The sequence below is a fragment of the Eleginops maclovinus genome, chromosome 16, assembly GCF_036324505.1.
Source record: "Eleginops maclovinus isolate JMC-PN-2008 ecotype Puerto Natales chromosome 16, JC_Emac_rtc_rv5, whole genome shotgun sequence".
Lineage (NCBI taxonomy): Eukaryota > Metazoa > Chordata > Actinopteri > Perciformes > Eleginopidae > Eleginops > Eleginops maclovinus.
Genome location: NC_086364.1, coordinates 12,156,565 through 12,283,484, shown reverse-complemented (window position 1 = coordinate 12,283,484; position 126,920 = coordinate 12,156,565). Strand labels below are relative to the sequence as shown.

Genomic DNA, 126,920 nt, shown 5'->3' with positions numbered 1-126,920 from the left:
AATCCACTGTGCTTTCATATTTTTCCCTCACAGTTATAAGACTTGTAAGGGTGCATCCATTCTTTGCAGAGCCAACGGTGGAAACACCTCAAATCGGAGGTTCCCCTTTTTTTCCCTTCGTAACCATGGTAATCCCATTCATTCTGGATGACCTTTCTATCAATAAAGTACTGTGCTGGAGAAAACCCTGATGGGTTAATACACAGGAGTGGCTGACATTTAAAGCACAATACAGAACAGAAAAACACAGCTTACAGTATCAGAAAGAGGGCAGCATAAAGTAAACTCTACAGGACGAAAACTGGCAGATGATTGAAACAATGATTCAAAAATGTAAATACAGATGCAATCAGTTGCCAAAGAAACCAATACATTATTATTAAACTACAGTTTAAAATAAGCATATCATAGTGGTTTCCTTTGCTGTCCTTAAATCCAACCCAGCATCCTCTCTCTGCTCTCACACTGCCTAGATGAAAAAATAAGAGGATATAGCCTTGCCCAGTTATATAGCATAGCCTATTCTGATTGTGCAAGCGTATATGAAACAAGGCAGAATGTTACTTATTGTTAAAAGAAGTGTTTATTTCAAAGATCATTTTTGAAATAAAGTCTTGAGCTGAGGGTTTTCAAAGAGGTTTTTAATCTTAGGCTTGGTTGATTAAAATGGACCTGCACTTTGCATGCAATTCACTTTTTCCCTTAACAGAGAGCAGGGAAGGAAAATTGAGTGCACACAGATAATGCAATCTCTACGATCAAACAAACAGAAAAAGTCAGCAGACTAGAAAGACACATTCATGTGAAAAATATGAAAGGATAAAGGATCTTTTTACCTTTATATTTTAATTAGGTAAGACCTGCAACTAAATGGACTCCACAATTGACATGAATGGAGGTATTATTTTTTAACTTATTTGAAAAACAATGATAAAAAAAGTTGTTGCCCGTTTATTACTCACTAATTTCTCTTTTAATATCCTATGTTGTTGGGAAATAAATAGAAAACAAAATGCAAGGAAGTGTGACAATAAAAAACAGAATAATGGACCACCGCAATCAGTTAGTGAAAGTGTTTGCTGCGAGACCGAAGCATAACCGTTGCCTGCAGCACTTCGGGAGCACCAGTGTCAGTGTCCTGATATTCAAACTAACGCTCAGACCCAATGGCCAGTAAGTGATAATAGCAATAAAGATCAGGAGCCTGACGAACAGCATCAAATTATTATGGGTGGCCTCATTTGAGTTCTCATATCCTCATATCTGTGTCAGGAGAGATCATCTCCAGTTAAGGCCAACTTGTCAGTGTTCAACCCTTGCTGTGGAGCAGCAACACTTACATGTCTTCTTTGCTCAAGATCATCCTGGGGGTAAGAGAAAACTGGATTGAAAATGGCAAAGGTTGGGATTCGGGGGGCTTAAAATCACTAAGCCGGTTCACACTGTGTAAATCCCTCAAAGCTTAGATTCACAAATAAAGAAAACAAAAACTAAATTCTAAATTCTTGAAAATATTGCATCTGTATACCTTATATCAAGACATTGACCAGATGGCAAATTATATACTATTAAATAAATCATATTTTATATGTAATCTTAGCACTGTCACTTAATGGTGGGTGTTAGTTAACAGTCATTTAAATCCCTAAGTGTGTGAAATGAGCAAGGGGATTTACAAACTTCAGCTATACAGAAATAGTTGAAATATGAAAGTTGTAAGATAACTGTCAAAACATCCTTTCTAAAAATGTTTTTGTAGACAAAATCTCACGATAGTTCTTAGTGGCGCAGAAAGACAAATATTCACATCCCAGATTACAAACAGATTAATTTTGTAATACAATGGAAGAGGAGGTCTGATGTATTTGATGCAAAGGAGAATATAATAATGCACAATTGAGTTAGGCGTCTGGAGTCCAACACACACACACACACACAAACACACACACACACACACACACACACACATACACACACACAGTAAAGCAGATTACGATTGTTGCCATGACATCAGAGAAAAGTTGTTCCTTGCAGATAGCATGGTGTCGCACATGATAAGTCTGTATTGCAAAGTATGAAAGGTGAAGTAAATGTATAGAGCAGAGCTGTTTGTCATGCTTGGTCAAACTTGGAAGGAATTGCAACTTGTTCACCTTAAAGCCCCTCAGCCTCTTTTCTTTTTACATTTTTCATTTTAGGAGTCAGCTGTGACTTCACTGGAACATTTCCTTCAAGCAGCATTGTACAAGTCCATAGGGTAAACAAAAGAACCACATTTAAAATTGAAGCTGGCCTGAATAATAAGCAACTAATTCAGAATGTTTATATTGAGGAATTATTAACCTACAGAAATCTCAATACTCAAGAGCAGAAATCAAAAAGAAGCAATAAACCATAGAGCGGCACTGGCAGCTTGATTTACTTAAGAGGCTTAAAGCATGCATCCTCACACAGAAATGATCTGGTGGAGGGCATGTATGGTGGCAATGGAACTGGTTTGATTTGAGTGCAGAGTGAGGTTAGCTTGATAGACAGAAACAGAGATAAAGACAGAAAGTTGGAAATTAAGAAGCAAACACACTTCCCATTTTAATCATGCAGGCAGCCTCTGGACAAAACGTTTGTTTTGATGGAATTACAATGTGTGGAGCTACGTAAGATGCTTCTCTCTTCAGGGTAAATTCACTTTCTGCCTCTTCAATCCATATCTTAGTTACAACACAAGACAGCAAGGCTCACAATTGGTGCCCCTGTTGTTTCATATGTTGAATTATCCACAGTTTCCTATACTGCACCACCCCTTTTTAAAGTTTTTTCTGTACTCGTACCCTAAGCAATGCTTGAAGCAACACCTCCCCTCTTCCAGATTCTCAATGAACAAACTTTTTTCCTAATTCCTTTCCCCCTGAGGTGACACAGATACACTCTGAACAGTGCTTTGAAATGTAGTTTTCTCATGATGAAACATAACTATACCGCACATTTTATATTCATATCTGAACTCAAAAAGGATGCAAAGTTGTCGGGGTGTGGAGATGGAAATACGGGTAAGAGAGGAAGTAATTTTACTCCACTTGACTCCTCAGAGAACCATGCTCCATTAATTGTCCCTTTAATTGTGTTTGAGTTTTCAATGATTCAGCACTCACATGCCTAATAACATTAGGAACTGTTTGTTAAGGACAGGAGAGTAGAATGGTTCTGGGTTGCATCCATGGGTGATTCAGTTTTATAACCCTAAAGTACTGATATCACAAACCTCGCTGAGGCTGTTACGAATTACCACAAACATTCATCTGCAGGCTATCATGGATCACTCTTCTCTTCCAGTAATTACAGTGAGATGCTGCCGGAGTAAATAAATGGCTGTTTCACTCTGGAAAGAGCAGGGTCAGGATACTTATGTACAAGCAACACAGTACAGCTGCAAGCTGATATGGGCACCAAGAGTCAAAAAAGTGCATTGAGTCAATATACTGAAAATAACTTCCAATGTTGCAAGGTGTTATAATCTGTGCAGAAATAAATGCATTGGAAGTTGATAAAATAAAGATTTCCAATGAAAAATTGTCAATCAAAGTGTATCATCTGTCTAAGCACATTTCAACATATGAAAATTTGTATTGCTCGATGTGAGGCTTAATACAGCTAAGAGCAAAAGATGATCTGTCGTGTCTACCAAATTGGGTTTATATATACATGGTTACAATACTGAATGTGTTCATGAGAAAGAGCTGTTTTTCTGTATTTCATATTATATATTTGTTCTGCAAGTAAGATCTTTATGAACGAAGCTCATTGGTGTAGATCAGGGGTGTCCAAACTTTTTCACTGAGGGCCACATACAGAAAAATATACAAAGGGCTGGGCCCCTCACTCGAGGTGAGACATTTTGCCTCATTAGTTAAGTCATAAGTTATCAAAAGCAATCAAATGTAGGCAAATTATGCTTAATACTTGAATATGCTTAAAGAAAAAGAAACAGCCTACATCAAAGCTCTCCATAGGGTTTTATTTATTTTTGTTAACAAAAGTGTTGGCAGATCATCCCTTAAACAGAAGCCCTTTTTAAAATTTGATTGAAAAGTGAACTGAATTTATTTGAAAATGGGTTCATTAGCACATAAATAATACTGTGGAATATATGTTTACACACAGTATATATTTACACAATACAAAATAAGTAGTTTCAGATTCCATTATACTTTTTGTATTTGCTAAGGGCCAATTCAAATGGACAACGGCTGCATTTGGCACTTGGGCCGTAGTTTGGTCACCCCTGGTGTAGATAATTAAATGTGTTTTCTATGAGATGTAGTGAAGTTGAATAACATTTGTCATGGGGTATTGTACCTGAAACGATTTTGAAAAGTTTGACCGGAAAAATCTTTTGGGTGCAGTAAATGGTCCTGCTCACAAAACAACCAGCATAAAATAATTGTGGGGCCGTCACACCTTTCCTCTGTACCAATTTTAACGATGACTGAAAATCCTTTAACAGATTTTAGACGATTCAAGGCAGAAAAGCTAGACTAACAGAAATCAGGATGATAAATGTTTTGCGTTAGATGCAGAGTGAAACTCTTATAGCACACTATCAAACCAATGAAGTACTACACTATGTATGTTTTACATTAGCCATTTAAGAGAGGGGCTTTTTATTTGATTGCCTGAAAATGATCACAGAAGAGGAGAATGTAATAAAAATCTTGTCAATCAACAGGTCAGATATTGATTAAAATCTGATAACGTATAATTCAAAAAAGGGTGAGCATTTGCAATCTTTTCAGCTCACATTCCTTTCAACCCCTACTGCTCGAATGACTCACACCTTTGCAGGCAATTCACTGCACTTACTCCCAACCTACCATGGTGATTTGTTCTTTGTCCTATTTCATGGTGCAGTTCAGCCACGAACATTTTTCTTGAGAGTTAATTGCACCATTTGCATACAGTTAGCATTTATGTTTAAAGGAATTTCTCTTTTCTGAATGCTGCCTGCCGATCCATACAAGCAACAAAAACAGATGAAAACACGTGGGACATCCACTCTCTAATTCAGGATAACAGTGGGCTAACTGACACGAGCAAGGTGAAGAGTAGCAGCTGCTCTGCTCAGCAAAACTGGAGTTGATCATCTGTGATGGACAATTTGTGCTCCATGGGTTGTATGGTGAATGTCACTGTGTAATAACATCAGTATTGTCCCTGCCATTTTAGCATGTATTTGAGGAAAATATACCATGTGAAATAGATTTGGTGAGACATCTGCTAACATTATAACCCAGATGTGAAGAAGAGGGCAGTATTCATCATTTTCTGTTGTGCTTATCGTAGAGATCTCCCAAGCTCAAACATTTGATTCCCCAACAGAGAATTTGCTTGTGGCAGCAGAGTTAATCCCAAGCAGCCCAAAAAGGGTCAGAGTGGGATTATTTTACTTTGAACATTTTTTGCGTTATATCGCAGTACATCCAACATGCTACCTGATCCAGAGGAGCTGTGTGTTGGGCCAGTCCAGTCCAGTTTATACTCCCTGCCAGTTTAGTGAAAAGCTCAGCTGATACTGCAGAAAGGAGGGTTTATGTGACACTTTATGCCACATTATGAATTTATTGGTCATTACTCCTTTGGAAAGGCAGCGTTTGGACAGTATGCAGCCAGTGGCTGTAAGACCAGCTGCTCATTGCTGCAATTGTGGTCCATCTATGGTTCTATGGATATTATGGCTTATATAGCTGTAATGGGACTACTTTTAACTTCTCCACTTACGTAACATTAGCCAAGAAAGCATCGTGATACGTCAATCAGCCTTGGCAACTGTAGCTGCAATGACACAGACTTGCACTTGAGCCAGCCTCATACATACTACAAAATCATAATGCAGCTTAGCCTTTCTCTATGGATCACAGTAAGGCCAAAGATATTCCGAAATATACTGAGAGAAAACACTACACTTAATGTGAGCAACAGAAAACAATTTCTGAAAATGTAACTTCCACAGCGACCTTTTGTTGGCCCTGTGAAACTTTATGAATACTCATTTGGAAATTCACATTGCCATGCGAACCAGCTTTAATTGTGTTGAATTGCAATGGACCAGGTGAAAAAGGGTAAGCAAGTTCATTGTTTTCAAGATTGATGTGACTTTTGGATTATTGCTGGGCTCGCATACATACTTACTCTTCAGTGATACGTACAGTGTGCATACCTCTTAATGCATAAATTCTCACACTCCATGATCCACAGCAGCTCTTTTCCTAGTTTCCCTCTCATCACCCTCACATACAGTAAATGAGCAAACACAGTGTCCTCAATTGTTTGGATGAACTGACTGTTTACATGCTGCTGGACTATTTACTGTAAGCACAACGTCAGTCACTCAATAACAATTTGTCCGAAGTGAGGCAATTGGTTTTGCAGCAGTGGGGTGCATACATACAATACCAAAGACCAATAAAAACTGTTTAAAAAAACATACACAGGCAAACAAATGTAAAAGATGGAACAATCAGACAAAATACATTTTTATTTTATTATGATAAAACCTTATAGCACTTGCAGAGTTTTCTTTGCAGTGCCAGATACTTTGCTACAGACATTAACCACCTTATTGAGTGCATTTCTGTGCTTGACAGATTGATAGCAGCAGATAAAAGATGACATGAGCTCAGACTCAATAAAAGAGTAATAAAATCATTGTCATCAGGGTCTTGTCAACCTGGAACTTGTAGAGCATTTTGAGACAAAAGACACTCCTAGCTTTCTTGTAAACCATATCAGGGTAACACTAAATGTCAGTTTAATGTCTTGTATAGTTCCCAAATACTTGTCATCCACAATTTTTTTATTCTGGCCATTAATCACTGTACTGGCAGGAGAGAGTTGAGTTGTCCGTAGTCTTTGACACGTTCAGTACTTGAAAGAATTTTCAGTGTGCATGATGTAGTTGTTTTCCTTTTGAACAGTGGACTCAGTGACTCCAAAAAGCACAAATCAATCATTTTTGCAGCACAGACCAAAATTTATTATAAATAAACAAAACTTTTTATCAAACATCGGCTTTTGTGCTAGGCAGTATTTGTCATCCTGGACAAAGCACACCTTCTCACACCTATCCAGAACAAATTTACCTGCAATTCTCAATCATGGCTCCAGTTTGTTTGTATTTATCATGGATTTCGGGTAGATATATTTAAACTTTGCAGCATGATGGAGGTGTTTATAAAAATAGTTTCTGTTTTCAGTCAAGGAGCACTCCCAGCATATGAAATGCAGTTCGGATCATGAGCAGCAATAGAATATAGGAGACTTCAATTGCACCACTATATATTAGAAAGTTCAGGCAAGGGAAGTAAGGGCCTGTGAGGGAGAAGGATCGAGTGACAGACAAAGTAAAATCCATGTTAGGTGAGACGGCTGTCAGATCACAGGCATCCTCTACTGTACGTCAGTGAGACAAGATGCAGTTCTCTCCCCCAGAAGATCAAAAGACAGGAGGGTGCAGTCAGAAGAAGTTCCCCTCCCTCTTTCCCTTTCCTCTTTCCTTTCTCTATTCTGCGACAAAATAATGTTTTCAAAAGAGATTTAAAAAGTACTCCCCAGGGACTGTGCATGGCAGCAGTACGGAGTTCATCTAACAGACCTAGTACTATGTGAATTAAACACAGAGAATAATTGCTCCGAAATCAAACGGTCAGTTCTGCAAGGACACAGCTACAGTGTTGGAATTATATTATTAATTATCTTTAAAATTGATATATGGTGTGTTACTGATATCATAACTTATTACCAATGTTCTGCTTTCCTTTATTAGTCTTACTTAACGACTATCATTAATTGATTTACATCCAGGTGTAGGCTGAAACAACACATTCACAAGGACCTGTCTACAAAACTTGAGAATAACTTCACCTAAAATAAGCTGATCAGATTCAACTCCACATAATTAACAATACAGCACAACCATAAAAATGTTCTGTAGAGATGATCTATACAAGCCATATGTAGGGTCTGTCTGCCCGTCTTTATTTTAATTCTTTATTTTGAGGGACTGTCTTGTCTCAAGATGTTAAGATCTCAACCAAAATCAGTAAAAATGTTGTAGAAAAACAACACATTCTTTGAGGAACTGTTGAACCAAATGCAAAAATGATTAACCATAAATGCGATGAATGGATTGTCTGTAGACGCGTCATTGATTATGGCTCTGTCCCAATTTGGAAGCATGGCCGCTGTCAATAAAGGTCAAAGGGTACATGTGACCTCGGTCAAAGAGAGCAAAGATGTTATGTCAGGGTTTTGAATTATTCTTGAAGGGATGCCATTACCTGCAGGGGACCGTAAACTTGCTGCCTTTACAACTCCCCTGGCAGACGGCCTGAATCTTGAAGTGGAAGAAGACTGCCCCTCCCTCAGTCTCCCACAAGTGTGGAAATGTTTTGGACATTCTTTGAAAAACCTTTCCATGCACAGGTACAGGACTAAATAATGAAAGAATTGACCCTCCTGTCGTGTTTGTTTCTCCCCCCTACTTGAGTGTTCTCGTTCAAATTTGACCGGTATGTTTTAACTGCTGTTACATTAACACAAAAACTATTTATCATAACCAAATGTAATTTAACACCAAAGCTGTAAGCAATGTCTCAGACTGCTTGTTTGGATCAATAGCTTTAGTGAATATACAAAGCACAGACACTGAATATGTATTGCAAAATAAAATTTAAATTGGACTTTGGGTGTTTACTGTCTGATGGATGGACATAATCTAGGGTTTCTCAATAATTTCCTATGGCAGTCATTGTTGACCGGGAACCCCATACTGTAGGTGTTACAAATCCTAAACAATTACATGCAGTAAATGTTATTTATGTTATTTCTTATGTATGTTTTAACTGATAGGGAGAGAAACATAGATGCTGAAAACAGCTCTCTAATGCAACAAGTCAATGTTTATTGATGATGGTAGTTGGCACACCCATCTCTAGAAGGGCCTTTATGAAGCTAAAAGATTTGTTTTAATTTACATCATACATCAAAACTAGCTGTTGAAGATTAAGTTACAGTCTATAAATGATATAGTAATCTAATTTGTGGGTGTACAGAGTTATTATATTTTGTCTTGGGTATATATTCCTCAGTAAGGATGTCAGTGGTTCCTCAATTTATTCATCTGAATTTCTGAATGTCTTGTATGTTACTTCTGTTTTGGTAGTTGATGTTTATGTAATATTCATCTGCTAGTTTGTAAAATCATTGGCGCATTAAATCTAGGCAATAGTTTGATTAAATTGTGTATTCCATACTTTATCTTCAGTATAGAAGTAGAAGTACTACTGTAATGAAATTTGAATCTATTTTTTTTTGCACCCCTCCTTACTTAGGTTCTTTTGGTGATAGCTCAGGTAGCTTCAAATGCAAAAATGTTCTCCCACACCCTTATTGTTCATCTCTCATTTCCTCTCTTCCTCTCTCCCTCTCCGCCTACAGATTTGCAGATTTTTGCTCTAGGTTGAGACACGTGCAAGATCACATTCCTTCCTTAAAGCTGTTGTATAATTCATGCCTATAGAATAAACTGTAATGTAATCTGTTTTAAACTTCCCATAAATCTTCATCATGCCCACACATTCATAAAATGTGTTCACCATACCTTATACATGCATTAAAACATATTGAGGCTGGGCATTTAATACAGGTTTAGGTATTCATTTAATAGGGCAAGCACAAAAGCCTCAAAGTGAAAGCATTAGAGAAAAAGGAAAACCCATGAGGGTGCATTCGTTTCGGTGTGATTATTTTTTTTCATCCTGCAAAAGAAATCCCACCACTTCTCTTCTGGGTGAGCAGGGACAAAATATATTTTTAATAAAAATGCAGAAGTTTCCGCCAAAGAAATGCAGCCTTTTCTAGCCTCCACTGTGGCGCGACAGGGAATCATCCCTGTCACCTTGAGTGTAATACAAAGTAAAGGTAATTAAAAACAGTTGCCTCAACCCCACCCGTCCATAAACATTTCAGGCTGCATACGCTATGGTACATTAACATGCAAATTAGGGCTAGGGCTGTGATCATGGTGCTTTACTGATCCTGTTATTAAATGAATTTCCCCAAAACAAGTGGCAGTATCTGCTGAGGTAGTCAATGGGTTTTCCCTCTATCTACGCATATTAATGAGTCATTATCAATTTTACATTCATCACAGCAGGGAGATGGAGAGGACAGCAGACGCTGGCACTCCTACCCCAGAGGCAGGCCACCATGTTCTGCAGTCACAGACATTCACACAGCCGTCCATCACCCTGAGCAACCCCAGGACACAGGGGGACCAGGATCTCCTTATAATCTTGCTGCCCCACCTCACGCACAAGCCCAAACTCATCCGTCAAGCACTCCATGCACAGCAACATCCTGACATGATCAAGCTGTAGCAGTGACGGCAACAGGTGATGTCACACAGCAGCCAAAATGCTGCAGTCTCTGAAGAGCAACACTGACAAGCCACTGAGCGCTGGTGACGTTAGCAGAAAGCAATTTATTGTGAATCCCACAAACTCATATGCACTCACTCACACACACATGCGCGCACACACACACACACACACACACACACACACACACACACACACACACACACAAGGTAATCATCAACACAGTGTGGGAATGGACAATGACACAAAAAGACAAGAGGTCCCACTGCTAAGGTATAGACACTACAAAAAGGAAATGAAAGCGACCGACTGCTGTTATACTGTGTTGTCTCCAATGACACACCAACAAAATGGACTACTATCAAACCAATCATCAACACAATGAGAACAACTGACTTCCTATAGTCAAATTAACAAAGAAAGGATGTTGGGAGGGCAGGTGAAATCGAGGTTTCCTCCTGTGCGCCATGTGGGAACTATTTGATTGTTGGCTTTACTTTACCTTATTTTATATGTATCTGAAATTACCTTAGGCATAGACTAAAGTGGAGGGACATTAGCAAACCAGCAAGCATCATTATAGAAATTACTTGAAAATCGAGGGGCCACAGGGAGCAATTATATGCTCTGTGTTTTTGATCCATAGGAGAGCGATGGGGGAAATGATGAGGAAGAGCAGAGATGAAAAAATAAAATAAACGGAGCTCTAGGCAAGTAGGAAAAAGTGAAACGAAAGTGCTGGATGACAAAGAAAGAGGACGGTGGAATATCAGCAGAGGCAGTCATGTTTGTGAAAGGATAAGAGGAGAGCAGGAAAGGAGAGAGATTTTAATGGCAAAGAAGTAGACGCGTTATTATCATTGAGTGGACACTATAGGCGGAGAAGATGGGGGTCAAAATAGGCAACAGCTCTCCTAGAGTCTCTGGAACATGCATTTCCTGACAGAGTGATAACTGTTATTTTCTAATACAGCATCTCTGTCCTCAGAGGCATACATTTCAAATTGCTGTGTCCCCAATGTAGCTGCCCACATTGGTAGGTGTGGGCGGGGCCGGCCAGGCGGTGTCTGGGGCTCAACTGATAAGAATGAGGGGGAGGAGGTCACTGAGCTCACTGTATTGAGACATAACCGCCAGTCAATTCAATTTCCTTAAGGACACAGGAGTCCAAACCGCAATCAGAACATTTCATATCACAGCCAGGCTCTTCTTGCCCTTTTCCCAATCTCATCGGATGAGAAAAGGAGAAAGGTGTAGGAATGAGTGAGAGGTAGCATGAAAAAAAAACAGAGGTAGAGTGTCAGGCGATAGTTGCCGGTGGGCACGGGAACTTTGATGGTTACTGCCCAGAAAATTTTAATTTCCTGACAGTGTGTTGTTTGTTAACATTCATTAAACCTCAGCTGATCTTGAGAGGAAACAAGTGGAGGAACATCAGAGAACACATTCACAAACAGATTCAGTAAAGCTTTAGCAGTCAGACAAACAGGCTAACACTGTCGGGATGTCGGGTCCTGTAAAAGAGAAGAATCAGTCTCTCCCTAGAAGTTTAATTATTCATGTCAGTGTGTTCTTGACTTTCACAAGAAAAATTGGAGCAGTATACATGCAGGCCACCCAGCGGATCAAACACTGTGCCGTCTGCAACAGAGAAACCAGCAACAAAGATGCGAAAACACCCTCTGATGCACAGAAAAAAATAGTTGAGGATGAGTAGGAAAAGTTGAGAGATTGATGAGACATACAAAGCAGAAATCTAAAATTGACTGACTGGAGATTTAAGGAGTCTTTGGCCACCCACGGACCAGGAACAAAAAAAAAAAAAAGGTTTCAAAGTTTGCTTCCTCTGCCTACTTAGATCAAACATAGCTGAGATGTTGCGTTGTTTTGTAACTTCTAATTTTAGACTTCCTTCACTTTAATCTTTAATGCAGGTTGATGCAAGTGGTCACATAACCTTTTTTGATTGGTTGATCATGATGATATTGTACGGTAACAAGGGCAGACTTTATGAAATCTTTAGGAGCGGCAAAACAAAATGAGGGTAAACACGATTCAACTGATGAAAACCAGTGGGGCTTTTTTATGGAACAAAACATTGAGGGAAAAAACCCTGGTAATGTTAATTAGAATTAGAAATGTTTCCTGTAAACAAAGACATTAAAAGGCCTTTCCCTGCCTGATCCATACATATGTCTCCTCTAGATGACATTGAAATGATACAAAAGAGTTTGTATTTGGTGTGTATACAGTATATGTCGGGGAGGGACGGGTACAAAGTAGAGCCAGTGGGTAAGTTGACCCACCCCCTGTATCTAGGCAACTGTGCACATTTGCTGTCATGTGACCAGCGATTCAGGAAGCACCCATCATTTATATTTGACTGATGAAGAGAAGCACATGGTAAAGTGATAAATATTTTTTCTTGACAATTAAGCATGTTTTGCTTGCCATAACATGTTCATTGAATTATTGAAATTATGATTGACAGAAGATATCCTGAAATAAATGCTGTCATTTGTCATCCATCTCATTGTTCTTTGCCCAGAGGCCAACATAAGCAAAGATTGGCTCATCTTACCCCACTCTCCCCTACATAAATATGATAGGTATCAATTGGATTGTTCTCAACAGCAGAATTTTAATGAAGATGCAAATAAACTGGAGACCCTGAACGGATACTTCCCTGGTCATTTATCATCTCATAGATCATGCAGCTGGGCTAATTATGAGTTGGCAAATCAATAGTTTGTGGGACTCTATTAGACAGCACAGACAAGGAGTTTAGTGGGTGGCTGATATGGAAGTTGCAATGGATGAACCAGATGAGGAGGAGATTCTGTAAACAACTCCTTTGTTGGAGCAGCACATTCATCAGCACTGAAAACGCAGAACCAGAAATGAGTAGGGGTGAATAGGTGGTGATGAGCAGCTGAGGAAAAGAAAAGCGGCTGATGAATTGATAAGAGTGATTTAAAGTAGAAGTATCTAAATTATCTTGTTTCACATTCTTTGTCATATTCTCTGTCGCAAACATTTTTTTGTGTTTTTATGTTTATAAAACATCTAAGTTCTTTCTATAGAAATGTTAAAATGTGGCATAGTCAGGCCCAGACACACAAGAGTCAAAGTTTGGCATTTGTTATATTTCCAAAATAATGGTGACTATGCAACGCAATGTGTTTCTAGTTGCCCTAAAAAAAAAACTGAGAGAGAAGGAAATGTGAGACAGCAACAAGCAGCATCGCTCTGAAAAGAATCTCTGGAGCTTTAATTCCAGACTTCAACAGTAACAACTCAACCACGTGAAAGCAAACATGGCGTCACCCCATACCCACATCCCCTCTGCTCTTCTTGTCATCTTCATCTCTCACTTCATGTGACTCCAAACACTTAACTTCTCCCCTGCTTGGTCGGCCATCTGACTGACTGCCTTTTTTGCTCTCTAATGTTGTCGGGAATGCAGAGACCGTTCTGTGGGTCATTGCTTTGAGGCTGAACTTTTATCTCACTGCCCGACAGAAGGAGAATGGAGGCCAAAATGGGAAGTGGAAAAATAAACGGAGCTCTTTAATGCTCAAAAGTAGGAATGATGAAGAGACAGAAGGAATATGGGGGCAGAAGAGGAGGAGAGAAGTTGTTCAAACACAGAGGACCTGCCAACCCAAAGGTTTCACAAAAGAAAACACATTCAAATGAAGATTGTGTAACCACCACAGCGGCTTCACCAGTGTTTTACCGCCTTCCATGCACAAGACATAGCACCTGACAACAGCTGTCAAGCTCCACCGTAGGAGGCAATGCAGGAAAACACAGCACATATTTTCTATGCATATGTCTTGCATTTGCAGTGCACACCCATGCATGAAATAGGGTTTACAGCTGCTGACGTGACTAAAGCACTCTGCAAACGGGATGTATAATTAAGATACAACTGTCATTAAGACATAATTCAAAAGACGTAATTTCAAACTTACATGCAACTTTATCTCACCACTGCTTATTTCTGCGTGACCATGTTAAGAAAGTCACTAAATTGCATGAGCGTTATGAAACTTTAACATGTGCCCTTTATGTATGGCCAAAAGTAGGATGTCCACATGGGATAAGAAATGTAGGCATACATGGGAATGATGTGGAAAGTGAAATGTGAATGGGAGCTCACATGATGAGTGAGAGATTGAGGTCATCCTGCACGCTGATCTTTGTTACAGATGGAGGAGGTCTTTCCAAGGCTGCCACTTCATAAAGATAAGCTAGCTATTTAATCAGCACTCAACACATATTTAAAAAGAGGTGACATTATTGGGTCAGACATCATTGAAAACAGAGAGCTTCTTGAATTATCCAATGAAGCCTATGAGGCGGAAATAAATCTTGTTTTTGATCTCTGGAAATTATCGTTCATCATTAATGGAGGAAGTGTGCTAACAGATTGCATGCTGTTAAATTTCTTCAATAACTCAGACAACTGTACAGCATATTGAATAGACCCGTGACTTGGGTGTGGCTGTGAATTACTTCTTCCAAACTTTCATGGTCTTATCTAAGAACACATTTCGTGCCAGAAGGCAAACGCCAAGAGAAGTTATTTATGAAGCACATTTCAGCAACAATTTAAAATGTAAAGTGCTGTGAAATATCAAAAGCATCAAGACAAAGGTCAAAGGAAACACATCATCAAAGGACATATAAATGTGAATAAAAAAATTGTACTTAAAGAGCCAAGAGAAAATAAAATAAGAACAAGCTAATTATGAATAAGACATAAATTACAAAAATAAATGTTACAGTGCTGTGAAAGAAATGTTAATTACTTGATTAAATAAAAGGCAGAAGCAAACAGGAAAGTGTTAAGCCTTGGAGAACTGAGAGTTGCAGTGGAGATGTAGCTTTCAAGGTTCTTGGTGTATAAAAACTAAACACTGCTTCTCTATGTTTAGTTTCAGCAGGCCTGAACCAGATGACCTAAGAGTTCGGGATAGTTATCAAAAGATCAAAAATGTATTTTGGCCCTTATCCAATGTTTTGTAATTCAACAGTAATATTTTGAAAGCAATACACAGAAGGACAAATAAACAAAAAGGTAGATCTGAATAGTGATTTCCATTTAACCTTTCAACAAATGTTTCTTTTTTTTCACAGAGTGTTGAGAGCTGGCCTCAAAACCTCACCCTATCATCCGAAAGATACTACGTGTGCTCAGAGCTCTAATTATAGACTGTAAATTAATACGATTTGTCCCACTTTCTGTACATTAAGTTTAGTAGTTCTTATGTAAGTATGCAGGAACAAACATCCAGATGAATGAGAAATAGATAGCAGGTGCTACTGTAGACGCTGGATGTTAGTCTTAATTAACATCCCAGCTGTCTTTGTTCATGTACATCAAGTCAGTCCAAACAAACGTATGATAATCTTCTCACAGTATTTTGTGTTGTAAGATAATAATATGTGTCTTAGTTATTTTGAAGAAAGAATAAGACATAAAACAAGTACAAGGTCATTACCAAAACACTTCGGCGAATTTGAATCCGATGTAAACATGAATAATAGATGAAATGGAACATTGAAATTCAGCTTGTCTGTGATTGAAATGAATACAAAGGCCTTTCAGACAAAAAAGAACAAGCCCGTACCTCCTCTTACATGTTTGTTCTTAACTTGGCTATAAAACCTGAACATGCACGGATAACATAGAAATACTGGGGCCCTGTCTCTGCAAGTGCAAAGTGAGAACCATTCAGGACTTTCTTGGCCATGAAGCAGAGCAAAGACCTCTTACCCAGTTTTCAAATTATATGGTTAAAACTAAAACAGACATCTAGATTTATAATTGGGGCTCTGTATATATTTCTCTTTCAGCCATTAAGCTCTGGACTGCCAGACTCTCACTGAAGCAATTTGTGTTGGCCTCAACTATAATTTTAACATGGAATAGGAGCAAATGAAGCAGAAATACACCTGAAACAAAACCCGTAGTAACTCAAATTAAAAGTAATGTTGAACTTTCACTTGATCTCACTTGTTTATAGCGTTTGTTTTAGAAGTGTCGACAAGATGACTTGGCAGAAGCTTGTTGTTTGCTGTCGAACCTCTGAGCCTCATTTGAATTTCAATTTGGCGTGTAGGAAGGCAATAAGAAGAAAAGAGAGGGAGAAATGTAAGGTAGCGAAGGCAAGTCCAATCACTCAAAATGAGAGTCATTTGTCTCAGTCTGAGGGGGGCACTCTTTCAATTAGTCTTTAACTGTTTGCTTTAAAGCAGAGCAAGTATCGATTTATTTCTCATTACATCACATCAAGAAAGCCGTTCCCCGAAAAAGTACAAGAGAAAAAAAAAAAACTGGTGTCCTCAGTCTGTAGTGAGCTAAATGTGAACAAATAACCGGTACAGGTAACCACAGGATGAAAAAACTACAGAAAGGTTTAGGCTCCCTGGAGCTAGCAAAGCTCTGCTGCTACACGGTTTGTCTGTTTGAGAAGGGAGAAAAAGGGTTTATTTATTTCTCTACAGAAGTGATTTCTCATTATGGATTCTCAGGAAGAAAATATGCAGCTTCTAAATGGGTCCTGCAAGTGTGTGTGTGCTAGGTGAGTTTGTATTTGTGCGGATGAATAACACTCTGTGTTGGAGTGCATTTGTTAGCAGGTAATGTGTGCGTATTTGTGCATTAGAGAAACGGAAGAGAGGGAGAATGAGAGAAGGGAAAGAAAGTAAGAGCCAGCAGAAAAGTATTGCAGTAAATTGTGAATGGTGAGAGCCAGCCAAATTGCTGACTCATGTAGGCCACCCAATTACACCCCAGGACTGCCCAATTGTGATTGAGCTTCTGTTCGGGCTTCTCACAGCAATTTGTTATTTTGAGATTTTTCTATGTTTTGTTCATAAAGCAAACATCACAGGTACAGAGGAATTCAATTTGTTGCCCTACAAAGTCACATTTTTACATTTTGAAACAAAGTGCTTGCTCTTACTGACTTGTTGTGCCTTTGCCTTATTTCCGAAATGGTTCCACTAGATCCAATCTGTCGAAAACATAGCAAGTCTCACAAACATCTTCTTGCTTCTTATTAATGAACCAATGAGTAGGATTTTCCTGGAAAAGAAAAAACAATATATGAAAATAATCCTTAAATATAAAAAAGTTAAATAATTCTTAGATTTTTGTATGCAGGAAAAGAAATGCTCCTGCGAGACTCAGTGACTCCTGCATTCCAGGTTTTATTCCATAATGCTGCAGGGGGAACAAACTGTGCATGTAATACATATTGATGCAAAAACTTTTTTTTTTTTTATTTCCCAGTTTGGGATAAATAAAGTATTTCTGATTCTGATATATGAATTGCTGCCATTTCAAAAAAAAAATCTCTATAAAGTAACAGCTCCAAGCAAAACATTAATGGCTTTTGTAAGAGAATGTGTCAAAAAGTGGGATTAAGTGCTCTCAAAATAAAACATCGTATCGAGGCATAGAAATGTTATTTCAAAGTTTTGGGTTGAATGTCTAAAAATATGGAGCAATATTGGTCTAGGCGATATATACACAATAACCCCGAGCGCAAAACTCTGAGTTAGTGTTAATTTCCACCGCAACAGCATTGCATAATAAGTCATGCTGTAAAATTGGCCGACAGTCTCCACATATTGTCACGGCTAGATAATAGAGCTGCACGCAGACAGCTAAGATGGAGAGGAATGTAATCTGTGGAATGAGACAAATCTTTAAAATAAAACTCATTTCTTCCCCCATGGCATTGTGCTTTGTCTGCAGAAAAGAGGATTTGCAGTTACTTCTCAGACACTCAGGGTCACCAGTGAACAAAAAGAGTTATTATTTACATCACAGTGGAACTTCCCCACACACACGCATGCACAGATAGATAGACACATGCTTTTGCTGTACTCTCACCCATTGCTATTCAGCGTGTCCTCCTGCTAGCTCCTTTATGTTTCCCAGAGCAGCTCTTGGGTTATGCTGTTAAAAAGAGGTACCAGTCTGCTTAACAGCGCCTGCATATTCAGGAGACTTATAATGAGGGAGCAGGATCAGCCAGACAGTGGGTTGGCAAATCTGACATCAACACCTCTACGAGACTCAGTGACTCCTGAACTCCAGAGAGCTAAATGAACACAGAAAGAAGATACAAATTAGCTCTTACAGTTGAAAGCCTGTGATCACGGAGAGAAAAGTTTTACCCGAGACACATTACAAAAAGTAAACCAGACTAGTGTTCATAAATGTTTTTGACCATGTGTTAAACGTACATAACTTTCTGCAGGCTACACTTTAACCCCTTGACGCCTGAATTTAAATGCAATTATGTTAAAAAATTTATTTTATGTGTTTTTGCTTTCAAGCAGATGCTAAATTAAGTGGAGATTATTAATTTCAATTTAGCACATAGAATAGATATAATTTTGGGTATGATGCAAATTAGCGACAACAGGCATTAATGGATCAAATAGTAATTAAAACACATTTCCCATCTCAGGCATGTAATTCATTTTATTGATGCCAACATATAATTTAAATTAAAATAGTATTAATTTCATGACAATATGTCAACAGACATGCAAAACTCATGACAATGACAACAAAACAACAATAAAAAAACAGCATGTAGAACTGTGTGTAATAGAGAGAGAGTGTGTGTGTGTGTGTGTGTGTGTGTGTGTGTGTGTGTGTGTGTGTGTGTGTGTGTGTGTGTGTGTGTGTGTGTGTGTGTGTGTGTGTGTGTGTGTGAGAGAGAGAACGAGAAAGAGAAAACACTTAGAGAGAACAAAGGATGTGCCGAGCTGTCTTACTCATGAACTCAGCTGTCAAAAACTCATGACATCATTAACCATTCATTATAACAATGAAAACAATAACAATAACAAGAACAAAACAGCTAAGGTTGTAGTAGGTGCTCTCGCAGCAGTAGCTGCAGAACTGGTGCTAGGGACCGCATCAGAGTCTCCATCAGTGCTGCCACTGTCATCACTGCTGCTGCTGCTGCTGCTTTCATCACCTGGTGTAAAAAAAAAAAGTCACTATTGAAAAGAGCAGACATTTTTATTTATGATTTATGAGTACAGTTGTAAGACAGAAAAGTTCTTTGAAAACAGCTTTCCATACTTCGAGGTCAAGCTAAATGAAAGAAATAAAAGGTCACTATTGAATGCAGACATCTGTATTTACATAATACAAAACATGTACTCATTGTAACCAATGTAGACAATATGGCCGAATGTAGCGAATTCGCGACACACAGAATCACTTCAAATAACTTCAGAAATATCTGTCAAAACTATTCTATTCTGCTTCGTTAGCTGCACAAACAAACAATAAACAGCAAAAATATTTTTTTTTTCAATAACTTACCTCAAATAGGACCGTATATTTCGTATTGCTTTCTCCACTCGTTAGCGTCTAACCGGATATGCCCTCCTTCGTCGACCGGGTGTAAGTTCCCACTCTTTGACCGGTCCTACGAGAAACTAGTGCTTGCAAAACGTTCCTAGGTCCGTATCGAAGAGACATGAACCGGCATTGGGGGAACACATGCACGATCTCGGCTGCATTTTTAATAGAAGCGGTTTGAGGCGAATTCGCGACAATAGGCGTTAAGGGGTTAAGACCCATTTCCCTATATGTTTTGTCTTCCTTCAAGCCATTGGTTTCCTTTCATTTAATTGTATTTTGAAAAGAACTGGAGACAGAAAAAGTATGCTCACTTTTATATTTTAACTATGAATTGATGCTCTCTCTTGGATGCATATACCATTAGTGCATGTCCTATTTAATAGACAATTGGCACAATAACAGTGTGAAAATGGGAAAGCACATCCACAAAATTACTAATAACTTCCAAGTGTGAAAAAAGAAAAGAATGCTATTAATCCCAAGAAAAGGTGTGTGTGTGTGTGTGTGTGTGTGTGTGTGTGTGTGTGTGTGTGTGTGTGTGTGTGTGTGTGTGTGTGTGTGTGTGTGTGTGTGTGTGTGTGTGTGTGTGTGTGTGTGTGTGTGTGTGTGTACTGTATGTGTGTGTCCATTTGGAGAATAATAGAAGAAAAAGTGAACCTTGAAGGAAGAGAGCAGAAAAATAGGAATTTTGATCACCGACCGATACGATCTGGCTCATGCATTATGAATGATGTAGAGGAGTGCGACTGGCTCTCTAAACCATCTGCAAAAACAGTTAAGAAACTGAAGGCATGAAGGGATACATTTGCATAAGGGTTTATGGATTAATTTATGGTATAATCAGGAGTTACTTTCAGCAGAGGGTTGTTTAATTAATGTCAAGAGGTTTTTCAGATGAGCTGCAATAATTCTTGTAATCTCAGTTGGACCATTTAGACAGCAGTCGCAGCCCCCAAGGGCTTCAGGGCTTGTGTTCATACCAAACTCAACATCAGCTTGTATGTTTCAGAGTGAGTGTAGACGAGAGCCGCATCACCAAGGAAACCACAGTCAACCAAGTATTAACATGGGAGCAGAAATTTCTGCTCACATAATTATGCAAAACTATATATACTAAATAGATAAGAAGTAGAAAAGCTTTCATAAGACTCAAATTCTAGCCATGCTTTGAGTATTCTAAGTTTGTTTGTTCTCTATTATCATTTCTAAAAGCATTACTTTTAGTATCCAGTGTTGACATCCATAAGGCATGATGAAAGAATGATGTATGTTGGGAGGAAATCAAATAATAACTGCAGAAGGGCAGAAGCGACAAAGTGTGAATATGTGTTTGTGTATGTGAGATAAATACAGAGTATGGCAGAAAAAAAGCTGTCACAACATGATGGAACTCAATGGAAATACAAACTGACAGGCGTGTTTAATTTCCTTGCAATAACTGAAAATTGGACATAGTGTATAAACACTGACAAGGCTTTTCATCAACAGCAAGTGCTTATGATGAACTATCAGATACAGCAAAACATTAACCTATCCCGTTTGCAGTAGAGAAAACCCTTGCACGTCCTGTATATAAGGATGTTTATGGATTACATTACGCCAAGTGATGCAAATACTAATGTAAAAAGCAAACATCACAGCAATGCTAAAAGAGTATCAGGGCTATTGAACTCCAACGTTGAAACTGTAGAACAGTATCCATAAATGTCCCAGTCTGGGATGAATAAAGTATCTCTGATGTGCATATATTGGAAGTTAAATGCATTTACACTTGAAAAATATCAGCTTTTAACTTCCATAAAGCATAAACTGGTAAATGATATTGATGCATGTAAATAGCTTGTAATGCTATAAAGCAAAGACATTGCTATAAAATGATTTTTTAAAAATCTGTCATCCATTTTGCATCCATCCCTGGATGTTCCCTAAATCAATAGCGGAAGGTGTGAAGCTACTTTAAAAATAATTACCACCTCAGAGTGGATCTTGACAATGTTAATCTATTTACAACCCAGGAGTGATGTTTTTTTCTGAATCTGCAAATGTAGATAGATGAAAGTGTTTCAGCTGCTGATGCAGAACACTGTGGAAGATGAATATTTATACAGACGCACCCATGGGAGCACTTCACTATGCAGCTGAAAGCCAAAAATGCAACCAACTCATTCTCCTCCCTTCTTCTGTCAGCCCAAACAGCCACTCAATAAATTCTACACTGAAAACCCAAACACTCCCACCGCTGTGTGTGTCGCGCGTCCTCCTCACACATCAGAAGTAAGGAATGCTTCATATTCACTTTGCCTAGAAAGGGGACAAAAAAAGTCCAATCCAACTATGGGTGTGTGAGTAGAAGAGAGTCCATGTGATTACTGAAAATTCTCAGCTTGCCGTTTATCCTCAGACAAAAGGGCTCTGCAGAATGAAAGGGAAATTGGAGTGCTTACTGAAGCTGCTGAGAGGGCCCCTAGACGAGCCACAAATTGCTTCCCCCCTCTCCCCTACACAGCTCTAACATGGCTGAAGCCATACATCAATTACCAGCCACATCAATGGAACATCTCTGCCACTGCAGTACCTTTCCTGGTTTAGTGCCAATGAGTGCTTCCCATCATAGAAGTCAAGCAGGCAATACAGAGAAAGGCAGGTGTATTATAAATCTGCTGCCCATTCAAAGAAACTAAGTAGCTGTTGACAGGTGCCGGTAGCATCTCAAGCAGTCATAGAGAATGATGACAAAGGTCTGCAAACCAGACTGAGGCGCAGCTCACTGATTTCACATTCTGCCTTCAAACAGTAATGATTAGGTTTTGAGGTATTTTCAGCAGCCGGGCTTGCCAAGCAGTTTGTGTTGTGTGATTGCTCTCTGTGTTCATTAGAAAGGGAAAAAACAGCCCCACACTGACCTGTCTTGCTTTAAACAAGTGTTGTGCCCAGAGGCGGCTGGCCCATAGGGGGCGCTGGGGCTCTGCCCCACCAGCTGTTGAGGGGAAAAAATATTTTTTGCATATTTTTTTTTAAATCAATGTCAGTTTTACTTAATAGTGTGTGTGCCTACATGCAATTTAAATCATTTAAACAACATTTCCACCAACTAACACTCATTAAACAGTGAATTTCCACTGACAGACAGTGTATCATTCTCTCATGGGGCGATCAGCAAAGTGCCCCTGACCGGCAGCTAAACAGCCAATCCGGTTATGGTTGCTAGGGAGAAATTATGAATAATTGGCCTATCAACGTCGCCAAATTTAACGCCGGTGGGGCGCTGGAAATTTAGCCCCAACTGCTACGTAAAATGCGTGAAGGTTTAGGATTGCTGTAGCTACATAAAGAGCCAGCGATAGTTTTTTTTCGTAGTGCGACTCCCAGACTCTGTCCTACGCTACGTGGGGAAAAAATACGCGCGACGACGAAGAGAGATGATGGCGATGTAATATGTAATAATATTATAGTATGTAATTGTAATATAGTTGTGGAGAATGCTTTGTTGTTTCTCTCAGGCTGTGACATGCAATGACAACTGTATGGCACTGATGCTGTTTTCTCCAAGTAAATGCATTTTCCCTTGAGAGAGGGTATTAAAATAATCTGTTTATGTAAAAGTTTTTGAAAATAACTTGGTTCTAAATTCTTTGTATATGTTACATTTTAATAGGAAAGTTCTGTTTCATTCTCTCTTCTCAACCCACACTCACTCATTCACTCACTCACTGTTGATTTGTATAGATTCAGCTGAAATCATACCCGTGTTGTTAATTTATCCCTTGATTGTATTGTATAGTATTTGATAGCATAAAGTCTAATATAGCTGTAAATTGTTACTTTTTCTGTGAAGCTGGAAACTGTGAAATTAAATTATGATTGTGGAACTGTAGTCATTTCCCGACTGTTCATTTGAATGCTTATGCTAGATTAGGCAGGGAAATCTGTTGGCACACTAGCCCCACCAAGATTTTTTTTCACCAGCCGCCACTGGTTGTGCCCTTTCCCCAAAATCCCATTCCCAGAAACATCTTAGTTCTGGGCATTCGTCCATCAGAGTCCAGGCAAAGAGAAACAGAGAGAGAGAGAGCCATTTTGTCCAGCTCACTACATCCCAAGCCCTCATCTCTTGTCTGGTTGCCTGCCAGGCAAACCAGCAATCCCAAGATACATGCTAGTCTGTCCTATTCAGCGAAAAATACTGGTGAGTGCACCCTGTATCCCATTTCCTTCCAAATGCAAGCTAAATCTGCATCGGGCAATTTTGTCACTGCCACCACCTTTTGTTGGAGCTGAGGGAAGGAGAGGTTGAAGATATAAAAGATCTGTAATGTATGAGGCATTTGGAACTGTGTGGAGTTAAATGATTGATGGCTTACCACTCACACTTTTATGCTAAGTTGGTTTCAGTGTTTCTTTCAAACAGAGCTGTGATGGTTCTTTGGGCCTCTGGGCAGCCACACATGTATCATGCACCACTTCATACCCATGCATGTGAATGATTATGGAATAGCGGCGTGACTCGGGGTCTGACTACAGCTAAGAGACTATAGTACATACTAACAGAGAAGCCAATTAGCAATTCCAGCAGTTGCTTGTTGAACCGGCACGGTACAGAGGTCTCTGTTAAATTAAAATACAAATGTGAACTTGCCAAAAGGGGGCCAGGCTGCTGGTGAATCACATCACAGCCAATTTAAGCAATCGGATAGAAGTCATGGTGCAAAGAAACATTGTAAAATAATGTATAAAAGGAAGGTCCTCCTGTACAGACACCTGCAATGCTCGCCTAATGTTATAAAAACGTGGAACCATTTATATTCTCATTTTGTTTGAGTTGATCCGATTCCTTCACTAGAGACTTTTGTTTAATTGCCGTTCGCATGGGAAATCACTCAGCCCTTGGGCGAGTTTGGAAAAAGTGCTCTTGAAATTCTGCTCACACACACACCAATTCAAACCATGTTCTCATACTGGTGAGCTTTCCAGCCATCACTCAGCCTTCTGATTTGCTTCAATACATACCAAGAGCCAGCTGAGTAAATTGATTCCTGTATCCCAAACTGTGTTTAACTTAATTGTTCTTTTTTTTGAATGTCAATACCTCACTGATGTGTGTGTCATTGTTTGGACATAATTGAGATGTTGTGAGACTGAACAAAAGCAGTTATGTTAGACATAACAAAATAACTTTTAGCCAAAGGCGAATGAAAGCCAAAGAACCTGAATATTGAAGTCCAAGAGAAGGCCTGGATTTATTGAAAACAGGGGGCTGACAGCAATGGCCTAATTTGTATGTATCACACTTCTTGTACTCTTTAGAGCTTCCTATGTCTTGATTTGAGCAACAGGTAAAATCCCACCTGGGACTGTGTTAGTAAACAACAGGTTTAGTGTGATTTAAAAGAAAGTGATGGGCAGTCTTTCTTTACCAGTACTTGGTACCCACTGATAGAACATGAGTTGGGTGAAAACATGCACAGCAGAGCTGATAGACCTAATACCTCAATCCAATTCCCATTGTGTCCATCTATGTACATTCATTTCTGACTTGTGCCTCCATATATCTCCCACCCTGTCTTCCCACCCATAAAGATTATGTGCTGAGAATGGACCCTGCACTAATTTGTCTGACCTATTCTCATATGAAGAGATTCAATGTAGCTCCAGTGAGGGTGGATCTGCTCCAGGGTTGACATTTAATCCATGCCAATTTATCACCACTGCAGCCCACCCCTGTGGATTCTACCGGGTGGCATATTGCCGCAGAGCAGACCTCTGGTGCAGACATAGAGGAAATGGCAGGCGTTTTTTCTTGAATTCATCCAGTTTTGTGCATGGTGGGGTCGCAAATGTTGCATAGGGGCATGAGATGGGTTTGTTTACATTTGATTTTGAAAAAGGAATGGCCGTAAAGAAAGGCATTGTTTGCACCTTTTAGGGCTGCATGGAAGCTGGCCAACTTTGCTGTTGTGCAGAGATAGTCATGAATCTCTTCAACAGCCTGGAGAGGAAAATCACATTACAAAGTTTCTTCAGAGACACATTACCATATTAGTCGCATTGAGAGAATAGTTGATGATCACTTTTGGTTTAGGTGTGTAAAACCAATGTTAAAGTATTCCCTTGTCAATAAAGGAAGTTTGCACCAAGAAATCAAGCCTAATACGAGCTGTCTTTGTTTACAAGACTAAACCTGTCAGACATGATATTTTCCCCAAATCATCGCAAGTCCCCAGGAGCATCTCTGCCGTCTCCTGTGATCATAAATACACAGATTATATTATTTTCTATCAGTTTTTTACTCCCTGTGCATCATTGTGATTGATTTTCAATTAATTCACTGAAGGAGGATGATCAAATATGTGTCCTAGAAAGGTGGTACAAAAACAGAGTACTAGAGATGCATTCTGTTTGTTACCTTGTTTAGGGTGATGTTTACATTCAAGCTGTCAGCTTTTGAAAAAAGCACATTGACTTTATTTCCACTGATGTGAGGATACGTAGAGAGAATGCAAAACAATGAGCAGGGTACGAGAGAGGAAACCAATTGATCTGATAGCATTTAGGTCAAATTCATCGTCAGTTTGCCACAACGACAGGCTGCCATGTCACTTGATTTATTGCATATAAAAGAGAGCTAACTCAAGTTGTATTGTAATATGTTATATATTTCAATTCATATTTTTACCCTCAGTAGAGTTTGCCATGTATCTCCTTGTCTCAGTAATGTGGCCGCTAGTCCTCAGCAATCAAGGCTGGCAATACTAAAGTGACGGCCTTACTAAAGAGATTTTCAGCAAATCCTTGTTGATATATGTTTGTTGAGAAAGTTTTGCCTGGAAGACTCAACATAGAGAATGAAGTCTCCTGTCGATAAGATAAATCTATTTCCGTATCGTGTTGCTGCTGTATGTGCCTAAATAAATAAACCTTGTAAAATCAGTGATTTGCATACTTTTCACAGACCATGAAACACAGATTGTATCATATTTTACCCTTTTCCCATACTCCCACCTCTGTCCCTCTTTGAATCCTCATCCTCGCCCCCCTGATCTGTCTTCCTACTCCCAGCTTGGGGCTCTCGGAAGCCCATGACCCATCAGTTCTGCTAAGACCTCTGAGGGACCATCCATCACCAGAGCAGTGTTGTAACCTGGGCGTAGATTTCCTCTCCCCATGCCCACTCATCAATCACTGGGGGCTACTGAGCATACCCAAGCAGGCTGCAGAATGTGGGAAAGGCCAAGCAACGTCATACACTAGGCCAAGTATAGGGCACTAACAGTGTAAACGTTGATGTATTTGTACACAAGTTGAGATTTTAAAATGCAGTACGAATTTTGGAATGAGTTTTTTTTTAAATCACATCCGCCTTGAATCTTTGGGAGAATGTTACAGAAAACAGCATGTAAATACAAATATAGATATCATCCAAAAGGGAAAATGTCATTGATTTTAAATAGTTTATTCTTATTCATTTGTGTCAGTAATGAGTATAGCGACAAAACATTCACAGCATTAATGGCTAACAGAAAAGAGGGTTGTGAAAGCAAATGCATGTTGGCTCAGGTAGTGATGCACAGCTGTGTTTGATGTGTGAGTCTTGGCTGAAACAAGACCAGCACTCCCAGAAGCAAATCTCTGGTAGATCATCATAAAGCCATTTAAAAAATACAAGAAGTCTGAATTGCACATCGTAAACTTGGGGGGAACAAAATTCCTTGGTAAATTCTAGAAACGGAGATACTGTAAGAAGGAGCCCAAGGTGATGCAAAACAATGCAAGGAACAATGCAAGAGACTCAAGAGAGGTGAATATATTGGGGGCATTTATCTCTCATGCTCGAGGAAAGGGAGTGGTGATGCAACAGAGTTGAAAGAGTAAAAAAATGGGGATAAAGGGGTAGAAAAGCTAATGTTTGCGAATCCGTGTGCAGTCACCTACAGCAAACAGTGTTGCATGTCACCGACACCTACACAAAGAGGATGCAGTTGCGGTCAGAGGTTTTGTCACGTCGATACAGCAGAGGCTGAGCATAGTGCTGACGGCATCAAGTCAGCCAGTGCCAGGTGGCCTTTTGACATGGGCACCACTCCCCTAAATGACTTCTTACAGGAGAGGGAGAGCGCGCCTGACAACAACATCCCTTCAATTAAAACCTCTAATTAATGAGAGCTATTTAAAGAAGCCCATTCATCCCCGACGGCAGGAAGCACGCCGACAAGAGAGAAAATAAATCGCAGATCTTTGGTCTGATTTACCTTTTCTCCAAGATGCCCTTTGGCATTGCTGCTTTCTTACACAGCAACCGTAAACAGCTGTCACAATTACAAAAAAAAACAGAACTGCATGGGTTTGACCCTGTTAACATGTGTGTTCTTTGTCATGTATGCTTTCTTTAATTCATTCCCTTTTTAAGGCATTCATGTGTAGCATTTATACCAAAAAATACAGATGGCATTCATTACCAAAGCTAAGCTACAACAGAGGAGAACCAACATGAACCTACCAAGTACAGAACAAGCAAGTGTCATGCAAAATCATGTATCCCCGTCAGAATATCCCAAGCCCACAAAAGCATTTGTCTAGTCCAAACTTTGTGGTTTCAAGAGGGAAATATTCTGGCAGCCTGCAGTTTCTCCCTGAGAAAGAGCTCATTAGCTTCTCTTGGCCTCAATTGAGCTTCCCAGACAAAACTTTGCTCATGCTGAATACAAATCCACCCACTTCAACAGGATTGGGACCCCCACACACTAACCATAGTCACAACCCTGACAATCTCAAACCTACATCAAATATATAGTAACTTAATTAGTTGAACTTTTTGGGGGTGGTGGGAGAATGCAGTGCCTGGAGGCATGCTTACAAAGGGGATCAATTCAGGAAATGAAAATGTTTCCTTCCTTTATCTGGGGCTAAAAAGCTAGTTATCGAAAAAATATACTCCAAAGCAGTATGTAAAAAGTGTTTATAAAATCCCAAGGGTCAGAAACTCTTGTTGTTACAGACTTTGACTGCTTTACGAACTAAGTAAGCACAGAGAGTAAAGTTCTCTAGGTATTTTCCACTTACTGAGCGTGTTACTTTAATGCTTGTTGGTCGATTCAGTATAAAAGAGGTAAAACGGTTTCAGTCTTCACTTTAATATCTTTGCAGCCAATTTTCCTCCCTAAGTTAATGAATCCTATTAGCATGAAAAATCTGATCTTTGAACACACTTATCCAATAAGTACCTATTAACAATTTTACTGCAGAGCTATTAAACTGAATCGCCTTCATTACACAAATGTGCAAAATTGGACAGTTCCTTTTTTTTGACCTGAAAAAGATAGGTCTTGCTCTGTACAACTCCTAGCCTTCTTGGGTATTGAAATATTTTCTGCATTAAATGATATTGAGAATATTTCCTTAATGTTGTATGCAGGGTGTAACTACAAGCTGCACATTCAACCAGGCGTATTAAATGTTGTGTATTTTCTCTTTTGGGGACTTTTTTAACACACCAAAATAAACCCACTTTGCTTACCCCCTTTATTTTGTTAGAATAAGTGGAGGCAATGCCGTTCTACTTAGAAAGGTGTTAAATATAAAGTTGCAACTCACCGTCCTTCTGGCAAAAGGCTGAGCAACTGAAATACACCTGCCTAAATAGATGGGACCAGATGATTGGAATGTGCCATTTTCAAAATAACAGAGGGGTGTTTTTAAAGGAGCCACTTCATCCAGCACCTATTTTTGAAGAGAAGCAATGTCTTCACTTCCCTGCAGATAACCATGAAGGGGCCAGCATGATCATATAATCCTGCAGTTCGGAGAGGAAGGCAGTGTTTCTCAGACAGGGGAGATCTCACCATGTGTTGAATTATTGATGCTTTATGCTTTAAAGCATTACTGTTCATGTAAATAACTATTAAGCAGATTCTGATTTAATTACCTGTCCTAAACATTCTACATTTGGGTAAATAAAATACCTATTTTTTAACCTGCCCTTACCTTAACCACATTTAATTCCAACACTACTCTACCACTTTGAAACGTTTACATAAAACCAGTGCTTCTATTTATTTTTTAAAGAAATTCAAGCTCAATCCTTAACAGATTTGTGGGGTTTGCTGTCTATTTGATTGATTTAAAAACAGGTTTATTTCCATTTGTTTTCCTGACGTTTTTTGGTTCATAAAATAGAAAAGTGAAGGCATTTTTCCAATTTTAGATCTGCCTGTGAAGGCAAATATCAACTTAGCTGGGCATTGTTGCTTTACAGACTTCTGATGTAAAAGTAATGCTTATAAAGATGAACTGATTGCTTCTTTTGGGATTTGTTAAATTTGACTTTTATATGAAAATTGAATTTGTGGTATTGTGAAGTCTCAGTTAGAACATTGGATTACTCAAAACTACATTGATCATGATTTACTGGTTATTCAGGATTTGCTTTGAGTGATTAAGCTGAGTTTGTGGCAGTGTTGCCCTACTACTGAGCTGATTAAGTCTTGATGGGGGAATGAAAATACGCTTGATTGGTGAAGCTAATCAAAAGCTCTTTGGATCCACAAATGCAGAAGGCCTCCAATATGGCATTCTGCATTTGTGCAGCAAAATGGCTTTGGGCGCACAGAAGTAGTAAATATACTTCATGCTAGCCTCAAGCTTTGCCGCAGGAGTGAACACGAGGCAGTGATATATTCTGAGGGACTGTCATCACTACATTAATGTTACAATAAACAGTGAATTACATAATCATATCACAAAGCAGTTGCTTAGGCTGAACCTGAAATATTCTTTTTTAAAATTATTTTCCTACTAATCTTGTACATTTGGGAATGGCTTAATGGTATAGTGAGATTGTATACTATAGGAGCAAACAAAGATGCCGAAAAGCTTAAAGGTTTCCCTCCAACTGTTTCTTTTTTCCTGCAGCAACTGCTTGAAGATCGAGCTCTTAAATCTTTAATCACCTGTGGTGCAGTAGAGGGAGAAATAATCGTCTATTTTGTAACAGCAGCACCTAGCATAATAAAAAAGTTATAATACATCATTTAAACTGTTATGGAGTCTGACACAGAATACAGATATAAAAGTCTTGCCAAGAGATGGATGTTTACAGTACACATTTTATGCCAATAGTACCATAGTACAACTGACATTAAAGGATTGTTTATGGTCATCAGGTTGTTGCACATTAGCAGATCAACTATGAAAGGTCCGGGAAAAGGAAGGTGAGCCCTGTTAGTTGTCTTCAATCTCTGCTTCTACTGAAAACAAAAACCAGTATATAACCAACACATGAACATAAACAAACTCTGAGGTCCAACATCAAGGTTTATCTTTGATGGTGGAGGCCTTTCAAAGCTTTGTGTATCCATCAGCACACAGAACATCACCTGCTATGATGAAAGAGTCACATACTTCAGCCTCACATTTCTATAGTGAAACCAAGCTCAACCTATGCAGCGCGTGATTTATTTTAAATACAATGTCACGGAAAATAGTTTAATTTAAAATAATGTATAACGAATAAAATTAGCCTGATTAATATACTTTACCCTTAATGATTCTGCATTGAAATGTACACGCTAATGAATATTCCTTATCTTTTTCGGACACGGCTGAAGAAATTAAATGTGTTTTGAATGCCTACATTTAAAAAATGAATAAAACAGAGATCATATTTAATACCGTGTAAGAGATATGAGAAACAGTAATAGAGATGCTATCTTGTTGGTGTCATTTTGTACAACTATGGTAAACACAGTTTCTTGCCAAAGCATCTTCCCAGATCGTTCTACAGGATGTAGGTTCCAAACCAGTGGAGCTGCTCCAGTCTAATCCCTTTTGTGAGGTGAGCGATAATAAATGTTTCAACAGGTAAGGTAGATTGTGACAGCCTAGGTGAAATTGTCCAATTACCTCTGTTGTCTGTTTTTAAAGGGTAAATATTTAATGATTCTTAAAGGGCAGAAAACTGCTGTTGTACCTCTCTGTGTGAGTTCAACCCTGGAGCATGTTGCTTTCCTGTCCACACCTCAGTCATGATGGTGTTGTTTCTTTATTTCTTTATTAGGATCCACATTAGCACTAAGCATACGCTTTTCCTCCTGGGGCCACGCACTGTAGCCACATAAGCACACCAAAAAAAACAGCTTGACTCATTAAATGAACAATCAACTCCTATGTTTTTTCAATACTCTCTGTTAAAAACCTTTCACATACCTTTATTGATCTTGTCACTGGTACATTTATGCCAACATTTAACAGATCATTGGTCTATTTCTGCCTGAGAATTAACCAATTCAGTTCATCATGTTTATTACATACGTTTTGTGCTAGCAGTGTAACACACAACATTTCTTAATTTGAGTTACTCGATGATATGCTATGGAAATACCCTTTCCTGTCCACACAAGGCTGAGTTTAGGTGCCAGGATGCAGTGTTCTCTCCCAGCTGTAGGCAGACGCAGGATATAGGCTGGATCCAGTAGCCTTATTGAAACGCTGACCTTTCACGCATCTTGAGACTAAAGGCTTTGCATACAAATGATGATCTGATTCCTCAGTCATTTGACCAGTCAGTCAACGTCACAGCCAATGCTGCATGCGCTCGTAGTCAAGCCGAGCTGTATTATTTCTACCCAGTGACTTTTAATATGGCAGGATGTATTTAGTTTACATCTTGTGTTTGACCAAGTTCATTTTCATTGCCTTTTTTTTACTTGTTTGCTGTTGTAAGGTGAATGTGAAAGCAGGGCACCTGACTATTTGTTGTTATTTAATTAATCGTATAAACAGTATGGTTTTGAAGCCAGTGCAATTTAATAACAGGTTAAGCAAATACATGGCCTATATTGAAAACGTAATCATGAAGATTGGAGAGTAGACTCAGATCTACACTACTTTTCTAAGAAGTGATGCAACAGTGCCACCTACTGAGAGTGACCAGCACCTCCTTTGATCAATTGAAAGTCACAGGCATAGCAATGAACTCTGTGCCATCTGGAAGAATTGTGCTGTGTTCCTCTTTTTATTAAATAAAAGGTATTGGAATGTTGTCTTCAGCTGTTGGATAATGCCATCCTGTCTTCCCTGAATAAGAATGGCAGCGTAAAGATGCAATTAAAATTTGTCAACCTCCTTGCCAAAACATGGATTATTAAAAATGAATAATATTCCTTGTGCAGCATCCTTTTCCTGTATTGACTCAAGCAGCAGCCTCAGGTTTTTAAGGGTTTTATTTTATTCAATACAATAATTGTATATCAATTTTGTTATGGTGCTAAAAAGCACAGAGCAACATGTGAGTGTTTTTCCATTGAACAGAATGTGTAAACTATCATTAATATTTTATGAGAAAGGGTGGATGTAGATGGATTGACTTGTGGTTTAAGAAAGTTGTAGTTTAAATGGGTTTACCGTCTGAGAATGTACTGAAGTCATGAAGTGAAACCTTTTAAGTTGTGTTATTTCTGCGCACACAACAGCTCAGTCAGCTTTGGTGAACTTTAAAGATTGCCTTGTGAATAAGGAGAAACTGTTTCACAGAGATGTTTTGGATGTTAGGATTTTAAATATGGCTTCGTTCTTCATTAAAATAAAAGCAGAATTAACAGTAAACTGTGTTTGAAAAGAATAACCTAAAATCTTCCATCCACCCACTGCCACATTCATTTCGTAGTAAATGGGTCCTCTTTTCACCCCAGTGAAACCATAAATTCAAGATTCACAGTTTCAAGCCTTACTTAAAAGGATACATGTTCACATGTATTGACTTAACTGTCCTGGGGAGCAGACAATAAATTAACTGAGCTGTTCTAGGAGACAGTACTCACCTCAAAACCAACACACTGTTAGCTTCAAATTTGAACTTTATCAAGCCCAGAAATTATATAACCACTTTTTACTTTGAAATGTGCTTTACATTTATTAAGAAAACAAAATGTCTAATATGCAAACATGGTATATACACAATGCTTTTAACCAGAAAGGCACCAGAGACACATTAGCAGAGACTGCTTCTTGCTGGCTTATTAACAATGTAAAAAACAGGATGTGATCGTCTTGAGAAGATGAGAAGTAAACCCAAACAAAACATCATTAGCAACATATGTAGAGACTTTTAGTTTCCTCTCAGGATGTAAAAATCTTTATTTGAATGGTTAAAAAAAGCTAATAAGACAATAGTGGTGTGGTGATAGCTAAAATATATATTATTAATTACATAAATACAATAGTCTTAATGTAGCAGATTTTAAGTGTGCATTATTAACTCCCTTTTGTGGCTAACAGACTGTCCACTATGTGTGCAAGGGGAAACAATTTGAGACCTTCCTAAATTGAAAGTAAAACTTCTGTCAAACTTAAGTTTTATTCATAGAACATACACATCTGTAATAAATAATTGTAGTACATTTCTCAGGTTGTAACAGCTATATCTTGTTATTGGTATGTGTTGAAAATAAACTTGGCTGTGATTGTCTGAACTCCAGAGTGTTTGTGTGTATATGATTTACTATGATGGGAGAGCTGTGTCCACATTTGGTCTCACAAAATGCTGGAAACCAAAAGGTTTGAGTTCTCCCGAACCTCACCCTCAAGATCTTACCCCAGACATTGAGCAGAGTAACAGCACCATACATCTTTGCAAGTGCTAGTAAAGCTAAAAAAGTGGCACTCGTGACATGAATGAGAACAGGCAGGTCAGTTTCTGCCTACAAAACATAAAGAGGTGAAGGATCTCCCTTCTTCTGGCATTAACACTCAGTGTATAGGAGGGCAGCAGCACTCACTTCATCCTCCGCATCGACTTTCTTCAGCTCACTTTTAGCAGCCAATGGATTATTAGGCTTTGAGGTTGAGCACTCGTACCATGATAGTGCTAAAGCTTTATGCAAATGTTTTTACCAAAACCAAAAAATGATTGTGACATGATATCAAAAAGTAAAACAACCTTGTGTTTTGGGTGGATTAGGTTACTGGGAAAGGAAAAGGAACCAATTGTCAGCCCCAATCCTCTGCCCAGTGCGGGCACTTCTCTTAAGAAATGAAAGCACATTATTTGGATCCCTGTCTGTGCCTGGATACACCAGTGGTCCCGCCCATAGTGCTGATGCATCTTCATGATTGGTCCCATGGGATGACTTGCATACAGTTTGGAGAATTGATCATTTCTTCTTCTCTTGTTCCTATTATGTCTGTCATTTGTTTATGCTGATGGTGACATAAGATGTTGGTATGTAGCCTTCATCCCCATTGTTCCTACGGACACGGGTCCAGCCGTCCCCTTTGTCCTCCTCTACCACAGCCAGAATCTCCCCCTCCTGCATAGATATGGTCCCTTCACTGGCACCTGGAAGAGAGACACACTAGGTGGTAGCAAATATCTCTAGTTTATGCATACAAGACTACACCACAGGATTTTTTTTTGCAGTAGCCAATTTTCCAGTTCCTACTCCTCACCCTCCCACATCCACCTTTAGGCTCAGGCTTTGTTTGATCTCAATATCACCACTCAGAATATTGTGGTTTGGGTATGCGTTGATGATGTTATATTGTTGATCGTTGAATCATTATATTGATCCAGATGTGTGTATCATTACACCCTAGTAGTTCCTGCTACAGAACACATTTTAATATGAAGATATATACACACATACAAACTCAATAGGTTAAAACAAAGCTAACCACACACTCGTGGGGTTGGTAAATGCACTAATTTGTTACAGCCAAATTACCAGCCCCTAATCTCAAAATGTGTTGCTCGCTAATATTAAAATAAAGAGTTTTATATTGTTTATAAATATTTGTTTATAATATAAGAAACATCCTAGACAGCTTAAAATGCCTGTGACATACCAGGGAAGCTGTACATGGCTGTGCATTTCCCGATAGGGGCAGTGAGTTCCTCATCTTCAAAGTCATCATCAAACTCAGCGTAGATGGCCTGGGAGGGATCAGGAGTGCTCTCATCTGAGTGAGCTCCATCAGGGCTGGAGAGAAAAGCAAAGGTTTCCTGTAAAGAGTGGGCAATACATTATTGTGCCAAACACTGTCTATTAATCGAATTTAGTGTTACCTGAGAACATCGTGAGCTCCGTTGTTGTTGAATGTATGACTTTTATAGCGCAACGTGTCCCCTCGACCTCCTGCCTCAGCAAGCCAAGTCTACATTAGAGAGCCAAAGTAATAAGCAGAGACCATACTGTTTATTGTGATGCATTTAAAGGTAGAAATACCAAATCCGGTACAAAAATCACAAAAAGCCTCAATGGGCTCATCTCATAACGGTTAGTGATGACCTCATCATCATAAAATTACCTCGTACTTGTTGAGCTCTCCTCTGAGCCGGTCTATATTCTGGGATGTCTGGTTGATTTGGGATGCCAGACTAGCAGGGTCTCCCATTTGGGGATTTTTTTCATAAACATCTTTCATTTTCCCCAGGGCCTCACTGAAGAAAGGAACAAGGAAGGAGGGGGGGGGGGGGACTTTCAGTAGAAAGCTTAGCACTGCGTAAACAAACACTCACTCAGGCTCCAGAGTTATACACACTGATGTGCACAACGGAGATGATTATTAATATCCAAGTATACCCGATTGCACATACCTCTGATCTACTTCCTTTTGCAGCTCTTTGCAAATTTCCTCTAGCTTCTGTTGTAACCTCTTCCTGCGTTGCTCTGGAGGGAGATGGCCAAAGTCCTCTGTTACTGTAGGCTGTTAAGAGTTCACAGGAAAAGGCATGTTAACACTAAATTGACTCACCATTTCACAACGACAGTAACCATGTGAAAAGAAACAGACACTTCCGGAGGAACACAGCCTGCTGTTTGAGTTGCTAGGCTTAATAATATAAAGCCTGTCAAGTACAACAGAGAGCTCAACCAAAGAACACCAACCATAGAGCAACACATATGATGTAACCGATCTAATAACTTTTTATTGATTAAGAAACTCAAAAGATTCAACATTTTGGATGGAAAAGGTGACCCAAAATAAGTGTAAAGAAAATTCTGGAATTGTGTCCTCCTGTTCTACCAAGCATTTCTCCCTTGCTCCACCACCAGGTGGCCACCTCTTCAATACAAACTCAAGACAAGCCTTTTGCCAGATAACATGATCAGGTATGCTGCATGTATTGTCTTTAAACACAGAAACTCTTGCAGTTTTGTCAGTTTAATAAGGTCAATTATTAAAATGCCATGAGCTGTTTTAATGAAAAGGAGGCCATCTTTACATGTCACACAACTTAGACCCCCACACCAGCTTAGTGGTCCATATTACCATGATCCTCTCTGGAGTAAACTTCTGAAGGAAAAAGAAACAGTATGTGTATAGAAAATTATCGTAATAGGTTTAAAAGTGGTTCTGGCTTCCTACACAAAAAAACTTTCTTGTACATAATTAGAAAAAGTATAAATATTATAACAGCGAAAAGTAATTCAGTCATTCTTTCATACGCAGGAATACAGTATGATGTGTGAACCCTGATGAGTGGGGGTCTTTTGACCCCCAAACCTTCTCCTCTGGTGACTCACCGATCTCCTGAGTGTCCTGAAGGAAGAGATTCTGGGTTTGACTGTCTTATTGATCTCCTTCAAACAGTACGACAGGGGGTCCCGGCCAAACTTTGGGGAAGGGGGTCCGTTAGCAGGCGAGGGGGCGGGGGGTGTTGAGAAAGGTGGGAGCGTGGATGTAGAGAGCTAGGTTGGAGGGGGATAAGAAGTACCAGCACCCGAGCGTGAGGTATGCAGGCGGTGTACAGGATGGGGGAGAGGGGGATGGAAAGATAGAAATAGAGGGAAGACGGGGAAGACAAAAACAACAAGGTGACAAGGGAAAGAAAAAGACACCATCAACACCTTAAAGCACACCAAAGCCAGGAAGACAACACTCGAGCAAACTCAGGACACAAGCCCAGAGAGCTTGAAAGCACAAACACACTGTCTTTTTGGCTTGCATGGACACACATGTAAAGAAAAAAAAGAAAAACAAAGTTAAGACAGAGAGCACCCGACCACAGCTCCCTCAGCAGAGCCACAGCAACCCTACACCTACACACAAACTAGAGCTGGTTATCGGTAATGGATACAGACGGAAATAACCCCGTTCCCTGTTGCATCGTAACTTCTCCTGTCAAGCAGTACCTGTTTTGATCTATTGAGGGGACGTGCGATTGGTCCACTGCCGCAGCAGCTACAAACCATTCCTTCCTAAGTGTAAAGTAGAGCGTTTTATCAATACATATTTAGAATAAGTCTCTAATTGTAACAGTTTCCCATCAATGGTTATTATATCTTACTCCCCAGCCTCATTGTAGAGATATGGTGACACTGACACACATTCAAAACTCATTTAATAGGTCATCACATCAGTCCACAAATATATCCTAATTACTGATTTGTCAGTGTGATTGAAAATTATTAATTCATTTACTGTTAAGTATTTACTGTAAGTTATATTTAATTCCACAAATGTAAGGTGAAACCGGGTTTATCTATATACTGACTGCATATTGTGTTTGCTATGCTCTAATGTCTTAGCTGGGCTATAATAACTATCTATAGCACAGTTGTTACAGATGCAGCGTGTATCTACAATGAAAATGAGTCAGGAGCTGATTTTAATGAACGCAGTTATGAAAATAAGACCCACTTTTTGAGGAAGAAACATTCTTTAAAATCAACTCAATTAACCTGTTCCATTGTTTGAGTCTGACCTATATAAATAGAATATCAATTAATGTATCAGTGGCATTGGTAAAAATAGCCTGCTCGACTTCCATATTACTCATTTGTGCATATAGATTGTTTCAGGCCTTATGAATGCCCTGTGTGACCTCTTGATAAAATGCTGGGAGCGAACTCCAGTCAAACCTCTCACTGTCAGCTGTAAGTGGATGTGAACATGTTGGGGTGGGATCTATCAGTTAAATTACAAAAGAGGCTGATGCCTTCTAGTCTTCAATAGTGGATGTCTAAAACAGCCCTAAAACAAGCTCCATTGTGTAAATCCTGAGAGCCAAAGGTACAGCTCTATCACTAGGTGAACATCTACTTTTCTTGAGGTTATGGGAATCTAAGTACAGGAGAGCAGCTAAGAGTGGGAGTGTTTTAACCGGCCTGACATAAACCAAAAGCTCCTTCAAGCCAATGTAGTCTGCCTCCTATTCGTATTGCTCTACAGGCCTAATTGGGAGAGCATGACCGATGACACAGAGCAGTGTGCCACACACATACACAGAACAGGAAAAGTGCACAGCAGAGCACAGCCAGTAAGACATGCGGTGAGAAGAGAGGAGCTGATCAAGCAAACACTGCAGGGAAGAAAGAAGGGATCCTTTAGTGCTGAGGCGGGAGGGGGGGGGCTGTGAGCTGGTTAGTGGTCAGCTACTCATATGAACAGTTCAATTTAAGACCTCTGCGGGAGTGCTTGTTTGAGATAAAATCACTGATTTGCAATGTAGTGGGGATCTCTTGACTCTCATATATTCTTAAGACCAAATACAAAAATGTCAATTTTGACATCTACTGCCGAAAAGTGCACATCTGATCCAGTTTTTCTGACCTGGCAAACATGGTGTCATCCCAATTGTTTTGTGATGAGAGACATAATGCTAGCTTCTGCACAGTATAATAGAGGCAGTGTGTTTGTGGATGCCTGTAGAGGAAAATTCAATGTTGTTTGGCCCAGTGCTGATGAATGCACAAGCACAGCAGAATGCTGCCAGTCAACCTATTGGAAACCACGCTGCAGAAAGAGGGAGTGAGTGTGTGTGTGTGTGTGTGTGTGTGTGTGTGTGTGTGTGTGTGTGTGTGTGTGTGTGTGTGTGTGTGTGTGTGTGTGTGTGTGTGTGTGTGTGTGTGTGTGTGTGTGTGTGTGTGTGTGTGTGTGTGTTCAGCGGGTGGGCAAGGTTAATTCACTCAGTCAGGGGATTGAGTCATGCAAAGGACCTGTTCTAGAAGTGTTATAGTGTGTGCCAGTTCACTGAAGTCAAATTGAAGATTCATGCATTATTATACTGAGCTTCAGAGACAAGAATGTTGTGTATACGTGTGTGTGTGTGTGTGTGTGTGTGTGTGTGTGTGTGTGTGTGTGTGTGTGTGTGTGTGTGTGTGTGTGTGTGTGTGTGTGTGTGTGTGTGTGTGTGTGTGTGTGTGTGTGTGTGTGTGTGTGTGTATGTGTGTGTGTGTGTGTGTGTGTGTGTGTGTGTGTGTGTGTGTAGCCACAACCACAGGTCCATCGTGACTGCTCTCTGCAGAGGGGATTTCCTGGCTCCTTCCTGCTGGCACTGTGGCTCAAACACTAACATTGACTTGCAAGGAGTGATCCACTAATCTGACTGACCTGTTGTTGCTGATCATGAATTGGGAGGCTTGTAGTTTTACATTCACTGCACGACTTCATTCGAATATATATAAAAAAAAAAACATGACTTATAATAAAGGGCAAATTATGGATTGTCCTACCTTACTCTTTTTGCTGAAAAGCCAAAAGTTTTTGTTTCTATTCTTTCCCAGGAGGTCCATGGGGCCTTTAGGTGTGCCCAGGCTACTGTCAGAAGAGGCTCGGTTGATGCCTTGACTGTAATCCTCAAACTCCACATCTCCAGGACGTTCAAAGCCAGACTTGTTCTGCTCTATTACAATCAAGGAGTCCTACATTTGATGGAAACAGATGTACAGTCAAAACAAATGGGCTGCATAAACCCATGAAGCACATAAAAAAATCCATTTAGCATTTTCTTGAGACAACTCACATTCTTCTCATTTACATTAGTACCGGCTTTAGTAATGCCCTCTAGGCACTTGCCAATGATAGGCATCACATGCTTCTCTGTGTCTGAGAACAAGATGTATCCCTGCGCCACCTTCCGTACTCGCCGCTCATCCAGATCTTGCAATTTCTACAGAACACAAAACACCAGTTTCAGTGATTTTTATACTTGCCAATGAACAGATGTGAGTATGTGAATAGTGGAAACAAAAGTCAAAATACTGAATAAAAACAAGTTCAGCATCAAAATATCAGAAATAATGTTATTTAATGTAATTATAACATATCCATTAAGCAATACTTTGGCACACAATAGCAGTTATTACAATACCAAATATAAACAACTCAAATAAACCTTTAAGGTAATAATATTGTTGATTGGCCATATGTAATTAACTTACATTGAAAATAAGAGGCATATCGTTAAAATAGAACTGGTTCTTTTCCTTGTTGTACTTCTGAAGCTGAGCAGCGTAGTCGTTCTTACACTCCTCCGCTACATGAGCTCTCATATGAGCCTGCTGTTTGGCCTGGAACCACACAATCAGCACAGGTTAAATAAATGAATCTGATTCTATTCTAATCATGGTTAGTAGCTTTAAAATTAAGACCCCCCCCTCCTGTTACTTTTTCAACATCCGCCTTTGTGGCATTAATGTCCTGATCTGTCTTCTCTGCGTACTGTGCGGCACGCTCTGCTTCTCTCCATTCCCTTTCAAAGCGCTTTTTACTCTGGTGTGCAGAAGGAAAAACACAGAGAGAAAAGAAGAAAGACCGTGTTCAGTTAAATCAGCTAGGTGAGGCCTTGATAAAATGTGAGGAGATTAATGTATTTTGAACAAAATAATCTTTCCTTTTTCTATCAAAAAAAAAAACTGATAAGGGTGGGAAAATCTCCAAATCACAAGGTTTGATGATAGGAGAATAAAATGCTTTTCTACTCAGTCTGAACAACCATATTGAACGTTCAGCCATTTGCTTACACGGAATCTTTCTGATCTTTTCATAATAGACCCAACAAAATAGGAAATATGTTAAACAGTTAAGCTAATCACACAAATCAAATGTAACCTATAGAGGGATTGAACCGTGCTGCTCTTCAGGCAAATGTATTTTAGAATATATTAAAATGCTGTGTCTAGACTTACACTGTCGAGCTGTTTGTAGGTGCTTTCCAAACTCTGCTGGGCCTTCTTGGCGTCCATTAGATACTGGAGACATTGATAAAAATAGACTGAGTGAGAAGAGAGGAGGTGGGTCATATGACAGGATAGAAAGACAGCAGTATGCAGGGCCAGATACTGAACAAACAATAACCTCCAAAAGCAACACAACATAAGTAACACACAATAAAACAAATACCAGTGTGTGTTGAGACATCACATCTGCAGGGAGAGCTTGTTCACAGCTGCTGTATTGTGAAATCCAGTGAGACCTCTTCCTGCCACAACAGTGAGATCTAGCATCTCCTCCTTCTAATCTCTATAGACTCCAATTTAAATTCTCAGTTGGCATTTGTTCAGGATGTTGTTAAACATGGCGCTGCAGTCACACACAAGTGAAAACACTATAGAGTTGCATCGATTAGTCGATCAACAGAAAACAAATCAAAATCTACTTTGATAATAGAGAAATCGTGGTTATTATTCCTAAATTGTATTGTGTTTGGAGCTGATGGTCGGAAAAAACTAGACACTTGATAAGTCACTTGAAGTTAAAGGATATTGTGATGGGCACTAGTGTTCTAATGTTTTATCGACTAACCAGAACAATACATAAAACAATCTGTAGATTATTCAATGAAATAAATAATAGTTGTTGCTCCACACTCAATTGGGCTAATTGCCTCAAACTTCCATCAAAGTGCACAAGCTATATATGGAGCTGTTTTTGAGGGGGGTTAGTAAGGCTGTGGGAACATTTTCAAAAGCTGCTTTTTAGAAAAGGCATCGCAACTGATTTTTATCATGCCTAATTCAATATTTTGGTATACTTGTGGCTACAAATATCCACTCCTAGTCCGCTCACCATCTTCCGTTCCTGCTTGAGCTCTTGCAGGTACTTTGTGAGATCGATGCAAATGTTCATCATCATGTTCTCAGCAATTAGCTCTCTCTGCCCCGCGTAGTCATTCATTTCATTCAGGATGTCCAAAAAAGACTGGTAGCTGGACAACCTACCATTTAAGAGGAAGTGAGAGGAAAGGGTGGAGAAATAAGAACTTAGTGACCACTGATAATATGATACAAACACTGGCTCAAAGATAAGTCAGCAGTGGGCCAAGACATAATAAGAAGCTCATGACTTCCTTGAATGCTTCCAATGGCACATTACTGCGTGATTGAAACTAATGACAGGGCTAATCAAAAAGTGTTTGAAATGTGATATTATTTGCTGGTGCCTTAGGCAGATTCAACAAGATATTAGAGCAAAGGTGTTTATCCGAGTAAGAATAATTTAAGCTGACATTGTTTCGCTGCTAACTGACTTTTCTTAAAAGGAAAAGGAAATACTGAACCCCAAAATGTGCAAACATATATTATTTTTCCTTAGCGGTATGCTTTGTAATAGCTCACCTGCACTCTGGTTCATCTTTGCCGCTTCGTTTCGGGTTATATTTCTTTGAAAGGTTCCTGTGGAAAGTGAAGGTTCATCAAACAGATTGATAGACACCTGCTTTACAACTTTCCCTAACGAAAGCTCACTAAATTGAGCTATTCATATGAAACTACAGACTATTTTAAACAATAGGATTAAAAACAGCAGTCCTCTATAAACATTTTAAATAGATTTTCTTCCTTCTTTCACTCTCTCTCCCTAACCACATCCGGTCTATCATGTGCCAGTCTGCTCCCACTTCCTCTCCTCTCCGGCAGAGCTCAGCGCTACAACAGATGTGGGCCTGGAGACTGGGACACAACTTGGAGAGGGAGCATGGAGGGTGAGGAGAGAAAGAGGGAGAGAGCAAGCACACTGCAGCTGGAGAATGAGGCCTGTGTTTCAGAGACAAATCAGATTCTGTCCCAAAGTAGTCATAAGACCCCACAGATATTTCATAAACAGCCTTTTAATATGCACCCATACAAACAAAAGCAAACACACACACGCTGACACAAGCTGCTTTGAGCAACACTCGCACACAAAGCATTCGAGGCAGAACAATGACAAGAGCAAGGCCTACCTCAGTTGTTTGGCATAGTTTTGCTCAATCTCTGTCCTCTCCTTCACAAATTTCACATACTTCTCCACCAGCTCAAGGCCAGACTGTGTGTGCTTCTCAATGATGTCATATTGGTCCTGGATAAAGAAGCATGTGAGACAAATAAGGAAAAGACATTAAGCTACCACTCCGCATGATATGGAACATGTGGTGACTTCTGGGTAATAACTTGAACGCTCCTCTCGGTTGAGTTTGAGGTCATCTAAACATAATCTTGAATGGAGGGTAATAAACTAAGCACGTTGACATTTGTTCCTGCATGTTGGATTCCACCCACACTCTCCACATGTGCGCAAAATATTGGCAATGACCTCTAAACTCCCGCCTAGCTTTAAATCCCCTGGCAACCGTGTTGTAAAAACAATTGGGAGGACAGTCGCAAGTATAAGGGGTCACAAGAGAGGTCAGAGGCAGAAAAGAGGTGTACTATTTTATATTTTCATATCACATGCTCCTTTGATCATCTCATTTTTCCAAGTTGGGAAGACAATCTTCATGAACTTTAAGTTGTATTTCAGAAACACATGGATGCTTTAAAGAAAATATGTTGTATTTTCTTGCTCAGAATATTTTTAAAATATGCTGGTATCGAGGGGAATGCATCTGGGAATCATGTTTCTTATTGTTCTGACATCACATGAATGCAGCAAAAATGCCTTAGGGCAATGTTACGAAGGTAAAAATGTGTTTATCCCTATTGCTCTTTGACTCGTGTTTCTTCATGGTTGAATGCTATCATTGTAAGTTGCTATGGATAAAAGCGCCAGCAAAATTTCCTGTTGTGTAACGTCATATTTTCAAATCCATAAACCCAATTTAACTGGGTTTGCTGACTTTTCCTTTTTATATTGTACAGTATGACCGAGGGTGATTGTGATTCTCTTCCCCTTTCGTTCCTTATTTGGGAGAGAAATTTACGACACCTTCAAGCTCTGACAAGTCTGAGAGAGTGATAGACGATATCTAAGCCAATCCTCTCACACTCTACGCTGAAAACAATTCTCCCAAGCTTCATGTACTGCTGACTTTACTATCGAGGAGGGGGTATGTCGAAAGCGATTCTTGACAAGTTGGGTCACATTCTTCTATACTCTTCCTGCTCTTTAAGTAAAACAAAAGAGACAAAACCTAAATGAATGATGAAACACAGTTAAAGGTTAAGACAGAGGTCTGCAATCCATCACCACAATAACATCTAACCAACAGGCAGCGATTTAGATTAATTAGTTACGGAGGAAAAGTATCGATCTGACCAGTCTATGGTGTGGACCAAAAACACTGTGGAGGTTAACAGGGAGGTCTAATATTGACAGCCAGCAACAGCCAGTTGGTGTCGTTTTTGTGAAGGTTTTACAGCTGGGATATCACCAAATGGTGTTTTGTCTTCAACCCTAAATAGTGCAGCATCCAAAAATAATATTTATTATTTTTATTCTAATTATTATATCAATCAATTCTTCTATAAGAAATAAGGAAAGAGCAAAACATGTCCATCCCAGTTTCCTAAACTGCACGGTGATGTAATTAAATATGTAAATTTGTGAGTGAAAAACTCAATCATTTCATTAATTTCAATTAATTATAACAGAAAAAAGCCACAAATCTCCATGTTTGAGCATTTCCTCCCCCTTTTGCATTAAAATGACTTGAAGAAGAATAGCATAAGAACTTCATATTATTCCTTAATAATATGATTATCATATCTGTAAAACAAAAAATTGTTAAGCAAATATTTTAAAAAATCAGAGGATTACATGATGGATGTATCTGAGTGAATGGAACTATATTTTGGTTTGATTGTGTTTGATCAAACTATTAAACTTCTAGTGTACATGGATTATACAAGGATGTTTTCAAGCTACGGTTTGATTACACAAAGGTGAATCTGTCACTTATCAAACATCTACTGACACATTCTGATATTAGGCAAATGGTATGCAAGTTGACTGTTTCCTCTATGTATGGAAATTATACTTCTCGGGTCGAGTGCAGCATTTCTGGGAGAGAAGTGCCTTGTATCAGCTCATGAGCTCTTTTATAAATGGCAGAAAAAGTAGCATCTGATTATCTCTATAAATCAACTCTGACTGCTTGATCAAAACGAGAGTGCTCCAATTATAGAAACGCCACCTCATTAAACTGTCTTAAAAACACATTGAGATAGCTTTCAAGGACATAATCATTGTCTTGTCAAGCATCAGCTGATTTATAACCATTGCAGCCACAGTCAGAATTATCTTTATAGGTCCCAATAGATTGGGTTTGTACAGAACTAATTTCCATAAATCACAATAGTTGGTGTATGAAACTGCTCCTAACAACTTTAAAATGCTCATGATGTTTAGTGAACAGCAAATGTCATGTTTCCGGTAAAACTATGCCATGTATCCTGGCTATTTAGTTACTACTAAAGCCCTTTTTCCTGGCCTGTACTCATAAATTAGACATTTTGAGTAGCTTTTACGTATTTAAACGCATTCCATAGGAACATCCAGTAGCACCCTTGTAATTATAGAACTTCTTCAGTACCACAACCTATTTCTGTGGCACAGATTCAGGTTAGGGGGTAAAAAAAATACCGCTACATAATACTTTTAAATGTAGGACTTAAAGTATCAGAACCTAGCAAGCATCCAAACTGTCCACTACATATTCCAATACATCCAGGAAAATGGCGTCAAGTGAATGCCACATTACTTTAAAAGGAGTCAACCTAAAATCACCAACCTACAAGTGTTGGGTGGAAGTTTCCGCCCTGAGTCACACTGGCATCTAGAAAATTAGGGCCCGATCAGACCTGTAGTTCTCAGGATTGGTCTGGGAGCACTCACTATCACAGCTAATGCTAAGACACTTATCTTGCACTCTGCTAGCTTGTACCTTAAAATAGACAATGGATTAACAACAATCAGGGGACAGATGCCATTGAGCTGACTTTGCTTAGGGGATCCAAAACAAAACATTAACAGAATTATACCTTTAGGGCTTTCACTAACCAGACAGGTGAGAAAAATAGCAAAATAAACACATCAACTGATGAGAGAATGTATGAGTTTGTGCAGAGGGTTTTCTGTAAAACCACTTCATGTGATGAACAGGAGAGCCTCCTATACCCAGATAGAGCCTCTGATGAGTTCTGGGGTATGTTTCTCTCACTCAATGAAAGTAGGGCAAAACTAATTAGTCTTTTTCACCAGCATGTAGGATGGAAAGGGGACAGAGGAAGAGGCCTAGGGGGATACTCAGTAATGAGGTCACAACCTCTTCATCTTTGCAATGCTCCAATTTACATATTCAGGTTCCGTGAGTGTTGTGAGATGTGTGACTGTTGCAAATGTGTAGCAGTACATGATGGCGGTCATCATAGTAAAATGTTATATGGTGGGATGTTTCAACAGGGTTTGTTTAAATTCAGGTTAGTGTCACTAGCAGGAAATGGCCCACATTTTAATATTTTTTTAAACTGTAGCGTCTGTAGCCTGGTCTGTTTTGACCTAGAAAACAGCCCTCATCTTTTTTAAATGACCAGCTGAAGCAGGTCATTTTAATTGCTACATTGGTCAGTCCGATAACAAAAACATGCCCTTGGGAATCTGTTTATATAAGAACTCAATTCAACAAGTCACCTTAATTGAAAATCAAGACCTCAGGAATCAGGAATCTCAGGTGGACACATGAGGCACTTTATCACCTCAGGCAAATGACAGCAACAGATTTCATCGCCATGGAGGCAAGGAGTGCCAGACTGTAAACACTGAGACACCAAAGCAACCCGCACAATTTCAAAGTAGTTGTATGTCTAGAATAAATTGTGTTCACACACAGTTTTTAGCCTGGCATTAAAATTCACATTTTGCCAAGTTAATAGCATGTTTTGAATATTCACAGTCAAGCAGGACACATGATATCTATAAATTAGATTGTTGTTCTAGTTGTCTTGATTTCGACGTGATTCGTATGTAAAATAAGGCAGGAACTGAAAATGCAATAATTTTGAATTTAAGTACAATTTAGTGCACTGCAGATATCATTATAAAATGCTTGAGGCACACATTAAAATCCTGCAAGACATCCAATCGATCTGCAAACGTGGATCAAAGATGATTCCCTTTCCACAAGAGCAACATGTTGGTAGCATAGGTCGGCAGTGGGCATCAGCTAACCCACTTTCTGTTTTAATTTCTTTAAAATAAAGAAGACTTTGAAGGGAACTGTGTTCGTGAATGCACCGTTTAGCAGCGCCTCGTCCTTCTTCAGAGATGTATCCCTCAACAACAAAACGTTTAGGGTTACTAGACTTTCTCGAAGAACTCCATCTAAGAAATCGCATTATCTTCATCTTGACAACTATTACTAGCAAAGCACCCCAGATGATGGACTCACCCAAAGCTCTGTGCCCCAGTCCATGTTCAGCTTGTTGGCCAAGCTGTCTGACTACCCCGAATACAAAGAACTTCTCCAAAGTTATCCCAGCAGCTCGGAGGACGGCCCTGGCAAGTATAATCCCGAGCGGAAAAATCAGCCGTAAACACTATGCACTACGGTTCTGATTCCGTCAACAAATAATGTAAATCAGCCTCATAATGAGCTAATTAACACGGGCTGGCAATCGTTAGTCCAGTATGTCCAAATATTTTTCATAGCGAAGGAAAGAGGGATAAACTAGCTTTCATATCCGCGTCACTCCCAAATCCTAAATCTTAAAGGGGCAGTGTAGCTTCTGATCCACAAACTGGTCTGAGGACAGTCTGCATCCTGTCACTTTGTTATGATAGTCTTAGTTAAACTGGTTTAATAGTTTTAGTTAACCTGGTTTAATAGTTTTAGTTAACCTGGTTTAATAGTGCCCCTGGGCAAGGCAAGGAGCTCATAGGGCTTTGTGCCTTATGGGCTGCAGACGGATTTCTATAAATGAATTCAAACTGACTTCCTAAATTATAAAGTATTTATCTGGCTTTTTTTTCTTATTTATTTGGCTACTTCAAAACCAGTCCTGGCAGTCTGCCTCCACGTGTTATGTTTTATGTAACTGTACAAAGATGTTTTGAAAAAAACAATACTTTTTGATGTAACCAACATTGAAGAGGACAATACAAACTCAGGCATTGTCAATAATCAAAGCTACACTTTGAAGGCAAAAAGAAAAGTGGACCTGTAAAGAAGATGAACCTACATAACCTACATAATTAGCAATGAAGTTGACAAATAGACACACAACACATTAACACGGGCTATTGAGTACGTTTATTAAGAATAGGAAAAAAAATAGGTTTGACTTACATTAAATCCACCAATTTGAAGAAAAAAAAAATCAATGTCATAATACACCTGCTTTGTTAGTTGCACTTTTATTAGTGCTACTAATTAATAATTTGTACATCTATTTTTGCAGCTGAAAACCTAGACTCGTACCATACCAGTTTAAATGTAAAAACAATATTTACAAACATATTATGTAGATGGCATAATAGCTTTTCTGGTTAAGTGTTAATTAACCGTCTGGCTTCATCTTACCAATTGAGAAGTATTGTTACACTCTATCATTAGCCCCGTTAGACTGAGGAGACATTGGGATATCTGAACCATCATTGTCTTTGTGAGGGATAAAACTATATCGTCCATGTTTTTTCCAGCGTTTGTAGACAATGACAATAAAAACGAGGATGACGATCAATCCAATCAGCAACCACCAAATGAATTTCAAGGGAAATACTCTTTCACCTGAAAGACAAACAAGATAAAATCACATTCATTAAAATAGTTTTTTACTTCTTGATACATTAAATAGTTTTTCCCCGAAACCCTATGTTTAGCATCAACATCAGTTTCACAACACTGTACATAGTCAATAATGATACCTTTCATTGTCAGTGTGAAATTACTTTTCACACTCCCAACTTTATTCGTGGCAACACAGATGTAAACACCAGCATTGGTATACGTGGCTCCTGTGATGATGATGCTCTTCATGTGCCCTCTGGTGGTATTCCACACATTCGCTGCAGTGGCGTAGTTCCAATACACGATAGGACGAGGGTTGCCCTCAGCACTGCAGTTAAGAGTCACATTCCCATGCAGATTCACCTCCTTACTGTAAGGTCCCTCATTGATCTCAGGGGCAACTGTTGAGTGAGTGGGAGAAGAAGAACTAAATATTCCCAAATCAATGTCAACAAAACAATATATTAAGACTTATTTTGTGGATTGCAAACAATAGCACTTACACAAAACATCAATGTATAGCTTGAGAGTTTGGTTTCCATGCTTGTTGGTTGCGCTTAGGCTGTAATATCCACTGTCATACTTTGTCCAGCGCCAGGGGGAAGCCATCATTTTTCCGTCCTTCAACCATTTGATGTCTGGCTTAGGATTCCCCTCCAGTTCACACTGGAGCGTACTATTCACTTGAACCTCATAGTGATCATTACAAGTAAATTTGGGGCCATCTGTAAAAAAAATTATAAAATATTCTTTAAAATAAATGATGGAAAATTAAATATGAACGTCTATACAATCAAGCAGGTCTCATTCACTCACATTCAATTGTGATATGGACAGAGGTGTTGCTTTTGCCAAGGCTATTTGAAACTTCTGCTGTGTATATTCCTGATTGAGTCCTGGTGAGGGGCTCATTTGCATTGATCATTTTCCCATCATACTTCCACAGAAAAATGGGAAGAGGGTTCCCATCAGCTTGACAGGGCGACTTCTCCAAACTGAACTCATGCTCAACACCAGTGAGATGATTTGGACAGTCTTTGATTAGTGGTTTATCTACAAAAGAAAATATCAGCATACAGTACATTAAGCAAAATTGACTTTTAGGGTGTGTTGAGCAAGTTTTAAAAAATACAAAAAGGACAACTCACATTGCACCACAGCCGTGTAAGGTGATGAGGTTACAATATGAACAAGTTCTGGTCCATTTGGTCCTAGGTTCAGCACAGCCTCACATCTGAAATTGGCTCCGTTGTAATCTCTCTCAGCAGTGAATTTGAAAATAGATGACATGTTTACTGGGTTCATACTCATTTTATCCAATATGTCTCTGTGCAAAATGTCAGTTCCACGGTACCAGGTCACATTGAGCTTTTGCGAAGGAGTCACATTAATTATGTCACATTTCAGCCGGTGCTCTGTGCCTTCCATCACTGGCCCAGGATTCACTGCAGAGAGTGATACAATGTCTGGAGTCTCTGAAAATAAAGCAAGGGACAATAATTAGTAGTGATAGCCCTAAAATGTAGGTGTGGTGCAGGTGTACATAGATCAAGATTTTAGTATGATGCACAAAGGCTGATTTGAAACATATTACTTAACATTTCATCTGGTGAAAGCCTAGGTAGGAGATATTTAATTGTGGTTTTTTTTTTCGTGTTTTGTATATAAGACGAGATTTATGTAAAATAGTGGTGTCTTTTAACACATGCAATTGAGAAAAATGTTTGGGATGATACAGAAATAAAAATGTAATGAATCAATCATTCAATCAAAGATATACACCAAATATGCACACACAAATGCCATGATATAGTCCATGTTTACTATACAATTAGGATTATCAATGAGCAATAGACATCATCACTTCGGCTCAGGATAAAAACAGCAGATAGGGTCTAGTCTATAGACTTGTACTTACTATAAACAGTGATGTCCGGCTTCACAGAACACTGGTGATCCATGCCATTCTCTTCATAATTAAGGTAGCAAGAAAGATTTATGTTCCAGTCTTCCACTTTATCAACACTCCAGTGGACAGCAGAACCATTAGTTATTCTGGCTCCACTTGTAGCCTCCCAGCCCACTGATATAATACCTGTAGCTGATGTACTGCAGTTAATGGAAGCTGGATCTCCAAATCTTACCACTGTTTTCGCAGGTTTCAACACTAGTGGGCATCCTGCCATTAAAAAGTAAGCATATTTAATGAGTGCTTAAGTTTAGTACACAATAAATAAAAAACACATAATTAAAATTACCAACAAGTTGATCATCACAGACATTAATAGGTGATACATATTCCACATGTTAGCTCATGAAAAGGACACAGGAATGTATCCTACCTCTAGGTTTGGATGGCTCAGGGGTTGTTATGATTGCAGGGGCTCGTTGGATGTTCCTTGGTGATACATATACATGGAATTCCTTAGTTATGTTTCCAAGATAATTTTTCGCTGAGCAGTTGTACTTTGTGTTGGTGTTTACTCTAATGATGTTGAGATCATTAGTATCAGATAACTTCTTGCCATCATGTGTCCAATGAAAGGTGGGCTTGGGTTGCCCCTCAGCGTCACAGTTCAGGGTCACATTCTCACCCTCATACACAACGACATGCTCTGTTGTGTTCTTAAATTCAGGAGCATCTGCAGAGGCAAATCAAGACTTTATATTTCTTCAAATATTTACTTTATGATATAGAACAAGTTATTATTCTTTTTATCCGGAAACAACAGATTGTTTACTCACACTCCACAGAAACGATGAGTTTGTCTGAATGAACAGGAAGTTGTGGTCCATTTTGCCCAAAGTCAAGTTGAGCCTCACATCTGAACTCAGCTCCATTGTCTGCCCTGCTGATGTCGACTGACAAAGTAGAGGACTCACTTACTGGTGTTTTGGTTGTGTTGGTGAAATTCTCTATCCGGATTGTTTGATTATTTTTGTACCATGTCACTTTGAGCTTTTGAACTGGTGCAACATCTCCTATATCACACTGCAGCCCGTACAGTTTCCCCTCCACAGCAGTATTTATCGAAAGCACATTGACCGTTGGATTCTCTATAAAAGCAAAATTAGATAATGGAGTTACTTTATTATGTTTTTATATCTTTCAATTATGTGATATTCATTTGAAATGATACTTACGGTATATGGTGATTTCAAGTTGTTTGCTGCATTCATGAGTTTCATTCAGATTTATTTTGCATTCTGCTGTTACATTCCATTCAGATAGTGAAACTGACTGGGAGATAAAACTGTCCTGTAGATGTTCAGAGTCCTTGTTTCCAATTCTCCAGTATATCCCATCATGATCCTCCTCTGTGCTGGAGCAGTTTACCTCCACTGACTCTCCATAGTTCATTATGACCTTGGGCACATCCAGAGTGAGAGGGTTGAGCTCATCGGGGCATATGCTGTGTGCATCTGTTGATAGACAAATACAAATACTTTTAATGGAATTGAAAAGAGGATTTTGTTGCACTCTGGTGGTTACGTTAGCCACTGCATGCCAATTGTACTTGGGCAGGGCTGAATTCTAGCACACCAGAGCCTGCAATGGTATCATTTATAAAAGTGCTGAATCATAGATCTAGTAATACAAAAATGTGAGATCAGCACTAAAACATGTTGGTCTTTATAACTTAATAAAAATAGTATATCTTATAAGAATATGATAACATTTAGTATTTTCATGTAGTATGATATTTTAGGATTTCAAAAAGTACAAATACCAGACCCTTCCATTTATAGAAAATAGATAGTTATGTACTGTCAGAAAAAAGAGCTGTGTTATGCTAAAACTAAAGTTAATGTGCCAAAATGTTATTAATCATTTTTATTTCTAAATGAATTCTTCATCCACCACACCCATTACCGTTATTGTGGTTTGCACAAGTCAACGTTTTTTTTTTTTTACTCAATTACATTTTCTACCTTTTTTTTCTTTATGACGTGTGAAAAGTCAAAGGCGGCAACTTCACATAATTAAAATTACCAACAAGTTGATCATCACAGACATTAATAGGTGATACATATTCCACATGTTAGCTCATGAAAAGGACACAGGAATGTATCCTACCTCTAGGTTTGGATGGCTCAGGGGTTGTTATGATTGCAGGGGCTCGTTGGATGTTCCTTGGTGATACATATACATGGAATTCCTTAGTTATGTTTCCAAGATAATTTTTCGCTGAGCAGTTGTACTTTGTGTTGGTGTTTACTCTAATGATGTTGAGATCCTTAGTATCAGATAACTTCTTGCCATCATGTGTCCAATGAAAGGTGGGCTTGGGTTGCCCCTCAGCGTCACAGTTCAGGGTCACATTCTCACCCTCATACACAACGACATGCTCTGTTGTGTTCTTAAATTCAGGAGCATCTGCAGAGGCAAATCAAGACTTTATATTTCTTCAAATATTTACTTTATGATATAGAACAAGTTATTATTCTTTTTATCCGGAAACAACAGATTGTTTACTCACACTCCACAGAAACGATGAGTTTGTCTGAATGAACAGGAAGTTGTGGTCCATGTTGCCCAAAGTCAAGTTGAGCCTCACATCTGAACTCAGCTCCATTGTCTGCCCTGCTGATGTCGACTGACAAAGTAGAGGACTCACTTACTGGTGTTTTGGTTGTGTTGGTGAAATTCTCTATCCGGATTGTTTGATTATTTTTGTACCATGTCACTTTGAGCTTTTGAACTGGTGCAACATCTCCTATATCACACTGCAGCCCGTACAGTTTCCCCTCCACAGCAGTATTTATCGAAAACACATTGACCGTTGGATTCTCTATAAAAGCAAAATTAGATAATGGAGTTACTTTATTATGTTTTTATATCTTTCAATTATGTAATATTCATTTGAAATGATACTTACGGTATATGGTGATTTCAAGTTGTTTGCTGCATTCATGAGTTTCATTCAGATTTATTTTGCATTCTGCTGTTACATTCCATTCAGATAGTGAAACTGACTGGGAGATAAAACTGTCCTGTAGATGTTCAGAGTCCTTGTTTCCAATTCTCCAGTATATCCCATCATGATCCTCCTCTGTGCTGGAGCAGTTTACCTCCACTGACTCTCCATAGTTCATTATGACCTTGGGCACATCCAGAGTGAGAGGGTTGAGCTCATCGGGGCATATGCTGTGTGCATCTGTTGATAGACAAATACAAATACTTTTAATGGAATTGAAAAGAGGATTTTGTTGCACTCTGGTGGTTACGTTAGCCACTGCATGCCAATTGTACTTGGGCAGGGCTGAATTCTAGCACACCAGAGCCTGCAATGGTATCATTTATAAAAGTGCTGAATCATAGATCTAGTAATACAAAAATGTGAGATCAGCACTAAAACATGTTGGTCTTAATAACTTAATAAAAATAGTATATCTTATAAGAATATGATAACATTTAGTATTTTCATGTAGTATGATATTTTAGGATTTCAAAAAGTACAAATACCAGACCCTTCCATTTATAGAAAATAGATAGTTATGTACTGTCAGAAAAAAGAACTGTGTTATGCTAAAACTAAAGTTAATGTGCCAAAATGTTATTAATCATTTTTATTTCTAAATGAATTCTTCATCCACCACACCCATTACCGTTATTGTGGTTTGCACAAGTCAACGTTTTTTTTTTTTTACTCAATTACATTTTCTACCTTTTTTTACTTTATGACGTGTGAAAAGTCAAAGGCGGCAACTTCCACTTTTCAAGATTTTCTTAGGATGATCTTTTAAAGCAATCAAGCAAAAAGAAATCTATCCACAACTTGAGTTTTTCAAACTACCCCAGTAGTGTAGTAAGTATTATTTTTATATAATTATTATTATTATTATTAAAGCACCATTATCACTCACCACACAGTGAAAGCATGAGCAGGAGGAGGCCTAACATCCTGAGAGGCAGCATGCAGGCTGTGAGCATGCACCAGATGCAAGGAAGAAGTAATGTGTGTTTCAGGATGGTCCAAAAGATGTCCAGCTTCAGTATCTGAATAAGATGAATCCTGTCTCAGAGCTTGCCTGAATGGTGACAACCTACTGCTGACAGTGCTGACACCGGAAATTCCACAACCCGAGATACAGGAAGCTGCCTAACGGAAATGTGTCACAATAACCACAAAATCCTCTCATTGGAGAGCCCTGATAAACCCTATATAATACAATTTCTCAATAGTTTTTGTCACATTCACAGTATATTATCTATTAAATAAGTAAAAAATTGCAAAGGAAATTATTGTGCATATTTTTTTATTAAAAAGTACATAGCAAACTGAATTGACGGATTCAAATGTTGTCAGGAAATTGCAATCCAGGAAAGATGTGTCAACATAGTAGATGATTCACATTCTATACACACGTTTCTTAATGGCCTCTTGTCAATAAGTAAAGACCATTTTTATCAAACAGACACACTGGCTCAACACTGTACAGGGATAACACTGAAACATATTCTCGAGGCCCTCTACATTTATCTGTATCAGTTCTTCATTATGTCTTTCTTACTTCTTCATAATGCAAGTAGGTTATGTGGGTTTGATCATCATGGAAACTCGTTTGAGAGAGTAGGACCCTCCATGGAACTCTGCCCAGTAGACCCCATCCTGGTAGCGACTGCGGTAGTGTCCGCCCCGATACCACACACCATTCAGATTGGAGTGGGCACACATGTGGTACCACCAGCCTCCTTTTTGATAATGAGCACAATTACCTGGGGGCACGACAAAAGAACAGGCTTATAAATAGTAAACGTCAAAACATCAACAGAGAGCTAACAAATAGGAACAGAAGGAGCTATAAAGACCTGTATAGCTGTCCTTGTCTCGATCCAGAGTGGTAAAGGCCTTGTTGTTGTGCCATGAAAGGGAGTCCCCTGCGTTTCCTTTGTATTGTCCTAACCGCAATCGATACCAATCACTCTCCGGTTCCAGGTGGAAGCTATCATACTCAGCAAAAACCTGCCGGCCCTGCCAGTCCTCCAGAGCCACACGAAGCTTATACTGGGCCTGTTTGGTCAGCCAGTATAGGTGTTCAAGGCCGAGCCAGTACTCTCCGTCTAGGTTCCCAAAGCCTTGCTGCAACACACCATCACAACAATTGTTGTGAAAAGTTAAGCCACTGTGAAAATACATTAGCCAATAGGGGGCATCCCCACTGGATGCAAAAAGAACTCTGTTGCATAGAAGTCTACTTCTTACTGGATTTATTACATCATTCTTTTTTTTCCTGAGAAGCTTATGATGTAAAATGCTAGTGTTGTGTGTCTTTAAGCAGATCATTACATTTTTCTTTTGTAGATTGTTTTTCCATTTAAAGTAAAATAAGCAGCTACTTTGTGATTGACAAACATAGTTGTCCAGGTTTGAGCACTCTCCATGTTTTTGTCTTAGAAGTTTCACCGTTTTACAGTTTGATTTCAGTTTATAAAACTGTATTCCACCCTTTTAGTTTCCTACATTGTTCAGCATATTCAGCCCCCTCCCATTGTGCTATTTGTGGTTCTTTAAAACCAAGTTGACATCCGACAAAAAAATGTAGGTTTCGAAAACACAGCCCTCAAACAAATATGTGAAATCATGGGGGTTATGTCCACTTCCGATAAACATTGTATAGGTTATTTCTGACGGAAAGTATTCATCCTGTATACGTTTTTTCCATGGCTCTAGTCCAGCAGTCAAATTTTCATTAATATTGGATGAATTGACACAAAAATGGGTACAGGCATCTGAACCACGATGATAAACCATTTGATATACACAGTTATGTCCAGAACAAATTGAAATAGCATTAGAGATCCACAACATGGGTCAAAATTTCTATTTGTGCAATACATTGTATAAAGACTGAATATTTGCAAAAGCAATGACTTTCCCATGAGCCTGCTACTTTGTGTTTGTTGGTAACTATCAAATGTCTGTATTCTAATAAACTAAACTAGGAATTACCTTATACTGTTCCCAAGTCCTGAAGAAGTTCACGGACCCATCCTGTCTCCTTTGGATGACCGTCCACCCTCCCTGATCCCGACTCTGCTCACACCAGGCCTGCAGCAGGCGGTTGGCACTCTGAGGGCGCAGTAGGTAGATCCCGCTGGTGGTCTCGCCTGATTCCAGAACATGCTGGCAGTCCCGCCACGGCCCTGATATATGAGAAAAGTATATGAAACCATATATGGGTCTAGGAGGCATAATAGGAAATATAATATTCAGGTAAATGTTGTTACATTATAATATTTGTTACATTTTAATTCTTTAAACAAGGTATTAATATAGTATAGACAAGAGCATTGTTGTAGTTACTTTGTTCTGGGAGAAAGATAAAATCCAGACATATTGGATCTCAACCTTTCTTTGTGTCAACGTTGTTGCTTTTAGACAGAGTTAAACTCAGTAGCAACAATATATGTAAAACACAAGTTTGCCGGTTACAGATAGTTCACGGTATTCTGTTTATTTTAGCGTCAGGAAGATCACAGATACATGGCAACTCCAGCTTATCTTTTGACAGCTAAATATTTTTTCTCCCAACACATGCTTAGTGTCTAGTGTCACAAAGATAAGATAATCTGCCTGGAGAAAATGTATACATGGAGAAAAATCTTCCACACAAATGCCTAATGCCCAACAAGCAGTAGTAGTCCATACCCAGTCGCGTTTACACAAGATGTGTCAATGTATGTCTTTTGTCTGCAAGAACTGAGTCACTCACAAAGTGGAGTCCCTTTGATCTTGACTTATTAAAAGTCCCCTACTTTTTCCTTATAAGCATTCCACTCCAACTATACAGTAGTGGTGTCATTTGAACCTCCAAAAAATGCTTTGGTTCACCAGTGTGTCTTCATTATAAGTCATCAGTTCTGATAAGAGCTGCTAGCTGTTTTTGACATTGTTTAGGCATTCCCAGCGAGATAGGCCCCTTACCATCGGGTCACTGACTCTTTCAGCATCTGTTTATCTAAGCTGCTAAATAACTCCAGCAAAAGATTGATAAGCTTACAGTTTTAAGTGTGATCGAGTACTTCCGCTGTGAGGCATGCTTAACATTGATGTACCTGGTGTCTTTGTGACAGGAAAACTAATGAATGAAGGGTCTGTAGGAGTGTTGGCTGTAGTGGTGTTGAGGGAAATAACAGCTTTTTCCTGCTGTGGTGGAAGAGCACTTTGGTCCCTTTGAACATCGTTGGTAATTTCTTTGGCTTCAGAGCTGTAATTACGATCCACATTAGACTGGCTTTTAGGTGGTTCACTTGTCACCTGTCCATCCAACACAAAAACAACATGTCAGTTCCAGTATAAATGTGCAAAAAGCAGACCAGATTTGGTTCCCGACCAGAGGAGCCTGTGTGGAGTCCCTGCTCTGGCACTGCTTCTCCAGACGAGTAATAATTTGGTTCTGAGAGCTCATCATGGAGGTGAGGACTCCATATTTCTTCTCCAGTTCCCTGTAGTTACTGGACACCAGCAGTGCCTGACATGTTGTAAGATTGAGTTTGATTACAATTAGGATGTAGCTTTGCTGTGACAAGGACTGAATTTATCTGCTTACCTGTGTTGTAGCATTTAGCAGAAGGGTCTCCACCCTTTGCTGCTCCAAAACCTGGTCTTTCTTGTGTATAACTTCATGAAGCAGCTGGGCATAGAGCTGGGCAATGCGTGAATTCATGCTGCTACTCTCTTTTCGCAGGGCTCTTACTTCCATGGCAAGGGAACTCTCCTGCTCCAGTTTGCCCTGGAGTTTCTCCATCTGCTCCTGCTGCCGCTTGAGCTCAGCCCTCAGTGCTGCCACCTCCGACTGGTTGGTAAAGGAAGACTGCGTGTTCAAACACAGCGCACCTGTCAATTTTTGCTGCGGAACAATGAAGGTGTAGGAGCAACGGCCACCTTTTGTATCTGAAGATCGAGAGGAACGTTTCTGAGTGTTCTCGCCATGATTCCCCTCCTTACGTCCTCCGACTTGTGGAATGTTCAGACAGAGTGTTAAGAAAAGAGTCAAACCTATTGTCAGTGTCTTCTCCATGAAGGTGTTGGCTTTTGTGGACACCCTGGAAGTGTAGGAGAGGACATGATTAGAATTTTCACAGCAGTAACAACACATGATTCAATTACTTAAACTATGTTTTCAAGAAAACACAGTGCTGTGGGTCTTAACACCAGATGTTTCCTTGAAAAGTAACACATTCCCCCCTGGCTTGAATTTATTAGCAGGTCAACAGTGAAAGGACAACAGTCAACATCAACCAGCCAGAGTCAACACACCTCCAGCACACGGTCAACAGAAGAGTTAGCCCAACATCCAACCACAACAACCACGGTCAACACCATAAACACATGAACCCAGATAGGTCAATATCACACACAAAAATCTCCAGTATAAATTTCTCACAGATATAAAAGTATACATCTACACTTAAAAATACTGAATAAAATTGATACGTTATTTTACCCAGTGGGACGACTTTGGATACCAATGCTGAACGAGTACAATTCAGTCTACATTCAAATGGATTACATTGACTTACCGTAGCAGAAGAAAAGGCTTCAGTATGTGTTTCTTCTGCTCCAGTGTGTAGCTGCAGCCCCCAGAACGTACATATGTAAAAACAAAAGAGGCTAACAAATGTATAAAAATCACATGTTAAAGGGGTAACAAAGAAGCACATCAATGAGCCACTCCTTCTTAATGAACAGTTGTCTGCCGTCCTGTGAGAAGCAAAGAAATTTGGCTCACAAATATATCTAAAGAGAAAAACACTCAAGTTTTGCCAGGAGATAGACTGCCTCTTCTCTCTCAAGGATCTGTCTCAGGATCTCTGAAGAAGAGACAACTAATTACAAACTATCCAAATGACACCGCCTCCAAGTACCTGCTGTTTAGCTGGATAACTCCTCCCTCTGCCATCAACCTGCTCTGCTGCCACAGACTATCTCTTAAAGAATTGAACTAGTGAGGTACTCAAATATACTTGTTTAAACTAGGGTTTTAAATAATGATCCTTTATAAATGGTTTGTTAATTGATGTGTCTATAAAATGTCAGAAAGTAATGACAAATGCAGAAGATAAAAGTCCAAAAATCTTTCATGTTTCACATATGTTTTATATTCTCACATTCAAAGCTTTAAAAACTGCAAATATTGCCTCTTTTTTTTTTTTGCCTTTTTATTCAATCTAATGTTCTGTTAACATTATAATTAAAGGACTAATTGTTTCAGCTGTGGTAAATAATCTTACTTCATCATTTAAAAACATCTTTGGCTACATGTGCGATGTTCTGGCTACAGTTGGCATGTTCTCCCTGCTCGTATGGGTTTGTTCAATTTGTGACAGACTCTTAAAGACAGGTTGATATACTTAACAGTCAAATACATTACCTTTAGATCATTTGGGCCTAATATGTTGCTGTGTCTGCAAAAAGTACTTTTATTAAAAATCCCATGATCTTCTTACTGATAAATTAATATCTATGCTGCATTTAATGTCACGATTGGTTGCGGTGACTAAAAACGTTGACCTAGAGTATACAGCAGCTAAATGGAAATCTATTTCAAAAGTTGTGATTGGGGAGATTCAACTTTGTTGCATAGGTCACACCCAACATGTAATATGAAGGCACATCAGGTTTTGGGTGGGGACACGATCTGAGTCAGATAACAAAAAAAGCAGCAGTTACTTTTGACCTTTAAATTGCAACCACAACTGTTTGGTGTTTGCATGTGAAGCTGGTGTTACACCATGTTCTGTTGCTATCATTGTTGTCAGTAAACATTTAAAATATTATCTTTGATATTGCAGTAGTAGTGTAAGCTGTAATAGCTGTAACTGACAGAACTACGTGCCTATCAAAGATCCTTCAATGATGGGGTGGAAGTGTGAAACCTAAAATTAAATTATTGTTTGTGGTAACACAGCAGCTGGCAGTGTAACCTTTCTGCCATCTTTTGGAGCTAATTACAATATGGGATTTCAATGCTGCTTGTACTGTAGTCTAAAATAAAACATAGCTTTTGTGTCAAAAGCTAAGTTTTACCTCCCTGCTCTCTGTTTTCTCTTTCTCTCTCTCTCTCTCTCTCTCTCTCTCTCTCTATATATATATATATATATATATATATATATATATATATATATATATATGGGTCAATTCAGAATTGTGGGTACATTTTGAGTTTAGACAAGAGTGAAAAAAAAAAGTTTTTTTCTGTATTTTTTTCTTTCATTTCTCAGAGAGAATACTTTATATTTTACTCTTCCAGTATTTGCCACGCTTAATCATGTAAGAATTTTAATATTTTAACAGATAATCGGTGAACTAAGAGTAAAATCTGTCAACTCTGTTATGGACAAAGTGGGTTGAATATTTATTGTACTAAAATGCAATACATGTTTAAATGATGTCTTCCCTGAGAGAACATTTGTCCCTATATCAATTAATTAAAACTTAAGCTTTCTAGGATTAATATTATTTTTTCAGGAGTTAAAACACTGAGACGTTTCATTGAAAAGTTGCCAAGGGCCCTTTCATTTTCTCATAGTTATAGATTTAAAAATGAATCAAATGCTTAGAAATGTCCTGTAATGAGTAAGTTAGTCATGACACATCTTCTGTTTTTTTGTTGACAATAAAATGCATTTAATTGTCTTTTTTTTTTAACAAAACATAGGACAAACAGAGTTGACGTGACTCGAACAGAGTTGACATAACAGAGTTGACACACCATGAACTAAAGTCCAAACCAGTACCATTGCAATTTTAAAAACTTGTCTTTAAAAAATGTGAACACATTTTACATGACTGGTAGCAACATCTATAAAGTTGTACATTTTAAGTTGTAAATTTGTTTACATTGTCAATATCACAAAATCACAATATAACGAACCCCCTCCACCCCCAACCCACTTGTAGGCCACCATCCTGTTCATCTATAAACTCATTGATTTGATCAATAACAATGCAACAAAATAATAGTCCCTGCATAAAAAAATATTCAGCAATTTCAGACCATATTTCTTTGTCTATTTCAACATGGCGCGTTGGCACTTTGGTAGGTTGTGGGATGATTCTGAGGGAAATTGTAAAAACGTGTCTTTCAAAAATGTGAACACATCGTACATTAACTGGTAGACTGCATCAGAACATCTATAAAGTTGAAAATGTTAAGTTGTTAATTTGTTTACATGTTGTCAATATCACAATATAACACCCCCCTCCACCCCACCATCCTGTTCATCTATAAAATCATTGATTTGATAATTGATTTGATCAATAAGAATGCAACAAAATAACAAATGCACCCTGCCCCCAGTCCCTGCAGTAAGAATTATTCAGCAATTTCAGACCATATTTCTTTGTCTATTTCAACATGGCGCGCTGTCACTTGGGTAGGTTGTGGGATGATTCTGAGGACATCATCAAAGGGATACCATAAAGTGTCCTCACGAATTGGCCTGTAGAACCTATTTTTCCCAGCCTTGTGCATGCATGTGACTTTTGCATGCGTCTCATTGACCTCAAGAATGGTTCCAGGATAAACGTCATCGTCATATTTAATGACGCACCATTGTCCAATCATCATGTCTTTGCTCCCCCACTTGATTTCTGCTGTTTGCTGTTCAGTGCAATCAGAGGAGACTGGCATGGGTTGTTCTTCAGTGCTATCAGGGAGGACAGGCTGAACAGGAAATTCAAATTTCTGCTTCAAATCACTCCTTGTTCTGCATCTTTGCTGAGCCTTTCTCCAATATTTCCTCTTCTGCCTCTTCCCCCTTTCAGTCAGAGTAGCCACTTGGCCAGTTGACCCTGCATCCCTTCTCTTCATCCATCTCTCCCTGTCTTTTTTAAAATTCGCTGCCCTCCTTTCAGGGTCAGCCTCTCACCGTGCCCTGTACTGCCGTTGCCTTTCTGCTGCCGACACCATCTTCAATTACATTTTAATGACCTGGAAAGCGACATCACACATCTCACCTTTACAGAAAAATAACTCTCAATGATATATTAACTACAGCAAAATGGTCAAAAGTGACTGAAATTGTGACTGTTAGTCGCTGTCAACTCTGTTATCATGAAAATGTAACAGAGTTGACAATAACAGAGTTGACATTTTCCACCATTTTGTGTCTAACTCCATGTGCTATCTTAGAACCAGACAACACATGCCATGACTAAAACCACAACTTTATGAATTTCCATCATATATATATTTTTTAAGAAATGATGGAGAGATTCACTAAAACATCATACAAACAGAGTTGACGCTTAATAAATATACTCTTGGTTTGTTCTCAACATTTTGCACAAATTATTAAGAGAGAAAGATAAACATACCATTGTTCCCTCCAAGGAAGAGAGGAAAAGGAAGGGACATCACTTGGTGCAGGTCACATGGTTTTATTTGAATGCTGTAGGGTTTTTTTATGTAGTTTTATGCCAGACATAACAGAGTTGACAGAGCTCTGGGACAGGTACATTTTTTATTTTTTAAATATCAAGATCAGCTGTGTTAGAGGAAAATAACATTCTGTGCAACTGATTATATACATATTTATAGATTTATCATAAAAAATCTGCAAATTTTGGTGAATTATGTAATATTTATTCAAGTTGAAAATGTGAATTTCTGTCCTGGGACAGGCAATTTTGATGGTTTTGGAGGGTGTGGGAATCATTTGATGAATATTTAACAAATAAATTGTGCATAAAATGTACTCCAAACATTGTTTTTTTTTTACATACAGTCTATTTAGTGATAATATTGAAAGCAGGGTCTGAAAATATTTTTTTAGGAGAAAATAATTAACATTGTTTTTGCTGGGACACCAAATGTAACCGCAATTCTGAAATGACCCATATATCTCTTTTCCACTTTTTAATAAAGCTTCTACAGACAACTCTCATTTCCTCTTAATAACTGGAACTTGTTATTTACATTTGTATTGGCTTATTAAGAATAATAATTGAAATGTCAGATTTCATATAGGTCAATGTTTATCTTGAAAAAATCATGTTTTAGTTTTATCCTGCTTTTACAGGATTGTAGGATGTATGATTGCCTGAAATAAATATATACTTTTTAGCTATGTTGACTACTAAAATGAATACGTGTGGACCAATGGAAGATGATAGATACATTTTAACGGCATAAAAAATGAACACTAAATAAATAGAGAAAAGAAGACCCGAGGAGTTAGTGATCTCCTCATCGCTGGTCGAGATGAAGCATGTAAGTGTACCGGAGTCCCTCTAGTGATCAGAATGAAGAACTGCTGAATTAAGACGTGTAAAATAAACAATTTAAACAATGCAAATCACAACTTAACAAGATTCAAATTCATGTCAAAATAGTAATTGTTCACTGGTGCTTAAAATCTAAAACTCCAAATCTCTTTGAAATTTCAAATATCAAAACAAATGGCTTATTTGGGCTATTCCAATGAAGGACAGTGGCACACTTATAAAAACGGTCTTATTTTTTCATTATACTTTTACTTTTAATAGGTGGAAATATCCTAGGTTATTATTATCATTTAGTTATAAGCTCTCTGATCACGCCGACTCTTTTTCTCTAGGAACTATTTCTAGTCACGTGATCAAGCAACACGGACATATTAATGCGAGACACACGCAAAAACCATGTGGAAGGCGTCGCGCTGTCTTCGTAGTGGGAACCTCGTTTGTTTAAATTGTTTTTGATTACATTTTACGGTCATAATGAACGTACTTGTTTTGATATAATTAATATATTGTTGCTCCTATCAATGTTATTATTGTTGACTCAATTCAACTGCTCTACATCTCGTTGAATAATGGGGAAATCAAAGGTAAGTGACGGCCTTTGCTAAAAGGTTAGCCTTAAGGATAATTGTTAGACTTACTTTTATTTATCAGTCTATTTAATGATTGAACGTGTGATGTATGTTATATGAGAAAGATAAAGCACCGTTTTTGGTGGATGTGTGTGACTGTTAGTAGAGCTGGGTAATCATGTACGTTAGCTTTTTTGTTTAGCTTTTTTTTTTAATCTAAATTACCATAAAGCTCTAATTGTAATTCAGAGCCAAATCAAGCAGTATTCTGCGTTTTCTGAGTGTCATTTAACCAAATGAGTTCATGACAGTTAATGTATTAGTTGTGTTTTTCAGACCAAGAACCAAAAGAAGTCGAGAGCCACAGCTAACCATGTGGCCGAGGAGGTTTACGGAGCTATCCCCCACTCCTTCGTGTTTCATCGGGGACAGATTGGGAAAAACGTGGGTCAGCTCATCGAGGATGTGCGGAGAGTCATGGAACCCTACACTGCAGAGTCACTGAAGGTCGGTGGGATTTATTTGATGATTTTGAGTAAAAATATTTAGTTTTTCTTGATATATTTTAATGTGCAAGTATCTTTCATTTCACAAGTTCTTTCACTTCAACTATATCTAATGTTGTGCTTTTTATTTTTACTAGGTTAGGAAAAAGAATGTGCTGAAAGACTTTGTGGCTATTGCAGGACCTCTAGGAGTAACACACTTCATGATATTCAGCAAAACACCCACCTGTGTAAACCTGGTAAGATTTAAATAAATAACCTATTAAGAAAAACAGCAGTTGGGTGTTGAAGGACTTTTTCAGTTTTGCCATGATTAGCCTGTTCTCAATCCAACCGTTTTTGTTTGTGCTTTCAGAGACTGGCACGACTTCCGAAAGGTCCAATGCTTCATTTCCGAGTGCTAAAGGTAATTATATGATCACATTATTGAAATAAAGTACAATAAGTAGATGGGCTCAAATGATGACAATTTAATATGTGACTGTTAGTGATGTTTTCAAAGTAAACGCACTGATGTGCCCAAACTGCAAATGTCATGTATGCTTGCATGTTTTCCTACGCTACTAAGGACTCTTTTTATCTCTTTTCAGTACTCCCTTGGCAAAGATGTGGTTTCCTCTCTGAAGAAGCACAGGATGCACGAGCAGCAGTTCACACATCATCCTTTATTAATCCTCAACAACTTTGGATCTGACGGCATGCATGTTAAACTCATGGCCACCATGTTTCAGAACATGTTTCCTTCCATTAATGTGCACAAGGTATGTTTTTTTTTATTACAGTAATATTGCCCTTTTGTGATTGACTCAAGATTTAAAGCCCTGTTGGCATGATGATTGTATAGTCTTCTGAGATTTCCTTTGAAGATTTATCAAAAGTAAACGCTTTCTGATTCATTAATCTTTGAGCATTCAACATTGTAAACATTTATCAATTGCTTCTTGCAAGAAAAAACAAGAAAATTGTGTTTTTCCAGGTAAGCCTCAACAATATCAAGAGGTGTGTGCTGCTGAATTACAACCCAGACACCCAGGAAATAGAATTCCGTCACTAGTAAGTACTTTTTTGTTTTTGCTCTGTGTGCTCTAGCGAAGGGCTTGACAGCAGAGATGTTGGGCTCAAATGATGAAAGATTTTTGACTTGACTGTTCAGTGATGTATGTTCAAAGTAAACGCACTGATGAGCCTCAACACCATAACCATATCTCTATTTATATTGTAAGTAATTGTTAGACTGACACGCATGATCATGTTTCCAACCTGCAGCAGCCTGAAGGTTGTCCCTGTGGGAATGAGCCGTGGAGTCAAAAAGCTGATGCAGGAGAGGTTCCCCAACATGAGCAAGTTTGAGGATATCAGCGAGCTGATGATGAAGTAAGATCCTTTTCATGTAAATGTTTATGCAAATGCTTAGTGGGAAGTAGCTGTGCTAACACAGGGATTGAAATTCTTTGTTTCCATCTGCTGAATTGATGATTTTTAAATCTGATCAACTATTGTGTGTTCTCTACAACTCTCAGGGGAGCAAACCTTTCAGAAAGTGAGGCAGAGCAAGACGGGGAGCACAACATCACTGAACTTCCACAGGTCTACTCCGGCCGAGGCAACATGGCCTCCCAGCAGAGTGCTGTCCGTTTGACAGAGGTGAGCGTGCTGAGGGAGTAAAGCTGTTGAAAACAATCTTGGTACCCTGGTGGAACCTGAATAGTTACACTGTGTTCTCAGATTGGTCCTCGCATGACCCTGCAGCTGATGAAGATACAAGAAGGCATGGGAGATGGGAATGTCCTTTATCACACCATGAGTGAGTGCACTACTGTCCTTCATCTTTCTATGTGACATATTTTGATGTACATGATGACAAAATCATTATGAATAATATGATTTCTCTCAAAAAGTAAACGCTTACTGATGCATCTTAAGTTTACACATTATACCGTACACTGGGTATAAATTGTATTTTAATTTGAAGTTAATTTCTATGTTTGCAAGTCTCCAAGACAGAAGAGGAAATACAGGAGATCCTGAAACGAAAGGAGGCCCAGCTTAAAGAGAAGCAGGCCCGCAGGAAAAAGCAGGAGCAAGATGTTGCTCAAAAGAATGAAAAACGAGAAGACAACAAGTAATATACTAGCTTTTAAGATGGTCCTGACATGAGAATATGACCTTATACATATGTCAATTTTTAATCTGGTTAAAGTATTAAATTGATATTTTTTTTCCTGCCTAAAAGGAAAAGGAGCATGGAAGGCATCAAGAAGAAACGTGCTGAAGAGGAGGCTGAAGAGGACAGTGAGGTAGAGGATCCTGGGATGCAAGAGGATCGGCCGGCTGCTGTTGAATCTGATGATGAGGTGGAGTACTACAGACAAGCTGTGGGACAGGAGCCAGATGAAGGTGAAAATAATTGCTATCCTTTAAACCATTAGCTACGAGGTCTTTCTTTTTTGTGTGTTTACCTTTTTTTTTTTTTTTCCAGACATGTTCCCAAGTACCAAGAGGAAGCATAGTTCCGATTGGTCTCATGGACCTGCAAAGATGAGGAAAATGTCACCTGGTAAACCGTTTAGAAAAGACAGAGATTCTAAATCCCCGAAGAGAAAGACTCCAGGAGGATATCAGAGGGACGGAAACACTGGAAAAGGATGGAAGAATTCGGGGGATGGGGAGAAGCCATTTGGAAGGAAAATGAAGCCTGGTGGAAAGGCATTCGGAGCAAAGAAAACTGGCGATAGGGAAAAGTTTGGTGGGAAGAAGAGATTTGAAGGGAACAAAACGTTTGGAAACAAAAACAAGGACAAATCTTTCAACTCTAAAGGTCCAAAAAGCAGTTCGGCCTTTAGGAAGAAAGGTGCAGGAGCAAAGCAAGGCTTTAAACAGAGGAAGGGAAAAGGCTGAACCCCTCCCCTCTTCTTTCTGGACTTCGACATCAAATGTGTTATGCTTGACCACCAGGTGGCAGCAGTGAGTGACGTATGTGAAACTGTTTATTGCTGAAAATCAGCAGAAGAATGTTCTATATTTTTCACACTGTACAAATGAATATTGAAATTGTACCTGTTCAATAAAGTGTTAAAACAATTGCCTCGATGAATAGTCTTTTTCTCATCTGTTAATTAGTGCAGTCATAGTCCTTTAATTTCCATAAAACAATCCCAGTTTATTTGTTATATGGCACATTCAAACAAGGTAACTTAAAAGTGCAATGCAACAAAAAATAAAAGCATAAGTAGCCTACAGTGCTAAAGGAAGTCATGATAAAATGTCATTTTAATAAATTAAAACTAGACACAATTGATATAAAATGCAAGAATAACATTCACAGTGCTGGATAAAATAATTATTTGATAGATTCAGGAGGTCTATTTAAAATGTTCAAGGGTCACAGATTTAGCATTGCAATTCGAGTTTAGTGCCGAAAAACCATGGAGAATTTTAAGAATGTGCCATTAGGTGTTATCCAGTGGCGGCTGGTGAAAAAAAATCTTGGTGGGGCTAGTGTGCCAACAGATTTCCCTGCCTAATCTAGCATAAGCATTCAAATGAACAGTCGGGAAATGACTACAGTTCCACAATCATAATTTAATTTCACAGTTTCCAGCTTCACAGAAAAAGTAACAATTTACAGCTATATTAGACTTTATGCTATCAAATACTATACAATACAATCAAGGGATAAATTAACAACACGGGTATGATTTCAGCTGAATCTATACAAATCAACAGTGAGTGAGTGAATGAGTGAGTGTGGGTTGAGAAGAGAGAATGAAACAGAACTTTCCTATTAAAATGTAACATATACAAAGAATTTAGAACCAAGTTATTTTCAAAAACTTTTACATAAACAGATTATTTTAATACCCTCTCTCAAGGGAAAATGCATTTACTTGGAGAAAACAGCATCAGTGCCATACAGTTGTCATTGCATGTCACAGCCTGAGAGAAACAACAAAGCATTCTCCACAACTATATTACAATTACATACTATAATATTATTACATATTACATCGCCATCATCTCTCTTCGTCGTCGCGCGTATTTTTTCCCCACGTAGCGTAGGACAGAGTCTGGGAGTCGCACTACGAAAAAAAACTATCGCTGGCTCTTTATGTAGCTACAGCAATCCTAAACCTTCACGCATTTTACGTAGCAGTTGGGGCTAAATTTCCAGCGCCCCACCGGCGTTAAATTTGGCGACGTTGATAGGCCAATTATTCATAATTTCTCCCTAGCAACCATAACCGGATTGGCTGTTTAGCTGCCGGTCAGGGGCACTTTGCTGATCGCCCCATGAGAGAATGATACACTGTCTGTCAGTGGAAATTCACTGTTTAATGAGTGTTAGTTGGTGGAAATGTTGTTTAAATGATTTAAATTGCATGTAGGCACACACACTATTAAGTAAAACTGACATTGATTTAAAAAAAAATATGCAAAAAATATTTTTTCCCCTCAACAGCTGGTGGGGCAGAGCCCCAGCGCCCCCTATGGGCCAGCCGCCTCTGGTGTTATCACTGATCTTCCGGGTATCTCGATGTGCGACTCCCCCGATCTCTAAAAGTTGCGCCCATTGCTTTTGAGTTAGTTTTGCTGATTCTCCTGCGCTGATATCCATCCATGCCTTCAAGATTCAAGTGTAAGTAGCTAAGTATTGTATCGGATCAGTTTGCTATACGTTACACTAGTGAAAAATATTATAGTACACCAAGTGTTTAACTTCGTTTGGTTGTTTAAAACGGCTCGTGTGTGTTGGAAAACATTGTTTAATAGACCATGCAAAATGAAACAGTAATTTGTAGCAGTTCACTGATTTAAGGTACATGTATTTCAGAGTAAACGGTCATTTATTCAAAGTACCACTCAAAGCGAAGTACAAAATAGAACCCCGAAATGTAATCTACATGTCTTGTCATTGTAATTATTTGATATCTCGCACGGATTTTGACTATAGCCCAAACTCTATTAAAAGAAAATATAATTTACGGTTTAGAAAGCCTTCCGAATAGAATATATCTTCGGTGCATCAGCAATATGGAAGATATTGAGAAAGAAACATTAGAGAAAGTTATTTGAGGGGAAAGGACCGGATGTTTAGAGCAGATGTGGCAGATATTGGCTGCAGCACAAATGAGAAAAATAGTTACAGAGAAAAAAACACAAATAGCCATATGTTTATTTATTTTATTTTATTTGACACAAAAAATATAGTGACTTGTGATTGCTTGTAAAAACATTTGAAGATGGTCAACAAGTAGAACACAGATAAAAGTTAGCTATACTTAAAAGATACATCCAAACTGTTCAAGAGGTTTTTAAGTATATCCAATCAACGAAGTTGAAACAAGACAACAGATCTATAACTAAATACAAATATTCAAACAAAGTGAATGCAGGTTTGTATTTTAATATTCGTCATTAACAACATTATGAAGAGTACTTTTGGGGTCCTTTTGTTCAAATGTAGTGTCTGACAATTTGAATGAGTAATCTGTTAGAATATGAACATGGTTAAGCACTGAAACACTAATATGACAAATATTAAAGCTGTAAACTCTTTTTGCTAGTGTGTTTGGCAAACGCATGGCATGTGTTTCTTCATAGTTTTACTTCTTCAAATAGCGTAATGCACACTTTAAGAGGAAGTTATTTTAAGGTTAATAAAAGCCCTCTTTCACCCTTTTTGCCTTAGAGTCAGATGCCTAAAAAGATTATGATGGTTGAGGAAATTCTGTCAGTTTCATTACAGATACCACAAAGGAAATGAACTTTAAGCTTATAAGCCACTTTACAGAACACTGCAATTCAAATCCTACCGGTAAGATAAAGCTTTCATCATTTACATTTCATATTTTTTTTATATAGATAACATTTAATGTCGTAAAAATGGTTATCTGCATAGATTTCCTTACTTCTCATATTTAACTTCACAAATATGAACTGCACTTAAGTTTACAAAAAGAAATATGACTTATTACAAGTCACTGAACAAACATTCTTCAATTTACAGCAATTGGGTGGTACAATCTGTGAGAAAGAAACTCCATAACAAAATAACCTTCAGCTGAGATCGAGATGGAGAACAACTCCTTTATTTGTGAGAGGTTTCAAATTGCCCTGCTGCCCTCGATGTATGGGGTGGAGTTCATCATGGCCCTGGCAGGAAACGTATTTGCCCTGTGGCTGCTGGTGGTCAGAGAGAGAAGGAACTGGCACACCGGGGTGGTCCTGTCCTGTAACCTGGCCATCAGTGACCTGCTGTATGTCCTGACCTTGCCTTTGCTTATAGTCTACTACTCCCAGGGGAAATGCTGGGTGTTTGGTGAAGCCTTGTGTAAAATAGAGAGGTTTCTTTTCACCTGTAACCTGTATGTAAGCCTCTTCTTCATCATGGCAATAAGTGTGAACCGATGTGTGGCCATCGCTTGTCCCTTCTTCACCCGGTCCTATGTAGAGCCCTTCCATGCCAAGGTTGTCAGTGTCATCATCTGGATTGTTGTGGGAGTCATTTCCTGCCCTGAGTTGAAATTTGCCTCAGTTTTCCTCAATGAGCACACTAAGAACATTCACTGTGTGTCCTTCTCAAACAAGGATAAACATCTTTCTTACTTCTACTACAAAATATTCCTTGCTGTGTTTGGGTGTCTGCTTCCCTTTGTTGTTACTTTCACTTCCTACTGTGTGGTTATTTCAGTGGTGTGGAAAAATGTCAGTTTAACCACCCTGGAGAAACGCAAGATAGGCCTGTTGGTTGGATCAGTGATTGTGCTGTATGCCATTTCATTTGTGCCTTACCACATCTTCCAGATCTATCACTTATATCAGAGGACCCATGAACAATTTAAATGTTGGGTCTATGACATGTATCAGGTGTCCAAGGGACTTGCAACTCTGAACATGTGTATCCATCCCATCCTATACATGGCTTTGTTCGACAGCATAAGAGTAGCATGTTGTGGGAAGAGCTCAGAGGAAAAACACCTGGGGGTGATAAAGAAGTAGAGCTGCTTTTGCTTGATACACAACATAATGTCATGCTGCAAAACTTGCTTTTAGTTCTGGAGTTGTTATTGCTGAAAGTTATTCTTCTGTTAAATTTGAAACAAAACCATCTGAAATAAAGAATAACTTGTTGTTGTAGGTTGCCTTGTGTTGATTGTGTCTAATATATGTATATATTACTTTGGGTTTTTTTTTGTATACCCCTTTTTACTCCCCCTTTTTTTTCTAGGCTCCTATCTTTTTATGTTACATGTTCTTGGTTATATTTGCACTGTGGGACTGCCAGAAACGGTATTTCAATGTTGTGTATGTATAACTCATGTGGAAACTTTGACAATAAAGTGGACTTTGACTTTGTTTTTCATTTCTTCAAGTCAGCATGTTAGCAGCATGGTTCATTACAGCGCAAACTCCCCCCTGTTACATGATTGAACAGAAGACCTTTTGATAGATCAAGTTTAAAAATCAGTTTAATAAATCAAATCAAATCAGTTATAGACAGACAGACAGACAGACAGACAGACAGACAGACAGACAGACAGACAGACAGACAGACAGACAGACAGACAGACAGACACTTAATAGTTCCCAATTTGGGACATTTGTGTGTTACAGCAGCATAAAAACAAGATATTGTAATTACAATAAAATAAAATAGCATTTTTAATGAAGACAATAAAACATTTGTCAGATGAAACAATTGTCTGGTGAATACACTTTATTTTCAGTGAGTCAGTCCTATAACAGGACTCTTATTGTGAAGCTTCAATTAAACAAAATCGGTCATTTTATTGTGAAGATAACCGGAAGTATTTTCATTGGCGGCTCGACTAGGTTCCTCGGCTAGCACTCCACCGCTCTTTACGGTCCTGAAGCTAAGCTAGCCGAGAGGATGCCGTCGATGGAATACGACGAGTGAGTGTTATTACAAAGATTTCTTTATCTCTGCTTGTGCGAGAGGTCTTTATCGATTAATCTAATGCTGCTTGTCAATCTGTACTTTCCAGTTCCAAGCCCAGCTGGGCAGACCAAGTGGAGGAGGAAGTAGATGAAGGTAAGAAAGCTAACATTAGTTAGCGTAGTATGCTAAAACTAGCTCATCTCTAGTAGTCCGGAGCCGGAGGAGGAGGCCGACTAGGCTGCTTCCACTTCCACGTGGTTGCTGGCTGTAATACTATAGAAAAATAAACATACCTGTGTTTTTCGGATATATTATGTTCGAACGGCTTGGATGTTACATTTGCGTCTCTGACATACACTAATGATTGTATTGATCAAATGTGTAGCTAGTTGACATATGCTGTCGACAGTGACGTAGGCAGTGCCATACACTGGTAACGGCACGATAGCTAAAAGTGAGCAAGATAGCTACGTCCCAGGCCTTAGACGTATACATAAGATTCGGTTATCTACGAAATAAACATACAAACTGAAACGAGTCTTCATAAGCGTACACATTTTCCATTTAGGCAAAGCAAGTCTGTAGTGTTATGTCCTAGATTAGTTCAGACCTGGCGATGTGATGAAGAGATGAGATGTGACTTACAGTGCATCGTTTACTTTCCCCTCTGTCTTGTCTAACTTCACGGTACATTATTTTGTCAGGCACACTACCCCCTCCTAAGGAAACCATCAAAGGAAATATTAAGACCATCACAGAATATAAAATAGATGATGATGGAAAGAAGTTTAAGGTAAGTTGAGCTTCACTAAGGTATATGTTCTTGCATCTGTCATGATTGTTTATAATGCTGGTTTAGGTAAGCCTGTATTTCATGCAGACAGCAGCTGTGGAAAACCTGAAAGGCTTCGAAATGATGATTGTTTTTAGCGTCATTTTACCTGTGCTATGAGACCTCTGTAATCATGAAGATGCTGTTGAATATGCTTTACTATAAAGAAACAAAAACACATTTGTCGACTGCTTATTGTGATCACTTTGAGCTGGATCAGTCATCACCATGAGAGTGATCACTATAAGAGATTCAGCTGTACACCAGTAGTTTGATTACAGGAATACAAACAATTTGCTTGTGTGACATATTAAATGGATTGTGCATTTCCTGCCTTTTTGTCGCCAAGATTGTGCGGACCTTCAAGATCGAGACAAGGAAAGCCTCAAAAGCTGTTGCCAGGAGAAAGGTTTGCTTCTAAGTTAATTCTATTTGCACTCACTTTGAAATTAGTACGATTTTGGGTTAGGTCAGGGTCCATATTTGATATTGTTTTCTTATTTCAGAACTGGAAGAAATTTGGCAACTCTGAGTTTGATGCAGCAGGTCCCAATGTTGCCACCACCACAGTCAGTGACGATGTCTTCATGACATTCATCTCCAGCAAAGAGGTGAGTAGCCTTTGGGACCTCAGGATGTCCTGTCGCTGCTTAGTGATGAGTTAAGGTCCACATAAAACATGCTGAGATGCATGAATGTGGTATGGATTTGTTATTTTCTTGGTTACGCTTGTTACTGAGTTTCTCATCTTACTTCTTGTAGGACTTAAATGCCCAAGACCAGGAGGAGGATCCCATGAACAAACTGAAAGGACAGAAGATTGTGTCTTGCCGTATTTGCAAAGGCGACCATTGGACCACCCGCTGTCCATACAAGGACACCCTGGGCCCCATGCAGAAGGAGCTGGCTGAGCAGCTTGGGCTTTCCACAGCAGACAAGGACAAGCCTGCTGGCTCTGGTACCAACACATCCTATTCAAATTTAGATCTGTCATTCATGATCCACTTGTGTTTTGGACCTTTCTAAAGTCATGACTAATATGGCCTGTTTTTCCATTGTTTGCTTGTGAACAACAGAGCCAGAGCCGGCACAGCCTGCGCAGAGCAAGACTGGGAAGTATGTCCCCCCGAGCCTGAGGGATGGAAGCACGCGGCGAGGAGAGTCCATGCAGCCCAACCGGAGGGGAGGCTGTAAGTTAAAACAAACTCTCTATATACCCATTCCTTACATAAACATTATTCACCAACAAACCGTTGCTCGATATTGATGCTGTATCTCTGCCCCCAATAGCTGATGACAATGCCACTATTCGTGTGACCAATCTGTCTGAGGACACCCGCGAGACGGACTTGCAGGAGCTCTTCAGACCATTTGGCTCCATCTCTAGGATCTATCTGGCCAAGGACAAGAATACTGGGCAGTCCAAGGTCAGTGCTGACCCTCAACAACACAAACACCTGTAAAATACACAAACAATCAGATGAGAGGCGGAAGTATAAAAGTATAACACAAAGTAGCAGCACTGTAGAGAGTATCTTGACTGTAGTGTTCGCTCAAAGTATGTACTATTGAGTTTTTCAACAGATGACAATGACCATTTCAAACATTTCTATTTGATATGGAAAAGACTACATTTAACTGTACTAAGAAGAAACCACATAAAATAGAACTCAGGACACAAATAGACTAATTAGTAGAGCAATAAAAACTGCGGGACTCTGTGAAACCTTTTATAATGTTTTCTCCTTGTAATTGTAAGCCTTATGTGTATATTGTCTTTTTTATACTTTTGTTTGAAGAAATTGCATGGCTTACATGATACAGTTACTCAATAGAAATGATAATGGGCAGAAACGCAGCAGGTTAAAGTTGTACCATCCATCAACCACCCTCTTTGTTCTCCGCAGGGATTCGCCTTCATCAGTTTCCACCGTCGGGAGGATGCAGCCAGAGCCATCGCAGGAGTGTCAGGATTTGGATACGATCATCTTATTCTCAATGTTGAATGGGCCAAGTGAGTAACTTCAGTTTTGTCAATTAAGTGTGTTTGTTTTCCTTCTTGCTGACAATCTTATTTATTTCTCTCTGCAGACCGTCAAACAATTGAGGAATCTATCAGAGTATCTTCCAGGATGACGCCATCTTTTATTGTTTCGGTAAAACACAGCTGTTACCTAAATAAAGAGAATCAGAACTGTTATCACCATTTCCTTGTAATTGTTTTATTTTAGTTTGTGTAGCTTTGACATTTGCAAGCAGGTTTTACTCTTACTGAATTTTCACTTAGTTTTATTAAAGTTCCAGTCATTGGCTTTAAGGTAGACCCAACTGAGAACAGGCAAAAGCATGTTTCATACAGATGTATTTCAGAAAGTGAACTATGATTCTTACCACTCAAGCCACACTTAAAGGGATGTCAACTTTGTACAACCATTTCAACTCTGTAGATCAGAGGTCCCCAACTCCCAGGCCAGGCCGCACAGCAAGAATAAATAACTTGCATTATTTCCGTTTTATTTATTGTCTGAGCCATCTTTTATTTTGAAAAATTACCGGACTCTCATCCTAAAATGTAACCCACAAGCTAGCAAAATGAGTAAAAAAAACAGTCGTATTTGAAAAGTGTCTTTGCGAAGGGGAAAAGGCCCAGTAAGGAGACGAGAGAAGTGCCTACGACTTCCAAGAAAAATAAAGCTGCATTTAATAGACAATACCAGGAGTCCTACTTAAAATATGGATTCATCGCAACAATTGATTCCCACGCACTAAGCCCGCTCTGTATAATGTGCGGCTCTTATACACACAAATAAGATGGTTATCTCGAGGGAAATCGCTGGACAGTGTTTGAATTGCGGGAGCCGCTACAGAGATTTCTCTCAGAAAAAACTCAACGCTGGCAGCACATTTCAGTGACGAGGAATGGGTCGGAAAACTGGCTTACTTATGCGACATATTCAACCTGCTCAATGAACTTAATCTATCACTTCAGGGGGAAATGACAATTGTCTTCAAATTGGCAGATAACGTAGCTGCATTTAAAGCCAAACTGGATTTGGGGATTTTCGGTGAGACAGAGCCTGAGCCGTCATTCTCCCAGCTGATGCACGATCACCTATCTTTGCTTTTAAACGAGTTCGAGCTCTACTTCCCAACCACAAAAGACCCACGAACTGCCAAGGAATTAATCTGCGCCCCATTTATGAACAAACCAGGGGAATCCAGCATGTCTGTACGAGAAGAAGATCAGCTGCTGGAGATCGCAAATGACGGCGGCCTTAAAAGTCTGTTTGAGACAACAACTCTGCCGGTGTTCTGGATTAAAGTCATGGCAGAATACCCTGAGATCGCCACAACAGCACTGAAAACCCTGTTGCCGTTTCCGACATCATATTTGTGTGAAACGGGGTTTTCTGCAGTGACAGTGTAGGAAATGTTCATTTGTTCGAAGCCCAGGAGTCGATTTAAAAGAAACGAAGTGAAGCTCCTGTTATAAGTTTTAAAAGGAGTGTTTAATAAATGGATGCAGCAGTAGGTTTTACAAAAGTTGCACAGCTGTGGGTCAATAGTACGGTACACGCGTCCACAGGCTGCTGACTGAGTGGAGCTCATCAGTAGCCTAGTTACTGTCCGGAGCAAAAGAGAGCGATCTCAAAATACAAACATGTTTTATAGAACCATCCCTTTTCCGGCCATAAAATACAACAACTTCAAAATAAGACGAGCTCCGGTCTCGTGCTCTCCTTGGTTGGTAGCGGGGGGCTGGATCTTGTTGGCCGCTTGTCACATGGGGTTCTCCGGGCTCTTCTAGTCCTCTTATGACGTCACCGTCGCCGTCTTGCTAGTGATGTCCTGAAGCTCTCACCTACGATATTCTATTATGCAATCCTTCCGAAGTTTATCCGGTTATTAAACACGCAATAGTATCATTGCAGCATCAATGAGTGAGAGGTAGAGGCGGTGTGTTTAGTATGTAACTCCACGCGTCCTTCTCCCTCTACTCATATATACAATACAATATTAGCTTTATGCTAACTGAGGCTAAAAACAACATCCGGTAATACTACCGGAATTGGACATATATGCTCCGTCCTGAAACAGTGAATTATTTTAGCATCCCAATCGAATTAATACAAGCCTGGACTGATGGTTTAATGTAGTTTATTCCGTTTCCAATATTACTGCATTGACCAACCGTAAGAGCTAACTAGAAATTAAACAGGAGACAAAATGATACACATTAGACACATTAAGCTAAACGCTGTTAGCACTGAAAAGTTAACAAATACAAAAATAAACTCTGTTAAGCTGGATGTTTATGTCCTCAATTGAGATTTATGTATATAGATTGTGTCTATTCTGTGCTTAAGTTGACAGGAGGATGCAGTGTTATTGTTGTACCACTGTGGGGCACTAAAGTGTAAATGTGTAGGTTTGCATCATATGCAAATGAGGGTGTGTTCACTTCATACACTTGTCCTGATCTGTGTTGTATTCCAAGTTAGCTCGGCTGAGCGAAGGGTACAATAATCCATGCCTAAGAGCTAAACAGTTCACCGTCTCTGCATATCTCTCAGAGTGCAACGCAGGATGAAGCTGCCATCCTTAACTTAACAAACTCCAAATTATTTGACAATTAGACACACACAGATGCAGTTACCTTGTTTCCCTCTCGACTGGAGCTAAACTCCGTTATACTCCCCCGTTTCATCCTTATTACTTATTTATATGTCGTGTTACTGCACCGTTTCTCCGTGTTACCGTACTTTTCGTTAACGTCTTTCTGTTAACGTCTTTCTGCTCAACTTCCGTTCCTTGTCTCTTCAAAATAAAAGCACATCCTTGTTCATGAAAAATAACAAAACAAAAGCAATTTAACAAATACATGAACCATATTGTTTGGGTTCCTTTACAATTATCTTTTAATGTTCCTTTTCAATATATTGATTATTTATAACAACAGCAACCACAACAAAGCTACGGAATAGACTGGACATAAGCAACACACTTCGGGTGTCATTGTCTCCCATTGTCCCTAGATGGGACCGTTTCTTTGCAGAGAAACAAGCTCAAGGCTCCCATTGATTTAGCGTTATGGTGAGCTAAAATGTTCATGTTGTTGGCGCGATGTTCCGAGGACGCTGCTAATAAAGTTGCATACGAGCAGTGCCGCTGCTAGCCATTTTGGTGCCCTAAGCATAATTCCTTCATGATGCCCTCCCCCCCCCCCCCAATAAAAAAACATTCGCGGAAAAGTTTAACTTTTTTATTACCAAACATATAAAACAATAGCAGCAGCAAACACACAGCAAAACAACAAACTTTTGACATTTGAAAGTGCAAACTTTCCTTCAGTAACTTTGAATAAATTACACTAAATAACATCAATAAGTACAATCAATAAAATCTTAAATAAAACAAAGATTTAGAGGACGAAAAGTCACAACTTTACTTACTTTGTAAACAGTAAGGCTTTGTAGAACAGCTAAAACACATTCAAGTAAAGTGCAAAAAAAGTGTTATCAAAATAAATCAAGGACATCCTTTTTGAGAGAGCATAATGCTATTCTTTAACAATCAAGCATTTCTCTATAAAGACTCTATAGAGGAACACGTCTGCATTTCCTCGCTGCAAAGTCATTAATTAGGTCATCATAGGACAGCCTCTGAGCCACTTCACCATTAATGCTGATAACAGCAAGACCACTTAGACGTTCCTGCCCCATTGTTGAACGTAAGTAAGTTTTGATGAGCTTCAGTTTCGAAAAACTTCGCTCAGCAGAGGCAACTGTAACAGGGAGAGTCAATGCGATTCGAAGAGCAACCCAGAGATTTGGATACACCTCTTGAAGGCGATTCTCATGGAGAAATGAGAGCAACTCCAAGGCAGTTGTTTGTGGTGGCAGTTGAGGAAGGTTGATGATTTCCTGAACCATCTCAAGTCCATCAATATCCGAATTTCCTTTCTCAGTCAGTGTCTTCTGCACTTCGATGCAGTTTTTTTGCAGGTTCTCCTTGGACATTCCGTGCACTCTGCTGAAATCAAGCAGCACTCCAAATTTGTCTCTGACCTGGGTCATGGTCTCAAAACGCTCCTGCAGTGACATCAAAGCGGAGTCCACAACACTGTTGAAAAAGGATACCTCAAGCCTTTTGAGGGCATCACTGAAGGGCTCGTCTGCAGCCTCATATGCAAACTGCTTTCTTGTGTTCCTGAGCCTTTTCTCCTTGAGCTCTGGCTCTATGTTCATCGCCTCGCAAAGGTCCTTGGCAGTTGACACTGCCTGAGCAAACCCAGAGTGCCTGTATCTGGAGAGGGAGGTTTTGGCATTGTCAATGAGCCCGACGGCAATGTCAAGCTGCATTGAACTTGTCTGCAGGAGCTTGTTTACCTGGTTAGTGGTTGTAAGAATTTCACACCAGACAACAGAACAGATCAGAAATCTGAAAGAGGCCACTTCTTCTGCCAGGGCTTGAGCCTCTATTTTTGCAACAGAGTCATTGACAGTTTCCCTAGCCTCGATGAGCGCATTTTGGATTTCTTTGATTTGACTTCTGACAGCTGTGACACTCCTAAGCCTGCTCTCCCACCTCACATCACTCCATGATTTCACAGTTAGGTTGATGTGTTTTGTCAAGATGCTCCACCGCTTTGTAGCTCCTGAGAAGAAACAAGATAGCTTCTGCAAATAGCCAAAAAAGCCAGTGGCATCCCTGGATGACTTCGCAGCATCAGCTATGACAAGGTTCATAGAATGAGCTGCGCAAGGAACAAACAACGCCCTCGAATTCAACTGTAGCAGTCGGGCCTGAACTCCTTGCTTTTTCCCCTTCATGTTCGCACCATTGTCGTAGGCCTGTCCGCGGCAATCATCAAATGGAATGTCGAGTTCCTTTAATTTGTCTAAAAGGACAGTAGACAGGTTCAGGCCAGTTGTTTCAACCACCTCCATATACCCAAGGAAATACTCCTTGATATTTGGCTTTGGCTCCAATTCAACAATGCGCACGATGAGGGACATTTGCTCCTTGTGGCTTATATCAGGTGTACAGTCAAGAATTATGGAGAAATATTTCGCTTCCTGAATCTGTGTGTGGATTGTTTGCAATGTTTTGTTGGAGACGATCTGGATCAGCTCATTTTGTGTCTGCTGACCAAGATAATGTGATCGGGAGCTTTCATCGGTTATCTTGGTCAGGTGGTTCTCCATCACAGGATCAAAACTGCCTAAAAGTTCCACTTCTTTTAAGAAGTTGCCATTGTCTGGTTCATACAGACACTGTGAAGAGCCTCTAAATGACAAATTCCTTGAGGCAAGAGATAGGGTTATTTTCAGTAAGCGTTTGAGAACATCTCGCCACCTTCTTTTTTCTGCCTCCAGCAATGTCTGTTCCTGGTAGTCTATTGTCGTATTTGTCTGTAAACGTGTGTCCAGTTCTCTCCATTTAAACATGCACTGGGCATGGTCTGAGCTACATTCATGACTTATCAAATTATTGTTAATGTTGGACCAGTCACCGTTGCCCTCTGCAGTGAGCTTTATAGCTTTCAAACTGAAAAGCTTACACGCAAAACAGAATGCAGCATTGTTCTGTTTCGAGTAAACAAGCCAACTTCTCTTGACTTTCTCTCCATTTGAGAGCGTTTTGAAATGCAGGCTACTATGAAACGCCCTGCCATCTAGTCCCTTTGGAAAATTAAAATCTGATGGGACTCTAAATGGACCTCTTCGTACGATCTCAACACGATCCGCATCTAAAATCCGTAATGGCCAGAGAGCAGGATCAGTTGGAGAGGGCAAACCCGTTTCTACCTTGTCACCTTCTGACGGACTCTCAGTGACAGGACTTTCAGAGGTGGTGGTTATCTGCTGTGTATCTGTGGTGGTTGAGGGTGGTTGATCAGGGCTTAGTACTGTTGCGGGGTGTACAGACCTGCTTGCTGGCTGGGGTTGATTGGGTGAACTTGTCGATGGTTCTTCCTCATCTGTGTCCTCTTCTTGGCCTCGTGCTCCCGCTTGAACGTATTTCAGCATTGACCCTGCATTAATTTAGAAATACGAAGAAAAAAGATCAGTATAGAAAGAGACAAAATATTCAAATAAAGAATCTTATACCAAAAAAGAAAATAAAGATTTAAAACTGAAAGCATGCAACCAAGGAGCTCTCCCCCTTTATTACTTATATATCAACTATTTGATCAATCTTATCTAATCTAATATAAAAACATTATAGAATGAGTTGCAATATTGTACACAATTTAATAATAATGTTTGCTTTATATCATTCATAATGGATATTTTATATTTATATCTTAACAACAGGAATAAAAGGAATAAAAGCAAAATGATACACCTTACACAAGACTATTAAACTCTACATTTAATTGAATACAATATGGTTAGGAGGGCATTTTGTTTACTACAAAACGTTTTTCTATTTCACCGACAGATGTCGTCCATGCCTTTGCATGATATAAATGCAATCAAAACGCCAGTTAATTTAGTCATGTATCTTCTGTCACTCTCAGATATAGCTAAGCTAGCTGTAGCAGTAGCTACAGGCTTCACATTATCACGAACCCTTTTCTTTCCCATTGCACATAGAACACCTAACCTTATTTATGTGAGACTGTAGCCTATTTTGCTGAATTCTACCGAATGACAATCCTAAAGATGGCCGTGGGTTTATTATGCATTGGCATTGCAAACTCCAAAATAAAATATACTTTCTCAAATGCTATGTAAACTTTTCTAAATGCCTGGCTAAACACTATTAATTTCACGCCACACAGTGATAAATGGTCTGAAGCCAGAATTGTTAGCCTACCTAGTGCAATGACTGCTAACTGTTACTGAGAAAGTATTGGCCACCGTCACGTCAAAATAAACCATAAACTGTCTACTATTCAATATCTAAAGTAAAGTAACGGCTAACTGGCATCAGTTACTTGCAAAATGCAGTTATAATTTTTAACAGCAAAATCTCAATTTAGCTTGCGCCTAAGTTATAACACATATTTGAGTTTGCTAACATTAGCAATAACGTCAGCTAGTTCAAGGTGTATGCATAGGCTAAGCTTTACACTAGCTGCACATATTTCCCGTATTTAAGAAAGATTAAACGTGGACACTTACCTGCAAGTGATGCACGGGCATCATCTCGCTGTTTCCTCTTTTTTCTTTTTTCTGCTCCTGACTCCTGTTGCCTTTTCATTTCCAAAAATGTCGAGTAATCCAAAAGACCACTGACAGCAAGGGCACCCACAGGGCGCTTGGGACGCAGATTGTGCAGATTGTGTTTTCGTTTGTGTTTGTGTGAGTGGGGAGGGGAGGGGGGAGGGGAGAGGGGGGCACCATCGGTACCTTTGAGTAGTATGCCTAAAAAGTGCCTCATATTTCTATAGTCTACTGAAATAATTTCGGCCTTATAATTATTATGACGATTTTTCATTAGGCTATTTTTGGTGGTGCCCCCTCGACACTTGGTGCCCTACGCACAGCGCGTAATGCGCGTTATGGGAGCGGCGGCACTGCATACGAGTACACCGTGGATTCATGTTTGTTATTATATTTACAATATACTACAGTTTTTATGCCAGTCATTTTAATTTTTTTGTCTTTATCCGTCACACCTTAAAGCCCGGTCCGTGAAAATATCATCTGACGTTAAACCGGTCCGTGGCGCTAAAAAGGTTGGGGACCGCTGCTGTAGATAGCATGCATTAAACCTCAATCAGTAAAACTTAGCATGAGAAGTTAAGTGCAGGCCAAACACAAAAATGAAGCTAGCAAATCATTTCAAATGTGCAACCTTGGCTATTGTTGCATAATACAGGTATTTAAGACAGACTGCAACATCTGGAGTTTATAAATCAAATGTATAAACCTCTTTTCACCTCTAGATAACCAACTCAAAGCCCTACCTGCTCGTATTCACATTACTTCTCATAACCCTTGGATAAACTCAGACCCATTTTTCTTTTGGGTGAGTTATGTGAAAAGTATGCAGTGGCATTTATACAGCAGCTAAAAAGTCTATATCAGGGGTGTCAAACTCATTTTAGCTCGGGCCACATGGAGGAAAATCTATTCCAAGTGGGGGTAAAATTATGGCATAATAACTTTAAAATAACAACAATTTCAGATTGTTTTCTTTGTTTTAATTTGATCCAAAATAGTACAAGCACATTCTGAAAATGTACACATCACAAATAATCTTCTTGACAAAACACTTAAAATAAGTTGAAAATTCTGAGGAAAAATTGGTGCAATTTCAAGAACATAATGCCTCAGCGATTGGAACTTAAACTTCGTCTCAGTGTATCTACAAAGGCATAGGCTACAACTTTAAGTCACAGCCTATCTGGGATTGAACAAAAATACAAACAACTCTTCTAGTATCAAATACCTAATTTTGTCATTTCCACATATATTAATCCTGGGCTAACTCACCAAACCATACAAACTGAGGTAGAAACTATTCAAGAAGGTTGAGTTACTCCCTGCCTTGTAGGCTACACTATGTATTGATAAAAAAAATAAAAGCTGTGCAATGCATGAACAATTTCAACAAACCAAAGTTGTGAACTGAAGTGACTGACATTACAGTAAATCACACACTGTTCACTTTCTTAAAATCGCCCCAGAATACATTAATTTTCACAGAGCTATATCAGGGTGCAGTGTCTCATGCAGCATTTTAAGTGGGGTTACTCACTGTTTATTGATCTCCTGAAACCTGGCATCTTTTAGCTTTCACAAGTGCATCAATATCAGGTGTCACATCCTGTGTGGCAGCCAATTTCAGGATGTCAATCATATGCTTGTGCGTGAGCCTTGAGCGCAGCTTTGATTAATTGATGCTCATTACAGAGAAAACTTGCTCACAAAGATGTGGTTCCAACCATGCACAACATTTTTGCAGCAGGGGCTGTCAAGTTGGGGTAACCTGGGCTAAATTTGCCCAGTTGAATGTTGACGGGCAGATCAGAGGCATTCACGGTGAATGGCGAGCAAAAACCTTTGAGGTCTTTCTCCAGTTCACCAATCTGAAAGCGTTGCTCAAACTCCCGCAATAGTCCCGTTATTTTATCTTTGAACCGCTTCATGTCTGCAGCAGGTTGGGTCGCGCACACATCATTCAGACAAGGGGAGTACAGCATCACCACGCGCGAGTTGTGTCTCCCACAATGACAGCTTCAACTTGACCGCACATATGCTGTCATAATACTGCGTGACACATTTGTTGCGCCCTTGCAGCATTTTGTTCAAGTTATGCGCGTGCTCTGTAACATCCACCATAAAGGCAAGGTCCTGCATCCATTCTGTGGACTGAAATTCTAACACACTGGTTTCCCTTTTCCCCCATGAACTCTTCAATTTCCTCTCGTAAATCAAAGAAACGCCTCAGCACAGCACCTCGGCTTAACCATTTTACCTCTGTGTGGTATGGCAGGCCATAGTTGAGGTCTTTCTCTCTGAGAAGGCTGTCAAACTGACGGTGATTCAGGCCTCTGGATCGGGTGAAATTAACAGTTTGGACAAACACCTTCATGACGTTATCCATCTTTAATGACTTGCAACATAATGCCTCCTGAAGCAAAATACAGTGAAAAGTCCAAAAATCACGTCCTCCATTTGCAGTCTGCACTTCTGAGTTGTCACAACACCCGCCTTTTTCCCGATCGTTGATGGAGCCAGGCTGACAGCGCGGGGGCCAGTCCACTCGACCCTGTCCAGTGCTCCGATGAGGGCGGTAAAAATATCAGCTGCTGTTGTGGTATCCTTCATTGGCACCAACTCCACGAAATCCTCGGTGACGGTTAAAGTGTCATCAACTCCGCGGATGAATATCAATATCACACAATCTCTGCAGCCTTCAGCATGCATGTCTTCACAAATTCACCCTCACTAAATCGTTTTGAAGCCAGTGCAATTTCCATAAGAGTTGCCCGTTTAAGATAAGGGAGCATTAGTGTTATGCTCAAACAGGAACATATTTTCTAGAGCCATACATCCTCTGAACAGTTATAAAGAATCATTAGGCTGTGATTAACGCAAATCAATTGATGCAACAAGTTAAAACTACTAAAAGGTTCTTAAACAGGCTTCTAAAATCCATGTCTACAATTTATGGTCTGTAGATTAGCAGGTACCCTTGAAACGTGTCTGCATTAGGATATGTTGAAGTTTGTAAATACAGCTATCCATTTCCCTCTAGAGTGCAGCCTCAGATGGCAGGCAGGGCTCATGGAAGTCACAAGTCAATTTCTTAAGAGCTTTATTTGAAATATTACACATATAAAAACTACATACAATTTTATCCAACATGAAGTGAACCTCTCAACATGATTAAAAGCACAGTTTAAAACAGACATGGAATGGCACTGAATGTTCGTGGCGGTCACTTAGCTGTTAAAAACCAGCTTATTTAAAAGACATGAGTCGCTGACACGGCGGCATCAGGCTGGTTGAACAGATCTTGAAATAGAACCCGCGACTAATCAGAGGCGTCCATCTTCTCTTGTTTGACAGTCTCTGTGGACAGGGAAAGGTTAAGGATTTCTGCATCGTCACTTAATGTCAATCAGGAAAAGTCACATTCCATATGGATGTCTCACCTGATGCTTGCTCTTCCTTCAATCTCTCCATGACACACTTCTTTAGCTCCAGGCCGATGGCCCTGGAGAGGGGAGGGGGCACTGCATTTCCAACCTGGGAGAAACAAGAACACATTGTGGCATTAGTTGTAGTTTTGTTACTAGCGACAGGACGAATGCAAGTGTCTTCTTGGTCTAGACCAAGTTCACTAACAGGCGGACCGCGGTCCGGACCCTGGCGCCAACCTATACGGACCGGGACCTATAATCAATACATTAAGGTATTTTCATTTTGACTGGGCAATTCCATTTTAACCGGCGCCGACAGGGGCGAAAGAGACGAGTGAGCGATACAGGGAGACAAACACAAGAAGAAGAGACAAGTTAGAGCGAGAGAAGAGAGAGAGAGAAGAGTGAGGGAAGAGACGAGCAAGCGGGAGAGAGAAGACGGAGAGAAGAGTGAGGGAACAGACGAGCGAGAGAGCGAGAGAGAGAGATGAGTGGTGCACCAATGAGCACAGTCACATGTGTATGAGAATGGCCCTGACAATATTTCAGCCCCGATTTAAAATCCTAGCCCGACAGGCTGGAGCTCAGTCCTCTCACTGAACAAAAGACGGTCAGTGAGGAAGTGGAATATAAGAGGGGAAGCAAGACAGCCTTAAAACTGTTCAATTGTTCTGATGTGTTCGGACTGATGTTATATAATTGGCTGAAAGTTTCCTAAAAAAGAGAAAGCGAAACTCAAGCTGCTGCTCTTTAATCTTTTTAAAATCAAGCACTTTTAAGACGCACACATTTTCAAAAGCTATTTTATTTTAAATGTAGGCCGAGTGGAACATTAAAAATATCTACAGTATTATAGTGTATAGTTCAAGTGACAATAAATATTGTTGTTTTTGAATTGTACTTTGTTTGATGAGACAGTCAGTTGTTGATTACATGCTGACGTTGATACAGCTACTAGGTCACAGTTAATGTATATCACACTCATTCATAACGCCAGTTAGACATTTTGATGTTCCGGACCTTTGCTTGAGGAAATTCTCTCTCACTGGACCTCATTGAATTTTAGTTGTATACCCCTGATCTAGCTCCTGATCAGGGGTATACAAGTGTGTATACTGAGTGCTGGGTGAGTGGAGTCCTCTCCACCCGGTCTATATTAAATGTTATTTTTTTTAAAATATCAATTACAGAAAAAAAACCAAACCGGACTGATCCACAGCATTTGGTAGTCCTTCAACCCTGATGAACATTAAGACATCCTAAAACCAGCTGCCAGCGTCATTTGGAACCAAAGGATAAAAGAGACCCTTCCCCATGGCCTGCTTCAAACTGAAGGAGGACGTTACCTGTCTGTGTTTGTCCAGGATGTTTCCAAAGAAGCGGTAGGTGTCGGGGAATCCCTGAGAGCGAGCACACTCCCTCACACTGACCACCCGGTGCTGCTCAGGGTGCAGAACTCGGCCCTGAAAAGAGAAATGCTCAGATTAGGGTACAACGACAAGACATCTGAGCCAGGGCTTCAAAGACAAAAAGTACCGATGTCTTTTTGGTATAAATGTTTTAAAAAATAAAAATCAGTACAAATACTGATATCTGGGTTACCTAGTGACTTTCAAACAATACGATTGCCAATTCAGTTTTAAGAGACCTCGTAATTTGAAATGCGTTTTTATCCAAGCTACCCAAGAGTGTTTCTAGGTAGTGTGCTTATAGCAGGGGTCTGAATCATTTGGGCTGAAAATGATTTTATTTATACAAAAGGTATGCACCTGCTTGCCCATGGGTTCAGGGTTGGTGACCGTGGTGCTGAAGAAGCCGTCCCACTCCAGTCTGCCGTAGAGTCCGGCCCAGTGATTGTGGCGGTTCCCGGTGTGGGGGAGACACCAGGGGATTAGGGTGTTAAACTGCCGGTCTGCAGGGTCGCAGGGGGTCCCTAAAATGACAAACCTGATCAGAGAGGCCTCCACACTGGAAGTGTAGTCATTGTTAAAGTAGAAAACGCAACCTTCATACCTGCTGAGCACGCGCAGACCCCTCTGAGTGCCCCGGTGCTGCTGCGGCCGTTCTTTTTATCTGGGTGTGCAAAGCGCAGCTTCTTGGTCATGGTGCCGTCTCTCAGACGGACCTCGATGTTGGGCAGATCCCTCCAGTCCGAGCCCGGGGCCAACGGGATGTGACGCATCCGCCCTTCCACCAAAGCACTCATGTCCTGAGAACATGTTACAAGCAGAAGCAGGATGGTGTTACTATCCAACATTTACAGAGCATCGCGTTAAGATTGATATTAAGATGCAGAGAGACGCACCTTGCAGATATGGTCTCTGAGGATGGGCTGGTACTGTGTGCCTCTGATCTGCCTCTGGAACCACGACTGAGGCTCTCCATTGTAGGAAATCTCCAGCGATGCTGCTCCGTTGCGGATCTCTGGCAGGTCCGACATGGTGTCTCTGACGGTGATGGTCCTGTAGATTCCTCCATTCCCTCTGTAGACATTAATACAGTGCTCAGTCAGAGGCTTTACTTTAAGAGCTATACAGGTTTAAGATTCAGAATCACAGCCCAGTGAAAGTACCGTAGAGGAAGTGCTCTTTACCTTGTGACATTACTGACGTATCGCTTCTCGTCCACCACCACGTTGAGAGAGCAAGCTCTAGGCGCAAACACATGCAGCGGCTCGGGGTAGCGAGGCAGCTTCTCTCCAGGAGCAGCAGCCAGGACGATGGCCCTGCGGCGGGTCTGCGCTACGCCGTACTGACCAGCCTGAGGAGGTGGGGGGGGCAGCATTCAGCAGGTTAGTGATGGAGCAGAATCATAAACATTGGCATTCAGGATTATCTTTTCCTAAATCTTGAAGTCATTAGTTATCCGCTTCTATATGACATTAGGAGCTGCCATCTACCGGTCAAGCTGCAGCTTGGTCAGTCCAGCATGTAATCACTTTATACACCACTAGACCAGTGCACGGGAAATTCATAATTAGCATACGATTTCTTTGAGTTATGGCAGCTCACATTTACATTGAAAGTGAATCGTTGTACAATTTTTTTTTTTTTAAATCCCTCTTCGCTTCTACTCAGAATATGAAATAGTCAAATACAGGAGTTACCGGCACTCTGCCGATGTGCTGGGAGACTGAACGTGTTAAGAGGGTCAGGCCATCCCCACAAAAGCCAAGAGTCAGAAGCACAATTTATTTGGAATGTCATGAAGTACAGACTGAAGGAAACAGTCGCTGTAGTCACACCCACCTGAAGCACACCGAAAGTGCACTGGTAGCCCATTCGCACGAGACAGCGCAGAGTCAGCTTCAGAACCATGGAGCTTTTAAAGGAGACGAAGTTCCTCACATTCTCAAGCAGGAAGAACTTGGGTCTGTAGTAGTCACAGTAGCTGCGAGAGAAAAACACTTGCACTTACAGACGGAATACAATAGTGCAGGGAACTTCATGCCAACAATGAACCTCAAACAATCTAATAGAGAATGGGGTCTGACCTGAGATAGGAGACCACGAGTGAGTTCTTGAACTTGGAATAAGTGCGAGAGTTGAAGCGGTTCATCCCGCTGAAGCCTTGGCAGGGAGGGCCTCCACACAGCATCTCCACGTCTCCTTTCTGAGGTAGTTTCTGGCCGAGAGAGTTTGTCTTCTCACCGGACATCACCAGCTTCAGCAGGACGTTGCAGTCCTCCGTGAACACCGTGGTGCCGGGGTTGTTGAGCCTGAAGGCCTGTGCTGCTGGCTCCCACATCTCTATGGCCCACAGAGTCTCATTCATACCTAAAAAGGAAGCCAGCATTACATTCAAATACATTATTCTCTGCATGTCATTTTGTGGATTTGAAAACAAAACTCATGGTTAGCACAGAACCAGCACTTACCAGCCTGGTGGAAGCCTTCCGAAAGTCCTCCGCAGCCCGAGAACACATCCAGTGTGCGGTACTTGGGCACCTTAAGTGTCTGTGGATCATTCTGAGAGTCCTGCGGTTCCTGTGCAGCTGCAGCCTTTCCTTTGCCTTTACCTAGGGAGAGAAAGCTTTCAGTGAGGCTGGGAGCAATGTTCAGATCAAGGAACACTTCTCATGTTATAGCAGGAGGTTTCACCTTTGCCCTTTCCCTTTCCTTTGCCTTTAGTGACAGCCGAGCGAGCATGATTTGGAGGGTCTTCAAAACTTTTTGATTTTGCATTATAGGCCTGAAAGAGGGGTACATGTATAAGATTAGACATCAGAGATAATTAGAGTGCACCATGTACAGCGCTAATGGCATGTTAACGTAGCCTCCCTTTGCAGTGTGAACACCAACATGCCAGCAGTAAGGAGAGCCATTTAAAGATATGGGCACAGATATTAAATGAATGTACCTCTAAGAAGTAGAAGCGATCAGGGCCACCACTGGAATAGTCCTGGACCGATTCATTCAAGTCTTCTGAATATTCTACTTGACAGCGGCCGAGCACCTCCGTCATGCTGACCGTCACCTCTTCGTCGCTCCAGTACAGCTGGTTGATGTCTGTGTGGTAACTGGCTTTGACTCCTTTGTGAGTGTTCTCAGGCCTGGGAGAATAGTCAAAAGCAAGTTCATTCTGAGAAATCATTTATCACTAGGGCTGTCACTTTTTGAAAAAAATCACAATCTATTTTCGAACTCCTCATGTGATTAGGGGTTATCACTGGTCTCTCATGTCGCGCAGGTTGATCGCTGTTGCCCTCCATTTTTTGGCAAAACACTAAGCCGCTAATCAGGCTGTTTCCGGTGCGTAAAATTTGTGGGAATTTACTTTAGCCCTCGCAATGCCTATTGCACTTTCGGATTTCTTCTCTTTTCTGCTTGTTTGAGAGTTATGTTAATAATAATAATCATAATGAAATAAAATATTTTTTTATTTGTTTAATTCGTTAAAAAATAAGTTATTTCGTAAAAATCGATTCCCTCTTTTCGTTTTCGAAACGTGTGTGGTCGGTCCAATCGATTCTCGCTCGATTAAAGCCTGAACCAAAACGTATTTATTTGCAATTAGTTTCACCTGTAAAACTTGTAGAGCCGCAGTTTGACCTCTGAAGTATCAGGTTTCCCGTTGCTCCGCCTGTGACAGAGGATCTCCTTGATGCGACCGATGCGGAAAGGCTCTGGAGCGTCCAGGTTTGATCCTTTGATGTAGTCCGAATGCTTCCTGTAATATTCTGGATACAGGTCCTCATCCACATCCTCTTTACGGTGGGAGCGCTTCACGGGACTAGCCGGCTTCACACTAAGCACCGAGGAGACAGGCAGCGAGTCTCATATACAGGTTTGTGATTGAATAAGTTTGAGTTAAACATTTTGATTGCCTACACTCACCTGAAATTAAAAGCGTCAGGAGGCAGGTAGACGCCGTCGCCGACTTTGAACTGATCGCCCCGATAGCAGGCCAGGGCATAACACACCTTGGAGTCATGGTCCTTGTCCAGCAGGGGTTCAAACGCACAAGGAGTCTCCTGTTCCTTTCTCTCGGTAATCCTAGCACAGCTGTGACAGAACCTGAGGGTGACAAATCCACAACAAAGGGTCAAATAATGTCACTAAATATTAAAAAAGAGCATGTGCAAATTCACGTGGCTGCTGCTTACCTGAACTTGCAATCTTCTGTTGGATTGATCTTGGGAGGCGTCTCGAAGCGGGCGTAGTCTGTATCGTACCAGAACTGATAGAAGAAACTCTTCCCGTCGTCCTCTATCACCTTGATTTCCTCATCCATACCACCCTGAAGAAATTAATTCAAGTGTAAGCACGACAACATTTCCAGCAAATGACAAATAAACGTGCTGTGTAGTTCACTTGCCTCCATAAACCAGTTCTCAGACGGAGCCCTATACATGACGTTAACTTTGCCTTGCACATAATTGAGCTGCATGTCCTCGCACTCGTCCACAAGCACAAGCTCCAGCGGATCAGAAGACTCCCCCAGCACCGTTTGAGCCCCCCGAAGGAACCAGTGGGCATGGAACATTTTCCCATTGTTGTCCTCCCACAGTGATGCAATCCTGACGTTAAACACAACGTTAGAGGCGTACAAGCAAAAGTGACAAAACCTTATCAGCAAGTGTAAAAAATGTCCACCTACCTTGCCAGATAGAGAGGCATTGAGGGGTCCTCTGAGGAGACAGAGACACAGTCGCCCACTTCCAGCTCTTCATCATTCAGGCGGACCTTCCTGTAATACTGCTTCTTTCCATCAGTCTGAAGGGGGGGGGGGGGTTGGAGAAAGTACATTTAATATAAAACCAAACAGCAAAAAAATACTTTAGTGCAACAACCTGGGAAGGGGAAAACACCTGAATTTTCTCTCCAATCCACGACAGCTTGCACTGGTTCTGCTTCTTCCTCTTGGCATTAGAAACCTTTTTGGCCTTCACAGGAACATCTTCCTCCTCAATGGTCTCATCATCCTCAGCCTCCTTTACTGCAAGGTTTGGGCATCTAACAGACACAAACATGTCAACAAGAGGGCCTAAGGACTAAAGTGTCCCGGGTTCTGTCAGTACAGAGCATCATTTAAAGTTTCTCCAACATTCAGCTGTGTGCGAGTTATACACTGCCAGCAACTTAAATGGAGCTTTGGCTAAAAGAGCCTTTCAAACACTCAGAAGGTTGCAGAATAAGGATGTATGGACTAATCGGCTCAGAACACAATCCCACCTTCTCTGTTTACAAGCCTGCTTGCTTTTGCCACCTCCTCCAAATTTGATCATGTCTTTGCAAGCAGGACACTTCCCACAGTCCGGAGATTGGCATACCTGAAGGCCAACACAAAAAATGCATGAATTACAGCTGCCAAGTACACAAAAGACCTCACACTTAGTTTAGTTTTACAAAAAAGGGCAGCCCCACTGCTCAGACACCACTCACCTCACAGACGCCACAGCGCTGTCTCTTGGCCCCACCATTTTCTTTGTCATTCTGCTCTATCTGATCAGAGAAGAAGGTATCAAAGATCTGGTACACCAGCGTGGTGGTGGTCGCCTTCGTTGGTCCCTTATTGTCCTTCTCGATCTTTGTAGGGTGACGAATGGCCTGTCTTCTGGCAGCTCTCCTGTGGATAGAATACGTTCAGAGGAATGTGTTCAGAGGAAAATGTCTGTTGGGCTTGGCAAACACCCGATGATATGTGGAGCGATGGCGATTATGAAGCCCCTGGCTGTCAACACACCACTGCATCAGGCCATGCAACGCAAGAAACAAGCAGACAAAACCAGACAGACAGCAAAGATGATCTGCACAGAGTTCCCGTTAAATGCAACTGGCCTCTGCCTGCACGGAAAACACTATCACACACAGCGTTACGACTAAAGGTTTAAAGTGTGCATTGATGGCAACCAACCTGTTTCCCCACACGAGTTCAAAGCTTTGAAAAATACTTCTTATGAAGACTCTCCCAGGGTACAATGGGTAATTGAAACCATGAGGTCCGAATAGTGTTTCTCTTTCTAAAGGCTCGAACAAACCCATAGGGAGCCCAGGTGTAACTTAATCATTTAATGTAATAAATCTGATGCATATAACCCTAAACCCAAAGATTAAGGAGTCAGCTAATCAGAATAATCCTCCAATAGAGCCAACATCCTTTCAGCATTGTTGAGTTACTGAGTAATATATAACCCATTCAACAAAGTTCAAGGTTTGACAGACCTGCTTTTAAGAAGCTCAAACTTATATTGAAAAACAACTTTCCTTATATAACATGTGATTCAATCACTTGACGTATTGAACTTTTCTGGTTTCATAATTTTTGTTTTAAATCCTTACATTTCCCAGTACCAGAAGAGTTGCATGACTGCAATGTAAAGAAAAAGCTTTTTTTTTTTATTACAGTACAGAAATAACTTTCTGTGCATTTTTCTTCAAAGCCTACAAGACCATTTAAAAGAATTGATTTCTTAATCATTGGTAACTGAGTCAAGATAAATATTGGACACAGAATTCAATTAAAGCAAATAAACTACAAACAAATCAATTCTAGCTTGAACTCTGTAGTTATTCTGTCCATATAGCTTCAATGCTTTACACTAAACACACCACCATACAAGCTAAGGATGCATTTAAAAGGCCTACCTACCAGTACAGCAGCATGCTGCGTTAGGAAGTGTCAAAGGAATGTTAGACATAAGGGATAACAAGGAGTGAGGAGCAGAAATACAGGAATAGAGGCAAAAATTAAGTGAAAGCATTTTTGGTTGCAAATAATCTCAAGCTAGAAACTGTATGAAGCTGAAGAATGGGAGTGGGTAAATGTAGTACGTGTACCGCTCATGTTTGTATTAAATTTAACCTTAAGTAGTTACCATGAGCCTACTTTTAGGAAAAGTTTCAGTAAACATTGTAAGGAGGAACAGGTTCATAATCATTCTCCAGACATACCTCTTCCCCAGAGTGACTCCCGCCAGTTTGATCAGGTCCCTCATGCAGGGAGTAACAATGATGGGCTGCTCATCAGAGTCCCCGGCCTCATCGTAGCTCTCCACCTGCTCCACCACAAACTGGGCGTGGCGCAGCAGAGTGTCCTCCGTGAAGCAGTTGAAGTTCAGCCCTGCAGGAGGCACGGTGGTCTGAGGACAGGAGACACAAAGTTGGCAGGTGCCCTGGCGTTGCAGTGATAGTAGCGGCAGTAAAGAGAGCCACACTAAAAACCTGCACCCAGGTATCAGGAGGGTCCTTCAACTAACAAATGTTCCGATCACAAAAGTTGTTTGACATGAACGTTTTCTGCATTGCAATTAGAAAATATTGGCTAAACTCCTGCATTCTGTTTTATAGTGCCCTGATATGCAAACATGTCTTTGAGTATTATTATTTAGCCTGCATACGTCAGAGGCTCTAAACAGCAAGTATTTGATATTTATTTTAGAAGAATCAAACAATTAGTTTAGGTTTTTTTTTTTTTTTTTAAAAAGGTAAGCTTTCTGACTTCAGATCAGATTACCTAATAAACTACCAAGAAAGTAGGAAAAGGTCTTCACCTCAATCTTGTTGAGAAGGTCCTCATAACTAGCGTCACGATTCTTCTGAAGGAACTCTACAACAATCTTGCTCATATAGATCTTCTCCTGCATCACAGCAAATATGGGTGCATACTCCTCACTGGACTGCATCAGGATGTAATCAGCAAAAGCTAGATAATGAACAGAGATAAGCATTAGTACTTCATACAGGGTCAAATTAATTATAAGTTGGAATAGGAAACTTAGCTACCTGTAGTAAAACCAATTAAGGCTTTTTCTCCACCATCAAAACCAGTGATCCACCAGGCATTGATGGGTCCAAGCTTCTTGGCAGGAACACCGCCTGAGAGAAAACATACAAGTCAACATCTGCTCGAATGTAATGTCTAAAAGAAATGTTTAAAAGGTAGCATTTTGTTGAGTGAAATGTGACATTTACCATCCAAGCAAGGGTTGTCATCATAGATGGGTTTGACAACACAGCTGAAGTAGAGCTCCACGTTCTTCTCAATCAGTCCAGAGTCAAATGGACACAGGTGGCCTCGCTTGTCATATACGCTGCAAGGCGTAAAGAAAAGGTTACACTACAACTTACTCAGGTTCTGCAATACAAAAACATGTGACTACAATGCAAGTAGGGACACGTTTGTTCCTCTGAACCAGGTCAACCGGCCAAGCTTCACTGACGGAGAAAAGCTTACCTGAAGTTTGTGATCTTATGCTGTGGCAGATCATCATAGCTCTCAAAGCCATCCTCATTTGAGTCAAACAGGGAGAGGCGCTCATCTGTTAACATTTCTGGTTCATCCAGCTGATAGAGCAGAAACATTTCAGGTGTCACATTAGCTTGATCAATTCAGGTATTCAACTAAAGTAATAGTGGAGGGTTCATTTTAAAAATACACAGGAAGTAACAAACAAATCCTCACCGCATTATCAGGATCCCCCTGAAAGAACTTAAGGTCAGAGTCATCCAAGTATTGTCTGCAGTCTGCACATTTGGGGGGTGGTGTCTGTAAGGAAAAACATTACACAGGTTTTTTAGTACTAAAGATTGAAGCTTACAAAAACAGCTATGACACCGAACGAAATTAAGACAAGTAAATTAATTTACAACAATGCCTATGCTTCTCAAATACTGTGGTTACCTTTGCAGCAGAAACTGGCTTTGTTGTTTCACTCGTCAACTTTTCTGGAGCAGCTCTGCATTAAAGAGAAGCATTAGCATGTCTCATTAGTGCGGCCCAATAGCAAGCATTCATTTTCAAGGAGCTTATTGCTTACTTTTCATCAGATTCCACTTTTTGACGCTTCTCATCCTGGACCTACAACAGATTTGGAAGGTCAGTGTTATATAAGAGACATTTGGAAAAAGCATGTTTTTAAAATCACTTTTACTGAAAAATGCTTCACCTCCTCAACATCTTCTTCCTCTTCATCTTCTTTCTTAACTTCTGTTTGTCCATTTGTTGAGTTTTGTCCATTAGTAGCCTCAACATTCAAGTCTTCAGACTTGCGCTTCTGACTGCAAGACATTTACAGAATACACATGACGTTTTTTTTTTACACTTGCTGAAGACGTGAACAAAGCATGAGACAAGATATAAAACTCCTATACGCACACTTTACAGAACATTGACATGATGGTTGGCTGTTTTCCAGCATTTCTTGTAACCCTGGAGCTGGCTGGAGACTCTTTAAAAAAGAGAAAACAATACTTTAATAACTTGTAGTTGGTCATTTCCATCTTATATTGCAGCCATTAGATGACAAACATTAAAAGCAATTCTAAAACTTACTTTTAGTGTCAGAATTGGCTTTGCTCTTACGGCCTCCCTTCCCTTTGGAGGCAGTCGGTGACTTGACAGCCTCCTCTTCCTCCTGTACATCCATGGTTACATCTTCAGTGTTCTCATCTTTTTTGGAACCATTTGTTAAGCCATTCGTCTTTCCATTCTGCTCCACGTCATCCACATGTGAGCCATTTTCGAGATAAAGCTCTTTTCCCAGCAAGGCCTTTACTTTAGAGATGTAGATTTCCTGAGGAAACAACATAATAAAACACACATTAGAAATGTTACGCAGTGAAAATGTCAAATTGTGAATTATTTTTCAAAATGTTTAAGTTACTTACCATCGAGATCTCGGATTTTTTCATCTTGTCCTCCAGGCTGGTCAGTTGGTCTTGAGCATCAACATGCAGGAAGTCCTGAACCAACTTGAGCTTCTCTTTCACATGATCCTGGGAGGCATTTTCAGAAGAAAAAAAAAGATACAGCGAAAAATGTTTAACTTAAAAGAAAAAAGTATAGTAGGTTCATGATATACATTGTAGAATCCTATCGCACAATATGTGGCCTGATTGAGATTGTTGTGTTGACTGAAATTGATGTGTCACTTGGAGAGACTTCTTGTAGTTTGAAAATAGTATTGTCTGTTCACTTTATATATTCTTGGCGATATGCATTAAGCTATATATAACAATTACAGTTTAATACATGTCTTTAAGCACATGTTTTACATCATCTCCTTAACTTGAGGTGCCACCATCAACAATCAAACTTGTGATAAGTTTCCCACTTTAGAGAGCAATACGTTTTGAGATATATATTCTAATTAACTTCACCCATGCAGGGCATCCAAGTGGTAGCTCTTGGAGTTTTGTCTAGGATATAATATTGAACAGTTAATTTCTTTGCTTCTAAGCATCTGAGAAACTCATTCGTGTGAACATAATATAATTTAATTAGACAATATAAGAGTGGAGCTACCATTTAAGGCAGAACACTGTGAACCTACAGCCTTATTCAATTGTCTTTGGGGCTCCAAACAGAACGGAAGTCATTAACAAGACTAATTGGGCAACTAGAGTTACACTTTATTCATGCAGACTTCCAAGAGCAGTAGGGAACATCAAAAACAGACATAACCCACCTCCTCTGAATCTCCATCCTCGCCCAGCACCTGCAGCCTGTGAACAACGGACACAAAGCTACGTTAGATTCATTTTTAAAACACATGTACTACCATGGTCATGGTAATAAAGCCAGTGTGGACGCAGCTAGCAGAAATAAAAAGGTAGCAAAACTTCCTGAGTGGCGCCAAACCTCACACGCTGCTCCGTCTATTGACAGGCTAACGATGCTAAGTGGCTAACAGGATGCTAACTCTGTATGGAGTATCAGCTCTGACTGTCAAGTGACAACAAGCTAACGCTAGGTGCAGATGCTAGTTGAAGCAAGACAGTAGAGAATTAACAGCGAGTGCAAGTGTAGAGCAGAGAGGTTTCGTTGGATGTATGGCGTTTGGACAAGACAACAAGCTGCCTGCATGCTACATCACCAAGCCATTATTAGCAGAGATGTTATAAACGTTAACGTACCTTTTCCTGACATCCTCTGGCAAAGACAGGGAAGTCCTGGATGGCATGGTACACAGCTAAGTAAACGTTTGAGATAAAACAATAAAACTGCTTTAAAATCCGTTAAAACAATGTTAAAACCCGCCGTTGTTAACTACAGCGCGTCTCCACAATGACAGGCTCTCGTGTGCTGTCTCTTGCAATGGATGCTATTAAGCAATTCGGGCGCGCGGGCCGTCTTTTCGCGGGGAAACCCGGGTGTTGTGGAATGTTCCACTACCGGTGTTTATGGGTGAAACACTTTAAATTCGAGAAGACATATTTCCCCCATGAAAGAGATTTTTGGGATTAAAAACAATGTCATAAAATATATCAAGCATAATACAAAATTGTGATTGTCATAAATTTATATAAATAAAGAAATATACGTTTGTTGAGAACAACAACTAACTCGACTTACCTCTTCTGTTTGCAAGATGTTGTTGACAACTGACCAGGCAGAAGCAATCTGAATGTTGTTTACTAATGAGCTATATTAGTAAAAATCCATGCATTTCAAATTAGTTCTATTAGTGCTTCAGTACTGCACTTTTGAATGATAACACTTTATAAATGACAATGTGCATGCAATGAATTATGGAGTTTTCGTTTTACGAGCATGTTAACAACTCTATATTTGTTTGTTTATTGAACAACTAGAAGACGATGTTTTAGATGACACAAGCACACTTCGATCATGGATGTATAAAGGAACGACTACAATTCAAAGCTTATGGACACAAAATGTCAAAAGATTAACTAATCACCTTCTGCTGTTATGTTTATTTTATGTTCAGAATCTGGCTGGACTCTCTTTTTTGTAGATTCAGATATATTAACTACTTTTTTCATTCCAGAATTGGAGGACATTTTCATTTCCATTTATGAAATTTAAAACAATCCATGACCAAAATTTTAAAACATGCTGTTGTGTTAGGTATACTTGTCCTTAGACAAAATGTAAATAAAGTTGTGGGAGAAAAGGTTTAAAAAAGCTTTATTATTTAAAAGCTTTCGAGCACTCTCTAAATGAGCATTTTTCTCTTGTCCCTTCTTGGTGACCTACTTGCTTGTCGAATATAACATTTTATATTATATTATTATTCTGTTGCAACTATTTTGTTGATGTAGTGTATTTCTCCTGTAATGGTCAAAACTGTTGTTAAATCATAAACTCTTTTTAAACAACAGTAACTTTACACTGAAATTCTGTCCCTCAACATGCGCACAACTTTGTTACTGAATCCTATTTAGCCTGGCAGAGGAAGAGATACACTGTCTGTCAAATGACAGATGAAATCACATTATCAAGCCATGTGCTAATGCCATAGGCAGACCAAAGGTAAATAATCTCTTTTACTTTTCATATTTTTCTCCTATTTTTAGTCTTGAATGAGTGTTGCCCCCTACAACACAACCCTCTTAATCATAGTATCAGAATAATATCATTGTATTTCAAAGTTATTTTTATTTTAATATCTTAAGTTTGTCCTTGTCTTGAAAGTAGCAATATATTGTTCATCTAGCAATAATTCCTAAGGTGAAAGCATAGACTGTATATATAAAGGTAAAAGCTAGCATAAGCATTGATTTGCAACCCTGTTACTATAGCTATAGTAACATCTACAGTTACAGGGATCTATTGTCTGCAGTTACATTTATTATCTTTAGTCAAATTAAATGTTTATATATAATTTAGCATAATCTACATTCAAATGTATTACTATATTTTAACTGCCTTTTCTTATTGACACCAGGGAGTCAATGCTACAAGGCTGCAATAACTAACAACTTTTCAAAACAACTGTCTCAAAATATACACAACTTTGTTTAAATTATAATTTGATTGCGAGATTAATCGACATTTCGACAAAAACATTTAATTAAAAGTGTACCTTCGATGCCTGAGCTGGCCAAATAATTTATTTCGATGTTTTACTGTTTTGATCAAATATATAACACAACATTTCAAAAGCAAGGGTTAATTTGTCAAAAGTTTTGATGTCTAAATGTCTTCCAATTCTGGAACGACCCTTTTATGCTTTCATTGGGTAGACATTTAGTTAAAGAACATACGAAGAAAACATCCTTCATTATGTCCAGCTATGTACCCATTTCACCACAAGGTGGTACTGTGTCATTGATAGTCTTTTCGGATTGTCAAATCATGTAAACCGTCTTGCTGTCAAATTGTAAATGCACATTCAACCTGGCCATGTTTAGTTTCCTCAGATAAATTAAATATATCGAATTATTTCAATTGAAAAGTGATCAATTTAAATTTTCTAGGCAGCTTAGGCAGTTCCATGTGTATTTTATATCTATACAAAAACTCCTTCAGGTGACAAGTATGTGTTGTTGTTTTTTTGTCCCTTTTTAGTACATTAAGTATTCCAAGTAATGCAATATTCAAAGACCAGCCCACATCTATCCTGTGTGTTGCTGATTTAATTGTTTTGTATATACAACTTCACTTACAGGTTTCTGAGTGTGATGTCATATCCTGCAGGGAACTGGAAAGGCTTGGCCAACTTCCCAGCAGTGCAGCCTCCTGGGGCTGATTCAGCCAAAGTTCCCACCCAGGAATCCTGGACGTCTGACAGGAAACAACCCAACTCTCCCAAGACCACTATATGTCAGTCTCTCCCCTCACTAAAAGTCTCTCCCTTATCCCAAAACCTCTCCTGGGGCCTTTATTATGTGCTTCTCTCAGACAAACCATCTTACAAATAGACATCTTTTTTCACCACACCCCATATTCACCCTCTCTGCCCTCTACCCAGCTTCCCATCATAGCCCTGTCTTGCATTAGCCTTTAAGCAATTGAATATTTTTATTAGGCAAGACACCCATGATTAATGACCAAGCAGCCTTTACATGGACAATTTCAGGCTTTCATGTTGAAGCTAGTGTTTTCCTAACCCTGTCAGAGCATGTCTGGATTAAATGCTGCATTTTAAATAAGTTTCAGATGAAGGCACAACAGGGAACGTCTCAGGACCTGCAGATAAGCTGCAGCTGCAATTAAATTGTTTACAGCTAAGAATTAAAGTCAAACACGTAAAATATATTTATTCAGTATTTCATTTATTTTATAAAAAAACGGAATGCAATTAACAAAAAGTTTATGTACCTACATTAGTGTTTCAGATTGTACCGATTTAACACAGGCAGCGTGCTACTGGACACAAAAGGCTATTGCACACGAGACATTTCATACAACACACATCATACATATTGTACAACAATACATACATACTTACATAGTTATTCATGTATTTATTATAAACATCATAGAGTCAAGCAACACAATGAAGTGACAGGTACACTGATTCAAAAACTTCTCCATCTGAAAAAAACAAACTGGGGGAAAGCAAACATCACCGAAGCTGCCAAAGTGCTTTTCACCATTTCTACTTGGTTGTGTAAATGTAAAAGTCTAAATATAAAACACTGGGGGAGAGAAGAGTTTAAATTGTGCGGCTACAGAAAGGAAGTCAGTGTAACCCTAAACAACAGGAACCGGAAAATGAAAAACAGGACTTCCTGTCGTTGAAGGAAGTTACATGTTGTAGGATGTCAGAGAATGAGGATGAAGGTGACCTCCCAGGAGGGTAGATCCCCCTCTATTCATTTGTAACCGGATCTTTTCCCCTTTTTTTGTACGGAAGGCTTTGGAAAGATGAGACTTGTTTACCTCTTTAGCTGCACAAGACATACGGCTAGCAAATTAAACAATGATGTTTACAACATGTTTTTTGTTCATGGTGCTATTTAAGACTTCACAGTGAGAGTGACCTACCCTGTTCATCCCACTGTCTGCTCGTCATGACTTGGTAATTCAAAATAATGATCAATAATACTGTCAACAATGGAGCGCCTGCCCCAAACACTTCATACATACATTCAGCCAAATTCCCCAAGAAGAAGGCACAAACAGAGACAGCACATTGCTGCTATGTTGCTACAACACTGTCAGGACATCGGCCCAATTGGTCGCAGCTGCTGGACAGCTGTCATTGAGTAAAATTTATCAGTGCTAACTCACTTCAGGAAATGTGCTTTCTGATTAGGCCTTCCTCTACGGAAACTTTTAAGATACAAAAGACAACAGTAAAAGCAAGAGGTACAGATTATGAGGACATATGAGGGATGGGGTGTTAGTGATGGAAGCAGGAGCTGGAATATATCATACATACATTAGCACTTACAAATAAGTTAGAATTTCATGCATTAAATGTAAGCAGATTATGTAAGTTTGTCGTAGTTAATCAAATGTTAAAGCAAGGTTATATAGGGGATATATAGCCCTGTTTTTGGTGAGGGAGCACTCGTGGTAATTTGGCTTCTTTAGAGTGCAGTGCTGAGTAAAGTTAATTAATGTTTCCAGCTCTGTAAATAATAGGCCATGGATCTCTGGGCCTAATGTTTACATATTAAAAAAGGAAAGTCATTTGGTAACGTTTTACTAAGGACAACAATATCTGAAGTAATCTACAAAGTGCAATTTAGCAAGCTTTGCATTGAGGAAGTTCCTGAAAGAACCAAAATAACTCAACAACCATAACTGTGATGTTGCATGTTATGCGTCTATTTTGGCTTTGAATAGGGGTTAACATGTGTAGAAAAAAAAAACAAGTTGACAGGCATATACAACAAAATAGTTTGCAACTCCATTTTAATTAATGAGAGTACCCATGAAAAAGCTATTTTCACATTTCTGATAGTTCTCCCCACTGAAGAATTGTCTCCCTCTTGAAGTATTGTGTTCTTACACCTGCTGCAACCAAGTTAATGCTGATTGTAAATTCAAACAATTCTGATTGTAATAAGAAAAGTCTACATTGTAGCTTTGCCAGGCATCGAAGTACACAGTTTGGATCGCTTCTTTATTTAGGTCTCTCCATCACATCACAGCCTTTCTTTTTGATCTTATATACACACACCTGCTTCCTCACATTCACTCAACCACTCTGATGTGGTGACCCTTTTCAGACACAGGTGGTACAATCTTTCATGATTGGTGTGTTCTGGTGTTCGTGTTTGTTGGTGCAGTGTTCCAGAGAGCTGGAGCTCTTTAGAGGGACCAGACAACGGTCAGCTGGCCGCCCACTTTGCAGCACCCCCCAGCAGCACAACACACGCAGAAACTCCTTTCTCATGTCCTTGCTGCGCAGTGTGTAGATTACAGGGTTTAGCGCTGAGTTCAGAGTGGCAAAACCAAAAAAGATGTCTGCTTTGGAGAGGATAGGGCATAATTGAATGCTGCAGGATGAATCCAGGAGGAGGATGATAAAAGCAGGCAGCCAGCACATGATGAAGACACCCAGCACTATAGTGACAGTTTTCAAAAGGGCATAGGCCGGGGAGTTGGTTGCTTCATGGTGGCTTGATCGTACAATCAAATAGATCCTCACATAGAGGATTACAATAGAGAGTAGTATGAGGCTGAAAATGGTGACGACGAAGAGGATGTATTTCTTCGAGTAGAGTGGCAATACAGCTGAGCATTCAGGGAGGTCGTTGATGCAGTTCCAGCCAATGATAGGAAGTCCTCCGAGCAGGATGGAGGTGACCCAACAAGCTCCTATCAGGAGGAACATGCGACACGTTTTGCTGGACCCGTACACCTTCACCTTTGTAATGGCAATATAGCGCTCCGTAGCTATCGCCAGCAAGCTGAAGACCGAAGCTGCCAAAGCTATAAACGCCGTACCCTCCCGGATGAACCACTGCACAGGCATCAGGTCAAAGGTCTTAGAACCTGATAGGAAAATGTTGGCTATGTAGGCCGAGCCTGCCAGCAGGTCAGAGAATGCCAGGTTACCGATGAAGAAAAACATTGCAGAGTGAAACTTCTTGTTGCGGAAGACAGCAATAAGGACCAGCAGATTCTCCATTATGATGATGGTGCAGAGGACCACAATGACAATATTGAGGGAGGTGAGCTGCTTTTTATTCTCAATTCGTTTACCGAGCTCCTGAGCAGTCATATTCTTAGCAAAGGCATAGTAGGAGTGGATCAGGCTCTGATTGTAGTACTGGGAATACTTGCTCTTCATGGTGACAGGGTGGCACAGCACGGCGGCTTTACGGCAAAGATTCATTCACACTGTGGAGATGTGCAGAGTGTCTAAGACGACAATCATTGCCTTTTAGGAAAGGACAGGAAGAGGGGCCAGGCTGGGAGGGAGACTGCTTGACCCACGTCACATCTAAGAACCTCTATGTGGGTCACCTGCAGAAACACAGAAAAGAAGAGAAAGCCTGGGTTATTTAAAAGGGAAATTTAGTGGCACATATGAAATAAACGGTGACTAAGTAAACATTCACATTTTAGCAAAGCAATGTTCTTGCCAAGGCAAAGCCCTCAAGCAAAACAAAGTAACCAGGCAACAACCTGTGCCTCACACTGGAAACTTACATTTCAAGTCCAAAAGTGGAGAACCCCTTTTATTGTCAAATGTCCCTGATTTGATCCAACAGATAAACAGATTTAAGGAGCTGGTTTTTATATTAAACTAAAGATAAACAACAACATGACAAATTAATAGCCTGCACACTCTGAAAAAAAGAAGAAGCAGTCACTGAGTCCATTTGTTCTCAAACTGAACACCCACACAGACAGTTGCAGCTTGTTGCACTCCAAAAGGAATGGAAAGTAATCCAGTGGTTCACAAGGCATTTGTATCTTATCATAAAAAATGACTTTTTAGGGAAACTAAAATTCGCTCTAACAAATATTTGCATGCATAGATCTTCTTATTTTGGTGAACCTGTGCAGATCATCTTCAGGTGGAAGAATAAATACTCTGTGAGTGCTGGTGCTTGGACAAAGGGCTCGCAGTCTGATAGGGGACATTCCACTAACCCTGTCCGAGCACTCGGCTGTCAACACATGGCATTGTTGTGGGGAGCGAACCATTCCACTCCAGTGAGCTACCTCTTGAAACTTCAGCATAGCTTGTGGATCAACTATTCCTCTCCATCCCGCCCCGCCCCTTTGAACTAGTTCACACAAGCTAACAGCAAATCAAGAAGATACCTGAGAAGTAAAGGTAGGAGTTTCCCAGACTTCATGAGAAAAACCTTTTTCAGACCTGATTGTGCCACATCAAAAGCATATTTTACACCCTTTGAATGACATATTGGATATGACTTATCACAATTTTAAGTATTATATTATTGTATTCTTATCTTTCCATATTCTGTTGGAGTAACATACACACCAAGAGACACAGCGCCGTACACTGCTTTGTTTCAGAATGCCATTATAGTCTGAAGACATAAACAAGTTAAGTGTGAAAACAAAGTAGGGATCCTTTGAACCACAAAAGCGTTCTGGTTTATAATGACGCATTCAAACAAAGTAAGAAAACGTTTCGAAACGCTAATAGGGCTTCACATTTTCGGAGAGCTCATTTTCAAGGAGAGCCCTATAAACAAACAAAAACAAAAGGAAAATGGGCTGCAGCTCTAGTGCAGAAAACAAAGGAAGGTTGCAGGCTCTGGAAATCTAATTAAAGGTGGAGCTGCTGTCTTAAACCTGTCAAAAGCAACAAGATCCCTCTGCAGGCCAGCAGCTCCAGGGGTAACTCTACACTGATGCTTCCACTGCTTCTCTTCAGCAGCTAGTTCTTAATTGGAAACCTTTAGTGGAAACTGGGGCTGAACCTCGTCTCTGTTCTGCTCAGCTTTGACTCAAACCTCTGAGAGACTGAGAGATGGAGAGGGAGCAACACAAAGCCAGACAGAAAGCATGCATGTGGAACGGCATCTGGACACAAAGGCTGGAATCTGAGACATCACTATGACGTCCACACACACCAACTCATCCGTGTCACGTGTGGCACCAAACACAACTTTACTCTACATAGTTTTCTTCACACACACGGCTAATTGTGACAGACATTTAGAGTAGTGCAGCAAATCGTTCCCCTTGCATACAGGCAGGTTCAACACACAGCTGCAATTGCTTGCCGTTATTAACCAGCACACTGTTTCCTCAAGCAGGAACAAAGAACAATAGTCTCCTTCAGTGTAGATAGCATCGCCCTTCAGCCTTAATAATGGGACAGCACACTTCGATTTGGCTGCTGTAACTGAATCATAGCCGAAATGTATTTAAAGTCCAGTATTTCCTTATCAGAACTGCTGTATCAGGGCAGCTCGTCTCCCCCTCCCCTCTTTTTCAGCTCCATAAATTGACACAAATATGAGGCTTGAGCCTGAGCACATGTGCCAGCTGCACCAGTGTAATTACATTTGGTTACATTATTGCAGCTATAATGATTTTATTCATGGAAAAGTCAGCTTATATAGACCAGCTCGATATCTCCACAGTCTCCAGTCTGTTAAGATGAAAACCCACTGGTTTTTGCTTCACCTTGGTTTTCCTCTCAGCTCTGCAACGTAAAGCGTAGACAGTTTTCATATGTGATGCATTAACAGTTTGAGGTCGTCCTGTCACGTCACGTTACAGGAGACTGTCATCACAGGGATTTCACATTGTGTGCAAAACCTGATGGGCTGGTTTACCTACAGCACCACTTCGTCGCAGCACCGCCCCTCTACCTGCCGTGTGCCATTCAGATGTTTCCACCGTGATTGGTCGATAGGAGCGCAGACTTCCTGCTATGTAACCCCTCCTTGGCGACCGACAAGTTGTCAAAGTTGTGCCCTGAGTTCGACCCAGAAATCCTTGTCACACTTCCACAATAGACATAACACAGTCAAAAATCTTGTCACACCATATCTACCAATTGCTTTCCTTCCTAACACAATGGGATAGCAGCAGCAGCAGCAGCAGCAGCAGCAGCAGCAGCAGCAGCAGCAGCAGCAGCAGCAGCAGCAGCAGCAGCAGCACAAACTCCAAAAGTCTATACTTCAATATATCAAGACAATAATAACAGTTATTTTTACTAGTAAGGTTTTTAATTATTCCTATTGTTTTATGAGCTGCTTGACATTTAAGTACAAACTTAAAATGATATACAAGATATAAAACCTGCAACCTCAAATATAGATATTATAAACCAGATAGACATTATTAATTAACTACATACATTTTTTCAATGTAGGCATTTTGAATTAAATATATATCCAACTGTAACTTAAATATAATTCATTTAAATGTAAGTCACATTCATTCTTTGTTAAAAGTAGGTCCAAGTTTAATAGCACTACTACTAATACAGGATTAAAAAATGTTACGTTGGGATACTATAAACTAATAGTTCTACCATGTTACCTTAATGTAAATACACTGAAATTGTTTCACTTTTTCCAAAGTGATGAATATAATAAGTATGTTCACTTATTAAGAATAGTTGTAGACTATTTTCATGAGAGCACATATGATGGAACATTTTGAGAATCAATGCTTTTATAAACAACTATTAGAGTCCTGTGACGAAGGTGAAGGTTTAGAGAGTCTGCAGAGAGAACAACAGCATAAGATCCTGTCACAGCTCAGACACAGGAAGAAAAGGTGATGACATAAACAACTGAGAAGGAAATCAAACAAGAGAAAGACACCTGAGACAGGATATCCTATCAGAAAGTTTATGTGAGGCTTGTCATCACCAGAACAGTAGCTGTTGATCTTTATTTGAGAAATTGTGTAACATTATTTTGTTTCCTATATGTTAACACCTGCTTCCAAACTATTGTTTACATTTACAGTGCCTAATTAGCACAACCACACACACATGAAAACATGTATTAATTCTACTGTGGAACCACAACTGCAAAAAGCTAAATAGATTTTTCTCACGTCCAAAGGAAGATTGTTTTCATCCTTATCTTAGCAAGAGACAGCTTTCCCCTTCCCAACATGGGACTGATGTGATGGCTGTACAAAAGCCTTAGGTGTTTTCCCAGAAACACCTGATAAGCCCCAATTAGCAGAGCACCTGTTCACAAAAAACCAAGGCCACACCGCCCCATTACACCACCTGCTACCTGTCACACTCTACTTAAACCTGGCTCTACTTTCTCTGGGGGAAAGCACTTAAACCAAAAACAGAGCTCCTAACCCTTGACACAGCTTGAATGTCCACGCTCACTCACATATACAATCTACAAGAGACTACATAACAGTTGTCACTTGATGTTGTGTTTGGAAAGTTTTTTGTTTATAGTTTATCTTGTTTGGATTGAAATGTGTTAACTGTTTGTTTACCTAGATGACTCACTCTTTATCTTTCTTTATTGAGCCGTTTGTGGTCTAAAACATCCTGTAACACATCTGACCAGACCAGTATTTTATCACCGCACAGAAAGAACTGTAAATCCAACAGCCTTAGACTATTTGATCTTCTTTCTATGGACTATAAAAAGAAAAATTGTACATTTTCCATTTTAAGGACATTTAATGACTTCCTGTGCCCTCTACAAGACACCAGGCTTTCCCCCTGAAATAGACACTAACTCAGCTACAAAGTGATCCATCATGCATACACAGAGAGCATCTGTTCTTTCTTGTGCAGTTTCACAGCCGTTTATGGTGGCATACATTTATCTCTGAGAGAACTTTTCTAAAAATATAAACAGAATATGTCTACACCTACCTTATCCACTCTGCTTGTGGTGCACAGTTTCTTTTTATTGACCTACAGACCAAAGGGCTGTCTACCATCTAACAGCTAACACTAAGGAAGTCAATTAAGTTTCCCAGGGGAACAGCAGATGTGTGAAAGTCACAGGACTGAGGGAAATAAACAGATCATATCATGCTTTAGGGAAAAATGAGTATTTACTCTCAAACAGGATTTAATCTAATCTGAAGGCGTCTTTTTACGTACTGATGTAAATCAAAAAGGTGTGAATTTGGTTTCATACAGTAGAAGAGTTGTGGCCAACCCGAGAAAAATTCCATGTTCAAAGCACAGCATTGTAGACAGACCATTTCGAGTTTTGAAATGACAGACACAGAGGAGAAAACACATCTAACTATTACCACCTTAAACTTTCACCACTGTTACCAAAAATACTCTAAGAAAATGACTTCTACCTGAAGATTCACACACACAGTCATTCTCTACACTTCTTATGTTTGTTAAACGTTATCAGTAATTATGTTGTCTTCACACTGCCAGCCGTCACAAGTCATTGCACACATGGGACCGTTATGGCAAGACTTTTTTTTTCTGTTTTGCATCGAGTAGCTACATGCAGTCACTGTGCAACCAAAGAAAAACACAGGGATAAACTGTGTCTGCTGGCAGGTGGCTGCTCTGCTGCTCCATCCAGCACTGAGCCCCGCGGCTCTGTGCATGAAATCTTTTCACATCAGTACAGCAACACTATTGATTGCTCACAGTCAATTTCCAGGAAAAAGCAATAATGTTTCCAGTATCACTGTAACTGGGATAAAGAGGATTCCTGTTGCCGCTGTGACATGACTGGTCCTTCATACAACCTTGGTCACTGCACAGACTAAATACACATAGTGAGTCTCTAAAGTAGGTAGCAGTGTCTCTTATGTAAGGTCAAAATAGACCCAGAACGTTCTTTCATCCATGTCTCCCTGATCTTATCTTAAGCTGTCGCCGTTATCTTTGTTACGTGCCACTCTGCCGACAAGCTCTGATAACAAAATGCCCCAAAACAGCGACGTCAGGAGGCACAGCCGACATGAAAAGAACATAAAAAACACATGTTTGAGGTCAAACACCAAAGCATCAGCAATCTCAACTCCCTACTTAGGCAAAAAGTATAAGCACATGTAAAGCTCAAATGCATTCACTTTAAGAAACTTTACTTCTTCTTTTTTTTTTGCTATCGACAGAGTGCTGAGAATGCACTCACTGTTGTACTTATCATAAAATCCCCAGAGACAGGAAGTCTGACACATTATGGCTGTGATTTCAGAAACTGTTCAAGGTGTATTCGAGGTGACAAAAGTGTGGGCTGAGTTTGATGGAATAAATGAAATCATCAGAGAAATACATTTTGAAACAAAGCAGGTTTTAAAGTGAAAGTACAGACAAGAAAGAGGAGAGAATGTTTCAGTGTCGCGGTGTTACTTGCACGGTCTAGAGGAACAGATATGAGAAGAGGGCCTGTGATATCTCACAGCATCTAGCTTGGAGAGGAACTCAACTGGGGAACAACAACATCAACAGTGGAAAAAAAATTGGCAAAGAAATGTCTGTAAATGCCAAACCATGTCACAGACAAACACAAATCACATCCTTTTTCATGATTCAAAAGAATTGAGAAGTAAAAGAAGTTTGCATCAGAGGAGAGTTCCCTTTTAAAAATAGAATAAACGGTTCCCTCTGTGTCTGAGGTGTAATTCAGCTCTGAAAGCAAACCTTTTCTCTTTGTCCGTTATTATGCTAACATTATTCATAAAACTGTAAGCTGTTAGATATTAGGGGAGTGGGTGTCCTCAATTCATAGGGTTTCAGCTTTTAATTAGGGATTACCCTTTTGTCAGACAGTTTGACAGTTTGGGTACAGACTCTTCTCAGGGGTCCCTTCTGTCAACACAGTTCAGTCAGGAATAAAAAGTGTTTTTTTCATTTCAGCTTAAAGGTGACTTGTCCTGTTTTTCTGTTCCTCTCCTCAGTCAGTTCATCACTAGAAACTTTGCACATTTTTTTACAGCAGAGATCATGTGCTGAGGCTCTTAGTGTGGCAGTGAGAGGAGCTGGAGACAAAGAGCGAAAAAAAGGGCATCATACACCCTCAGGAGCAATAACCCGCTTGACCGGCAGGCCCCCAACCCCCCCAAAGTCTGCTCAATTGGGAATGGGGGATCTCCAAGGGTGGCGCCTGAGAGGCAATTACTGTAATACCTTCAATCTCGAACCATTCCTGTCAACTTCAGTCACTGTCTTCCAGATTATTCATGATTTTATATTGCTCTATTTTGCATATTTCCCTTTTATGCTTCTCCCTGATTTGCAGAGCCACATCGTCCTCAATCCAACACCCCCTCCTCCTCTCATATATTTTAAACTTCACCACAGAGATCAAAAGACACGGCCACAAAGAGGCGATTAAATGCACATCAAGAAGGATTTATTTAGCACACATCTGGGACAGACATGTTCTTATAGTCCCCTATTAAAGACTTCATTACAGCACATAGTGTGCAATTAGCTCTCGATTCAGGAAACTCTGGAGCTCTGCACTAAGAAACTACTTTTCAGAACCGTCTATGTGTCCTCAATACTCTTGGCAGTGAAACAAATGTGTGATTTTTCATGTTACTAATAATCCTCAAAATAACAAAGGTGAAATGATATCATTATCATCCTTCTCAATTAACCTTGTGGAAAATGTATGATTTGCGACATGTTAAAACTGTGATGAGATTTCCTCTGCAAAAACAAAGCAATGAACTTTTCTCAGAATTCAAGCTGCACTTTAACAGCAGTAAACCACACATGATGTGTGAATTTGTTAGTACATATGATAGTGCTAACCACATTGCGTCCTTTATACAGACATAGATCACGTATCCTGGCTGATATCTTGCAGTTGTTCTGGCTGTTCTGCACCAGAGACCTCTGGTTTGTTTGATGGGGCAGGCTTGATTCAAGTTTCAGCCACTCTGCCCCTCTCACACCTTCCCAAGTCCTTATCTCTACAATGAGGTTTCCTCTAATGAATGGCTTTGAACACTTGTTTAGATATCTTTTGTCCTGGTTCCCTGCTCATATTCTACTCTGTTACTAGACATTGAACTCCACCCCTTCTCATGTTCTGTTGCTGCGATGGGAAACTGCAAGGTTGCCGTATGAGAGATTATTTGTGTGGTATATTTGTTGCTTGGCGTGCTTATGAACAAGAGACATGACAAAAAATACCCATGCAATTGTGCATGTTGTTGGTTCAGGAGGGTTAGTTGTGACTGTAATGTTTGTTACACTGAAGTTTTAGAGCATCACCACAGACAGTCATAGCAAATCATGCCAAAAATCAAACGACTGCTGAGGAGAAAAAGGAAGGTGCTAGAGTCAAAGTAAAGCACAGCATAATGGAAAGTGATACCATCTGCACAAGCTGACGAACAGAGGCACTGAGCCGCCCTGATTACTTCTGCCTAGTGCCTGCTGATAAAATGATAAATTGATGGAGGCCCTCCATCTCTCCTCATGGTCCAGCTAAGAAAAACAACTCCAGACTCCTCTGGCAAACACACATCCATTTAACACAACTCTGTTTTTGGAGAAAAACCATGGTTGCCTGGAGAGGGAACATTGTTTTGTCCACACATCTAGTTGTTCCTCAATTATTATTATTATTATTATTCTTTTAAACTGAACATAAATCAGCCTCTCCTGGCATTCAAACAGTGTAAATTAAACTGTGAGAAAATATTTGCGCAGGACCAACACAACCTGTATTTAGAGACCAGTAAATGTCTGGACAGAAAGACACCCAGGGGTATTCAACCTTACAGACATGTGGAGGTGTACTATGTCTGTTTTACATCCTGCAAACATTACATGAGGGAAACGTTTTTAAAAAGAAAAGGCGACCACTGTAAAAAACTTGGCCTGGGCAGAAATGACTTGCCAAGGAATGATTTGCAAAAAATATATCAGGTCAGGAAGTGAGTATTGCTGTGGTTTAGCATTTTAACAGTATACGAGACAACAGCCACTTGACTTTGACCTAGACAGCGCTCATCTGAAAGGGACATGTTTGAGCGGTTGTCACTTTAGTTTTAAGTCTCCACTTCCACTCAATCTTTCTTTTGCAATAGAGCGGTCTGGCCTTTGTCATGACCCGACTTGTATTTTGCTAGAGGTTAATTCCATGGTGTATATAAGCCCGGAAAGACTGAGGCTGAGGACTTCACAGGATTAACAATCTTAATAGGTATTTCTGACAAAACAAGCCATGACTACAGTTGAATGTTCAGTCATTAGAAAATCTGAAAGAGCTCATTGGGAGGCGATCAACTTTCAGTTCCAAACTAAATTAATTGCTTGAACTTGGCTTCATGGGACAATTCAAAATCCAAGAAAACTATCTCCAGCTTACTTCTGGCTTTCGGGAGCTGGGGTGTGTTAAAGTAATCCTGTCAAGATTTCCAGCTGCACAAACAAAGCTGCCTGGATAACAAAGGCTTCCAAGAGAGAAGCAGAAACAGGAGTGTGTAACTGCTCCAAGATGTTCCTATAGCAAGCACGTAGTATGACCAAAAAGCACGAAAACCACAACATGACCACACTGATTAGGCCTTCCCCTACAACAGACAGTATATGATTGTAAGCATTCAGTTCATAAATCACACTGTATAACACAGGGAGAAGTTGCAAAGTGATACCGGCCCCAATCAAAGCCACAGCAGTAACCAGAAACATTCGCTTCAATCTACTTGTCATTTTTTCTGAAAGATATACGTATGTGTAAGAGCTTTACGAATATCATTTGCAGCATTTTTTCCAACAGGCAGCAGCTTGAAATGTGACAGACGAACACACTTATCCCCACCCCAGAAAGCGTCAGGAAATCCTGGCATGCTGCTGCAAGCATCAGTGCCTGGTCATGGGGGGTCTCATAGCTTGTTCAAGTCCTTCAAGTGGAACATGAATGTAACAGGGGACTTTAAAGCTAAAGGATTATTTCATTAGGTGAAACCCCTTTCCTAAAATAGTCCACACCGAGTTTCAGCTAATGTAAATGTTTATGTGACAATCAGAACAGTACTGACAGCAACAGAGAAAGGTTGTTTAGTGCAAGTAGACAAATAGTGCAAGTAAGTGCGCATTTGTATTTCTATACCTGCCAGCAAAGACAGATTTGAATGACCTTTAGTGACATCATATTCTCAATTGTGTTTACAAAATGGGTAGAAAGCAGAGGACACCATATTTATTTCTCTGACTCAGACACTCCCAGCTCTTGGATGTGAAAGCTACATGCTGTCAGCTGTGTGTTGTGACTTGCACGTTGGCAGCGTTCGAACAGAAGGCGTTTATTTTGCTCCAGCTGCCACACCCAAAGAAAGTGTTTTTTTCCAGCTAAAGGGGGAGTACCACCTCGAACTCTGAAGACTGCAGAACCCAGATGGCTCTCTGCAGAACTCTATTACAATCACAGACAGAAACGCAAAAGCAATTTAAACACATTCATTTTCTCCTGTGATCTGCCAAGGTTCCTATTCTTTCTTTTAAGTTATGTATCCTCTGACTGGTTTCATTTGACCAGGTAAAAGTTATGGTGCCTCCAGAGAGGCGCTCCTCTGATCTTTCAGTGTTGTCACCTCTTCGATTTTGCTGAATAAAGTGGTAGGAGAAAACAACAAAAGAAAAGTCAGTCTCCCTAACGAAAACTCTTCTCGCTGTTTCCTTTTTGCAGGCCGCTCTCAGGCCCGAGCTGAAACCCGAGCATCATACAGTCATCAACACCACCCACCCACCACCCATCCCCGCATGCAACCCCCTAGAGTCCCACTCCATAAAAAAAGTCCCGCAAATCCAGTTCCCACCGCTGAATGACCATCTATTTATTTATTCAACTATCTATTTGTCTTAATTTCTCACACTTTCCCAGGCAGACCCTATTGAGAAGGGTACACTAGCCATCTTTTAGAGGAAAACAGAGCCATGGGTCATCAACCCACAACTCCTGATGTCATGGGCTGCGTGACTTTTTTTAAAGACTGTTAAGACTAATGCTCTCTTTCTGTTAAAGGCTGTGTGTGCCCTAAGCGATCTTATTGGCCATTGCCTGGCCAATAAGTCTAGGCTGCTCAAAGCACCCTGGTGTAACTCTTGCCCAGGCTAAAGATGTGGAAGTGTGTGAAGAAGCCTGGCAGCAGTAAGGCCTGGTGGGATGGCGGGTTTTGGCCTGGTGCAATGAGCCATGTGGTCACATTGGCCGCACACAGAAGGCCTGCCGGCTGTATTATGCCCTCTCTTCAGCCGTCCAAGGCATGCTGGGAAAAGCACCTGAGTCCATTAGTCTTTGTGCCCCCTCCCATTACAAACCAAGCTGCTCTTACACACAACACTAGCATCAATGAACCTGCTGACAGGGCATTCAACACTTGATAGTCCTCTCCTAATGCTGCTGAGCGAGCTAAGATGTTTGCTTGTCTTTATTCAACAGGCTTTGTAGCATCTGTGTGCATAAGAGACTTTGGTTTTCTCACCCCACCAGCATTTTCAGTTTTCAGTCTGCTAATAAGAGCAACACCGTGCAGACAGAACCAGACTATCCACAGGGTAAAGGGTGACGGATGAGGGCTTTTATCTTGGCAATAAACATTAGGTCCTTCTCCTTATCATCTTATCTCACTGTGAGTTGAGGATTCTCCCACAACAGGATGCCTCATGGCTGGACTGCTGACACCTATGCATCCCTCCCTGCAATGTTCAGTTTTTCAGACACGACTTGCAGTTTGGTAAGTGCGGCCTTTCAGTTGTGAAAAGGAAATTTAACCACAGGACCTACATAGATGACATACCATCACTGTATCTATAATAATACAAATACTTGTCATTGTGACACTGTATTAAAATTGATATACTTTTGTTTTGCTTAAAATAAATGTCTGACAACAATGCACTATAGTCTCTTAAGACCTTGATTGCTAACGCTCTGTGCTGCCTTCCTCTGGGGAGCACATCTCCAGCGACAAGAGATTAACTTCGGTACATGGGGATAATGGTGGCTTTTGTCTTATTAATACATCCTTTCAATACAATGCCTTCTGTAGAGTGACGATGAACAAGCCTCAACAACATCGGAGGGGTCAGAGAGAGGGGGTGTGGGGGGATAGGAGGGTCACAGCAGGCTCGCAACGGCTCCAAGAAAATGTGTTAGTAAATGTGTGTGCGTGTTTGTGAAGCTCGTCTGAGCCTCCAACAACAGCTATACATGTACCATATGCATTGACCCAACCCCCCACAAATGTTTGATTGACAGCTGTAGCCCTGCGTGTTAATGTTTACGCCACACAGTGGTATTCGTTTAAACGCACACTGGGTTTGATTAACGAGACAGAAGCGAAATAACTGATTATGTGTTGCAGCAATGCATACAACCGTGCAGAAGCTGACGGTTGCCTAATGTTAGTCATTCTGCTGTCATGAGGTTTATGAGTCAACGAAACATTTGGAGACTTTGCGTGTCAAAAGAGACTCACTTTATCCAAGTGAAGATTACCTATTGGTGTTTACCTGTTAGGGATTTAAAAACACTAATTTTGCAAAACTACACATAATTTTACATTAGTAGGCTACGAGAGACATCAGATCCTTTTGTTAGGCTGCTGCAGCACATGCAGGCGGTCTGTCACACTAATTATACTTTACTTACCCCATGAGAGATATAGTAGTTGAGAGCAGCGAAAACACGCTCCGACAAAGTAGTTGTCTACAAATGTCCTCACATGCGGTCACCACTTTCCACAAATGCTGCAACAAAGTTCAGCTTTCCTCTGCGGAGGTGTCGAGAGGCAGCGATGACAATCAAAACTTTGGTGGAGCACCAGACGGCGTGTCTCGTCTAGTCTTTGGTAAATCCATACCGTTCTATGCGCCACCACGGAAAATGTGCAAAAGCTCTCGAAATGACGACGAATCCAAACCATAAAACGGGGAGCAGTGAGAGCCAAAGAACACTTAAAAAAAGAAGAAAATAGCACTTTCTCTTTTGTAGCGCTAATCCAGCAGTCCGTCTGATTGTCCTCCTCCTCTCTGGGAACAACAGCTCCACGGGGCTGTGGAGCGTCAGGGAAGCGCGCGCACAGTACGCGCTCTCAACCACACAAACACACACCCACATCCACACTCACACCCACGCACACACTCACCCAAGAGTCAGAGTGTATAGAAACCTCATATGTCCATAACGAGTCTTGCATCTCAGTGTCGAAATACAACGACGGTTTGTGGAGAGTAATTAATATGGAAAATACCTTTTAAGCCTATTTCTGGACTTGTTCTCCACTCCACACACAAATGAAGTCCAGATGTTCCACTCCTTCACTTCCTCTCTCGAAGCAAATCCCAGCGTGAACCAGAGCCCACACTTTTCAACTCATTTGTCTCATTTCCCCTGAGAGAAACCTTATGAAATTAATAATAATACTTTTATTTACATAGCACCTTTCATGTAGGATGCAGCCCAAAGTGCTTCACAGAGAAAGATGAGATACAGGAAAAAAATTACGACATAATAAATAAGAGTAAAAACCATAATTAAAACATTCTACAGTGTTAAAGGAGATTGATATTTAAACAAATAGGTATTTGACCTGCTTCTGTGGAACTACCTTGTTTGTTGTTACTGGTGAGTCATTGCTTTGATTTTCAATTATATCCCTACGGTCTGAGTATAGTTGTAATGAGGAGGAGTGAGGCAAAGTTAAGTCAGGACTTGTTAGTCATCAGGGCTGCACCTAGACGCTACAGCCCCCAAAGGAGGCTTAATGTCTTCACAGTCATTATACTGAAAGCTGAAGTCATCCTGGATATGATGTCAAGTGTCTGTGATAAGAAGACGTAGCTGTGTAATCTTATTATAAGATGTATTAGATTGCTTACAAAACATCCAACAGCTCCCAAGCTTCTGTGCTAAAGATAAGTGGATTTACCTTAGGAATTGAATTTTTCAGAAATGTACAGAAAACTTCTTAAAAGAAAATATATAAATGGCAAATGAAGGCTTGCTGATAATTTACTGATGATTCAGAGCTAAAGATTCAACACTTACGAAACATTTTTAAGGTATTGTTTCATTTTAGATTTTGGGCTATTTTGCTTCCTACACATATTATTTCATTATGTCTTATTTCATACTAAAGACAATTCAAAAACAAACACTAAGTTGTTCATAGCACTGGTCTGTCTGGTTTCATTTCCTTAATTTCAAACATGACGTTTTAGAAAGTGAAGTATTTTACCCATTCGCCTCAGGTTTCTCCTCTTTTTAGATATTTTTCCTCCTATAGTGATCACAGTTCATAGACCAGATGGCAGATGGTACTACTTCAGACTCACTCATGGCAATACTACCTGTCTGAATGACGTCAGAGGAAATTACACAGGGAAAGCACCTCACTGCTCATCATACAGTCTATCTACAGGAGTGAATGAAACATACCCAATGGAAAGAAACCAGCAAATGAGTCTGATCTCGTCTCCACCATTCAGTTGAGGCACTTTCACTCATCTTGTGTCTGCTGAAGTTTGACTGGGAAAGTTAGGTTCATGATTATGCAATCCACTCTTACCGCATTCATCTCTGGCACCCCCTCAGCAGCTGATATGTGGAAACTCACTCTAAAGAAGAAAAAAAGGAACTTCATCAACTTTCAAAAAACACTGTTGATGATGGAGACAACTTTTACAGTTTAACGGGGCACCTTCAAAGCTTTTGTTGTTCACGCTCTGTGTTCTGTGCTGAAGTGTTGGCAGGTTAAATGAGCAGTTTGCAAAGGGTGTGTTAGTAGAAAGCCTTTATGGACTCTCACTGTCACTGGGTTTATGATGGGACATTTTTAAAAGCTGCCCCACTGCTGTGTCTCTCACTAAGCCTTTAGGGGAGGGGTCAAGAGCCCTGACCTCACTTCCTGTTGGGGCTCCTCACAAGCATTCCATTGTCTGTGAGAATGCGCATGGGCTCGGGGGACTCTGCACATCTGGCAGCTGTTATTAGCAACCTCCTTTACCCCCCCCCCCCCCCCCCCCCCCCCCCCCAGGAAGATTAGTTCATGTGCTGGTGGATGTGCGCCCCAAAATGCACCTCAAAATAAACTCTCGGGGACAGTATTGTTTCACATGGAACAGCTGTGTTTTTTTAAAGGAATTAATCCAATTCAAGTGTGGGCTTCATTATGTATTTTATGATTTGCATTTTATCTCCCTGACAACAACGTAAAAGCATTAATTAGACATTTTAGGTATTCGCTCATTTGCAAATATTTAGATTATTTGACAGAAACCTGTACCTCAATAACACATTTAATCTCATCTGTTTATTCTAAACTAAGCGTAAAGGATTTTTTTGGACCAAGTTATTTCTTGGCCAGTAATTTCCTCATATCAACCACAGGAACTAAATCTAAATCATGGCAGAATTGTGTTATCAGCTAATATGTATTGAAGAGCAATAGATATAATATATTCTGATGAAATTGTGTTTTACACCCATACTACCAGCTGCCCATAGAAAGTACTCCCAGTGTAAAAGGGTGAATTTCTTTTTCACTATACCAACAAATTAAACAAAATATGATAATAAGCAAGATTTAAAGGTTCTGGTAGGCAGATTTACTACATTTAAAAAAACGTGACAGCAGTATCTGTTGTTTTGTATCTGTTTTGTCCAGGATCTATGATGTTTTTCTTGTTCTTAGTTTTTGGTTTTCTTTCGTCTGCACCTTGTCTCGCGTTTCAGATTCTCTACTTTCTGCCCTTGTGTGTTGCCCGCCCGTGTGATGACATGCCCCGCCCTGGTTAGTTTCACCTGTCCCTCATTACCCTTCCCAGTGCACCCAGTCTGTGTAGCCCCTTTGTCTGAGCCAGTTTGTCTTGTCACTTTCTGTCAGCATCCCATCCCTTGTTTCTCTGTAATAATCCTTAGTAAGTTTCTGACCAACCTTCTGTGTTGTCGACTCTGCTTCAGCGCAAGGATTTTTTAAATCTTGGCTACACAGACTGATCACCTGTGTATCAACTTCTGCCTCATTAAAAATCAATACATTTTTTTCTTCTTGCTGTTCCAGTCAATAATAGACTATTTTTCCCATCAAAAGTTCAGTTAGCATTGTCACTTTTACAATTGACAGATTGCAAATCCTAAAATGAGCATTCAGACATGCTGCACTCAGCTGACCTAGGTTTGAACTTACCAAAAGTGGGACAGCAAGCAGGTTTCATATCAGAGATTGAGAAATAGTAGTGCAGCATTGGATAGTGGGTCAGACCTACAAAGAAACAAAACTGCATTGTTTTGTTTTTTTCTCATCTCTGTAGACCTTTTTTTTCAAAGACCCAAAAAGGCAAAGACGTCTTAGAAGAGCAGCTTAATATTGTATGCTCCTACTTTTAGATACAGGATTACACTGGGGATATCATTAACAGCAAACAGTTCTCAGGCTCTGTGGTGTGTGTCTGATGGGGGACTTTCCATCCCTTGTTTATCCACGTTTCTAGAGCACATCAAGCTGAAACACAGATGCAATTTTTAATATGTATGTCTCAGTAAGAGCTAATTTCTTTCATGTAGCCCAAACATATGAGTTTTCTTATGTACAAAAATCCATCAAGCCATATTAAACAAGTCTGATGATAGCAAACTGTTTTTTTCCATTTTACAGAAAAAGCAAGTCAGTGTGGAAATTTTCCACTTGTATGCAGAGATGCTCTAAAGTTCGATGTGTATATTGAGTGCTGCAAATGTTCTGTAGGTCATGTGCATCAAGTTGTCAGGATTAAAATGATCTAAGTGACATGAGAAAGGAAATGTGCACAGCTCCCCGCTGATAAACACCTCTATTCTGAGCAAGGTGCTCTTCTCTCGAATGTATTTGCAGAGAATTACCACTTTAGTTGCAAAAAAGAATTGCATAAGTGAAAATATAGAATATATAAAGATATGTATAGAGAGAGGTGGAAGTCAGCCGGTGTGAACAGTAAGTAAAAGTAGTTTGGGGTTCAGGACCTGCTATGCTGACGAAACAAACTGTCTTGTTAGTACAGTTAAAATGTATAATCCAGGGTACTGTGCACATAGTTAATTGACACAGACAGCGCTTGTGGCAGTGGAGTTTTAGTTTCTCCTCTCAGCAGCAAACAGCGTTGAGAGTGCTGCCTGGAGTCAGGGTGGCTTATCTCTCTCTGCACTCCAAACAGGAGGCTTAAGTGCTGGCTGTGCCACATGTCTCTGCTGTTCACAGGTTTAGAAAAAATCTGTCCAGTCTTCTTTCACAACCCCGAGACCAGCAGTGTTATCTTACCGCTTATCTCTTGAGCATTTAGCAGCTTCTTTTTTTCCTACACAAAAGAACTCAAATTCTTCTTACATTTGATCCGTCCACATTCAGGTTACATTATATCTTCTTTAACAAAGTAAAATCAGGCCTCAATTTTTTGTGACAATAGCCAGTATTTAAATGCATTGTGTTTTGTGATTTAATTTGGTGTCCATTAAACAAAATATGTTTCACATATTTTGCGTCACATATTTTTGTTGAATTTCTCTGGTGGCTTTTAAAGTTTTCATCACTACAACCCTCCACTGTGACGTCTCACAGGAGTATAGGGTTACCTTATTTTTACAGTCAGGCCTCAAAAGACCATTCCCATGGTCCACTTCTGCACCGGTCTGAGTACCGGTTACAATGCTGGAGTAATACAGTAATTCGTATTGGGTGTCTGTTGTGTTTACTGTCCTCTGGTCCAACGAGAAGAAGAGTCTGAGTGTATAACAAAGTAAGGGGCACGTGGGGTGGAGGGGGGAGTCATGACTTTTGTGGCTTCCTGCAGATTAAAGCAGTGTTTATAAAGCCTTGCTGAAAACCCTTAGCAAAACACATTCAAATCCTCACACTCAATATTAGAGCATTTTCCGTTAACATTAGAGCTGAGCTTGTGTGTGTGTTTTGTATTGCAGGAGCCGTTAGCCTAGAGGAGAAGTGATGTGAACAGTCTGTGGTCCAACAGTCATTTGGTGGTTAGAGATGTGTCTTCCCTCAGGCAAATATACATAAAAGCTTAAATTCAGTATTTAGCAGAGCCACAGATAAGATCTCTGATATTTAATCTTCAGAGGCATCACAAGGGCACAGCTAAAAATCTGTTGTTGTGATCTGAAAACATATGGCAGTCATCAGAGGCTCCTCTGGCATTGGCAAAAGAAATCCAATCCTGACATGTCTTGCTAATTCATTGAACAGAAAGTAAGTTCAAAAGGTTAGTCATAGGTTTGCGTGTGTGTATGTGTGAGTATGTGCATGTGTGTGAGAGTACGTTTGTGTGTGTGTTTGTGCTTGCAGACACAGTCATGTTTCCTCAGTTTGCACTGCCACGGTGATGGTCATGAGATGCCGTTTACAACTCTGTCACGTCTGTGGTAGCTTTATAACATCTGCTCTCGTTCTTTGACCTCAGTGTTGCTCAGAGTGCTACGTGTCTGTCGAGGTGAGTGAGGATTACAGTGCACAGATGTTGCACAGGAATTACTCAGAACAACAGAGAAAACAAACATGTCCCTGTGTGTCCACTGACACAGAACGTTTCTGAAGACTTTGACAAAGGAGGGCTGTCCTTAAAGGAGTTACGAAAGGAAATAAAAAAGGGATGGATGTGTGTAAGCAGAGGAGGGAAGGAAGTGAATTGAAGTTGGTCAACAGAGGGTAAAATAAGCTTTCAGTTACCAGGTCAAGCGTGCACCTATTGGAATCTTGCCTGAAGAAGCTCGCATGTTGCACGGCTCAGACAGGGTTGCTGGGCTCTATGTGTGTTTTTGCTTGAGGCAGAACGTCTTTTTTTTGTTTGTAAAGGTGTGTTTACAATAGAGAGTTTGTGCAAACACATTCGCAAAGGTGCACATTTCTCTCCTCAAGCAGAACTTATCTTTTTTTTCCCAAAGGGGAAGCGGGCACTTGACTGCCGGGTCATTACTGGGGGTCATCAGATAAGAAGGATCAGGCTCAGACCATTACTTTAATCCAGCTGTTTGTGCCGGCCTCTCTCATGACCCGCACTCCTCTGCATGCCCTCACAGAGCCAAGATATGTTGTCAAAGTGGTGAAGTATAGCAGATAATAGTATATAGTAAAAAAGAGAAAAGACAAAGAGTGTGAGGAAATATGGCAGGAAGGCAGCAGGGGTCTAAATCTCACACTCTCCTGATACAGCCTGAAGCACGTCTGTCTGCTGCGCTGAACACGGACTGGATGTGGCCCAGACAGTCACATGGACAGAACTAAAGGACCAAGACGATTATAATTTGCAAACATTTCATTCATTTTGTTGTTCCCAAATCGACAAAACAACTAAGCCTTATGAATTTACTATTACAGTAATGCTTTACGAGACATATGGGTAATACTTCATTATATCCATCATTAAATGGTAATTCAATAATTAAACTGATAACATTTAATAACTTTTAAAAAGATTAAAAGTTATTAAATGTTATCAGACAAGCTACGTATGTAAACTTATAATGTTTACTAATTATTTACGATGAATTATTTTATATCACACAATAAATAATAAAAAAAACATCAATTATATTCTTAAATAGTCAGCTAATCCAATCACAATATAGTTACAGCCTTATAATCGTATGCCAAATGAAATATTCACTGACCAGATTGTCAAATTATTCTTAATCCTTTCAAATAATTGTTTGTAAAAATCTACAACACAACAAGATAGATTGAAAGTATTAACTATCTATAATAGTTGTGTTTATAGATAATCATATTATAATTATCAGTTGTAACTTTGTAAAACTCTTCCAAATAATGTTTAGAGATGTGGACAAACCAATGTTTAACCATAAACACAGCTAAACAAATTACTGGTCTTTCCACATCATTTTTATAGGTGTTTTACAAATAATTTCTTTAAAGGGGTTTATAAATCATTTGATAATTATTAACGAGATTATAGTGTAACAATTTGCATTTTTTTTATTGTTATTATAAAGATTTAGCAATTATTTTCCAACTAACAGATAGATAAAGTAGGTTATTACTGTAAACGCTAAGAATGAAGTAGTATTATTTTGATTGTCTTTTAAGAGAATTCCTCTCATTCACCTTTGAACAGGAGACGGACCTGCCCAGTTTTATTGACTGCACAGTGTTGTTGGCTCCCCTGTGGTCATGATCCTTACGCCACCCAGGAAGTGGTGCTTTGATCAACACACTGCACACATTCTTCCCATCATCCTCTCACTACCCTCCCCGATGTTTATGATTGGCGGAAACTGGAACAACTCCAGTCCCACCACACAAAGCAGAAGCAGCCCACTTTACATTTTACTTTAACTCACGTAAGCATTGTAGCAGCAAGAAAAAACGTTTCTGCACAGGTTCAGATCAAATGTGTCATGAAGTCTCTGAGTTTGTCTTCATTATATATTTGGCAGAATAGTAATTGTCAATGCTTTGCATGTAATGGGAGATGATTTATTTTCTTTCATATCTGTTGAATCATATTTTATTAAGCTGCAGCGATTAATTAGGTTTTCTATGACGTCTGACCCCTCTGTATGTGAAAGATGACTGTGATAAGCAGATGTGGGGCCGACTCTTTGCACTAAAGTCCCATAAAGTCTGAATTCCTCAACTTCCGACCTAAGTCCTAACAAGTTATAAAGTGCCCTTCACCTAATAGCCGAGTTTGACTAGATCCCTTTCTACTCAATGAATTAATTCAGTTTATAAACATGCACAAAATAATTGTCTTGATTTTTTATAGTGCAAGGAAAGAAAGAAATAGAGAGAAAGAGAGAGAACTTTATAAAGTGATTAAAACATACAGTAACACAGGTTACTCGCACAAACAAGAGTTCAGTGGTACAAAACCGACAGAGTTTGTTGACAGAAAAGTGTTTCTGTCACTTTATGAGTCATCTCACATCTCTTTTCTATTCTTAAGCCTTGAGGTTTTTTAGCCATTTTTAGCCACTGCTCTGTCAAAGTAAAAGTCCTGCATACAGGTAAGTTGCTATAAAGCTTCTGGACGACAGTTGTTTGCACTTAAAATTGCTTTTAAAGGAAAGACACAACTAAAGGTGATACTTAAAAAACTATAACACCCCCACTACTTTCTCCAAGGGGGATCAGGGTAAAAGGTGGAGAAGGAAAAGAACATCTTGGCCAGAGAGACTGGTAATATTGATACAGCTGCGCAATGACCTCACTGACCACATCCAATCAAGTTAAACTTTATCACTCACAGCCCAATCTGAAATAACCTCAACAATTAAAGTTACCAGATACCATGAAGAAGGAACCAAATTGCAAGTTAATCCTTTTGTTCACATTAAAAGCCCCGCTGTAGAAACACAATTTAAACAGTACTTTAAAAGATAATTAAGTGGAGCTCCAGATTCCACAGACTTGCTCAAGAGCTGGCAACCCACATACAATATCCCATCACTAGATAATCACTATGCTTTGTTAATGACATCCTGCCGTCACTTTTTCCCTGCTCGAGCCCACGATGAGCCATGATGACTAAAGCGTGTTGCCCTCTATTAGATTTCTCACTGAATGCATTTGGAGGAGCCCTAAAGTCAGGGAAGCTGTCAGCCTTGGATACACGCATCTGTAAGTGAATGAGATTTTTACATGATGATGACTGTTAGCTCATGCTGCTGCTTGCCAGCTGGGCTGGTTATGCTTGTATATTTGTGAGTCACGC

At 39.9% G+C, this 126,920-nt stretch overlaps 7 protein-coding genes and 2 long non-coding RNA genes across 15 annotated transcripts; 2 read left to right on the top strand and 7 right to left on the bottom strand.

The window, feature by feature from the left end:
- Window positions 1–18,912: 18,912 nt before the first annotated feature.
- LOC134878438 (uncharacterized) lies at window positions 18,913–20,033 on the bottom strand. The gene is made up of 2 exons (XR_010167672.1): window positions 19,798–20,033; window positions 18,913–19,444 (listed from the first exon to the last, which is right to left on the bottom strand). It is a non-coding gene; the product is annotated as an uncharacterized LOC134878438 (long non-coding RNA).
- Window positions 20,034–33,035: 13,002 nt separating this feature from the next.
- trip10a (thyroid hormone receptor interactor 10a) lies at window positions 33,036–48,476 on the bottom strand. Of its 4 annotated transcripts, XM_063904100.1 has the most exons (16): window positions 48,197–48,476; window positions 43,775–43,890; window positions 43,170–43,226; window positions 42,622–42,769; window positions 41,742–41,804; window positions 41,221–41,325; window positions 40,995–41,123; window positions 40,577–40,723; window positions 40,287–40,475; window positions 37,356–37,520; window positions 37,102–37,125; window positions 36,425–36,534; window positions 36,136–36,268; window positions 35,894–35,982; window positions 35,674–35,807; window positions 33,036–35,167 (listed from the first exon to the last, which is right to left on the bottom strand). In XM_063904100.1, the coding sequence occupies exons 1-16, from the start codon at window positions 48,218–48,220 to the stop codon at window positions 35,016–35,018; spliced, it is 1,785 nt and encodes a 594-aa protein (XP_063760170.1). In that variant the 5' UTR covers window positions 48,221–48,476; the 3' UTR covers window positions 33,036–35,015. The 4 variants fall into 4 exon arrangements, with proteins under 4 accessions (XP_063760170.1, XP_063760171.1, XP_063760172.1 ...); XM_063904101.1 differs by lacking the exon at window positions 37,102–37,125 and having other exon boundaries at window positions 48,197–48,475; XM_063904102.1 differs by lacking the exon at window positions 37,356–37,520 and having other exon boundaries at window positions 48,197–48,475.
- Window positions 48,477–49,038: 562 nt separating this feature from the next.
- On the bottom strand, window positions 49,039–55,595 carry icam5 (intercellular adhesion molecule 5). Its single transcript, XM_063904721.1, has 13 exons — window positions 55,403–55,595; window positions 54,415–54,693; window positions 54,016–54,327; window positions 53,613–53,912; window positions 52,679–52,957; window positions 52,280–52,591; window positions 51,877–52,176; window positions 51,453–51,713; window positions 50,683–51,009; window positions 50,351–50,587; window positions 50,038–50,259; window positions 49,672–49,935; window positions 49,039–49,534 (listed from the first exon to the last, which is right to left on the bottom strand). Exons 1-13 carry the CDS (start codon window positions 55,467–55,469, stop codon window positions 49,344–49,346), a joined length of 3,351 nt encoding a protein of 1,116 aa, XP_063760791.1. The 5' UTR covers window positions 55,470–55,595; the 3' UTR covers window positions 49,039–49,343.
- A 183-nt stretch (window positions 55,596–55,778) lies between these two features.
- angptl6 (angiopoietin-like 6) lies at window positions 55,779–60,336 on the bottom strand. Of its 3 annotated transcripts, XM_063904169.1 has the most exons (8): window positions 60,063–60,336; window positions 59,425–59,585; window positions 59,090–59,335; window positions 58,874–59,011; window positions 58,596–58,797; window positions 57,490–57,683; window positions 56,349–56,619; window positions 55,779–56,255 (listed from the first exon to the last, which is right to left on the bottom strand). In XM_063904169.1, exons 2-8 carry the CDS (start codon window positions 59,470–59,472, stop codon window positions 56,071–56,073), a joined length of 1,284 nt encoding a protein of 427 aa, XP_063760239.1. In that variant the 5' UTR covers window positions 59,473–59,585; window positions 60,063–60,336; the 3' UTR covers window positions 55,779–56,070. The 3 variants fall into 3 exon arrangements, with proteins under 3 accessions (XP_063760239.1, XP_063760238.1, XP_063760237.1); XM_063904168.1 differs by having other exon boundaries at window positions 58,596–58,747; window positions 58,857–59,011; window positions 59,090–59,585; XM_063904167.1 differs by having other exon boundaries at window positions 59,090–59,585.
- Window positions 60,337–65,126: 4,790 nt separating this feature from the next.
- ppan (peter pan homolog) lies at window positions 65,127–73,201 on the top strand. Its single transcript, XM_063903753.1, has 13 exons — window positions 65,127–65,354; window positions 65,676–65,846; window positions 65,983–66,084; window positions 66,201–66,251; window positions 66,436–66,606; window positions 66,822–66,898; window positions 67,112–67,219; window positions 67,366–67,489; window positions 67,571–67,649; window positions 67,838–67,967; window positions 68,079–68,242; window positions 68,325–68,738; window positions 71,907–73,201. Exons 1-13 carry the CDS (start codon window positions 65,340–65,342, stop codon window positions 72,842–72,844), a joined length of 2,544 nt encoding a protein of 847 aa, XP_063759823.1. The 5' UTR covers window positions 65,127–65,339; the 3' UTR covers window positions 72,845–73,201.
- A 343-nt stretch (window positions 73,202–73,544) lies between these two features.
- Window positions 73,545–79,373, bottom strand: LOC134877839 (uncharacterized). The gene is made up of 2 exons (XR_010167623.1): window positions 76,393–79,373; window positions 73,545–76,034 (listed from the first exon to the last, which is right to left on the bottom strand). It is a non-coding gene; the product is annotated as an uncharacterized LOC134877839 (long non-coding RNA).
- Window positions 73,631–76,783, top strand: eif3g (eukaryotic translation initiation factor 3, subunit G). Its single transcript, XM_063903499.1, has 10 exons — window positions 73,631–73,759; window positions 73,852–73,898; window positions 74,450–74,538; window positions 74,927–74,986; window positions 75,084–75,188; window positions 75,340–75,535; window positions 75,654–75,767; window positions 75,868–76,004; window positions 76,485–76,591; window positions 76,669–76,783. The coding sequence occupies exons 1-10, from the start codon at window positions 73,737–73,739 to the stop codon at window positions 76,682–76,684; spliced, it is 894 nt and encodes a 297-aa protein (XP_063759569.1). The 5' UTR covers window positions 73,631–73,736; the 3' UTR covers window positions 76,685–76,783.
- A 7,466-nt stretch (window positions 79,374–86,839) lies between the features above and the next one.
- On the bottom strand, window positions 86,840–99,760 carry dnmt1 (DNA (cytosine-5-)-methyltransferase 1). The gene is made up of 34 exons (XM_063904472.1): window positions 99,541–99,760; window positions 99,093–99,129; window positions 98,293–98,400; window positions 97,958–98,198; window positions 97,781–97,853; window positions 97,572–97,683; window positions 97,443–97,483; window positions 97,307–97,361; window positions 97,088–97,171; window positions 96,860–96,969; window positions 96,598–96,716; window positions 96,409–96,501; window positions 96,177–96,328; window positions 95,578–95,765; window positions 94,069–94,252; window positions 93,859–93,956; window positions 93,495–93,639; window positions 93,284–93,399; window positions 93,002–93,203; window positions 92,790–92,923; window positions 92,521–92,700; window positions 92,207–92,431; window positions 91,544–91,736; window positions 91,285–91,375; window positions 91,062–91,202; window positions 90,678–90,960; window positions 90,433–90,574; window positions 89,778–89,944; window positions 89,490–89,667; window positions 89,198–89,393; window positions 88,954–89,117; window positions 88,531–88,647; window positions 87,197–87,290; window positions 86,840–87,113 (listed from the first exon to the last, which is right to left on the bottom strand). The coding sequence occupies exons 1-34, from the start codon at window positions 99,585–99,587 to the stop codon at window positions 87,076–87,078; spliced, it is 4,548 nt and encodes a 1,515-aa protein (XP_063760542.1). The 5' UTR covers window positions 99,588–99,760; the 3' UTR covers window positions 86,840–87,075.
- A 2,864-nt stretch (window positions 99,761–102,624) lies between these two features.
- On the bottom strand, window positions 102,625–119,498 carry s1pr2 (sphingosine-1-phosphate receptor 2). 2 transcript variants are annotated; one of them, XM_063904485.1, is made up of 2 exons: window positions 119,438–119,498; window positions 102,625–105,796 (listed from the first exon to the last, which is right to left on the bottom strand). In XM_063904485.1, the coding sequence occupies exon 2, from the start codon at window positions 105,663–105,665 to the stop codon at window positions 104,550–104,552; it is 1,116 nt and encodes a 371-aa protein (XP_063760555.1). In that variant the 5' UTR covers window positions 105,666–105,796; window positions 119,438–119,498; the 3' UTR covers window positions 102,625–104,549. The 2 variants fall into 2 exon arrangements, with proteins under 2 accessions (XP_063760555.1, XP_063760554.1); XM_063904484.1 differs by lacking the exon at window positions 119,438–119,498 and adding an exon at window positions 117,850–118,287.
- Window positions 119,499–126,920: the final 7,422 nt, after the last annotated feature.

Bases quoted from the DNA above. Each gene is read 5' to 3' on its own strand.
- trip10a (XM_063904100.1), bottom strand. From the start codon at position 48,220: ATGGACTGGGGCACAGAGCTTTGG. The intron at 41,805-42,621 runs GTGAGCGGACTA...CAATGTCTCCAG, and splicing joins TCAAGCAGGAACGGAAGATG to TATCTAATGGACGCCAAGAA. The intron at 36,535-37,101 runs GTAATATGGACC...AACTCTTAACAG, and splicing joins TTACTCCAGAGAGGATCATG to CCTACAGTAACAGAGGACTT.
- angptl6 (XM_063904167.1), bottom strand. From the start codon at position 59,560: ATGGAGAAGACACTGACAATAGGTTTGACTCTTTTCTTAACACTCTGT. The intron at 58,798-58,873 runs GTCGGGAACCAA...TTGGATGGACAG, and splicing joins ACTCCACACAGGCTCCTCTG to GTGACAAGTGAACCACCTAA. The intron at 56,256-56,348 runs GTCTTTATAGCT...TCGTGCCCCCAG, and splicing joins AGACAAGGACAGCTATACAG to GTAATTGTGCTCATTATCAA.
- s1pr2 (XM_063904485.1), bottom strand. From the start codon at position 105,665: ATGAATCTTTGCCGTAAAGCCGCCGTGCTGTGCCACCCTGTCACCATG.
- icam5 (XM_063904721.1), bottom strand. From the start codon at position 55,469: ATGCTCACAGCCTGCATGCTGCCTCTCAGGATGTTAGGCCTCCTCCTG. The intron at 51,714-51,876 runs GTAGGATACATT...TTTTAATGGCAG, and splicing joins TGAGCCATCCAAACCTAGAG to GATGCCCACTAGTGTTGAAA. The intron at 50,588-50,682 runs GTGAGTTGTCCT...TTTCTTTTGTAG, and splicing joins TTACACGGCTGTGGTGCAAT to ATAAACCACTAATCAAAGAC.
- ppan (XM_063903753.1), top strand. The intron at 67,650-67,837 runs GTGAGTGCACTA...TATGTTTGCAAG, and splicing joins TGTCCTTTATCACACCATGA to TCTCCAAGACAGAAGAGGAA. The intron at 68,243-68,324 runs GTGAAAATAATT...TTTTTTTTCCAG, and splicing joins GGGACAGGAGCCAGATGAAG to ACATGTTCCCAAGTACCAAG.
- dnmt1 (XM_063904472.1), bottom strand. From the start codon at position 99,587: ATGCCATCCAGGACTTCCCTGTCTTTGCCAGAGGATGTCAGGAAAAG. The intron at 99,130-99,540 runs GTACGTTAACGT...CGTTGTTCACAG, and splicing joins CCAGAGGATGTCAGGAAAAG to GCTGCAGGTGCTGGGCGAGG. The intron at 95,766-96,176 runs GTGAAGACCTTT...TCCTGTCCTCAG, and splicing joins ACCTTCTCAACAAGATTGAG to ACCACCGTGCCTCCTGCAGG.
- eif3g (XM_063903499.1), top strand. From the start codon at position 73,737: ATGCCGTCGATGGAATACGACGA. The intron at 74,539-74,926 runs GTAAGTTGAGCT...TTTGTCGCCAAG, and splicing joins ATGATGGAAAGAAGTTTAAG to ATTGTGCGGACCTTCAAGAT. The intron at 75,189-75,339 runs GTGAGTAGCCTT...TACTTCTTGTAG, and splicing joins CATTCATCTCCAGCAAAGAG to GACTTAAATGCCCAAGACCA.